The 143,394-nt window shown below is 40.2% G+C and overlaps 7 protein-coding genes and 1 long non-coding RNA gene across 14 annotated transcripts in view; 6 read left to right on the top strand and 2 right to left on the bottom strand.

Annotated features, from left to right (window-relative positions):
* The window catches only part of keap1a (kelch-like ECH-associated protein 1a), an 18,592-nt gene extending 10,199 nt beyond the window's left edge, over window positions 1-8,393 (top strand). For both annotated transcript variants that reach the window (XM_044375530.1, XM_044375531.1), the window contains 8 exons: window positions 1,247-1,339; window positions 1,640-1,786; window positions 1,995-2,101; window positions 3,319-3,448; window positions 3,688-3,884; window positions 5,842-6,047; window positions 6,156-6,332; window positions 7,520-8,393. In XM_044375530.1, the coding sequence (XP_044231465.1) occupies window positions 1,247-1,339; window positions 1,640-1,786; window positions 1,995-2,101; window positions 3,319-3,448; window positions 3,688-3,884; window positions 5,842-6,047; window positions 6,156-6,332; window positions 7,520-7,698 (1,236 nt within the window). In that variant the 3' untranslated portion in view covers window positions 7,699-8,393. The remainder of the gene's footprint in view (window positions 1-1,246; window positions 1,340-1,639; window positions 1,787-1,994; window positions 2,102-3,318; window positions 3,449-3,687; window positions 3,885-5,841; window positions 6,048-6,155; window positions 6,333-7,519) is intronic.
* A 21,960-nt stretch (window positions 8,394-30,353) lies between these two features.
* Window positions 30,354-34,065, top strand: LOC122998599. The gene is made up of 3 exons (XR_006407451.1): window positions 30,354-30,936; window positions 31,355-32,843; window positions 33,399-34,065. It is a non-coding gene; the product is annotated as an uncharacterized LOC122998599 (long non-coding RNA).
* Window positions 34,066-43,214: 9,149 nt separating this feature from the next.
* Window positions 43,215-85,615, top strand: zgc:110158 (uncharacterized protein LOC553590 homolog). Of its 2 annotated transcripts, none has more exons than XM_044375445.1 (18): window positions 43,215-43,504; window positions 51,297-51,369; window positions 52,193-52,254; window positions 56,754-56,838; window positions 70,449-70,538; window positions 74,021-74,104; window positions 75,399-75,458; window positions 75,584-75,650; window positions 76,427-76,491; window positions 77,986-78,047; window positions 78,251-78,296; window positions 79,059-79,094; window positions 79,221-79,272; window positions 79,545-79,615; window positions 80,024-80,102; window positions 80,218-80,246; window positions 80,387-80,488; window positions 82,339-85,615. In XM_044375445.1, exons 1-18 carry the CDS (start codon window positions 43,449-43,451, stop codon window positions 82,366-82,368), a joined length of 1,149 nt encoding a protein of 382 aa, XP_044231380.1. In that variant the 5' UTR covers window positions 43,215-43,448; the 3' UTR covers window positions 82,369-85,615. The 2 variants fall into 2 exon arrangements, with proteins under 2 accessions (XP_044231380.1, XP_044231379.1); XM_044375444.1 differs by having other exon boundaries at window positions 43,217-43,504; window positions 79,221-79,275.
* Window positions 85,616-86,653: 1,038 nt separating this feature from the next.
* Window positions 86,654-92,100, bottom strand: LOC122998595 (ankyrin repeat domain-containing protein 34B). Its single transcript, XM_044375532.1, has 5 exons — window positions 90,905-92,100; window positions 90,268-90,483; window positions 89,546-89,728; window positions 89,011-89,227; window positions 86,654-87,705 (listed from the first exon to the last, which is right to left on the bottom strand). Exons 2-5 carry the CDS (start codon window positions 90,478-90,480, stop codon window positions 86,846-86,848), a joined length of 1,473 nt encoding a protein of 490 aa, XP_044231467.1. The 5' UTR covers window positions 90,481-90,483; window positions 90,905-92,100; the 3' UTR covers window positions 86,654-86,845.
* A 2,388-nt stretch (window positions 92,101-94,488) lies between these two features.
* LOC122998593 (RNA polymerase II elongation factor ELL-like) lies at window positions 94,489-103,255 on the top strand. Its single transcript, XM_044375529.1, has 12 exons — window positions 94,489-94,782; window positions 97,104-97,148; window positions 97,279-97,400; window positions 98,003-98,163; window positions 99,404-99,702; window positions 100,024-100,148; window positions 100,578-101,058; window positions 101,160-101,247; window positions 101,341-101,407; window positions 101,580-101,751; window positions 101,959-102,003; window positions 102,099-103,255. Exons 1-12 carry the CDS (start codon window positions 94,648-94,650, stop codon window positions 102,225-102,227), a joined length of 1,869 nt encoding a protein of 622 aa, XP_044231464.1. The 5' UTR covers window positions 94,489-94,647; the 3' UTR covers window positions 102,228-103,255.
* A 1,589-nt stretch (window positions 103,256-104,844) lies between these two features.
* Window positions 104,845-110,105, top strand: d2hgdh (D-2-hydroxyglutarate dehydrogenase). Of its 3 annotated transcripts, none has more exons than XM_044374500.1 (10): window positions 104,845-105,019; window positions 106,399-106,725; window positions 106,807-106,864; window positions 106,960-107,099; window positions 107,181-107,374; window positions 107,468-107,636; window positions 107,765-107,908; window positions 108,047-108,189; window positions 108,509-108,674; window positions 108,874-110,105. In XM_044374500.1, exons 2-10 carry the CDS (start codon window positions 106,401-106,403, stop codon window positions 109,134-109,136), a joined length of 1,602 nt encoding a protein of 533 aa, XP_044230435.1. In that variant the 5' UTR covers window positions 104,845-105,019; window positions 106,399-106,400; the 3' UTR covers window positions 109,137-110,105. The 3 variants fall into 3 exon arrangements, with proteins under 3 accessions (XP_044230435.1, XP_044230434.1, XP_044230436.1); XM_044374499.1 differs by having other exon boundaries at window positions 104,846-105,019; window positions 106,372-106,725; XM_044374501.1 differs by lacking the exon at window positions 104,845-105,019 and having other exon boundaries at window positions 106,676-106,714.
* Window positions 109,240-124,914, bottom strand: acvr1l (activin A receptor, type 1 like). Of its 3 annotated transcripts, none has more exons than XM_044374503.1 (12): window positions 124,805-124,914; window positions 124,296-124,332; window positions 122,838-123,092; window positions 119,213-119,296; window positions 116,348-116,602; window positions 115,976-116,187; window positions 115,319-115,418; window positions 113,640-113,786; window positions 113,012-113,287; window positions 112,057-112,254; window positions 111,800-111,930; window positions 109,240-111,463 (listed from the first exon to the last, which is right to left on the bottom strand). In XM_044374503.1, exons 4-12 carry the CDS (start codon window positions 119,283-119,285, stop codon window positions 111,332-111,334), a joined length of 1,524 nt encoding a protein of 507 aa, XP_044230438.1. In that variant the 5' UTR covers window positions 119,286-119,296; window positions 122,838-123,092; window positions 124,296-124,332; window positions 124,805-124,914; the 3' UTR covers window positions 109,240-111,331. The 3 variants fall into 3 exon arrangements, with proteins under 3 accessions (XP_044230438.1, XP_044230440.1, XP_044230437.1); XM_044374505.1 differs by lacking the exon at window positions 124,805-124,914 and adding an exon at window positions 124,631-124,772; XM_044374502.1 differs by lacking the exons at window positions 122,838-123,092; window positions 124,296-124,332; window positions 124,805-124,914 and adding an exon at window positions 120,033-120,182.
* Window positions 124,915-127,243: 2,329 nt separating this feature from the next.
* On the top strand, window positions 127,244-135,553 carry LOC122998393 (otolith matrix protein). Its single transcript, XM_044375284.1, has 9 exons — window positions 127,244-127,405; window positions 127,584-127,720; window positions 128,179-128,281; window positions 128,558-128,743; window positions 130,286-130,460; window positions 131,029-131,096; window positions 132,437-132,621; window positions 132,965-133,136; window positions 133,314-135,553. Exons 1-9 carry the CDS (start codon window positions 127,315-127,317, stop codon window positions 133,322-133,324), a joined length of 1,128 nt encoding a protein of 375 aa, XP_044231219.1. The 5' UTR covers window positions 127,244-127,314; the 3' UTR covers window positions 133,325-135,553.
* Window positions 135,554-143,394: the final 7,841 nt, after the last annotated feature.

Below are 143,394 nucleotides of genomic sequence, written 5' to 3'. Positions count from 1 at the left end.
CTACCTACTCTCTAAGCATGCACAAAACACATATTAACATACAATTACGCATGTACACACGTTTCATATTCTATACCTGAGTAGACGTTGTAAGCATTGCCGATGTTAGTCATGACTTTTGGGTAGATCAGTGTTGTTTCAACATCAAAGGGCCCAGCTGGTCCAGTTAAAGCCACTGAGAAGGCCACTTTGTGTCCGTCTGTGAATATAGAGCATTAAAAAGTGGTTATTATTGTAGCATATCCGTATCCCACTGTACGTTCTACTATAACAGTTTTCTCAACAAGTTTCTTGTGGATCATATCTTCAAGCTGGCTCACACCAGCTGATAGTTATGCCCCCATGACTGACAGCTGGGTTGTTTGGTCTTATTGAATAAAAGGATATCATGACCACTTAAAATTGTTCATGTATTAAAGTTCTAGTTGTTTTTTCCTCTGTCCACAATTGATCATATTTGTTTGTGAGTAATCACTCTGAGTTTGTTACCTGCCAGCTTTTTTTCCAGCTCCTTTGCCTTCTCGTGGTACAGAAGTAACTCTGTTTTGGTGACATCCAGCTCTGTTCTCAGATCCTTCACTGAGTTCTCCTGACCTTAAGTTCGCTTGCTGCCAGTCTGCTCTCCATCAGCTCTCAGCGCTCTCACCTCATCGCTGAGGTCAGACCCTGAGGCCGTCTCTGCCTGAACCAAAGCCCCTGACAGGCAAAGTGTCAGGAGCAAAGCTGTAGCACTCTTCATTCTGTCTTCAGATCTTGAAGCAGGCAGTAAGGCAGTAGTACATCTCATTGGGTCATCTCTTTTATACTGAATTATTAGCTGTGCGATTATGTTGTAATAACATGGAAAACTGCACAGCTGCAGCGTTTAAATGTTAATGGATAACCTGAAACAAATACCATTAATCTCTCAAGGACAGACTTGGCACTTTGGCTTCATCACCGTGGTCTCTGTCTCCTGGGGCCCAGATGGTAGACAGGGGACCTGGCACTTTCCAGAAATTACAGATATTTACTGTTTTATTTTTAATTATGGAAACTGTCTACGTGAATTCTCCCACTATTTCTCTGTTTTTGCAAGTCTTTTTCTAAGTCTGACACTCAACCACCAACTCATGTCAGTCATTAGAGAGTAATTTTACCAAACATCCATTCAAGGAAATGAAATATAAAAAATCTACATATTAAGTACTCAAACATGCCTTTATCTGAAGGTATTCATGTGTGCTGGTGTGTCCCTCTGTCCTAGGTGACGAAAGAAGAAGAATTCTTCAGCCTCTCTCACTGCCAGCTGCTGGAGCTCATCAGTCAGGACAGTCTCAAGGTGCTCTGTGAGTCTGAGGTGAGTGACATTAAAAAAAATAATTAAAAGTTGACTGCCAGGCATGCACGGAATATATTTTAATCATAGTATTTTTTCACATTTTCTTATTATTACAGATTTGGGTTGAACATTGAGCACTGAACTGTAAATAGTAAATTTGGTCTGTAGTGTCAAATTTAGATGTGTGTCACAGACCATTCATCTTATGCTAAAAAGATAAATCATATCCTAAGAAATCTGCACAAGTTCAAGTTCTCATAAGAGTGTATCTAGATGCACATTACACATATATGATATCTTTGAATACATTCATGTCAGGTGTATAAAGCCTGTACAGACTGGGTCCGCTGGGATTTGGAGGGTCGAGCCCAGTACTTACATGCCCTCCTGAATGCTGTCCATATCTACGCCCTGCCTCCTAAGTTCCTAAAGAACCAGCTCCTGTCCTGCCCCATCCTCAGCAAGGTAATCTGCATGCTCAAATTTTGTTTTTGTTTTTTTGTTATGGAAATGCAGAGAGAGGTGAGATCAATGCTCACAAAAGATAACTAATATTTTCTATTGTTATTTTGGGACTTATTCAAAAAAACTTGTAATTTCTTCAATATTTCAATGAACTCAGTCACCTGCTCTTTACAGATTTTAACTCTTCCACCCTTCCTTTTAACTGCAGGCCAATTCCTGTAAGGATTTCCTTTCTAAAATCTTCCGGGATATGACATTAGGGAAGCTTCCTCCTGCACCACTCCGGGGAACCCAGCTCATCTATGTCGCTGGCGGGTACTTATCACATATATCCTTAGCAAAATTGTATTTTTTCAATTCACTACCAGTTGCACACAATAGTTAAGGCTAAAGCAAGCATATTTCAGATATTAATGAGTAGAAAATGTAATTGAAATGACTATGTTATATATTTTTATTCTTCTGTATAATCTTTACACATTGTATAAAGACAACACTTGGTGCCAGTAAGTTCACACTTAAAGATATGCACGTTCATGAGCTGGGTTCACAAGTGAGATGTCCACTTGTAATACACAACTTGTGTGGGTTTGCTTTTATGAAAGTTATTATTGGATCATATTGGCATGAAAGCACCTCATGGATCCATCTATCTGCCCCTGTTAGGAAGTTATCCACTTCCTGAAAGAGGTGCCTGCTTTCTGGGTTCATGTTTGCATCATTCTATTGTTAAGTCCATAATTTATAGTGACATACTTCTTGTTGACTTATTTTTCTCTGTCATAAAGCAAAGTTGGTTTTTAGCTAATGATTCAAGCTAGCAAACTAGCTTTTTTTATCAGTAACAAATCATTTCATTAACTTGAATAATTTGGTGTAACGCTGATAGAGAAGCACAAATGCAAACAGGATATGCAGTGTGTTCCTGGTCCAACTAACACTGAGAAGAGAAATGATATGAGTCATAGATATGAGTCAAGTCCCACCATGCAGCATACTTATATCAGCATCATAAGTTATTGTCCCCGTAGAGCATATACTCCATACTTTTTCAAAAATGTGTCTTATTTAGTTCTTGTGCGCTGGGCCTTCATCTGATGTAAACTCTTCATTATGTCTTCAGATCTTGAAGCTCAAATTTGTTGTCTGAATGACTTGCAAAGACACAGTCCTCCTCTTTTAGTGAACTGTGAAATAACTACTCTTGATGCTGATCAAAAGATGAAGTTACAGGTAGCACCTAAGTCACCTAAGAAGCTACAGAACATTATATCTTATATGTGGTTTTTTGCATACCTAATTGGTCACACCTTAGCAGCACATCTCATTGGTTACTATACTCATACTAAATAAATCACATTACATACTGTGCTGCTATGTTACGATAGAAACGGCACATCTGCAGTGTTTAATGGTTACCTGTCTCAAAGACAAAACTTGACACTTTGGTACTTTTTTGTCAATACAATGCACATGCTCTCATTTTCTCTGTCTCTTCTTCTACTCACTCACTTTGACTTATCTCTGCTCAGATACCGGCAGCATTCACTGGCCTCCATGGAGGCTTATGATCCCAGGAGGAATGTCTGGATAAAACTGGCTGACATGGGGACTCCATGCAGCGGCCTGGGAGCCTGCGCACTTTTTGGACTGCTCTACACTGTAGGTTGGCCCAAAAAGTCAAACCATTCCACCAGTCATGTAACAGCTTCAATGAGATGACATTATAAAAACATGGATAGTTTCATGTTCTGGTTGACAATCCAAGATGAGGCATGATGCAATACATTACAACACAATAATATTTACTGGTTTAGTTTGTGCCATTGTACTGGCATTATTCAGTATAAATTTGATAGTCAACATAATTTCTGTTGTGATGTCTCTTTTTGTGAACGCAGGTTGGTGGCAGAAACCTGTCGCTTCAAAACAACACCGAGTCCAGCGCCCTGTGTTGCTACAACCCCATGACCAACCAGTGGAGCCAGCGGGCCTCCCTCAACATCCCCAGGAACAGGGTCGGGGTGGCCGTGGTGGACGGCTGCATCTATGCTGTAGGAGGTTCCCAGGGCTCCACGCATCACAACACGGTGGAGAGGTGAGATATTACAGAGGCGTTTGCTCGGCGTATGAGTGCGTGACGATTTATTTATTTAACTAGGCACTCAAGAAGTAATTCGATTTTAATGACACCTTATTTTACTGGGATGAAGGTAATGAGCGCGGATTTTCCTTTCCTTCACACACATTCTTAGATTAAGTGCAGTTTACCTCAATGTAAGTATGGATAATAACATGAGAGACGGGAAATGAATAGCTGCCATTCAACCCAAGGAGCAGTCAAGAAGTTCACAGGTATTCCTCTTAGCCTAATTAGACAACAACACAAGCTCTTTCAAGACATGTTGAGACACACGTCCCAGGAATGTTGATCCTGTTGGGAATGCTTCACATCTCGTTGCTGCCACCGCTGAACAGGGAGGAGTTTTAATAGTGTTATAAATCAGTGTCAATCAATTAATAACAAGTCTGAGAAATGACAGTTCTTTTGGTACTATTAGTTTTTTTCCATATCAAAAGAACTGTGCATCAAATGCAACCTTAATCCCTTTTTATATTCACGCATATAGATTTCTAAAAGATGCCAGTCTCAAGAGACTTATTAGAACTCATCAGGCACCACTTGGAAGTCTTTTTATGAGAAGCTGCTAAATATAATGAAAGCTGATAAAACTATTGAAATGAAAACTCAATGTGAGACACATTAAAGGAGATTAGAGCATTTATAGTAACAATGGTTGGCAGAAAAGACTCTGCTCCTGAGGATGCTTCACAGAAGAATCCAAGCAACATGCAAGAGATCACTGAAATGTGCCTTGATGTATGTCCCTTTAGGTGCACATGCAATCATTTCAGGGTTCAGAGCACAGGCTCAGTGTCAACACAGTGACCCAATGAGTGACTTGGATGTTGTGCCTTTCTCAAGGGCACTTAACCATCATTGGAGGGCAGATGATGTAATATCAGCCATCTTCCTGTCCGCAGTTTACAGCTGGAATACACCCAGTGCCAAGGACTGAAGCAACAACCTTTCAATCATTAACCAGTTAGTGAACCTGCTGTCCAACCTGCCTCATCATGATTCAGTTATGTGTTGTTGTTGTTTTATCCTTCAGTATTTGTATTTTATAACATGTAGAATAACAGAATATTCTGTATTTTTGCGTTAGTCTGTCTCTCAATAGCCTAACAAGCCTACTTTTGCTACTGAAGATGTAAATCTTTAAAAACAGGTCATGAATGTATACTTAAGTTTCGTTGGGGACTATTTTCAGCTGTGGACTTGGTGCTGTTGTGAGTATTTACGGCAGCAGGACAGTTTGTATCGGATTGACTCAACATAAACTACAGTCCTCATGTTTGTCATAATGAAGATACACAGCTCATTTTTTTGTTTTCAATAGTTTTTGGTCAACAATCGAGGTCTAGGGCACAGAGGATATGCAGTATCAGGCTACACAAGCTATACTTGTTAGTAAGATTAATTCATTGTTGGTTTTGCTCTTTTTATGGGATTCATTGACAATAGATAAATATAGAACCTCACCAGACATGCGTACACTGTAGGAAATGTGCCCTATAAGACATCTAGCTTCCAGCATGATGAGATAAATTTGACCTTAGACCTGTAAGCCACTCTTTTCTTTTCTTTTTTTTACAAATATGGACATGGAGTCTATCAGACTACAGAATCCTGTGGACTGTCGTGTCTCTGTCTACTCTCACTGGTGTTACAACATCTTTGGCTTCAAGTAAACCTCATCAATTGTTGCCAAACATGGTTGCCAGCTTAATCTAATCCACTTAAAGTTGACTGGCTCGTGTAGATTGAGAAGGTCGCTGCACACAGCCCCGCCTCTCTGAATCCTCGTAGTTCAAATGGACGATTTACAGAATTGGTGCATTAATTTGATTATTTTAATTGTCATAAAAAAAAATCTTAACATATTATGACTACATTGACTACAAGCACTGCACTACTGTTTGGTTTGCAGGTGGGATCCAGAGTCTAATCGCTGGTCCTTTGTTTGCCCGATGTCGGTGGCTCGCCTGGGTGCCGGGGTGGCAGCGTGTGGGGGGGCTTTGTATGTGGTCGGAGGTTTTGATGGGCAAAACCGCTGGAACACTGCTGAGAAATACCAGCCTGACACTAACACCTGGCACCAACTGGCTCCCATGAGTACTGTACGCAGCGGATTAGGTGAGAATACGTGTACTTCTGTCTTCATGAGAGCCAATCTGAGATTTTAACAAACAAAATTTTGGCTTTTTTTTTTTTTTTTTTTAACCACTCTGTCTTTCTTTGCAGGGTTAGTAAGCGTCAACTCTTACCTGTATGCTATAGGTGGCTATGATGGACAGAGCCAACTGTGCTCTGTGGAGCGTTACAATATAGCCAGGAACATTTGGGAGCCCAGAGCCTCCATGCAGTACTGTCGCAGTGCACATGGAGTCACGGTCCACCAGGGATGCATCTTTGTGCTCGGTCAGTCATGTCACTAATCCAACATCATAAAAGTGTTAAAGGCCCTGAAAAGCACATTTTTTAAATCAGCTTCTCAATATAATCTTCTGCCAAAATTAAAACAGTTTTGGTTATTTCACATTAGAGATTTTTTTAAAAATATTTTTGTTATTTCTGTACTTTTTCTCACTAGTTTGAAGTGGGCGGGGGTTAGTGGGGAAAAAGGTGATGTTACATACTTACTCAGTCCTGATGACACAGATAAGCTTAGTAGAGTGTTAAACTCTCAGTGGTTTCAGGTTGATTTTCTTGCTGACGTTTCTCTGAACATCCTGTGACTCTCCGGCATCCTGCACTGAGATGAGCGAACATCTGAGTTGATAAAAATGTTGATACATTCATCTGACTCACCTTGAATTATTACCCAACACTCAGATCAATGAGCTTAAGGAGCAGCAGCGAGTTGTAGACTTTTTGTGCCCTAAGTTTTGCCTCTCAGGGTACAGCCTGCCCTACCTAATTGGTGAAGGTTGTTGGGGCTGTTTACAGCTTGAGAGAAATACCTGCACATACTAAACAGGACAGAAAAAAGATACTTCCAGCTACGTTTTTCGAGTTAAAAAACATAATTTGATCTATTTCTATTTACAGTAAATATTGTCCTAAAAAGAAATAAGAATTGAACATCAGTCAGAAATAATACAGTAAAGTACAGTGCTCTTTGTATGAAGGATAAAAAAAAATCTCCTTTTAGAAGATGTTTATGCATGTTGAAGCATTAATAATACAGACTTGTTAAGTAATGAATTAATTTTGATGAATTAGTAAGCAGTCAGGTCAGGAGGTGGCCAGTGAGATGCTGCGCTGCACTGTTTTATTTCAATGAGGCACAATGGTTCAGCGTTGTTTAATTAAATAGATTATGTATGGTTCAAATGTTAAGAGTAAACAGATAAGAAGCAGGAAAATGAAATGTCAGATCCACAAGTAACAACATTAGTAATTTAATCAACCAAGAAGTAAAAATTTGTCTTTTTAAAAATATAATTTTACTAATCCATTTGTAAATTGAAAAATTAATGAAAGATAATAATTAATTTTAATTATTAATTGACACAATTGTTGAACATTTCCCTAATTGGCTTATTAACAGATTCATTAACTGTGTTGTGTGTATGTGTGTGCGTTTGTGCCTACTGTCTATTCAGGGGGTTTTAACCAGCATGACTTCCTGTCCAGCGTGGAGTGTTACTGTCCAGAAAGAAATGAATGGACGTGCGTCACCAACATGCCCATCGGACGCAGCGGCATAGGCGTCGCTGTTACCATGGAGCCCTGTCCTGGCAGCCTGCCAGAAGAAGAGGAGGACGAGGACGGAGCCACATAGGATGAGTGTGAAATCTGTCAAAATCTTAAGTGTTGAATGCAGTTCGAAGTGGTGCTGCTTTTCAAGAGAGGGTTAAGTGCATTAAATAAAAAAACATTCCAGTACAAAACCCCTCACACATCTCCCCAGCCTGCAAGGATCTCATTTGTCTCGCACCGTGGAATACTGCAGGTAGAGTTTCTATGAAAATGGAAATGTTGACGAGGAAGAGTATTTCTACATCTAACGGGGGGATCAAGTGATACAGAAAGAAAAACTGGCACATTGCAGTGACCTCGCAATGAACAAGGTGCTACAGATGTAATCTCAAATAATGCTTCTATTTAATTGAATGTTGTTTGTAATCTCGCTAAGTGTTTTATTTCGATTGCAAATTTACATGCCTGACAGTAAACTTCAGCGTCCTAGTGTTTAATTCCTCTCAGTATGTATCTCTACCTCTATGTGTCTCCCTGTCTAAATGAGCACTTTTCTCATGTTTTCTTCATATTGTGCCAATATAGTTTCACCAAGAACTGCCAAATTTTTGAATTTAATTGTGATTTTATGTTTTTTTTGTGTGTGTGAATTCACTATATTTGTGAGTTTCTGGACATAAAGTTAATCAAATATGTTTTACTCCTGCACTATATGTTCATCATTGTGATTAAGTTTCTTTCATATGCACTGATGTAAGTAAAAGCAAATGTGTCTTACTGACCTCTTGCGATCTCAGTTATTTGGACGCCTCCAATAGGTGTGTATGTGGCCTCAATATGTAACAGCACATACACAACCACTAGATGGTGGAATAAGTCCAAAAACAGCTGCACACTGCTACATAAAAAATGTCTGTTTTTCTTGTTTTACCATTATAAGAACCCATACAGAACTACCATTATACAAACAGCTTACAACATGAAAGACTGATGAATAACAACAAAAATAATATACATATTAAAATGTGCACACTATTTTTATGTTGTGAACACTGATCTCCTGTTTGGATAAAGAGTATTTCTCCATGTTTCATATATAATGGAACATGGATAATATTTGAAATAATGTGAAATAATTAGCCAGTGGATCCCTCACAGCGACCTTTATTTCAGTAGTCCTGAAGAAAAACAGAGGGTACTGGAGTCACTACAGCGTTAGTCATCAACCCGCAGACGTCACCCGTGTGTTTACTTGTCTCTCTCTGCACTGCTGTTCTATCTCCTCCATGGCTCACCTGCAATTATCCCAGCAGGCCACCACAGAAGACAGATCTGGACGCAGCTATTATTCAAATGTAGCTTCAGTTGTCTCATCATGTTGAGATTTTTGACAGGGAAAGAGACACCAATTAAGGGGAAGGAAAATGTCCATGTTTATTTTATCGCTTTTCTGCAATAATAGACAGGCAGGTGATTGTGGTCACATGTATATCTCCCTTTGACTCTCAAATTTCAAACTCATGGACACACAGTTCATTGTGAGCATCCATTATTGACAGAGCAACCTGTTGGGCAATGAGCAGAGATGGAGTGGCAGCAGAGCAGAGACCTGGTTATGTGTTCGGGCCCCAGAGAGTGAGAGCGGAGACAGAGGAGGGAGTAGAGGGCTCTTACTCACTACTTAAAGCCCTACACAAGAGCAAGTGACTCACATGTCGAACGCATGATGCAGGCATCTCACACACATGCACATGGATACACAAACACTCGGGCGTCCATACACAAACGCATTTGTTCTTTATCTGTCACGCACACATATGTGTGTGTGCACACTCGTGCGAAACAAAGCTGGCTGTCTCTTATTCACAGGCTGTGGAAACAGATTTGCCTCAATGTGTTCATTGTCTCATGAGGGGAGGGGAATACAAAAAGAGATGTAGCACTGTACAGCAGGGAGATTTGCCCTCCATAGAGAATCAGTGGAGGAAAATTAGTACACATACAGATGTAGCTGCTGTACATGACCATCTTTTGCATGCTCGCTGCACTAATGCTGAGCAGTTGCACAACCCCAAGAGGAACTGTTGAAGGAGAGAAGCTTCCTCTCCTGGAGCAGCAGAGATGCAAGCACTGATGAGGGCTTTACAGGATCTATAAGAACTGTAATAGCAGAGTTTTGTTTAATTCTTCATGTTGGTCCATAAACTTAAAGTCTCCCTCCACTTAAAAATGTGTTTTGCGCATTACTTCAGTTGGATGTTTGAGCTTCACTGCGCAGAGTTTGACACTAGAAGGCTGTTTTCACATTCTTCTGCTGAAATGGGAATGTTTCACTGTGTTCACCTTAAATCTGAGTTTAAAGATCCCCTCTGGACATGTATTAAGACATAAAAATACTCTGCTTGGAACAATAATGTGTGGTCTGATATGGTTTTTCCACAAAAAAGTGTAATTTCCAAGTTAAAATCCTTAAAATTACATCTTCTTCTCCCTCATTACAAATTCCAGAATCTATGAATATGCAAATATATTTCATTTCACAAGTTTAACTGCGGGACACAAGATGTCTCCTACGTCACAGAAAAGTCCATTCTTAGTGTTTGTGCTGGAGGCTTCAAGTTTCCACATCACTTGTGTAAGTTGCATATCACACCACGATTGGCCTCCACACTGGTTGTGATGTCACAAATCCTATTTATAGACCCACCCCTTAACTCAGATTTTCAGTGATCACAGGTCATCATTTATACATCATTCTGCACAGTGAAGCTCAAACATCCAACTCTAGGAACAACATCCAACTTTGAGTGGAGGGAGACTTTAAGGGGTGGGCTTACAAACGTAGTTTGTGACATCACAACTAGTTTGGAAGCTAATCATGGTCCAGTATTCAACTTACACAAGTGTGATGTGGAGACTTGATGTCTCCAGTGCACAAACAAAAAGAATGGACATTTCAGTGAAGTACGAGGCATCTTATATCCAGCAGTTAAACTTTTGAAATGACCTATATTTGCGTACTGGTATTCATCGATTATGGATTTTTCAATGAGCAAGAAGATGGAGTATTTTAATGTAATTTTAAGGATTTTAATGAGATAATGAGACTTTTTTTTGTAGAAAAACCATATCAGACACATATTGTTATTCCAAGCTGAGTATTTTTATATTATAAATGTCTGGAGGGGATCTTTAAAATAATGATTGGCAAACAATGACTTTTACTTATATTCAAAGTCAGAATTTTGATGTACTCATCAAGTTCTGTTCAGTTACACAAACAGTCAGGAGAGGACAAAAAAATGAGGTCTGAAGATGTTTGAATATTGGAGTCAGCAAGTGTTCCTCTTGCATACTTTATTTCTTGACATTTTGTGCACAGTTAGTGTCCAGCTAGTCATATTCAAATGTAATAACTGCTAGAAGTGACAGAAACTAAAAGAACTGATCTGATCATCAATCATTGCGTAACAGAGCTGAGCCTGCAACTATGCTGCTTGCTGGGATTAAAACTCTATAGGAGCTTTTAAAAAACTATAAGTGATGTACAGTATGTTGTATCAGAGAACTATCCAGCATTTTTCAAGTCTGCATGCAGGGTGAAGGAAGCCTGAAGGGGTCGAAGCAGTCTGTTCTATCACTGAGTATTACAATAAGGCTTATCGTGTTGGGTATGGCTTATTCGGCCTTATTCAGATCTGCACGCCAGCAGGAGGTAGAATCGAGCCTCTATAGGATCTGAAGAGGTGGGGGGCTTTAACGCCAGTGGGCCTATAGCTAGATGTGTGTAGGTGTGACCTTGGGAAGTGATGACCTCATCAACATCCCTGCCTGCAAAGCTAATCTGTTACATTCTGAAGGATGCTCCTACGATGGAGCCACCCATGAAGGTGACATTGGTGAGTGAGCTGGTGGCGTGGAAACACACCCCTCAACGCGGCGCGCACAAATACGTCCGAGTGTGTATTACATGCATGCAGTTGCATATGCGCACAAGGAATACGTGTGTACTGTACGAGCATGCTCATACTGTACTCGTGTTGTCATCTGACAAAGATTCATGTAAACTGCCGTGATGAAACTCTCGTGATGTAACATACTTAACGTTCATCAGCTGATCAACTACAGGCCTGCAGCAGGTGTTGCAGCATGATGGTGGTTGAAAGTTCAGGCTGCTTTCTCTAATCTCCTCTGCTCCGTGGCCATGCAACACGTGAAACTCAGCACATTTTCCATTTTTCTTTCTCCAGGAAATGTTGGACTCAACAACACTTTTCCAGTCATATGCTGTAGTTTTGCTCAAATCAGAGGAATACTCGGATGCACAGCACCCAGCAGTTGTAGGTCAAACGCCTTGCTTGTGAGTTTTCACCTCAAGGTGAAGCAACTTCAACAATGATACCAACATGTACAACAGTGTCAGCCTAACATACTGAGTGCAAGAGCATCCTGCCCCCCTTTTATCTGTCAACAGATACCCTTGAGCAAGGCATGCTGTCCAGCTGATGCAGAGGGGTTTCTCTGTGGAGAGCAGCTGAAAAAAGACTGGTGCTGTCATGAATGCTTGTGAGCAAAATGAGAGGGAAGCTGGGCTTATGTGCACATATACTAAGCCCATGTACCACTGCATAAGTTTTATAAACACCATTTAAGGCTACATGGCAAACACTTTTGTGACACTGTTTGTTCCTCTAAATGTACAGGCTGTCATTAAGCCAGATTTATTTATTTATTTGTTTATATATTTATATGCATTATTATATATTTGTCTGTTTATATCATGAGGTAAAAAGCAAGAATTTTCCTTTCAATATGGAGCCTATGTGGCCAACGCAAATACACACAGGTATACAAGCATGTAACTCACTACCCTGATCTTGAGCATCACATTAAAGGATGGGTTCACAATTTTCCAAGTCTATCTTTACACAATAGTCAGGTGCCTAAATGAACACTGAAAGAGGTTTTTCTCTCTATAATCATTCTTCCTGTTCAAACTGGCCATTAGAAGATCCCTTCATAATGCACTTACAATGTAAGTGACGGGAGCCAAAATCCACAAGACTCTTTCTGTGCAAAAGTGGATTTAAAAGTTTATCTGAAGCCAATATAAAGCTTCAGCCGTCCAAATGAGTCAAATCAAATAGATATCTTTCAACATTAAAGTCTTTTTAGTGCCAGAGTCCTTCTTCGTGTTACTATACTTCCACCACAGCTCAACAGGGAAACACTGTCTGAGGAAACACAAAGAGGGAAATTTATGCTAAAAAGCCTGTAAATGTGGCAGATATCCACTTCATATGACTAACACAGACTGCTGTAGCTTCATATAAGCTTCAGATAAACTTTTAAATGCATTTTTGCACAAAATAACTGTGTAGAAACACACTGAATTTTGGCTCCACATCACTTACACTGAAAGCACATTTGAAAGGGGATCTTTTAATAGCCAGTATGAACAGGATGAATGATTACAGCGAGGAAAACCTCTTTCAGTGCTCATATGGGAACCTGACTGACATTTTTAAGACAGACTTGAAAAATTGTGAACCCGTCCTTTAAGAGAAATGTCATCTGATGATGCTTAAAGTAACATCTGCATTTATAACATCTGTAAACAGCAAAATAATATGAATCCTAGAACTAAATGACTCATAATAACCCATTTCATATCAAACTAAGAAATAAACATTTTTCTAAAAGTATATTTCAATATGACTGCTCTTCCTGTAGGGATTACCAGTTTGTCAGTGGTACCAGAGTTCATGCAGCCTGATATACTGTCACTATGAAATTCCTGTCATTCCTGCTGTGACATACACTTTTCTGAGAATTGTTTTTGTGATTATATGCAGAGGGACTGCTGTTGTTTTTCGTTAGTGATGGGAGCCTGCCTGTTGTGAGCATGTAGTGCGGCCGACTGGTCTGTGTGTTCACTTCAACTGTGTTTCTCTCAGACTCGGAGGAAAGCATGAGTGGACGGTTTCAAGCTCCCCTCTCGCTGAATTGATTCTACTATGGGTCCTCTAGAAACACGGCGCTGAAACACAGGGGATGCAGACTTCAAACTATTCCTTGTGTGCACTATTTTTGACACTTAAAACAAGCCACAATTAACAAATTTAAGGTTATAATGCTTTAATACAATTTGTGGTGCCGCTGAAGGGTGCGCGCTCGCACGCGCCGCCCGCCTACATGAAAATGGACGCTTCCAGCTCCCCCCTGTACCCAAAGATGGTATATTCCACAATTTATTCCAGGGAAAGACTGACAGTTTTTTGGGTCATGAAGCAGCTGTTCAAGTCAGTGGTCCGCCCTCCCTCCGCAAGAATAAGGAATTAGTACATTTCAAATTAGATAACGACAAACGTTGGTGCAAGAAGAGAAAAAAAAGTATGACAATGTGTCCGCAGCACAAAATAAACCATTTAAATATGAGTAAAAATATTTTTCTGTTGCTGATTTTTTTAAAAAATCACAGTAGGTTTTCAACATATTAAATGTGAACAATGTCATGTGTGTTGTTTATGTTTTGCAGTTGTGCAGCGGAGAGAATAAGTGGAGCAAATTCCTCTTGAAATTCTTGTGATATTTAAGGTTGAGAACTTAGATCTCTCTTGCTCGCTTGCTCGCTCACACGCACACATACACACGTACACACATACACATGTAGCAGACCTACAGTGGAAAGTGGAGTTGAACAATGGTTGAATGACTTTTGACCCCTCTTCAATAAATCCAGCCAGCGTTACGTTGAGCCTTGGCAATCCATCAGCCTGCTACAGTATATAGGTTTAAACTATGGATTTCATTCTAGTCCTGTTGTATAGGTATACAATTCAAACATGGTTATCATATATTTAATCATCAATACATCTCAGAAGGCCAGGATACCTTTTTAATTTGTACATAACGGAGGGCTTGCATCCACTGCATTTATCTTTGTACTGTATGTGTGAAAAGAAATGTGTGTTTATGATGAGTGACTGAATTTGTGCTGCATGCGTGTAATCACAATTGTTTTTGTGCATGTGTATGTGTGTGTGTGTGTGTGTGTGCACACGCAACGTGGGTCAAGCCCCTTGGAAACAGCAGCAGAGGTCCTCTGCTTTTAAGTGGATTAAAACTCCAGCACAATCCCCAGGGCCAGCAGGCATTGGACAGACTGGGTGTAGTTTAGATGAGGACTTAAGACTGATTATCTCTCATGCTGCCTTTGTTTTTGCTGCTACTGTTGCGTATATGAGTAATACTGTACAGTATATGGAAAATCTGTATTCTGCACATATTAGTAGTGAGACAGGTAAAAAGCTATTCAGACTGCAGATCAGCGTGGTTGTATTTTTCCTCCATCTGTCTTGATTCCTTTGCTGAGTGTCAGCCCAGCTCCACTTTGAACATCAGCTGTTACCAACTTTGCCGTGCTGCTGCAGTGGAAAGATTCCTCAGCTCTGAATGTATACCTGCAGTGTTTATGTTTAGTCTGCCGTCATGCAGCCTGTCTTATCTACGCTATAATATGTGAGCTCCTGTTATGGTTTCCCCAGGACCCAGCGTGTCACTCCCATACTTTTTACAGTGCGTCAGCACCAATTAACCAGGTCAATATATTTCTGTGCTCCAGTTGCTCCAACTCTGATTCTGATACTGATTCCATTTCTGATTCTGATGTCTCATAATCCAAAAATACATTGGTATATAACTATATGTTAACCATTACGGTTCAGTCTGGCTGTAATGTCTTTAAGAGTAAAACGTTTTACTCCCAATTCTTCTGATTTGATTAAAAAAAAAACATACATATGAGGAGGTTATCATTCAATATATGGTGCACCAGAATAATCTAAATCAGAATCGCTTTAATCACCAAAATGTACAATGTACACAGGAATTGAACTTGGTGATAAAGCACAGTGAAACAAGAAAATAGCAGAATAAGACAGAAGAGCACACTAAGTAAAAAAGAGAGTAGAAGTAGAAACATAATACAATAAAAAAACATAAATAAGAATATATATACATACACATATATATATATATATATCCATATCTATATAGATAGATAGTATATATAGATAGTATATATCTATATATATATATATATATACAGTGAAGTAATAATGCATGCTACATTATGCAACATATTGCACAATCCTGGCTGGATGGTTTGGCCCATACTAGGGGTTGTAGCATCCCATACAGTGTGTGTGTGTGAAAGTGCATGATGTGTGTGTTTGTGGGGGAGGGGGGGGGGGGGGGCTTGGTGACAGTGCTTGGTGGGCAGGCGGGGGATGAGGTGGGAGCTAGAATGGGTTGTTGAGGACTGAGGAAAAAAACTGTTCAGGTGTCTGGTGTTCCTGGTCTTGATGGAGCAGAACCTGCAGCCGGATGGAACTTTTCTAATGAGGCAGTGACCCGGGTGTGTGATGGATCCACCACTATCCTGCTGGCCCACTTCCTGGCTCTGGCATCGTGCAGAGCACCCACAGGGAACCTGTTCCTGGCCTGTGAGCCGCCTAGCTGCTCGCATGATGTGTTCCAGTCTGAGTCTGGTATGGGCGGAAGATGCAGGGTACCACACAGAGATGAAGGAAGTGATGACACTTTCGATGGTGGCTCTGTAGAACTGCGTGTGGAGCGGTCTGAGGAGGAGCATCCTCTGGTGAGCTCGCTTGATGACATTAGATGAGTGTGTCTCCCATTTCCAGTCGCTGGTGATTGTGGTACCCAGAAACTTCACGGACTCCACCACTACAGTTTTCCTGGAGGCCACCTCATCAGTGTCTTTGATGAGCCCGAGGACCATGGTGTCATCAGCAAACTTGACCAGCTTGATGGAGGACTGGCAGTCACTGGTGTACAGAGAGTACAGATATGGGGAGAGAAAACAACCTTGTGGAGCTCCATTGTTGGTGGGGAGGGAGGCAGACCCATAAGAACCATTATTTATTTTTCCATTTTGAGGATTAAGTGTTGCTTTTCCTAAATATAATATATCATATTTTGGAAGACATTTATTTGTGTTAAGCAATATATTGTGGTGCATTCAGTGGTTGTTTTCATTTTTATGACCCCACATGATCTTCATAACCTCTATAATCTTCTTAGGATTTATGAGGCTTGGAACCAATGAAACAAATTAAATGATCCAGCTTTTTTTCACTTCCGCACATGTTGGGTCAGAAGGATAGCCATTGTTTTATTAAGTGAGCATCACTCGGTTTTTCAAAAGTAATGACGATAACAGCGTACAAAAGAAGTCACATACTCTGTAGCCATAATGCTTTGGGTGTGGATCTGGCTTCTGAAATCACATTATTTGCTCTGTCTCCGTCCGTCCCTCCTTCCTTTTTACTGTCCACTGTATACAACCCAATGATGCAGAGATGCTATAAAATTAATGTTTAAGGAAGTAATGACAGTCAAACAGTAGTTTGACTGTCAGCCAACAAGATAACAACGTCTCTGGCATACAGTAGGCGATGCGCTCTACCTGCCTGCCAAGACTGTGTACTTTGTTCAACCACTGAATTTGTTTTAGACACTAATGCATTTTTTGTGTTCATTGTTTCTTTATGAATATAAATGTGTCATTTCAATGAAAAGCTAAATCTGCATACTATACCGCCCTATATTGTGAATTTATTTGACATTGTCTGTAATGTGTCTGTCAGTGTTTACCAGCATGCTCTAGTTGGGTTAAAATATTGTTGTACATGTTAAAATATAAACCATTGTAATATCCAGGACCAGCAATTTTTTATTCTGTTGAATGTGTCAAATCTTCACTTTCAAAGTCCTGAAAGATTATGTTTTTAAATCTTGTGTGCACAAGTTATTATCTTGTTCGCACAGCATCTTGTGCGAACAGGATAATATATCAACACATCAAAAGATATCAACTTGTGCACACAAGATAAATATATGATATTTTCTGACTTCAGGGGCTCTTTAGTTTTCACACTGAACTTTCAAACTTGTTAAAATATGATGATGATATAAAGATCAACCTTAGACTCAAGTTGAGTATGTAGAAGTACGTAACAGGATGCTCTAGATGTGCTGATCCACACAAAACAGAAGTTCTGTATGAATCAGCATTGACGTGTGAAGTTTCTCAGTTACTATTTGAAATCACTGATTTATAAGCTGCTACTGTCCTTTATATTGTAATGAGATGACTTTGCTCATCAAGCAATAAGGAAAGTATACACATGAAATATCTTGTAGTGTAACTTACTATTAAGGTATGACTGGCTTTGAAGAGGACAAGAAGTAACTTAAATGCATGGTGAGGATAACATAAGACAGTGATTCCGCTGACAAGGGCCGTAGTTCTCCATGACACAGCATGCCACAAGTCTCTTAATGTCTACTTTTATTTCTTGTTGCACATCCGATCAGAAATTGATTCGCTTGGCTTAGCAAGTGTTTTCATCATTATCCATAATGGGACGTCATGTTTTCTGATTCGGTGATTGTATGTCGAGTTTGCTATGTTAGACAGCTGATTCCAACCTGGACATAACTTACATTTTATGGCCTTTTTATTATCTTTACATGAATTCAAAACAATGAGAGTGTTTCTGCAAAGGGGACAAAATGAGGTTCCTTGATAGATATTGACACAGGATTTTATTCACTGTGTGATGGGATAATTTTGTTGAGATTTTATTTGTGATGCAAATAAAACCATTTTAACCAGCACTGTAATGTAATGACTTCATATTAAACAATAGTCAATTTTACTACTGTGTTACTGGCAAATAAATTAGATTATAACATTTTGTATTGTGTTGCTTTTCCCAAGGCTGTAGATCAAATTATTTTAGAATTGAGAGTAATAAGTGCAGTGTGGTTTTAAAAGATTTAATCATATCTCTGCTTAGATCTTGCATGCAGCCTTGATGTTATCTTCTTCACTTACATTTTGTCAGTTATAGCCACTTAGCTGTTAGCTGCAGCCAACTTGTACAGAGAGAAAGCACCTTCAGTTGTGAAAAGTGCCAGAACAACAGATTGGGAAAAGTCCAGTTGTTGCTGAGGAACTGAGATATATAAATTCCTCAGGAGTAAGCATAGAGTTACAACCATTACACGCAGCCTACGTACACAATCAAAATTGGAGCAATCATTGTGGCCAGAAAAACATTTCCCACATGCAATCTGATATGGCATCATTTTTGTCCACAGCAGAGTTGGTACATTGTTACACCCACAAAGAACCTGATTGGACAGACCCTTGATCCGACCCGCACCCAAACCATGACCATTCATATCACATGTTGACCACTCAAGTGCAATCAAGGACAGGATTTTTGGGACCCAAATTGAGTCGTTGTATTGTAACTTAAAGAAACATGTTCCAGCAACGCAAAACATTAATCTTAGATACTGTAGTTAATGGCAACTTTATCTCAAACATGGCGGTACTCACTTTATCTGATGCTTTAGTAGATCTAACCACAGGATTGAACAAATAGAAATTCACCCACACTAGTGGACTTTTCTGAGAATCCTGATTTGTTCATCACATCCACACTTTGGTGCACACTTTTAGCTTGCAAACTTTTCAACCTTCCTGTATTCTCACTGATTTTATTCCCAGTAAAGCATAGGCCTCTTCAGCTGACTGATGAATGATGTTTTTATTATTAATTCTATCATTCTTACTAAACTGAGCCTCAAAACTCAAAAGCCTCCTCCTCGCTCATGGCACATCTGGTTTCCTAGGACACTTGTGGTTGCCTAGGAATGATGTTAGGTTTTACACGGTGATGACATCACCCCACCCCCGATCTCAGATTTGCCACGGCTCTAGAAAAGCAGGTTTAAGTGGCCGGAACAGGGTCAATTTTAATGTTTTAGAACCTGTTTTGTTTTTGTTTTTTGTTTTCATGAAATGAAATTCTCAAAATTTTGTTCAGAAAGCGATTCCAACACCGGCTTCTTGTCGATGGAAAAGCCTCAGGGGGGAAATGGGATCAGGCCCCACAGAACCCCACTGTGTGTGTGTGTGTGGTGGATGTATGTATACCTGTGTGTACACGTGTGCTTACATGGGTGTGTGTCCATCAGAATGTGTGTGTATATGTATGTGTGTGTGAGCATGAATTTGTGTGTATGGGTGTGGATGTAAATGTGCATGTGTAGTGTGTATTAATGTGTGTGTGTGTGTGTGTGTCTACTCCCGCCAGCCTTTAATGGGGATCATGTGTGGAGTCAGCAGCGCAGACACACAAAAACATGCTAACCCCCACCCCCGATGCACGGTCCACATTAACACGCATGTGCACGCACACACACACGCACACACACATATACACATGCACTCACACACACAGACACGCACACAAATACACACACACAGCGTGCCTCAGTCAGCGAGTTAAGAACAACTCCTAAGGGAGGTAAAGCACCAATTTCTGTGTGTGTGTGTGTGTGTGTGTGTGTGGCAGAACACACATTCTGTTTCAGAGGGATGGGGGGTTGGCGGGGAGGGAGGGGGTGTGGGGGGTGGAAGTCGGAGGGGGAGGGGAGGGAACGGGAGGAAGGGGGGGTGAAGAGAGAAAGGAGAAAGATATGGGCAGTGAGCACAGGCAAAAGGATGGAAGGGGTGTGTGTGTGTGTGTGTGTGTGTCTGTGTGTGTGTGTATGTGTAGACAAGCAGGAAAAGAGAAGGAGAGCGAGCAGATAGGGAGAGAAAGCAGAAGATCGACAGGGAGGATAGAGTGAATGGCTGAGAATAAGAGAAAGAGAGAGAGGTTGAGGGGCCCTGCGCAGGGGGGAGAGGAGGCCCTGTAGTTTTGGCCGAGGGGCGAGACAGTCAACAACACATGTATCCAAACCTTCAGACAAACCTCTTCATCAGGACAATAGCAGAGAGATGGAATAATGAAGAACATAAACCTGCTCTGCGTGTTTGTAACCACCAAAGCTCTATCCTTTGCAATTTCTATCTATTTCTAATAATGTGAATGTTTCCTGTTGACCCTGGAAGCGTCAGTGTTGCCCTTCTGATAACTGATCATCAAGTACACAATGAATGATCTATCCATTGTGGTCCAAATAAAAGAACAAAATCAATACTCACAATTCTGTAAATAGACAGAAAAAGTATTTCTAAGTAATGATAATGTGCATCTGAACAGTGAACAGCAAACACAGCTTTGGACAAAAACTTTCCGTTTTCCTTGGTTGACTTTATTTGTGAGCCAAAGTAACATTTGTTTTTATTAGATGTACCTTGTTAGTTGTCAGGTGATCTGCCTGCTTGAGAAAAAAAAATCTCCAGAAACATTTGTTTGCCTTTTTTGATTAATAATCTAGTTATTGTACTGTTAAATTTTAGTTTAGACCCTAGTTACGCATGCAAAACAGAAGAAAAAAAGACTTGAAGCCTAAAAATATTTTTCGGGTTGCATTTACGTGCGTATAGAGAGTGTAACGTGAGCCGTACCTGTCCTGTTTAGACAGCTGTATTGATAAAAAAAATAGAAGCGTATCTGTTCCATGAGACATGCGTGAGATGGACGGCTGAAAATCGCGGTTGAAACACTTTCGGTGTGGACACGGTGTTAAAGCAGCACTTTTATCCACAACAGGCCAAACATCACACATGTTTGACATACTTAAAGTTAAGACTGGTAATGTGTTAGCAAGCAGTTGCCTGTAAACACATCCAGCAATTTTAGTGTTAGCACATAGCACTAACATAGCATTAATTGAAATTGTTTCTGGACATATCTCTCTCCTTTCTTTCTTTATATCTCTGTTTTGGTCATCACCATCTGAGAAATATAACTGGCTCTATGTTCACCAGGTAATGACAAACATAACCTGTCTGTCTACAGAGATATTATTCAATGGTTTTTAGACCTGCAGCCAGTTAAATCTGGAAACAAGGTTGACAGTTGACAGTTGACAGTAGTGTTATACTTTCCGCATCCGCGAGGGTCCACGAGGGTGACATAAATTCCATCATCAGAGGTAGTACACATAGCCTCTGTGCGGACATCTGCCTCCACCTCCAATTACAATCAATAGACGCTGGTCTACTGCACATGTGTGGAACGCGTCCTCCAAGCGGACTCCAGAAAGTCGTATTAACAGAACTACTACATGTCCATGATGTTCACAGCTGTCCATGTACACATCTGCTTGGGATTATATTGGGGGCTTTTAGTTGCAGGACGTAAAACTAAAACGAGATGAAAGATGCTACAGCGTTCTGTAGATCACAACAAGCTACCACTTTCTCATTATACATTATAACCTGACCGATGAGGCTGATACTGATATCAATATTTAAAAGCTTAAAGATCCAATAACGATACGTTGACTGAAGGTTTTTTTTTGTTTTTTCTATTGCAGAATTGCGCCCAAGAAACTTATTACGCAAGACGTTTTACAGTTAAATAATTAACTTGTTAGGGCTCTCTGCTCGACAAACTATGTAACGGTGGCAGTGTTTCTACATTATCTCAAACTTAGTTCAGTATTTCTGTCCTACAATTTCTTGCTTATCAGCTGACATACACTGTTACCAATATATCTGCAATAAGCTAATATCACTATAGCTATTAGCTAGACCAGTATAATAATAGTCACTTGAGCCATTGTTTATATGAAATATAGAGTAGTGCAGCTTTAAGTTTATAGATTTACAAAGTGGGAGGAGTTATATCTGGTGTCCTGTACAGTTGTTTCACATAACATTGTCTATGTTGAAATAGACATGAAGCTCTTGTGGTTGAATCATTTGTTCGAAATATGAACTGTGTTAAAAAAAAATATATCTGGTTCTTTGAAAAAACCTAAAGATTGAGTGCATAAAAATATTTTTTTTCAAAGGAGATATTCGCACATCTAACTATGTCAGATGCAGGTGCGTTGGAAAGCATCACTTCAGTCTTGAGAAAGGAAGGTCCCGCACACTGCTCTTTCTCAGCATCACAATTTATTGATCATACTAACATTTCAGTCCCTCTGGACCTTCATCAAAAGTAAACAGTTCTTACAACAATGATTTTAAATAGGTATTGCTCTGCCCATTCTGTATGCACAGGGATGGGACAATTATTTTCCTGTGCAAGTGTCCCTCAATAGTTTACAGTGACATATGCATAATCTGTCACATTATAGCCCACACATAAGAAAAAGAAAAGAAAAACAGGAATAAGTGAGACACCTTGACACATATATTATCTATTATCTGTTTATTTACAAGAATATTTACAGAAATAGCATATCTAATGAATGAAAACATCGGCCTTGCAGCTTTCATAAGTTGTTCAAAGTTGTGCAATCATACGAAATACTTGTATCTTGAGTGCACCATGAATAGGTCTATTTAATCCCAAAGCTTCTTAGAGCATGACATGCCACAGAATCTTATCGTTCAGTCCTTTGGGGGATAAAGTTTGCAAATTAAATATCCAGTATACTTCTCTTCAATTAAGAATTTCATCAAGGTTACCACATTTCTTTAGCAGATTCACCTTTTCAGTGCTCTGGAACCTGAATGATGAGACGTCATGTTTGAAGTAATTGAAATGTACTTCTATTGGGTAATCTCTATCATTTCTCTTTATGAAGTTCTTTTGTTCATTCATTCTCTGTTTTAATAAACGCGATGTCTTCCCAGCATAACCCACAAGGACATTCGATCATATAAATTACATGAGAAGTGGAACATGTTATGACATCATTGATAAAATAGTTTTTCCGAGTATGAGGATGAGTAAAGTCGTTACATTTGACCATATTATTACATTGAGCACATCCTCTGCGCTTGTAGCACCCATTTGGAAGAGGTTTTAACAAGGCCTGTGTACTATTTTTCACTGATTTTACATTAGCAGGTACAAGGCTATCTCTGAGTTTACGTCCTCTTAGATAGACTATCAATAGTGGTTCATTCAAATCCATGGACATTGCTGGATCTGTTGATAAATATGTGCTGATGGTTTTTTTTTTAATAATAGAGCCCAGTCTATGGCACTTGGGGGTATAGGTTGTACTAAAAATGATGGAGTATTTCTTTTTCTGTGGAGGATTCTTTTGTAACAATTCATCTCTTGATTTCTGCAAGGCCATATGATAGGCTTCCCCCACACAATCACATGGATAACCCTGTTCTAAAAACCTTTGTTTCATATCTACCGATTTGTCAATGAAATCCCTTGTGGTGTGAGTCTGAGTCTGAGGAACTGACTTCTCCTGACTTCTTGGTAGACCTCGTTTTAGAGGTGTGGGGTGATAGCTATTGGCAGGCAGTAAGATGTTTCGATCTTTATCTTTTCTATATAGAGTATTAAATAGTGTACCAGACTTCTTCTCAACCCACATGTCCAGGAAATGAACTCTATCCAAAGCATATGCTATAGTGAACTTTAAATTGGGATCTTTTTCATTGTGAAGTCTTATAAACTCTTGTAATTCATCCGTGTCCCCTTCAAACTGACAACAGATGTCATCAATGTATTAATACCATTTGAATATTTTAACAATAAATATATGAGTTTTTCTTCAAAGATACCAACATATAGATTGGCATTGGTTGGGAACAACCATGAAATAGTTGCACCTTAACACAAATTCTGCCAAGTTTAGAATAAATTCATTAGATGGACTGTCATTAGTTTTACAATTTTTTTCCAAGTAGTGTACTAATGATGATACCCATCCCCGTCTTTACCCACGTAAACACTCTCTACATCAAGAGTTACCAAAACAAAGTCTTCACTCACATTCCTTATCTCTGAGATCTTATAAATGAAGTCTATAGAAACTCTAATGTAAGATGGTAATGATTGCACATATGGCTCGACAAAATAATTTACAAAGTTTGAGAGTGGTTCTAGTAGTGAACCAATCCCAGCAACCACTGGGACCTAACCCTAACCCTTACCCTGGCAGGGCGTATAGGATACGTACATTTCAGGTACTCAAATTTTTGTTTAGAAATGATTTTATTCTGATGGGCATTCTCAAGATACACAAAAATCTCATTCTGCAAACTTGATGTAGGGTCTCCACTGAGTTTTCTGTAGAATTTCTCATTGCTGATTCGTCTCATAATTTCTTCCTTGTATTTGTCATAATCCTGAACTACTATAGATCCCCTCTTGTCTAATGGTTTTAGCACAATAGTAGAATCTTTCAGAAAATCTTCCAATGCTTTCTCTTCTTCTCTGGACATGTTTTTTGCAGGTAAGGCCTAGATTTACCATGTTCACTATAGTGAACAATTCTTCTATAAACACATACTGCAGGCTTGTTGAGCAAAAAGCTGTTTGAATACGGTAAATCTAGGCCTCAGTTGCAAAAAAAAAAAAAAAACATGTCCAGAGAAGAAGAGGCTTGGTGAAAGATTCTACTATAGTGTTAATACCATCAAACAGACCAAACTGGCAGACAAAAACATGACTTTTCAGAAAAAAAGCTGAAATAATACGTTTGGGGAACATGAGGATATTATTAAAAGAAAAATTTGAATTAGGAATTCAGTGAGTAAAGCCTCTTGAGCTACTGTATGACAACGCAATGTATTCAGAAATGAATGAAAAATCATCAACACAGTTTTGCAGTAGCAGTTATTAATATATAAAGAGCTGTCTCAGGGCTGCAAACGGCAACATCTCCTTGGACACTTGAGAAAAGAACGCAGAACACACCATTCTCCATCTCAGAAGGTGACAGAAAAACAGCATCTGAAATTACTCTACTAGTTGAAAGAAAATAACATCTGCAGACTGTCTGTGCAGCCAATTATACTACCGCACACTCATGTTTGTGTCTCTGATAAAAACATAAAAAAAGGTCTTGTAACTGTTCAAACGTCTCCGAGAGGACACACAATCTGGATCCAATTTGACATCCAAGTCAACATATGTTTCTGTCGCGAGCTTTCAGGTCAAATGTAAATAAAAAGACTCTGAGCACTTTATGTTGTGAATTCTTCACACAAAAGCAGAAGAAAAAAAGAAAATTGCCGCATTGCTGAATCCATACCAAATGTATGACTTATGCTTTTGTGGTGTATTGAATAAAGTCTTGCCTCTATGTGTGGGTGAAAACCCTAATGTCTTATGTTGTATTTTAACTGCTGAATATTTTATACATCCTGCTTTACTGTTTGACTGGTTTGGTATTAAATTCAGGCACTGTGAGAGAAAACGCTGCTTTATTTTTAGCTAAATTTTGAAATACTTTTGAGTGATGCAAGAAGAATTTCCTTTTTAGCACAGTTTTCTGAGAAACTCCAGTCTTAGGTTGATGCACAAAATTAAACATTACAAGTTAAAATCTCCATATTATCTGATTATGAGAAATACATTATTGTTGGTATGTACATTCCTGTCCTTTCATTTTTGTGTTTTGCTGTCAGTCGGACACTAAAATAACAGCCGACTGCATAGAAAGGACTTGTTTTAAAATTGGAATAGAAACAAGATGATTTTAACAGAAGTTGTGACAAAAGCCGAGTGGTTGAAGAGTGTACACAGTCAACCGATCGATTTGAAAACGTGAAAAGGAAAGAAAAAAAGCATAAAGCTAAACAACTGTTGTTTATTCAGAGTAGTAAGAATATAAGGTGCATGTTAACAAATTAACTAAATTTTATGAGGTATGGGCCTTTGATCAAGGTAACATTTTTCCTTGTGGTGTCAGTGGTTGGTGAATGAGCACATGTTCCTCTTTTTAGGAGCCAAAAACATCAGTTTTGTTGAATGTGAAAAAATCTTTTAAAACTGTCCAAGTGGAATAATCAGCACAGTAAAGACAAATCCTAAATTTGGTCTGTACAAACATTTCTTAAAAATCATCATTTTGTTGTGCTAAGTGTTTCCTGTATATATCAGTGCATTCACACAAAGTCCTCTTATTGGACCAGATTATACTTCAGGGTCATTGATTCAATGAGCAAGGCCATAGAAGGAGCGAGTCTCAGCATTAATATACGATATCACAATGTAAACATGATTACAAAACATGGAGATATAATATGAAACTAAACATAATTTCTGAATATGTTCCGGTGTGGATGGAAATAAGCCCTAAAAATACATGTCACCTTGCAGACTTCATCTTCATTGCCACGTCTTCATATCCGGTGGATGTTGAGTAGGAAAGCAAACAATAAAACATAGCAGTTTAAATTTTGTATTTTAGAGAAATATAGAGCATTTATACTGTTCTCATGTCTGTGCACTAAGCACTGGAGCTAGGAAGGCAATTAGCTTAGCTTAGCATAAAGACTGGAAGCAGGGGGAAACAGCTAGCTTGGCTCTGTACATAGTAAAAAAAAAAAACCCACCAACGCCTGCAAAATTTCCTAATAAGCAGATCTTGTTAGTTTAATACACACAAACAGCAATGTAAAAACAACAAGTTATGGTTTTTGAGGGAGTAACATGGTGTCCCCGCTGGTTGCCTGGTAACCTCACTGTGGTGATAAAGGGCCATTTGCACATACAGACAGCAACGGCTGCTATTCATTGTGAATGAGACCTGGCCCTGGCTTCGCAGCCCGGTGCTCTCTGCTGAGCCAGAGAGATTCAAAGAGTGCCCAGCGACACTACAGGGGAAAGTTGAGAAAGGCTCAACTTCATGCAAATGTCCGCTGACGCAGGGTAAGCGACAACCAGCGAGAGCCGGTCACGCTCATTTTGATTCTTGTGAAAACCTGTGTAGTTACTACTCCACTCCGCTACGTGAAATTACTTTAAACAAAGCGGAGGAGAGGCTGAAGGTCGCCGTCTTGGGTTTCTCTGCGATGTGCATTTAATGAGCTACAGGAAACCGTTAAAAGAACGGTGACACGTGGAGACAAATCGCTGACATAGTTGGTTCATTATAGAGACTGTGTCAGAAAACAACTGTCCAATCAGAGCAGAGTATGTAAATTTCGTGTTCAACACAAGACACACAGAACTACAGTCTCATGAGAGGCCACATACTGCTGACTACTTTGCATCTGTATGTATAGAAGCATTGTAACACTCAGTTGTCGGTCGCACTGTTACTGTTTGTGTACAGATTAAAATAAACAAGATACACTGTGTTAATTAGCGAGCTTTAGAGGTATTGGTGGAAGTGTTTTTTTTACCTTTGGAGAGAGCCGGGCTAGCTGTTTCCCCGTGCTTCCAGTCCTTATGCTAAGCTAAGCTAATTGCCTCCCAGCTCCAGCTTCATACTTAACAAAAAGTCATGAGATCTTATCGCGTAACTCTCGAAAAGAAAGTGAATAAACCTATATCCCAAAATGTTGAACTATTCCTTTAAATACAAAAAGTACATGCTGTGGCAATTCCAGAGAAAATAAACAAAGAGTTGAACTCTTTTGTAGTAATCTTGATTTCCCAAACTCAGATGAGCTGTCAGTTTCAAAAAGGCCCCTACAGCTAAATACAGTGTAAGGCCATTAACTTACATGTTACGATTTACAGTATGTGTGTGTGAATTCTTCTCATGTGTGTTTATATGTGTCAGTCCCTAAAGGCATGTTGCTATCAACCTTGGGAACTTGTGTGTCTGACTGTAAGTCCACAGTCCTGCCCTGTCAGAAATAGGCCGGGTTAGGGTAGAAAATGTTTCATAAGCTGAGACTGACCTCTTTCCTCTCTGTTTCTCCCTCTCTGCCACCCCCCTACCCCGCTCCCCCCCACCCTCCCACCCTCTCTTTTTCTCTTGGTGTCGCTGTCTCCCGCTAACAAACACAAAAACTGTCAATGCACGGATAGTATCATATATACTTTTACGACAACATGCACACAGACACCTGAAAAGTTGTCTACTTTTCATACTGTTCTCCCTTCACTGCACCATATCCCAAATTATTCCTCAATTCCCTCTTTCTTCATTTTTAATCTCTCAGAAAAGTCTCCATTCTCATTAATATTTCCTGCATTCTGTTTTCTGATAGCTTTGTGCTCCAAGAGTAATATCCTCCCTTCTAAACTGACTGAGGGAGGTGACTGAAATGCTTGAACGTATGACACTACAGTGTGTATTCGTAAAAGTGAATGTGCACGCAGGTGTGTGTGCCTTTGCAGATTTGTGTGTGTATGTGTGTGTGTGTGTGTGTGTGTGTGTGTGTGTGTGTGTGTGTCTCTGGCCATGCGTGCAGTTGCCGGTCTGCATATGCATTTGCGTGTGTGTGTGTGTGAGCATGTAATTGCATGCATGTGTCTCCGTGTTTGTCTCCGTCTACCATTTGACTGCCATCTGAATCTGTGGCACGTACAGCAGAGCTACGAAACAGCAGATAGACAGACAGGAGGGAGGCAGGAGGGAGAAAAAAAAGGAAAGGAGTATGTGTCGGGGGGGGGCAGGAGGGGTGAGAAGGAGTGAAGAAGTAGAGAAGAGAACAAGTGAGGAGGAGGAGGAGGAGGAGGGAGAGATGAGGACAGAGAGCAGAGGAAGAGAGACAGGGAGAGAGACAGTGAGCGCGAGAGAGTTAGACAAATAGAGATACAGAAAGAGAGAGACAGGCTCAGAAAAGGAGGGAGAAGGAGGGGGTGGGGGTAGGGGGGGGGGCATCAGCATACAGAGGCAGTCTGTGGTCTTCCAAGCAGCAGCAGCAGCAGCAGCAGCAGTAAAAATAGGGGAGAGGAAAAACAACGATGGCTTGAAAGATTAAATTCCTGTTGGAATAGGAAGTGCAGAGAGAGGGAAGGGCAGAGACCGAGGGAGGCGATGGGAGTACTAAAGGTGGTGGTTTTGGCTTTTGGTGCTCATGGTTTAAAGGAAAAATACACCATAAAATGCTTAAACACCACCAAAAACAACTGCTGATGAATGTTTCATGCTCTGGTTATTTTGTTATTCGGTGGTGTATCTACAGAGTATTCATTGACAACAAGGCAAATCTATATGAGTTGATGAGATGAGATGATGAGAAATTCCTGTAACAGCTTCTAGAGTTTGGAAGCGGAACAAGACTAAGAGCATAGACTGTATGTTAAGATGGATGTAACCCATTGGTTTGCATTGGAGCATGTTTGAAGCCCAGAGTTGCAGCTTATGGTGCAGGGTGTTGCCTTTCACACTCAGGGAACACGACCCGCTACCCCAGACCCAAGCGAATGCTAGCTTCCTGGGAACACTGAACAGTGCACACCCGGGCTAACGTTAGTTACTTCAGCTAAATTGTGCCAACAGGGCAGGTATCATAATCAAGTAACATTAAAGTTACAGGAATATTGCAACAATAGTACAAGTCAGTGTGAGCCCTAGGGCGGGGCAGAGCAGCATGTGAGGCAGCTGTCAATCACAGCTGTTAATCAATGCCCATGGCAGACATCAAAGCTACTATACATCTTCAAATCTTATTAACAAAGCAATAATTTCCAAAATGACCACCAGCACACTTATTATAGGGCCTGAATTCAGAGATTGATACCATAATGAGTCGTTGAAGAAAATTATTGACTTAACATTTCTAGAGAGACGTTGAAGCGTTGAATGAGAGCCAGCATCTAGTGGCCGTCTGTGACATTGCACTTTAAGGTACTTCTGCATTGGCTTCAGCCTCAAGATGTTGTTGCTGCCACTTGACTAGGAGTCTACATTCATGCTTGTGAGTCTGTGAGGCTGTACTAAGGCACAGTGGTGCTTTGAGCTATAACCTACCATCAGCATGCTAACATGCTCACAATGACAATGCTAAATTGCTGATGTTTAGCCAGTATAATGTTTACCATGTTCACAATCATAGTTTTGTGTGTTAACATGCTAACATTTGCCAATTAGCAACACATACAGTACAGCTGAGGCTGATGGGAATGTTATTCATTTCGTACGTATTTAGGCATATTTAGGCTAGTCAAAAACCAAAGTACTGGACAAAAAAATATTGATCTGTTGAGTCAAAATACAATTTTACAATTCATCCTGAGGGGGACATGAATTTGTGTACCAAATTTCCTAGCTATCCATCCAGTATTTGTTAAGATATTTTAGACTGGACCAAAGTGGTGGACCAACCAATCGACAGACAGACCAACATTGCCTTGAAAGATGAGCAGCACATCTAGGTACTTTGACTTTGCGTCATGCCCCTGCCCCTTTTTGGGTGAAAACAGTCCCTCTAATCAAATAAGAAAAGCATATTGCTTTTTAGCTATTAGGGGCCCAAATCCTATAGCCAACAGGCAAACAATTATGTTGTTGCCAATCTACGTTTGGCATCATATTATAGAAAGAATGAAAGAAATAGGGATTGATGACTGTCCTTTCAGTCTGCCTTCATTAAAGCAACCCCACCCACTGGTCGGAGGTGTCATACCCTGACTTACAACTACCTAATTTCCAGGTAATGTATTTATGACATCGGTCACTTTTTCTGTCGTTAAGACACTTTATTTTGTTGTTTTGGTAGTCTCTCCAACATTAACATGCTTAACAGGGGTTTAGCAAGCTCACTAGCGCCCTGCAACTATAAGGTAGGCTATAATGTAGACATTAATAATTCCATCTTCACCCCGTCACATACAGTGGGCCTACACATGCATGCGTGCACACACACACACATACACACACACACAAGCATTTCTACAAAGAAAACGCAAATTTGAGAGAGAATTTAGCAAAACATTTGCTTTTTGGAACTAAATACAGTACATACTATATAACTAACAGTTCATCACATCGGCAAATGCATCATCTATGCCCATTGAACAGTTTTATTCATTATCCTATCTTAAAAAAACAAATGTAATACTCTCATCTAGGGATTTACACGGCAAGCCAAATGAAGAACTACAAATCCCTGGAAGCACATAAGTTCACCAGTGGCTGGGTGGATGTGGTACTGCACCGCAAACCCTCTGCTGACATTACAATTTTCAAGACCCAGGTCAAGCCATCGTGGACGGTCACCGATCAATCCCAGAACACTTGGGAGGGGTTAAAGCAGCTCAATGTGATTGCATGGCAGGGTAAGCTGTCTGCATAATAATAACAGTATTAATCACAATGCTACATATCAAATTTTTTCAGAAGAGAGGAAATGCTCTTCCTATTTGGTGAAAAATTAAGTAATTGTATTCTATTTTATTCTAGGCTAGGAGAAAGTTGTTCCCATGTTGGGGTACTCCTTTTTAAGTTAGAGGCATCTGTCTGCCTAGGTTACACAAGTGTGGCACCAACCAGCATTGCCTGCCTAGAACAAAGTCTGTACCAAAAAGGTCGAGGCAGACATGATGAAAGACAATAAGAAAGAGGGGAGTCAGAAAAAAGTAGAGGGCAGTTCCGAAGTCAAAAGAATATCAACACCAGTTCCTTGAAATGTTGTTTGCCACTGGAGAACTGCCCGTTGGTCTCAGCACTTTTAAAGAGTATGCAGACTCTTTCAGGCCAAAGCCATAGTTTGAAAATCTCTTAGGGTTTTCTGATGACCAAGAACAGGCAATAGAAGAAGAAACCAGAATGTTCATCTTGGCACCAGCAAAGAGTTGGAAGGGTGATGGGCATATCCGCGTACTGGGTACAACACACGTCTCTTGAGAAGCCATCAAAAGCACTGCTGAGAGAGATTGTGCAGAAAGGGTCTCTGCAAAACCGGCTGACAACTCCAGGCATTGTTTGGGGTAGGGATCATGAAAGGGAGGCCATCGAAACTTATAAGTATGCCCCAGGCCTAACAAACACACGCACAGCAAAAACTTCAATCGCCATATCAAATGAGGTATATACAGCCCACAAGAGCTTCAGTATTCTAAGGGCAGGCTTCCGAGTGTGCAAAAACAAGCCCTACATTGGTGTAAGCTGTGATGCATACATATCTTGTGATTGCTGTGAGCAAGGAGTGTTTGAGACAAAGTGTCCCTTGAAGTGGGTGATATTTCACTTGATCACAGACAAGACCCTCAGTTACTTTGTGACTGAGGGTCAACCACAGCTTCTACACCCAGGTAATACAATAAATAACACATCACAAGGAATCTCATTTTATTTTCTGTGTTTGTGGCAGTTGTAAGTTTGGGGTGGTCGTGGGAGGAGGCTATGCTGTACTCTCTTTATCTTACAGGTGCAGCTGCAGATGTATGTATGCGAAACAGGCTATGCAGATTTCATCACCTGGCAAACGGTCATTTTCAATGTTCAACAAGATGAGATTTCATTTGTAAGGCAACGGAAACCATCAGCCATTTCTGGCCCAGGCACATCTACCCTCAGTTGGCGGGAACCTCAGTCCCAGAAACAGAGCTGGAGCTTCAGGTACAACACACTTTGTTCAGAGACTGTAAATACATTGTCTCTCATGTAATAAATGAAATATATGCCGTACAAACATGGTGAAACCCAACAGAATTAATCACAAATGATTTATTTGTAATTTCAGGAGACTGAGGTGGAGTCCACACATAACACATAACAGGAGGGAGCTTTAAGTAAAATACACAAAATGTAAAACACTGCATCACAGTCATATGAAAAATACAAAAATAATTAACATTTACTCATATCATTTATTATTTATGCAACAATTTCTGTTAAGTATGGGGTGTATGCCAACAGAATTTATTGCCAATGATTTCTTTGCAATCTCAGGAGATTGAGGTGGAGTCCACAGACTGTGTAGTCCCAGAAACAGAGCAGGAATTTCAGGGAGAACATACAGCATTCAAAAACTGCATCACAGTCATATGTCATATGTTACTCAGTCATATGTTAATGCATTTATAGTTCATATCTGTTTCATGTGGCATTTGCAGTTAGATATGAGGCTCATGACAACAGAATCCATCACAAACTATTTATTTACATTCACAGGAGACTGAGATGGAGTCCACAGTCAGCGCAGGGTGGAGAGCAGTGCAGTAAGGTAGATTTTGGAAGATGAGGGAGCAAATAGTTGTCACAAGACTGACTATGATGGGATTCACTCTGGGCCGCTCCTATTCATGAGTAATATGTGTTGTGCTTAAGTCACATTTACAGTAGATTGTAGGCAGTTGTTCATTTGAGCTGCCATGGCCAGAACTCAGTTACAATGACTCAAACAGAAAAGAAAGCGTGACTGATTAACTGATTATACTTACCTACACATCCCCCTGTCTGTTTTTATTGAACACAATGGTACCTGACATGTTGATCAAGGCAGCACAGGCATGTACTATCTTGTCAGTGGTAGCTACATCCCTGTTCTCTATCTCATCCCACAGGGACTTCACAAAGCCAACAGGAAGTGGCCCATCTAGGATGTGGAATCTGCGTTTCAGGACACTAATCACGCGTTCTGTAAAATACACCTTTTTAAAATCTTTTAAAAGCATAAAACCCTTGTTCTCAGTATTTGTTATAGCACTGTTATACAAATGGCTACAGTCATACTTCATGCTGTGTTGTTGAATATTAATTTAATGTAGGAGTTTCAGTGAAACTGTTAATCATTTTATGTGCCATCAAATTGATATATCAAATAGTTTGCCAGTTTGCAGCAAATAAATATACATTCTGGGCTCTTCAACGTCAGCTTCAACTTGCACCAAGCAAGGCAAAGTCGTCTTTAAGGGTAAAACCCCAATCAGCCAAGATCTGAAACAAGTAATGCGTCAGATGTAGGCCTATTGCTTTTAATGTTTGTGGTCTTCCACCCCAGCCTTTGGACAAGAAGATGATGAGAAGACTACACGCAATAAAATATTTGACTGTAGTCCACTTCTTATAACTGGAGTAAGATTTCCCTTGTGGGAAAAAACAAAAAAACCAAAACATGGTTAGTGTTAAAAAGCTACATGACCAAGTAATCATAAATCACATCTTTTTTGGCGTCTTTATCCAGCTTTAAGGGCCTTTGGCTGTTCAATTCTGATTTCAAAGCAATCAGTAATTTATGTGAGGTGAGGAAATTTGGCCTTCATCACTGGCGGTATGGTTTGTGTGATGCACTCCCTGTCAGGCCAGTGAATGAGGAAGGTGATCTTTGCATGCAGAAGATTCAGCCAACGTTGGAATATGTTGCGGATGGTAGACTGTCGTTGCTCCGGTATTTGGCTCAGCAAAGCAATTGATGGATTCTGGCGTAGCTTGAGCAAACGCAGGAAAAGCTGGTCTCGGTAGACAATCGAAAAAACTTGCATGGTGACTTGATGAACTGAACAAGGTGATGATGAAGACAGTCAAACACTGCCCAGGTGAACCCAGTCATGGCCCTGTATGCACTGTTCTGGCCTCCAACAACATTCACAAACAATCAGTCCTTAGACCAGTTCGGCAGTGCAGCATCTCATTCTCTTCTGGCCTCATCTCTCTCCCTTCTTGCCTCATCTGTCTTTCTCCTGAGATTGGCTAACTCTATGGCGATTGCAACTTGCTCCCTGTGTGAAACTGGCCTTATCTCAGTGCCCCATCTTCAGTGGGCTCAGTGAGAGAAGCTTCAGTGGGTGAAGCTTCAGTGGGCTCAGTGGGAGAAGCTTCTGTAGGTGCCCTTGTTTGCCTTCTTTTGGCTGGCAGGACCTTATTATCAACACCAGCCTCTCTTTTCCTGGCATTTTTGTAGCGCCATAACTTTACTGCGCCTTCTGTCAATTGCCGCCGATGTGGAAAATAGATTTGACATAATCCAGATGCTTGTAGTCATTCACATGGAATCCTGTAACAAGTAGGGTGTAAGTGTAAGCCAAATGCAGATACTGTTTCAAAAGAACTTTATACAGCTTTGGATAAATGCACTCATCAAATGTGTAGTCATAAAGTAATTGACATACCTTAACACATAATGAATGTTTGGACTATGACCTCCCAAATAGCTGACACTTCTCTCTATAGTCAGTCACCAGTTCTAATTCTGGACTGTACAATTAATCATATCTCACAAGTGAATGATGTGTATTGCTGCAGTAGTTTGTACTAGACAATTTAATTTATTTCTTAATGATGATTCAATTCCCTTTAGTTTTATTATCATGGCATTAATAAAGCATTTAGACACACTTTGAATTTGGCAATAATCATGACATAAAATCACTTCAGGGAACAGGCAGGTGAACCCGTTTTACTTGGTACCTATGTTTCAACAAACCAGGGGAAAAACCAGTTTGCTGCAGCCGGAGCTAGCAAGCTAGCTGTTAGCTAACTTAACCCTTTTGTTACAGGCTAACATTAAATTGGGATTTCCTTGGCTTTTCAGTATGTTCTATGTACTGCCCTTTCCATGCAGCATCAACATTCACTACTTTGACTTTTAATATTATAACAGTTGACATTAATATCATTAACTAACCTGTGATAGAGTGTTTGCCACAGTCATACATGTATTGGCTGTCTGGGTCCCACAGTCAGTTTACCATTTTCATCCTCTCTGCGAATGGCCTGAAGCCACAGATCTCTTCTTTTATTTTCTTTTACTCTTTGGGGAAGTAAAGAAAATCATAAACTGTTTTTTTTTCTTCTTTTTGGGTAAACAGGGAAGTGACATGTGCCTGCTCTCATCAAGAGCCATGCCGCTAGAATGGCTAAAAATATTTGACATTCACTTCACCCAAATATATACAATGTATATTTTCTCACTCACAGCTAGTGGTATTGAGCCATGCAGAGAGTTTCTGATTTACAGTATGTCAGGTCAGTTTATTTATACAGTACACCACAAAATCACAAATTTGCCCCAAAAAGCTTTAAATAATGTGCCAGTGTTTTGCAATATCTGCCTCTGAAACTCATGCTGGCACTTAAATACAATGGAATGCTTCTCAAAGTAGTTAAAAACAACATTTTAAAAAACTCAATATGCAATATGCATTTCCAAAAAAACAAAGTCATAGTTGCTCTGAATAATCTAAAAAACCTCAATATCAACAGTTCTTTTGGTACTGTTTCATCACAGGAAGTACCTGCAGTGACCTGTTGACAGTGACGTTTCTGTTGAACGAAATTCAATTTACCTCCATTGTATGGAGATGGCAGTAGAAAAGGTGCCATGGCATTCTGTTAAATGGAAAAGAATTGTTTTCTTGCCATTGTTTTTTTGCTATTGCTCTTGCCACATGGACTGAATTTGGCTAATTCAATCACTTTAACTGTTGGTTGGCAAAAAGCATTCTGGGAAATGTAGGAAATCACTGGAGGAAATATTACAATGGTTGTGATTAGTTCAACCAAAGAATTATTTTTTCATGAGAAAAAAAAGACATTCAGAAAATAACAAATTTCAAACAGAAATAGGGTTTCAACCACCTCGTATCCCCTTTCAGTTGTCTCTCAACCGCTTAGATTATCTTGCAACTGGAAAATGTCTTCACTCACTGTCTTCCACCAATACTCAATGTTCATACACGAAGAAATCCATCGTAGAAGATGTAGAGATATTATTTTCTCCAGTGAAACTAACCTCAGCAGAACAGCCTTATTTATTGCTATTCTCTTTCTGCTGAAATGAATTAATTCAATCACACTATCTACATATTGGCAAAAAGTATTCTGGGAAATGTAGGAAATCACTAGATGAAATATTGCAGTGGTTCCCAACCTTTCTGTTTAATGAACAAAGCAATGTCTAAACTTGTGACCCATCGTCACAGGTTGTACAAGTTGTGATTAGTTCAAGAAAAGAATGATTCTTTTTCATGTTTTATCTGAATAATTTTTAGAGTGTTAAAGAAGAGTGTTTCACAAGACCATACATTTGCATAACAGAAAGAGGGTTTCATCTGCATCCTATCCTCTTTTAGTTATCTCTCAACCTCTCAACCACTTGGGGGGCCACCCCCCAGGTTGAGAACCACAGAAATATCACTATCCAAAAATAACACACTGATCACAGCAAACCATCAACAGTTTGTGGGTGAACTTTGTTTGAACATGCCTCACTACATGGAGAATATAAGTTACATCTTCTCATTTTATGAAACAATCATTTACAATTTTGATTTTAAATTGATATGACAAAAAGCAAATCTTTTCTCTTTTTTTCCCCTATATTACCCATTTCTCACAAAGTAAAAGACCGTTTTTACAAAAGAATACAGAGGGGGGAGAAGGAAGGAAGTGATTGCTAAGTGCTGGAACGGGTCCCACATCTCTCTTAGAAGCCAATGAGCTCTGATAGAAAAATTCCAACAAACCGACTGATTGGTGCTCTAAAGGATGCCATTCAATTAGAAATGAACATGTCAATGGAATACTTCTGAGAGGGATCTGGAGTGATGAAAAATACAGGTTTGGCATGATTGAGTTCAAACCTGTTTGGGGATTGCACATGCGTGTATATGTGTGTGTATGTGTATATATATATATGTGTGTGTGTGTGTGTGTGTGTGTGTGTGTTTGTGTGTGTGTGTGTGTGTGTGCACTCCCTGATAGGATAGGGGCTTCGTTAGGGTAATTACAGCTTTGCTATGTAAATAAGCTTGTCATAGAGGAGAGAGACACACCCACCTCTTTTTCAGACCCAATTAACCTAACTCCCCTGGAATTTACATACCTAACAATCTACAGCACACACACACACATATGTACACACACACACAAAATCCATCCAAACACTATTGCACACACACTTTTACACACTTTATTAATGTGTAAATATACTTATCAATGCATTCTTACATGCACCAAACTTTCTCTTTCCACACGGAGCCAGTCTTAGACACCAAGCAGCGCTGCAAGTGTACATGTATAAACTTGAGCGTATATGTGTGTATTCGATTCTGGTTGAAGCGGTAGACTACAGCCAGGTGATATCTGTATGCATAAGGCATCATCCCGGGCTAACTGGCTGCTGGAGCTGTGGTGAGCAGCATCTATCATCTCAGGCCACTGATGAATGTCTGTCCTGAGTGGCTCTGTGGTGTAGTGAGGGGAGCACAGAGAGCATGAAATGACTCATGGTGGAAGGAGAAAGGAGGAGAAGGGAGGAGGTGGGAGGGGCAGAGGAGAGGAGGAGGGAAGGACAGATGTAGAAAAGAAAACGGAGGAGGAGGGTGCAAGGGAGAAGGTAGATGATGAGAGAGAAGGAGAAGAAGAAGAATGCAGAAGATGGACAAAGGCTGAGAGAAGAGAGAGAGAACGTGGAGCAGAGAATATTGAATGAGGCTGAGTGAGAATGGAGGGATTGAGATGCAGGTAGAAGAAGAGTGAGGGTGCAGAAGAAGGTGTAAGGACAGGGAGAAATGAAGAAGAGAGATGAAGAGTCAGAAGAAACAGCATGGAAAAGAAGAAGGGTGGAGAAGCATGAATACAGGCAAGAGGAAAAAAGGGGAAGGGGGAGGAGAATGGAGACAGAGATAGAGATGAAGGATGTGGGTGCACGAAAAAGAACAGAGGGAGATAGTGGAGAGAAGGCAGGAAAGTGGGTCAGAGGAGAGGACGACGATGTGGAAGAAGAGGAAGAAGGGAGTGATGAGGCGAAATGGAGAGAGAGATACCAGAGGGAGACACAAGAGAGGGATGGAGAAAGGATGGGATGGAGAGGGGGGATGATAACACTTTGTAAGTTTGGAGGGCAATATTGCCAGGTGCTGAAAACTAAGACGACAAAATGATTATATTTCAGGGAAAACTATCATACATTTAAATCCAGAGTATCAAAAACTGTGTTTACAACTCACAGTATATAAATCTGTGCCAAAGATGAGGACACAATGTGCATCCAAGGTGTAAAAGCTTAAAGATAACCATACAAAATGAAACAGTATGAAACTTAAATTAAAAAGTGTTTTGAAATACAGTCACAAAGGGTTTATAAGAGCTTGTGAGTGGCAAGAGTGGCTGCCTCATGAGATCTGCAGAGATGTAATTAGATGGCAGATTCAGGGTCAGGGTTTTCTTTAGTACATGACTGACCATTAATGTTAGATGTATAATCAGGATGGTTTCAAACTAGCTCCATATCATTTCATTATCATGGAAAAATCTGAAACTTAAAGGGGACATATCACGCTTTTTGTGATTTTCTGTTGTTTTTAACAACATCTATGTTAAAAAGGGTCAAAGTTACTAAATTAGAGGTGATTGTACAGTATGTAAAAAAGGTTCCTGAAAGTCAAAAGCCAGGGCTTCATCCTGCTCTGAACTCTGTGTTTGCAAAGTTACATCTACTTCCTACTCGTGATGACATCAGATTGTTTGCACATGCCCACAAATGGCCATCCGTTCTGAAGCCTTTGTTGCTAAGGTTGTTCCATGAGTTGTTCATGTCCACTTGCATATTCTGGATCAGATTCGGGCTTGAACATGTATGGGTGTCTGGTGAGGAGCGTTCCAGGAGCTGACCAATCAGAACAGAGTGGGCTAATCAGGAGGGAGGCCTTAAAGAGACAGGAGCTAAAACGGCCTGTTTCAGAAAGAGGCTGAGCTGAGGGGCTGCTTTAAGGGCCAGTATAACATAAATACAGAGTTTTTTTTTAACTGTAAATCATACAAAGATATTCCAGTAGAGGCCTTGAATAAAAATATAGACCTGGAAATGTGCATGACATGTCCCCTTTAAACTACGATGTCAAAATGATTGTACATTTAAGAATCATTGTACCGAACATGATACTAATGGCTAAAGTATTGGACAAATAGGATAATTATCATGCACCTGGAAAAACTGTTGTGTGGTTAAATGGAAGGATGGAAAGTTGGATGGACAGAAATGAAGCATGTGAATGAAACAAAAACAACCTGCTCATATGCATTTGATAAAACAGAGGAAACAGAGAGAAAGAGAAAGTACACAATGATGGTGCTTGTGTTTATTCGGCGCGAAAGGAGGAAGAGCCAGTTATCCTGGGGATCATTGGGATCTTGGATTGATACCGGTGCTATGATGAGACAGTGCAGATGGAAATTAGCTAACAGCTAAATCTGGCATAAATCATCTCTTCTCATTTTGAGATTAATGTTTTTGTGCATGGTCCTTGTTAAATAAAGACTAATAATAATAATGGGAGAGTTTGTGTTCGAGAGTTTAAAAGATACCTTCACCATCACTCTCTCTCCTTCTCTCTTGTCCACATCAAGCCGGCTAAATTTGAAAATGCCTCCTTTGGTTTGCATTTTATCCCTTCGTCCACACGAAATCGGCATTTTCACACCTGGAAACTGAGCTTTTGAAAACAGTCTCCTGAGTGGAGTGTGTTGTCGGGGAAAACTGAGCTCTTAGAAAATTATGACGCAGGCTTGGTCGAGGGCTGTGTGGCAGCAAAGTTAAGAGGACAACCTTCTGTCGCCTCTAACCTTCCTTAATCCCTTATTTTGAATCAGTCTGTGTACCACATATTACAAAATACAGCCGCTGTTATTAGGATGCATTTGTGTTAATTTGGGCAGACTTTTAGATCATAATATTTGATATATTGGTGTAGTAGTATAAGAATTACTGTATTACTGAGCCAGAAATCACTATGTAAACTTGTTCAGTTATCTGACACAAGAAACAGAAAAATATGTAAACGAGAGCAACTAAAATGTGAGTTCAGCTGTATTTAAAAAATAATATAGAGGAGGTTGGAGAGCAGAAGGGGACTGAACGGAGGTTTAACCAGCTTAGACTGGACAGAGTATAACCAGGCTGTGTCTGTCCCACGCCTTGCTGCTGGCTGTGATGCACAGTTTGGTTGTTTGCCGACCAAAACAGGACAAAGAAGAAGAGATTTTCCCATTGTTTATGCATTTCAGTGTGGATGGAAATCTTTACAAAAATGTTATTGTGGAAGCATTTCATGCTTCTACTTTTTTTTTAAATGTAGCTGGCCTAGTGTGAATGTAGTCTGAAACACATTTTGTACATATTTTGTAGGCCTACGTATTGTGTAACATGTACTGTACATCACTTGTAATATCACATTTATTTATATCTATTGCATTTTTCAGTGCATCTGTGCTGCTATATGTTACATATAGTAGTTTGCCAAGGACAGTTCTTGCCATTTATAAATATGATGCTCTTTACTCCTGTTCGTTATCTATTTTCTTACTCTGTTATTCATCTGTTCTTTTATATTATGTCGGCTCATCATGAGGTGTTTGTGTGCCCTACCGCACACATACAGAAATGTATTTTCTCTCTCTCTTCCCCTCTCTCTCTCTCTGTTTCTCTCTGTCTCTCTCTCTCTCTCTCTCTCTCACACACACACACACACACACACACACACACACACACATACATGCGCTTGTCTCCACACACACACACACACACACATGCACCAGCGTGCACACAAACACACATGCACACAGACAGTCAGCTGTGCCCTTCCCACAGCTAGTAGCACGAAAACAGAACACACTGCCTGTCCCTGCCTTACACACATATACACACACATATGCACACACAAACTCTGCAACTGCCCTCTACACACTCTTAAAGGGACATGACACAGACTTACACATAGCTACGAAGTGCCAACAGCATACCTAGACACTAAATTAGTACATGTACAATAGCTGTATCACCCTGTATTATTGTAGTCTTGATTTAACAGTTGATTCTACTGAACATAACATTAACAAAGTACCAGAAGGGTGTAGCAGAGCAGAATGTGATTTTTAGAAATTGTTTGGGAGTGGCTGACATATTGAGAATTGAATTATTCTGTTAATTTTTATACACTGAGGTAACTAAACAAGCACCTTTAATGTACATGTGTATCTCACAGAGAGTGCACCAAAAGAAATCTTTTATTAATTCATTATTGCTTCTGATTGTTTTTTTGTTTTTTTGTTATGACCTTATTACTGTTGATTAATCAAATAATCAATGTGTATGTTTATAGTTTGAATTAAATTGGTACATTTACATTAGGTAAAAGGTAAGTCCATCTTAAAATCAAGAACTGATCTTCTGTTCTTCAGTAAAAACAGAAACCTTCGGAGCCACAAAGGAAACTGTGAAAACTAGATGTAACCGCTTTGACAAAAGTTTCAAATGATTACAAGTCAATAAGGAAGTACAAAAAAGGAACAATATAGACAAACAGAGTGGTCTTTTCATCCATATTGTTCAGTTTGACTGAAGGTGGCTGCTATACATCCTAAAACTTATAATTCTTCTTCCAAGAAAACCTAAAATAGATATATTTTTGTGACTCCAGAATGAAATCTGTGCTTTCAGCAGCTGTTCTTATAAATTTAATGATAGACAAATATAAAAACAATGAAAGTACTGGGGCCTATCCTATTTACTGTTATGTAATCAGGTAATTTAATAACTTCTATCAGTGGTGTGCATGGACTATTGAAGGGTCAGGGGTGAAAATTAATAAAAGGCACCTCTTCTGTGCATGTTAAAATTCACGGTTGCCCACACTGCAGGACAGGTACTTGGGCTTTTAAACACAGGAGCACTTTGGGGGCACACAGGCTAAACCAGGGGGGACATTTGGGCCACTCAAGTGCCCTTATGGTGTGACATTAGGACAGAAATTAAGCAATGAAATGTATCATTTAAACTCAAACAGAGTGTTAAAACGTTAATAGCGATTAGCAGTGACAATTTGGTATTAAACATAAACTCAAATGTAATGTAAAGCCTGAACTTGAAGGCCTCCAGAAGAGCACTTGAACTTGAGCGAAGTCGACAAAAACTGAGACACTGTGCCTTTAAGAAGCCCCCACCATCTCACAACAGGGGGGGCGTGAGCTGAATCCAGGAACAGCGATTGAAAAAAAAAAACCTCCACCAGTGGACTGTTTCAAGTTCCCCCCGGCTGAAACCCTGCCTGATTTGTGGGCAATGTTGGGGATGTAGAAAAAAAAGGAAACCGGAGCAAAGAGAGCGCAAGGGAGAGATAGGGAGACAACACTAACTGGGTAGCTATGGAGATAGTAGGTTTTCCTGGTAGCTTTCTTTGACAGGTGTCGAGTGGGATAAAATAAAGTATCAGAACAGCCTCCAAGATGTACGGCAAGGGTAAAGGAGCTGTGGTCCCCTCCGATAGCCAAGCGAGAGAAAAGTAAGTACATTATTGCACTGTCACAACAGAGATCCAGCCAAGAAGACTGTGCTAGGTGGCTAAACTTGCTAACTGATGTGAGAGGCTGCTCAGGCACTTCAGCGGGGGAACGCATGTTCAGCCAGCTCTTTTTGTTCACATACAAGCTACAAAAAGTGATGCTGTGTTAGTTGATTTATTATGTTCGCCACTTTGCGTGTATTGGTGCCTCCTGCATCCTTTAACTTAACACAGGCATGGCTGCTAAGTTAGCCCAAGGCAGCTAGCTACACTCCACTGCCAGTTTCACTCTTGTCTTTTCTTGTTTCTTTCCAAGAGAGTGGCGGTTTTTAAGCGACTAAAGTTGCACCGCTTCTACAAAAGGGGGAGGGAGTGTTTCTGCACGTGTTTCCAAGTAATAATGCATAAATGTGCACTCGCGGTTGAATTGTCTGTGAGGAGCATTGTGGATGGGGGAGATCCCACTTTACTTCCATCTCGCCCCAGTGAGAGGAACAATGCATTTGGTAGTGACGCTGTGCATTGTAGCTAGCTGGCTTTTGTGTCGCCCCGCTCAAGCAGCAGGTAAAAATAGAATACAGCTGTTTGGAGCTTTGTTACAAAAATTGCGCAGGGACGCGTTCTAGAATGCTTCCACGTTCCACGGCGGTGCTCTGTCTCCGAACGAGCTGGCTACATTGTATCCATGTGAGTGCGTTCGGTGAGCGGAGAGCCGCCGCTACCGTCTCCGCGCAAGAGTAGGAGCTGCGCCTCATAACTTTTGTGGCCCGTACAGATTTTTTTCTTCAGTCACCCCCCTCCCCGAGTTGTGCGAACGAGTGCTGCGGATAAACTTGCTTGTAATTGCCGCCACCGCTTTCTGTAGCAGACCCCAAAAGAGAGGCTTCTCAGTTGGCTCATTTTGTCAGGAAACTTAGGTGGTGTTAGCTTGGGCAGCAGTAGCCCTCCAATCCCTTTGTCTGCATGCCACCGTCTCGATGCCTGTTGTTCGCTCAGGAGATGCATGCCGCACGGTTACCAACAGTTCCAACAATCAGCAGAGATTTCAAATTAATCTGGAATATAAATCCAACAAACATCGTTGCATTAGTTGTGAAATAGAAGCCGGTATTTATAGATTGATCAGCTCCAACTTCCTTTGCTGATAGTCGCTGGTAACAAAGCCAACCAAGACCTGCATGTGTTTTCATTAAACTTTGTCAGATTTGATTGTTTTAGAGCCCTGCGATGTGTTAATGGTTTATGATAGCTCCTGTTCAGTTGCACAACCTGGAGGTAAATATACGTTTATGGCTTTATTCCTCACAGTGGATGGGTTGTACACACCAGCACATGCTCACTCTGACTCCCTGGACCAGTCAGCAGGTTGGGGTGGGATCTGAAATGGGACAGAAATGTCAGACTCACATGTATGTTTTTGTTAAGATGAGCAGGCGCCTCATTACCTTAAGCTCACCCCCCACCCCCTCCTTTTGCTCTGTTGTGAAACCATATTCTTTATTCTCTCATCATGCATCGCTCTCTTCTCACGTCTTTCTTCATCTGTCTCCTAACTCTCGCTTCCCATCCTTTTGCTGCTCCTCATCCCTTCGCTCAAGTGTTGAATTATTGAGACAGACTGAAACAGCTGCTCTCAGCTTTGCGTCAGAGTTGAGAGAGACAGAAGAGAAAGAAAAGAGACAGAAGAGAGAGAGAGAGGGGGATCTGGTGGGCAGACTCATCCATGTTTAAAGACGGGGTTTTGTCGGGAGCCTCGGGCTGGATGTCAGGTGTGCCGGTCATGTACATCAGGGAGATTTCTCACTTTATGGGATTAAGCGTACGCAAGCACCGATGTCCCATCTCAGAATGCAAGGGAGAACGGCGGACAGGGAGGTCAGGAGGTTACCTCACATGGTGTGATGGAGGACGAAAATTTGGTTTCAGCATGCGAGACGATGAGGGTGAAATCAGAAGTGAGTTGAGTGTCGTTTCAACAGTGTGGAGTAAAACTTTGGTGCTGCCGGGCCATAAAACCAACCTTAAAAACAAGGAAATACCCGTTGCTGGAGTAATCTTTTAGGTTTTCTACCTGCCTGCTGAGTATAATTTCACATTTCACAAAAATAAACACAGCTATAGGGCTGAACAGTATGCATAAAAAGAACATTATTTTTACCGATGTTGCAATATGAGTCATGATTTTAATGGGAATGGTAAGTTTGCATTTCATTTTCACTGAAAAAATTATGTGTTTTTTTTTTTTTTTTTTTTTTTTTGCTGGGGTCTGTACCAAACAAGCATGTTCCCTTACATCTGGAGAATATGATTTGTAGGCTCTCTGTAGCACCACAATACTTCATTTATAATGGTATGTTGTGACTTTTTTTTTTTATCCAAAAAAATGCAGCTCCTACGATTTGGATAACGCACTTATTGTGATTTCAATAATATTTTTGATTAATTGTTAGCCCTACACCGCTGTCCTCTTTTCCTCTAAATCATGACTTGACGTTTCCTCTGACCCCCTGCACCACCTACTGTTTCCTCCTCCATAAAAGTGGGGCATGCCCCCTCTTATGCTCCAGTCAAAACTAATTTTCCTCCTCTCCTTGTACTCCACTATTCTATAGCTTCTCCCTCTCCCAGTTGTCGTCAGCGCCTTCTCCTCCTCCTCCTCCTCCTCCTCCTCCTCCTCCTCAAACTTCTCTTCCTTTTCTATGAGCTAGCTTCTGAGCTTTAATAATGCAGTATGCCAGGTGCACACACACGCAGCCCCTTTCGCAACCCACACAAAAACACACATACACACACACCACACATAAAAATTTCATTGAAGGCCTCTTGGGGGGAGATCTGCAGTGTGATCCTCCTTTCCCTAGACATAAGACCAAGTCCTTAACTATTCCCTACAAGTCAACTTCCTATAGAAGGCTTGTACATGTATTAAAAAAAGCAAGTAAAACTGTAGCGTACAGGGATATGCAAACAATATCAATATTTGAAGCATTTAATGTACTCTAAAGATTCCTGTGAGCGTTTTCCCAATCGTTTCAAAACAGTTAGAATCAGTATGGATGATAAGAGTCTGTAGGTGTTCAAGTGTGATTAGTAAACAGCAAAGTGCTTGAGGTAAAATGCTCCATGATCTGTGTGTGTGTGTGTGTGTGTGTATTTGTGTGTGCTGTGCAGGTGTGTGTGTGTGTGTGTGGCCCAATACGAGACTGACCTGCAAGTGGCAGCGACTTACACTCTACACCAGCGGTCACAGAGAGCTTTGTGACCTACAAATTGCCAGGAGCCTCCGAAAGTGGTCAGATTCCCCTAGCTAAAGTGGTCGTGTGTGTGTGTGTGTGTGTGTGTGTGTGTGTGTTTGCGTGCGCTTTGTGACTCCCTTAGCAGAAGAAGAGTCTTTAGCCTCTGAAGAGTATCGGTCATTTGTACAACAACCTATTTGTCCTGCTACCTGTGCTTAATTAAGCAAGCAGATGCAGTCAGGATGTCACTGTTGAGTGTAGTATGATAGATGTAAAAAGTTTAATATTATTAACTCTGATCATTAGAAAGTTTAGCATTAAAGGCCACTTCTGCACTGTTTGTTTGTTCCATCTGGATGTGTGTCTGCGCATGTATGTTTTCTTATCTTGGTGACAATCTGCAAGAGGTGAACACCCTCAGCTATTTATTACCGTCCTAGCAGACAGCCGGCTGTGCATACACAGACACACGCGCACGTACTGCACATCAAAACCATTATCCCTTTTATACAGAAGATGGCAGGTCTACTGAATGTATGGTCAACCTGCAGTTGACCCATTTATACAATAAAAATTGGATCACAGGTGAATCTGTGCTCATCATTGTTCACCGAGAGTCAAGTCTGCAACTGTGTTTTGATGCATGTTACAGATAAACTGTAGAATTAAAAAGAATTACATAATTACTAAGTAAAGTTTCAGTTTCTGCTTACCGTTCCATTGCGTGATCTCTTCATCTCTAACGCCTTCTCTCTTTTAAATAATAACGAAGTCACTTTGATGTTCTTGAAACTTCTGAAACTTGAAATGCAATTTCAATCCATAACACAAAAACCTGTTCGCCCAAAGCAGTGTGCAGCCCAATGTTCAGCCCAAGTTGTAAGAAATGTCTTGGCGCCAGATGAGCTGACTTGCACTGATCCCTTCATATATCTGCTGTGCTGGTCTGAAATGGTGTATAGATGGACAGCTGGAGAGCATGCATGGTGGCTGTAGTGTTTTCTGTAATTCAGGATGTGTACTTGTGAAAAGCTTTGAGATTTTGCAGATGAATATAGATGAGGTTGGAGACTTGGTGTAAAAGTAAAGGGAACCTGATGGAAACTCATTAACCTACAGCTGTGTCAAAGCCGTTTTCAAACCTACAGTTTGTCCATTCTGGTCCGAATCAGTTGATGAGTTGGTAAAGTTGTTGTGTTTTCTCTCTTTTGGTCAAAAAAATCCAAGCAAACCAAAATGCATCACCAAAAGCCATGTGAGAACGTTCACTCTGCTCATTGGTTGGTTGTGTCTGGGGCAGCAGCAAGAATGTAAACACAGGAAGTAGCTACTATCTGCCCAAATCCCAAAAATTCAACATACTTCGTTGCGCTAGTCCAGATCAGATCTTGATTCACTCTACGGCTAACTGCTAGCAACTGTTGATTTCACTCATCCGCAACCCAGTAGACAAAGTGGACCTAGCTACAGGAGCTGTTTAGTTCAAACTTGCATTGAATGCCTAGTAGTTGGGTTGGATTGGAGTCAGACGTTCCCACTGCAAACGAACCACCACGCCAAAAGAATTTGTTTGGTGCCAATCCAAGACCACTTCTCCTAAAGGGTCTTGGTACCATTGTTTTGATCCGAGTATGATTGCAGTGTTCAGATCTGCCCAAAGGAATTGTTCCAAGAGGGAAAACGAACCAGAGTCCGGTTCAACCAGACTTAACAACACAGGTTTGAAAATGTCTTCTAATAATTATCACAATTCTACTTTTCTATAGTACCAAATACTTAATAAATCAAATTTGTACTCATCAATATGTGGAGTGCTGATTGTACCCTTATACCACGTACCACAAGTCTTTCAAATCCAAGCAGGACTGATCATGATGAGAACTTTGTTGGTTTCTGGTTTAGATCTTTTGTGATTAAAAACACATTTAATCATAAAATTCTTCAGAAACATACATTTAAATCCGCCAGCTGCTGCCTCCTCCAGCTGTGATGATGTTTAGAAATCGTCCCCCAAGTGGGTTATTTCTGTGTGAAGGACAAGGTATGATCATGTAGCGACCATAGTCTCCATACTACAGTTTCTGTCTGTTTGCCTATTCATATCTTTTTACAGACTTAATTTGCATACTAACAATGCATATTTTAAACATTTGCATACCATTAGTAGTAAGAGCAGGTCGGGCACATCGTAACACACCACAGCTGTTGTTGCTATTTTGTTTTCTCTCCTCATCTGGAGCTTGATTCCTGAGCATTTAACAGAAATATTAACTAAACATGAGAGCGTTTTAACTTTGACCCTCACAGAAAAGTGTGCTGAGCTTTACTATCCCACATATGGACATTTACTCTGTGCTCTTTTATTTATCCATGTTTATTTTTATAGGGTCATATACATAAGCATAGAAGATTAACTGAATGCCACATACTATAGCATTTATAGCCTAAGCTAATTTGCAACACATGTTTTAAAATTGGCCTTCATAAAAAAATATACAGTGCAATAAAAATACATCTTTACTTGTACGAAGCATAAACAATACATAGAAAATACAAACAGTACAATAGACGTACCATGAAAGTAAAACCTAAAAGAGTAAATCCGAAGAACACCTGATCACTCTTCAAAAACTGTTTTATATAAAATTAATTCAGTTTTCATGCGTCTTGTATGGAGTTCCCCATATTTTCACGATCAGTTTATCTGCTGATTATTTTCTCAATCAATCGACTAATCGTTTGGTCTATAAAAAAATGTTGGAAAATTGTGAAAAATGACAGTTATCATTTTCCAGAGTCAAAGGCGACATGTTCAGATGTCTTGTTTTGTCTGACCAACAGTCAAAAATCCAAAAATACACAGTTTACTATCATGTATGACAAAGAAAAGCTGGAACCAGAAAAATTGTCATTTTTACTGTAAAAGAAGGTATTGTAATGACTAAAATAATTACTTATCAGACTAGTTGATTAATTGTCTGTCGATCAATTAATTGACTTATCGTTCTGGCTCTACTTCCCATGTTCACTCCCAACTCGTGTCCAACAGGCTAAAATAGACATTATCTTCACTTAGTACTAGAGAAGACAGCATTGGATAAGTAAAAGGGCTGTCAGTGCTTAAAAACAAACTGCACAACAGCCTGATTATCTCAAAACCATGTTTCATTGATCAGTCCATCGACTAATAATGGGGACTATGACACTGAGCTACTGTCCTTCTCATTAGGACCTTATTGGCCTGTCAAGTCTGCTCTGTGCACGCGGGGCACTGTCATATCCACGTAGTCGGTCGATTGATGGTCCATTAACAGCCTATTAAACATGACTAAGTGAAGGAGTTAGGAGTACAATGTTAGGCCAATTGGGGTTTCCCACTCCACAGCATGGTTCTTGTGTCTGTTAATAGACCCTGGTGGATTACAATTTTCAAGTGTGGCTGGCCTGTTATAATAGCAACGATTTGAAAAAGTCTGGAGAGGTTTTTTTTTTTTTTAATTCTATTTTTTTTTTAAATATTGCTGGAATTACTGGGAATGCCTGTTGTATGCTGCTATTTCTGTCGGTATGTGGTGTGTTCAGGCAGAGCAGAATATTTTTCAGGTCAGGTTTTTACAGGTCCGTGAGTGTTTTTTTGGGTTCTGTTGTGATTTGAGGAATTTCTAGGAACCCAGAAACCTTTTTAGAGGTTCTCTGGAGCTTCACCTGTATTTCAACCATAGGAACATAAAGCCAGTTATAGGTCCTGGTCTGTGGTTTCTGATCCCCGAATTGCCCCTGTTCCTGAGGTAGTACTTTACGGACAAGCAGTCCAGGACTGGCAAGTCTGTTTGAACACAGGCTTCATGTCTTCATGGCATCTTTTACATGGCATTCGTTATGCCTGCAAGCAAGCAGTGGTTGTTATTGGTATCAATATGAAGATTAGGAAGGAGCATTCTTTAATGTTACTGATGTTTAAATTGTAGTAATGCAGATGACTTTCTTACTAATTAAGAAAAACAAACAAGATAAAGAAAGTCAACCAACAAGAAAACCAGTGTAGACCCTTTTCCTTTATTTGCTAATTGTTTCAGTAAGGTTATTAAAGTTGCCAAAGAACCAGAAAAAAAATCTCATTTATCTTTGCTTAAGGACACATTTTAAAAGTACTTTTTATCTCTTTTTCCACCTCTTTTCCCCACATCCATTCAAACATCACAATCACACAACAGTAAATTCCAGGTGGTGACTGTGTGTTTTCTCGTGAGACCTCTCAAATTACATGGCTGCTTTTTAATCATTTATTGGTCTAATTTTCCCAAACCTCACAGTTCCTCAGACATAATAAAAACAAAACACAAAAAACTGTGAATACGCTGATTGGACTTCTAGACCTTAAAGTTGTTCCTGATTTGAGTTTAGCTTCCTGGTTCCTACAATGGGTTTCTGGGACCATTTAGTTGAAAAGTCTACTTGTAGTGTGCATGCTGGTTGCAAATCAGGAGAGTCTGACACCATGGTGGTTGTGAGAAACTGAATTTGGTTACTAACGTTGTTTTCCTTTTGCTTTTCAGGTTAGCGTTATATGTGTACGAGTACCTGCTACATGTGGGAGCACAGAAGTCAGCACAGACCTTCCTGTCTGAGGTAAGATGGCATCTTTAACCTTATCCAGTTTATAAAAACACTGCACTCAAACTGTCCACTCTGAAGTCCCCTCATTCTTTGTGCCATTTGTGAAGACGATAATCAGCAAGTAAACCCACATCCCAAAAAAAAGGCCTTATTAAACTCTTGTTACCTGAAACATGGGCCTTGATTACTTGTGAATGTAAAACTGCTCCATTCTTAGTTAGTAAAACTGTAGATACTGTAACTCTGCTGTAGTAGATAATAGATAGTGGATGTACAACTTCTAGCCCTCCCACATAAACTCTACATTGTTAGTGCAAACATGCAACATATGGTTACAGAGCGCAAGATGTTGCATATGTTTTTCATAAACAAATTCTATAAAGTTACACCAGATCCTGCTCACTGTCCACCACGGTGAATCTTTAGTGTAAAAACAACCGCTGCAGCCTCCAATTGTAGCATTAGTTCAGCACTGTCCAGTTGTTGTGGACATTGTAGATGTTATATAGACTTTACCAAGCCCCTGTGATGCAGACAGGCTAACAGTGAGTGAATGAAAGAGTATATGATTTGAGTTTCTCTCTGGAGTCATAACAAGACTTCACATGTAAGAAGAGGAACAGGACAGAGAGGGAAGAAAGTCAGGAAGATGGAGAAGTTCAGAGCTAGAAAGATGCCTATCATCACGTCCGAGGCCACTGACAGTTTGAGACTGACTGATTATATGTTCTTAACCCCTGGATCTGCAGACATAATCCTCTCTCTAGTGGCCACAAGTGACTTCTCTCCTCTCCTCTCCTCTCTCCTCTCTTCTCCTCTCTCCTCTCTTCCCCAGATTCGATGGGAGAAGAATATTACATTAGGGGAGCCCCCTGGATTTCTCCATTCGTGGTGGTGGTAAGTGTCACTTTCACTTTTTCCAGTAGGAGCGGTTGCTTTTCTCTTGTTTGTTTTGATAAGCCGTTCCATTGTATTTGCTTGGGCGTGTAAACAGTTTTTAGAGTTCATGTCTCAAAATGTGCTTGCTGTGTATCAGCCCCTCCTTTCCCCTACACACACACACATATTCACTGATAGGGCTCCAGTGTCCATCCTGACCTTACATAATTCATTACTGTCATTAGGGCTGGGCGATAAAACGATAACTATAATTATATCAATATAATTTTCCACGATAGAAATATAACAAATGTTCCATAAACGTTAGATACTATTAAACTGATTTTGCACCGGCTGCCAGGGGCTGGCAAACTACAGCAGTTAATGACGACTGTGTTTCCATGGTGCAGAGCCGCACTTCTAATTCACTGAGCCTCACCTCTATCATGGCAAATAAACTACATTTATTACATGTACCATTATCACTAAAGTAGGCAGAAGAATAGCTAAACATAACATACACCGAGCAAGAGATAGCGAGAGGGAGAGAGAGAGAGAAGCCATAGCTGCTAAAGTTACTAGCAGATCTAAATGGCGTGTAAACAACTGTGGGATTAGCGAGAAAGTCGCTAAAAGAAGGAGAGAGCTGTGAGTGCTTGAGCAGAACTCATGTATGGTTAAATGTACAGGGGGTAATTAGCCGCAGTAATGAAGAATATAGCAAAATGAACTGGGTTGAGAACAGCGAGAACGCTACCAGTGGCACAGAAACACCAGCAACTGGAAATGAGACGATACTCTTACCTCCTCACATCTGGTCACAGCTTCATCTGGGCAGAGGTGATTTCTGTAGGCTCTGTGCTGTGGTTGTTTTCAGTTGTATAAATTAGTTGGAATTGAAATGCTCACATTATTGTGTGATTACTGGACATGTAACTAACTTTGCAGTCTGAGCCATCTTACACGTGTTGCTGTATCAAACTGCACTTTAATTTTTCTATCAATATTTTGTCGAGGAAACAGGACTGAAAAAGGATTTTACTTAATTTTATTCATGCACATTTTGATGTTGACAAAAAGATTAAATCATTGTAATTGTTTTGAATGTCTTACCTCAGATTTGTGAAATGTTATGACCATAAAGAATAGTTTAAAACCACAATTTAATCATCTGGTTTCTTCAACTTTCACTGAGGAGCAAAAATCAGCCTTTAAAGTGGGAAAAAAAATAATAATTTGACATTTATTGTGATAATAATTGATATCAACTGATATGAAAATTTTTATCGTAATAACTGTCATATTCATAAACAGTAGCTTCGATTGCACTTTCATGGTCTAAAGGCTTTTAAAAGAGCCATAATTCAAATTTGAATATATAAAACTCACGTATGTAAACATAAGCAACAGATATTCACGTGGCTTTAAAAAAAAAACTTAGCTGTGATTGAATGATTAAAAATGACTTTCATGGGTGGGAGGTCTTGCACAGTCACAGCCTTGGGGTTGACCAGACTCACCGAGGGCGTGACCCCCTCCCTCCCCGTCTTCTACCCTCTCCCCTCCTCCAGTTTTCCATCCTACACCCCCGTCCCTGAAACAATAGATCCAGATGGTTAGAGAATGCCCCCCACCCCCTATATTCCCCCTCCTCCTCCTCACCCTCTCGTCACCCTTTGTGTGCCCCCCACCTCCCACTTTTCTCCTTTGTTCACGTGGGAGAGGGATTCTTAGCAGATTAACCCGTTGCATTCCAGCTTCCTTTGTGTCACCTCTCCCTCCGCTCTCCCCCCCGTCATTTCTGCCCCTGGCTAAGATTTGACCTTTTAGGGTCAACACCTTAAGCACCAATCAGCAATTTCACTTGTTTTTTGGACGTCGCTGTCACCCGTAGTTCACATTCGCTCTGTTTACATGCACACATGAAACCTGATTACCGGGAGAAATCAGGATAAGCCAGGATTTCGCACACCTTTACATCCGCACTAAACATATTACTGTAAAACCCACATCCACTGTTCACACGCAGTTCGTCAGTTATCAGATTTCTCCCCTACCTACTACCATATTTTTTAAATCCAGGCTGGCATATTTGAAGTCTGTTAGTGATGCAGTTAGGACTGGGCGATGTGGACAAAATCAAATATCACAATATTTTTGACCAAACACCTCTAGTGATATTGCAACAATATTGTAGGGATGACTATCGATGCTTTCACAAAATATTTACACAATGAGATTTTTGATAAATAATCACCAGTAATGTGGATATAATGACTTAACAGGAAAAGGAAAATAATAGAAGAGCTAGAACAGTCTGCTAAGTTCGGAAAATTACATCACTTTACTGTAATTCAGCCTTTAAAACCAGGAAAAGACAACACTTATGCCATATCACAATATCTAGTCTCATATCATGACATCTGTATGAGATACAGTGTATGAAGCTGCTTCCTGAGGACCCAATTTATCTAAATGCCCTGAATGATCATTGCTGAGGAATAGCTGCAACTAAACATTATTTTCATTATTGATTATTTTCTTAAGTGATGGATTAGTCAAATGTCTGGAAATGATGAAGAATGTTCATAATTCCTAAAGAGCTTAAAGAAGAGATTAATAGTCTAAAACCAAAGATACGCAGTTTGTTATCATAGAAGACAAATATTCACATTTCAGAAGCTGGAATTTGAAAACTGTATTTGTTGCAGCTCTAGTTCCAACATAATGATACTAAATCCTTCACCTTTAGCTAATTGTTATGAAGTTTGACGCAAGTAGAGCCTGTTTCATGCCCTCATTTTAGACTCTTGAAGACGAAGGAAGAGTCCGAGCTGAACCAAGAGGCTTCTACATTGTTTTACTCAATTAAAAGTGTGTCTGCTTTACACTAGATTTTACATGTCTTACATGCCTTAAACGACTCATTACACAAGATATGAAAGCTAAAGCACCTTAAATTTGAAGAAATTATCATAACATTTTAAAAATAAGTGAATAAAAATGTCTAGCTGAATTTGCATTAATGTTTTATTGCATGTGTGGATCACATGATCTTCACCACTCTCGTCTAAAACATGGAAAGTACAAAAAGTATTGTTTATACTATGATAACGAATCGAATGGATTCACTGTGTCGCTGAAGGACACTTCAGTAGGAAATTAGTACTGTACATATTACAAAGGAACAAATATTTAAAAACCAGCGGATGTAAAATTACGGACTTGTAAATATACCCTTAAATGGTCTTAAAAAAAGTACAGTATCTAGTGTAACTCTTCACCTCGGGGGGTGGCTCTGCTGACTCAGAAGAATGAAGATCGGGCCTATTGAGCACCATCAGCATTATGAGACCAAGGACATGTTTTAGTAAAAAGAAAATGAATGAACAGAATAATAATTTGAAAGCATACAAGCTGGGGTAACTCTAAGTAAGTTTGATCCCTTGTTCAATTAAGGACTTAAATCTAGAGGTTCTCTCTTTGCACATATAAGAAATATAATTAAAGTTATGTTGTCTCGTATAGGCTCATGCTTAGATAGTACAGCTTAAAGCAAAGCCGTTTTTTTTTTTTTTCTTTCATTGATGCACACTTCACCTTGAACTGTGAGCAAACACAGAGTTGATGCATCCTTGAACAACACACTGACATGCTTATCAGCCGTGCAGCTCTGTAGCTGATAGTACTCTCTGAACTCTCGGAGAATATGTCGACTTCTCAGATCAAAATATCCATAAATTCCACTTATGCGCTCAAATATCTCAGACTCAGAGTTAACAATGAGTTGGAGATTCCATCTTGTCCTATGAAGTGCACAAGTGTATGAAAAAAAAATCCAGATGTTTTGGGATTCAACATGTCTGCGTGCGTTGCGAATTGCCACAACATGTGAAGTGTGATTAGTCTTCTCATTAACTGTGTCCCTGTTTCACTTGGTTTACTTTCACTAAATTGATACACAAAGACTGATCCAATTAGGACCTCTTAGACAGGTATCACACAAGTGGTTAGAGTTGTGGTTACGTGTGTGTGACTTTGTGATTTTCCACTTTGGCTGACCAAATAGACTCAAACAGAAGCGTGTATGGAAATAGTTTATCTATATAGCACCAAATAATGAACAAATGGCTGTTTACAAGTCAGACATCACTTGTGTAAGCAGGTTTTTTTAGGGATTTTGTTTAGGATGTTACATTTATCTGTGTGGTTCAGTCAGTGTAACAGTTTAAGAAACAGACGCAGTGAATGAAAGGTTCATGCAAGTATTGCTAATACATGTGTATGTGGTGTAATACGTGTGTGTGTGTGTGTTTTGAGTGAGTGAGAGGTTGATTGAGGGGGTGACACTACCATTGTGTCCCTCTTACAATGATGCTCAAGTGTGTAAGAGGCAGTTTAAGAGCGCTAGTGAGATAGTGAGTGTGTGTGAATGGGTTATGAATAGCTGTCGCACATTTGCTTGTATTGCTCTGTTTGGTAACCTCTGACCTCCTCTCCCCCCTCCTCCATTTCAGTGTATTCTGGGACTTGTATTGTGCAGCTCCAGACCGACGGGAGACATGCGAGCACTCGAGTGAGGCCAAGGCCTTCCATGACTATGTAAGTGACATACGGGCGCTGCTGCCACTTCTTTCTTTTTTTTCTTTTTTTTTTACAGAGAACAACCACAGTCTTTAGGTATTTAATTCTTTGTGCACCTGCCTGAGACACACACACACACACACACACACACATAAACACTGTTTACATTTTAACAGCAAGGTCAAATGTGTGGGAGAGTTTTGAAGTGGCACACATAAAAGCAGGTAGAAGATGGTGTCTCGCACAAGGACAGTTGGGCAGGGACAGTTATCAATTAAAAGTATTGGGAATCAATTTTTTGCTGTTTCTCTTAACAACTGGAGTTACCAGCTGACCAGAAGTCATTAAGGTAGCAATAATAATCATATTCAAATCAGAATTTCCATTTATATGTCTTTTAGGTATGATGATTCTACCATATTTGTAGCAGAAAGGTAGAATGTGTTGCATTAAACTAAGCGTTGCTAACTTGCAAAGTTGCATCAATAAATGACGAGACTATATTATACCTCATGGCTAACTTTGCAAAAGCAGAGGGTTCGGAAAGAAAAACAAATCTGTTAAAAACATACTACAGTGAAAATAAAAAAACTTTTAATGATAGGGTTACAATTTTTCAAGTGGGTCTTAAAAGGCTTCAGCAGTGAGTTAGACAAAGTTGGTCCGTTTGGTAGAAATTTCCCTCTTTGTGTTTCCCCGACAGCGTTTCCTTGTTGAGCTGCAGTGGAGGGACTGTAAGAAAAAGGGAAATTTGTCCTAAAAAGGCTGTACGTTTCAAAAGATATCCACTTGATTTGACTAATTTGGATTGATGAAGCCTCATATTAGCTTTAAATCTTTTTTGCACAGAAGGACTGTGGATATTGCAGTGCAGTGCATTAGAAAGGAATGGTCAGTATTACCAGGAGAAATGATTACAGCAAAACAAACCCGAGTGTCGTTTCAAGACAGACATGAAAAATTGTGAACCTGTCCTTTTAAAGGAACAACAAAAGCAAAGAACAAAATAAGTCTTAATAAGAGAAAACTAATGTTATTTTAAACTTCACTTGTGACGAATTGGTTCCTCTTGTCCCGTGAGGGTCAGATTCTGTTGTGTGGAAGTTTTGCTGATTCAAAGACGATGATGACACTCAACAGGATGTACTGTAGCTACTCTGCAAGCAGTGTTTTTTCCATAGTTGCAACACTGAACAGTAACAGCATTTTAATTTTTACAACCACTTGAAACATCTTCACAAAGTACAGTATAGTAAAGCTGGAAAGGCCACAGAAAGTTGCAGATTATTGCTGGCTGACAACCCAAACTGACAGGCTCTCATATAGTTGCAGGAGATTACAGAAGGAATATTTAAGAATATATAAAAGAAAATCGTAATCCTTGTGAATATTTTTTCATCAAGAATTATACAACCCAGAGTTTTGTTCACTTTGTTCGTGTAAATGTGTGCATCCTTGAGGAATCATTTGATGTCTCTGAATGCTTGAAAGAGAAATTTTTCTCATGTCTTGCTTCACATGGAGGTCAAAGGTCAGAGGTCAGGGTCAACTATGGAGGAGCCTTTCCGGAGTTTGTAGGGATTCAGCGTCTTGCCTGAGGACACTTGAGCTGCGTCACTGTCCAATGTATCATTTTTTCCCCAGTGGCCCACTTGGCCAGTAGATCAGAGTTTTACTGGCCTGGCAGCCGAAAAAATGAAATAACTTTTTTCCCCCCTGTAATTTTATGATTTATTCATTGTGTACATAATACCTACAACAGTTAAGTTTAGATATGGTTGTTTTCCTTTAGTTATGCATATGTAATGTTGATATATTACACAAACATGCAACTGATAAAGTTAAGCACATATTGGATTAGAAAATGTGTATAAAAGCCAGAGACGATGAAATACATAGACAGAAGAGAACATAATTTATGATAATAACATTTTAGGGAATATGGATGATGTTGATAATGAACTCTTGTGTCAAGGACTGAGACAATGCCGAGAGATCTGCAGAAATGTACTCGATAAGATAGGACAGTGAGAGAAAGAACATAATGACATTTGTTTGTGTGCTTGTCTTCACTCCGAGCTCCTTCTGTCTGCTTCCGCGAGCCACCTGTCCACTACAGACATGGAGTTGAACCGCTCCATGTCTGGACCCTCCAGGCTAATGAAGAGCAGCCTTGTCAGTGTGTTTACATCGAGACGGTTCCTCTAGTCCGTCTCGATACGTTTCGTGGCACATAGGATGCGTTTTTAGAAGCGTTTTTGACGTCCGTCCGTCACTCACGTGTCTCATGGAGCAGATACGCTTTCATTTTATTAAACGTATCAATCCACACTGACTCGGTGAGTGATGCACATCTCACAGAGACCCCCTGCACGTTTTTACGGTCCGAGTCTACTTCTGTCACGTTTAGTGAAGCGTACTTTGCACAGACAGCTGTTTATGTCATATTAATATCTCGTTGTATATGTGTTTTGAACTTATTAACGGTATCTACATAGATTAATCAAGGCTCCCAGTCTGTCTGTGAGCTTGCCTGTTTCACTACAGGCAGATTCCCCTAACTCGCTACGGTGGGCGGGGAAATAAAATCAATGAATCAATAAATACAAACACAGTTGATTTCTTCCCATGGAGCCGACATGAAAACTATTTTGGTTCAGTACATTTCTGCTGTCAGTCAGCCTGGTGAAGGCGAGTTAGCCAGCCAGCCAGCCGCTGTCCTCTCAGCTCCCCATGAGCTGCAGCTGACAGACAGCTGCTCCTGTGGACAGAGACGCTGAACGCAGGTCAGACTCTGTATGGATTGAACACATAGAACACGCTTACGCATTGCTCACATTTTCCACCCAGGAGTATTGTTGCTTCCACAAAAGTAGAAAGCCCCTCTTTCTTTTCGTAGCCTGGTATGTTTCTTTTGCGGACATTTTTTTTTTTGAGTATGACAATGAGTATGATAGATGAATGATGCTAGGGCAGGAAAGGCCGTGTTTAAATGGATTTACCCATGACTTCTGATTGGCCAGTCACTGGCCAGTCAAGTTGCCCTGCATAAACTTTTACTGGCCCCGGGCCATCGGACCCTGTGCGTGCCGTCACCGGGGTTTGGACCGAGGTCAACTCCACCATGCTGCTTAATAATAATGTAAATAAGAGTTTCTTCTCCACTGTGGCGAGAAACTGTAACTGTATCCTCTTGTGTGTAAATGTCATGTGTCGTGATTGACACTGTGCGTCTGTCTTCAGCCTGTCCTCTCTGGCCAAGACAGTGTGGCATTGTGTGTGTGTGTATGTGTGTGTGTGTGTGTGTGTGTGTGTGTGTGTGCGCTGTATAGTGTGGGGAGATAATGGAATAGAGTTCTAATCCGGTAATCCCAGCACTGGGCCGAGGCTAAGCCAGGGATTTGTGTGTGTGTGTGTGTGTGTGTGTGTGTGTGTGTGTGTGTGTGTGTGTTTTTGGACGAGGGGCATCTTTGGCAACCAGCCCATAGAAGGAGGGTGGAGGGGCTCACACCCTCAGTGCCAGCGTGCCAGTTAACCCTGTGTGTGTGTGTGTGTGTGTGTGACTGTATAAATGTAGATGGGTGTGCTACATGGTTGCTTGTCTGCTCCTAACAGTGATAAAGCGAAGGAGACGGGACCGGTTTAATTTTGGCTCCAGCCCCCTGAGGCTAGTCTCTGAGCACAGGTCCTTTCTACTGGTTTCAAAAGAACGAGCCGGTTAGAGGCATCGGAAGAAGAAAAAATATTTCACCTTACCTCAAAAGAGTTTCTTAGTCTTTTGAGGATTGCTAGATTGCAAGCCAGCATTTAAGAGGCATTATCACAGTTCTCTCTGCTGGATGCAGAGACGCAGCAAAGGCTTATGGGTACAATCAAGTCCTGACTCTGGTTATAAAAGTATAATGTAGGGGCTGTTAGACTGTTACCTTAATTTAGTAGTTAGTTGATGTCAGGTTTTGTTGCTTTAAACATCTTCTTTTAGAATTTCCAGAACAAATGGAGGCAACATTTCCTTCATATGGAGATTCATATCATTTTGATGTGTTTAAAGAATCTATTTATGCAAATTTTTAGTCAGTCCTTCAGTCTTCATTCAGCATTTAAGGCTTAAAAGGGCTGAACATACAATACCTTAAATAAAGAATTTACTGGTCTATTTTTTTTTTTTTTGAAACCATTCTTGAACCATTTAATTTCATTGTTGCATCTTGAAAAATTTGACATTGCCAGACTCTATTTTTATTGAGTTGAAGTGAAGTTGGAAAGTAAGCAAAACAAAACAGTAGATGAATACTTCCACCAGTCAATGTGAATAAGACCAAAGGTATTGTTAGTTTTGTCTGCAATGCTCTTTTAATTAGTTTTCCATTAATCATGTTGATCTGCATGCACAATGTCTCCTGCATTGATAGACAATGTAACAACGTGCTGAACATCATTCAAACAACATGTCGTAAGTCAGTTAACTGTAATTAATTAATTCATTTGTGTCGTTAGTTTTCAGGCTTTGTTAACCATTTGAAAATGAAAATGTATTTTTCCAGTTTTTTAAATGATGAATTTGTCTTAAATCCAGGTAGCATCATAAAAGTGTTTGAAAATTGTTACATTTGGATTTCTGAATGACAGCCATGTTTTTAAAATACAGTTCTCGCTAAGATCCAATTCAAATTATTTAACAAAGTGGAGGTTTGGCATCCTTGAAAGGGGTCTCATGATAAATCATTAGAGATGAAAAAAGAAGAAAAACATATGCTGCACATTATTATATTTACTCTTTGGACTTTTCTCAAATCTTTCTTTTTTTGTGAACTACTGTTATTGAGTTTTACCTCCTAAAACCTCACGTATTAAAATGAATAAAGAGCATCAGTCTGTACACCTCACAGACATACTGCACGCAACCTGTGATGAGTTTATGCATCGCTTAGCTTTAAAGAGTCACGAGCTAAAATGTTGCGAACCAGTGATTTAATGTAACACAATAAAATGTAAAGACATATAAACAGGGTTATAGTAAATCTCTGCTGCCAACAGTACGTGCGTAGTGTCAACCTGCACATTTTTGACTCCTTCTCATCCCGTCATCACACTCTTCCTCTATTTTTTTTTTTTTTTTTACCTGCGCCGTTCCTTTTCACTCTTTCTTTACACATCTGCCTACGTTTGTCACTTCTCTCACGCTCCCTCCGCACTCCTCTCTCTCTCTCTCTCTCTCTCTCTCTCTTTTGTGCAACTCCAGCCTGTTCACATCATGTTTTCTCGCAGCTTGTGGTTTCTCTGTGACACCCCCACTTCTGCATCTTTCCTGCCCTCCCTCCCCCCTCCTCTATTTCTCTGCGCTCATTCCTCCCCTACTACCACCTTTACCTCCCTCCCTCCCTCCTTTTTACTATATCTCTTACTCTCTCCTCCAGCCAACACAGCAGTCCGCCCCCTCTCCTCTCACTTGCCTTATCACTTCCTCTCTCCTCCTCTTTTCCTCTCTCTCTCTCTCTCTCTCTCACTCTCTCCCTCCCTATCTCTACCCTGACCCCTCCTCCCTCCTTCATCACCTCTACTACCGCTGTTCCCGAGAGAAGATTGATTGGCTAATCTAGCTGTTTACCCACAATGCCTAGTTGCGCCGAGGAGAAGAGGGCCATGTAGGCAACATGAACACACAACCAAGTGATAGTTGAGGTGTTTGAAAATGGAGCTGAGTGGGTAAATGTCAAAACAGTGAATGAGGAAGGGAAATGGAAGATGGGCCTAGTTTTTCTTTTTTTTAATTTTAAACCAGGTAACTGGAGTAGATTTGTGTGTAAACCTGTAACACTACAGACGGTTGTGTGTGAAAATAGAGTGTGCTAGCTCGGGCTGGTTATTTTACGAAAATATAAGAACCATTATCTTCCTTACGTTTATTAAAAAAGCATTTTTCTTCTGAAATTATACTCTTCTAGCAATTAGTTTTATTAGATTCAGGCAAATGTTGTAATGCAATATATTAAATGTCTTTTATGTACTCAACGGCTTTTCTAAATTGGCTTTTTTCCCAAGTACAAGTAGCAATATAAAACATTGGAAACATAATTCTTAGTTGACATTTTGTGTCTTTTCAGTACTTTAAGACACTTAAGCTTTTCTTACTGCCTATAATGTTCATGAAATGTTTAAATTTGCCACAGTTAGCGGCTGTTTGTCGTCCTGCAGGTTTGCGTTACCCACCAGAAGTAAAAAAAACAGCTCTTTTTTTCCCCACTATTACTGCAGTAAGCTTTTGTTGTAGTTGTATCACAAGTAGCTCTATTTTGCTTGAATTGAGTTATTTGCATGTGTTTGTCTCTCTTTCTGCCTTAACCACTGTTTTGTCCCCCCTTTTCAACCAGAAGTATCACTGTAATGGAAAAAGTGAAAAGAGCTCCATTAAACTTGATAATTAGCTGAGTGATGAAGTTAGGATAAACGGAAACACACATGTTGCACACCCTGATGTGTTTCACAAGTGAAGGCAGCAGTTTGTCTCTGTGTTTTTTTTAATGTTTTTGGGAAACAATGGCTGCTTGGGAGGCGAAATTACAGGATGTAACATAAAATAAACAAATTAAACTGCACAGGTCTGTGCTGATGCAAACAATAGGATGATACCGACAGGTATTCTGATAGAAACTCGCACCCGGGTTTCTTCTTTATGACATTTAAGTATTTGATTACTCTTTGTTAGTCAATTTTGTCACTTAGAGCTGCAACAATTAGTCAATTAATCGATTTGTCGGTTGACAGAAAATTAATTGGCAACTATTTTGATAATCAAATAATTGTTTTAGTCACTTTTTAAGAAAATAATTTGATTTTGCTGGCAGCAGCTTCTCCAAAGTGAGGATTTCAAGCTTTTCTGAGTCATACATGATCATAAACTTGACTACCTTTTAGATTTTGGACTAGGAGATTTAGGACTTGGAGATATTTGAAGACGTCACCGTGTGCTCTAGGAAATTATAACGGACATTTTTACTATTTTCTAGACAAAACGATTCATTGATAATGATATTAATCATCACTTTAGCTCTAGTTACTTTACACACATCACATATTAACCTGAAACTGAATTACGGCTGAGAACTTTGTAATCATGCACCGCCAGAACTTTGTGCTCAACAAACCAGTGAACCAGGATGACATAAGTTGGACTATTCTACATTTAGGCAAATGTTATTTTATTTCTAACTGTGGAAATAGTTATGTTATATGCCTTTTACATCTTGAGGGCACAGAGACTTAGAGACATGGGCTGAGCACTATCTCCTGAGCTTCACCTGTATTTGTCTTTTCTTTGATTCGGTAATATCACCAGATCTAAAGGTTGAAGCAGTACACCGGTCTGATGGTTAGAGATGCCATCCCAGAACCAGGTTCAAGCCTGAAGTGAGCGAGTGCACTGACTTCAGATCAGCTGATGGGGCACTGTCCTGACTTCTGACCCCAGAGGTGTAGGGCGAGAAAAACGAGGAAGTTTCTTATGTGTTGACAACACATAATCATATTGTTTTTATATTCATCAACATCTGTGCCCAAATTCCTCCCCCTCCTTTAGTTGGAGATATATTCTGGTTCACAGTTGTTCTCATTCTCTTCATATTCTTGTCTTTCGGCCTCACTGCCTTCTCTCTGGAGTGTTGGCTAAGTGGATGTTGTGTCTGCAGCATGTATTAGTGCTGTCATCCGGTGTGTGTGTGTGTGTGTGTGCGCATGTGTGTGCACGAGTCCGCCTGTCTGGTTCAGCACTGCTACCTTGGCAGCGGCTTTTTGGAGATGTGTGTGTGTGTTTGGTGTGCGTGTCGTGCCCGTTTTGAGGACCAGCTGGGCTTTGAGAGATCGTGCGTGCGTGTGTGTGTGTGTGTGTGCATGTGCTTGTGCATGCATTTGTTTGTCAGACGTGACTGTGAGAGTAGCAGCCGTATCCTGTTGCTCCAGAACGAAACACACTGTTTTGACTGGGCTGATAAATTAGCTAGATCACCACAGTCAGCTATTTTTCCCTCTCACTCTCTTCCATCCTCACTCCTTCACCCCCCCCCCCCGCCCCCCCTTTTCTCTCTCTCTGTGTGCTAAGGACAGCGGGTCAAGGAGACAGTGATGAGGTACATATCAGTGTGAACCAGAATGTAGATTAGTACCCTCTCCAGGCAGGGACACACATAAATACAGACACATACACACAGATACATCCTCTGTCTCTTCCTACCTTCTCCTCTCTCCATCCAGTGTTTATGTCTCTGTCTATCCCTGTGAAAGGTATCAGGCGGAGGTCAATAATGTGTTGAGCACTATTGATCTGTCCGGTAGGTCCTACGGGTGAGAGAGAGGGAGAGGAAAATGGAGAGGGAGGGATCAATGCTATTCTGTACAGCCCATCTACATACTGTACTGTACCAGCCAATCAGATCATTAGTCTTTTGTTCTCTAATAGATTATTCATCAACGTCGTGGGCTCTTACTAAAGAGGAAAAGCAAGCACAACATGGTGTCCTCACGGGGAGCCACATCTGTGGATTAAGACGTCAGCGAGTTTAAAATATTTTGCCACAAAGACGCCATCGTGGTGCCACATGGGGGCGGATAACAGTGCTTTTGGTTGTCTCGACTGAAGCCGAGTGAATGTTTATCATCAGAATCAAAGGTTGTAGCTTTATGTTGCATGTCTGCAGCTTTTTTGCCTGAAGAGAGATCTAAACCCGCTTCCCGCAGAGAAAACCAGATAACCCCCCTCTGACCTGCAGGAAGCTTCAGTGAAATTACCTCAACTGACTGTTTCAGAAACACATTCAACGACTTTATTCGTAGCCATTTTTAGGGCTGCAACCAACAATTATTTTCACGACTTAGTTGAAACGGTAACGATTTAGTCAATTAACCAATCTGCAGAAAATTAATTAGCAAATCTATTTTGATAACCAGCTATTCGTTTAAGTTGGGGTTTTTTTTTAAGCAAAATCGCCAAACAGTCATAAATTGATCTGCCAAACAGAACTTCATTAAAATCTTTATATATGTTTAGCTAATACTAAATATCTTGTGTGACGATAATGTAAAAAAAACACAATGATTTTTATTGCAGATTATTTTCATGACCATCTTGTCAACAGTTAAACTATATGTGTTATTTTAACTTAAGTCTTAATGCAGATGAGGATTTTCTTTAATAGCAAAGGAAATCATAATTCATGGATATATAACCTCTTTATTATTAGCTATTTGAAGATTTTTTTTAATGAGTATAAAGTTGGTGTAGTTTATCTTAATACAGTGAACCAGTGTGTAGATTCTTAAATACCGTTTTTAAGAGACTGATGTTGTTATATTACACTGTAAAAGATTGTTTTGGTTAGCAGTCCTCCACCCAAAACTAGCCACGACGATGAGCTACAGTTCAGATCTGTCATCCAGATACTGTATTATTGATAGCCAGGTAACATAAAAACTTGCCTAATATTATTTTTGTGCAGACGTGGCTCCAGGATGCTTTGACCCTGTGTTTGTGTAGCGCTGTGGTGGAAGGCCATTAAAATATAGTGTGTAAATATTCCCAGACATTTGAAAATGTGTCTCTTGGGTTTTGTTGAACTTTCAGTTAGCTTCAGTGAAAGAACCTTATTCTTCTGCTTCCTCCTGCATGTCGGACATTAAAGCCTTTTCAAGTTGTGCTGCCACCCGGCGCTTCCTCGCAGACTTTTTTCCTTTTCCATACATCCAGCCTGAAAATGAATAATTCAACTCGACTACAAAAATCCATGTTCATTATATCAACTAATTAGTGCAGCACTAATGTCTGCTGTGGATTGTACTGTCTTCTGTTCCTTTGCATAAAGGTATGCTCCTGTTGTCCCTGTACTAGTATGTTCTGTCTGCATTAGCAGTCATTGTTTACCTGCACCTATGTCAACAAGACAAATTCCTGTAGAATTACTTTCTTGGTGAAATCAAGTTATTCTGATTCAAGGAGACAGTCTTGTCACAAGGTTTTGTGACAGTCTCCCACTTCTGAGCATGGACTTGAAATGGAAAGGTAGATATGGGCGATACTGTGGGCGCCACTACAAAAACTGAAAAAGCACTGTTGGATCCTTCTGTATTTCCCCGGGCCAGTTGGTTTTAATAAAGACCGACTGCATACTAAATCTACCTTACGCTTTGCTGGTGGCAACTGCTCTTTCTTTGTGCTTTCGGTTTGTATTCGATTTCAATCAGCAAATTGGATAAAGCACGAGCAGATAGTTGGTCATTAATAGTGTATAACAATAATGTGACCAAGTGATTGATTGTGAACAAAGGTCTCTATCCCTGCGTTATTTTACATTTTATTTCTTTTTGTATTTTTCCCCCCATCGTCATCATTTTTTTTTCTGCTCTTCTGTCTCACTCTTGTATCTTCTAACTCACTCTCTCCTCTATCTCGCTCTTGTGCCTTCTCTCTCTCCCTTACATCGTCTTATTCTCTCTCTCCCTCTCTCTCCTGCATCTTCTTATTCTCTCTCTCTCTGCGCTCCTGGAGCGGGGGATGCCAGGGGGACAGAGTGCAGATAGGACCTGTCTCCATAGCAACAGCTTCTGCAAGCTGCTGACACCCTACTGGGGGGGCTGAGGGGAGGAGAGGTTGTGATGGGGAGGAATAGTACAGGGGTTGGGGCATGGAGAAGGTGTGCGTGTATGTGTATGTGTTTGTGTGTGTGCACCAGTGCCGGGAATATATGTGAGGGGGGTCACGGAGAGGAGAAAAGATGGAGAGAAAAGTGAGCAGAAGAAGAGAGTGAGGGAGATGGATGAGAGGGAGGGAGGAAGGAGAGGGAGAGAAAGAGGCAGCCGACCCTGCTTCTTCCCCAGGGACTCAGTGGCCTGCTCATGTTCACTAGCAGAATTAGCATAAAGATGGGGGGAGGTGTGTTTGAGTGTGAACGTGTGTGTATGTGTGTGATTTTTCTTTTTTTTTTTTTTTTAAATTTGTGGTGGTTTCAGATATTCAGGAGAAGAAGGGCAGCGAATGTATCTGAGTACATGTGTGTAATTGGTAGTATGCGTTGTTGTCCAAGGATACAGTATGTGTCACATGGATGAAGTGTGTCTGTTAGGTGTGCGTGCTGGTGGAACGATGGATGTCTCTGAGTGTGTGTGTACGTGTGTGTGTGTGTGTGTGTGTGTGTACGTGTGTGTGTGTGTGTGTGTGAGAGCGATTCCCTCCCCTGGGTCTTAAACCCCCTCCCTGTTCTGGTCCTGTAGTCTGCCTCTCTGTACTGAAGGGCTGCACTTTATGAGCCTGTGATGCAACTCTTTGTGTGTGTGTGTGTGTGTGCGTTTGTGTGTGTTTGCGGGTTCATGCGCTTGCGTGCATGTGTGTGTGTTTGTTCTGGTGTGCTTATGTAAGCACTTTGAACATGCGTCTCCATCTATGTGTGTTGACAAGAATACAGTTATATCATATTTAACTCCCGGGCTGAATCATTCACCCTCCTCTATCCTGGATTCTAGCTTAATTTGTCCTTATTGTTTGGTGATGTGTTTAATATGATTAGCAAAAGTTAGCAGTCAATATAAGATTTAAGGGTCATAATTGTTTGCTTTTAAACATTTTTCTCTCTAGCCTTTAAACAGCACCTTAATAGTCCCTAATTTTAGAATTTGTATATGCTATGTGCAAAATTAATAATGCATGAGCTATTAAGGGTTCTGTTGTATTAAATTAATGCCAAGCGAAATACTTTTTATTATACAATGTGGAAAATTTACTGAAACATTAACAGATGCATAGTTATACTGTAAATAATAACAAAAAAAATGTTGGATGTATTTATTTTTTAGACAGCAGTAGTTGAACAATGTAGTTGGTCAGTTAAAGCTTTGCAGAAGTGATTGAACACATCTCCAAGAGTTGTTCCTTATTTTCAAATATCTTCTACTTTCTATCCGTTACACACATCTAATGGTAAAACAGTACAAACTCAGCTTATTCGCTGATGACATGTTACTATACTTAGATTATGTAAATACTAGTTTAATACCTATTAAAGCTAATATAAAAACACTGTTCTAATTTGTGCTTCCAGAGTCATTTAACCATCAATATAGTGGATATTATATCACACATACTAGATGTACATATGTTATATATATTGTAAACAGTTTTTACTAAAGCAAACATTTTCCAATTATAGCCAATATTGTTCATATTGAAAATAAATGTCTCTGCTTAAAGTCAAGTTCATAGAATATTCTCATCCAGATATACTTTAAAATCACCAGAGCACCAGCTTTATTTATAAAAATTGATTATTGATTAAATTAAAATACCAAAACGAAACTGAGTAGCCAGTTTCTTTGAGGCACCTTTCAAAACATTACAATACGACTTTACCCTAATAAACTGGAAACTCTGCATGTTTGATGTATGAGGATCATCCAAAGATTGTTATACATTATCATATTGCAGCAGTCCATGTAATGTCTCATTGTTACATTGATTTAGATACAACAAAATGTTAAATTAACCCAAATGGTTAAATCTTTACCTTTTTGTTACGTAACGTAAATAATAAATCAGACCACTGTTGCTTTTATGAGGTAGACCAAGAGAAATAAATGCAAATTAAGTGTAATCACATCAATCATTGAGTCTGTGTGGACTAATATGTCTTTACTGCCCTGCACTGAACTGTTGCCTCTAAATTAGGGTTGGGCTGATGGACGATCGCCGACGGCTGACAGTCATTGACCACTGAGCCCTCTACCATCGTAACATCATGATTCAAAAGCCCCCTATCCCCCCCCCCCCTCGTTGTCTGTCCATCTTTTACGCAGATTACATTAATAAATTACTCTTATTGGCTTTTTACTCGCAAAGCTTTTATTGTACTTACAGTAATGTAACAAGTCAACTTGAGTAAAACATTATCTTCACTTCACCTGGTTCACTGTCTCCACCGCTGTCAGTCTCTCCTCTGCTCCGCTCCGTGTGTGTGCGTGCGTGCGTGTGTGTGTATGTGTGGAGGGGCTGAGCCCCGCCCTCAGCGAAACGCAGAGGAGAGAAACTAGCACAACCATAAATGACAGCAAAACACAGTAGAGACTCTCACACTGTCTGTTTTATTTATATTATTTACATTTACATTATTTAATTTATGTGCACTTGATTCATTTCAGCTCAGTGTGAGATCAATATATAGTCATCGTCAGCACAGATCTCTGGACGGGTGCAGTCTGTTCTCTTTACTGCTTTGGAAGAAATGTTTCATGATTTACAGCATAGAAATAACATTTTGGTGGTATTTCTCCTTGAACCCTTCTTATTAATTTGTTCTTGGTCCACAGAAAAAGCTGATGTGTTGTGTGCTGTTTTCTGTTCTTTCTTTCCTCACAGAGAAGAGGGTACAGTTTAAAGGTTGTAATAGAAGACACTTTCCTGAATTAACCATTAAACTTTAGATGGGAGGGGAGGGAGTGGTGGTGGGGGGGGCAGGAGTATGTTGTGATTGCAGGTGCAGACACTGCCCCCTGTAGTAATTTGATAGCCAATGCATATTCCTGTAAACAAGAGAGAAATAACACAAAACATCACATTTAATCACCACATTTGTGCTTTTTGTTTGTTTTTCCAGAGCGCAGCGGCAGCGCCCAGCCCAGTGATGGGCAACATGCCCCCCAACGACGCCATGCCAGGCGGTCCCATGCCCCCAGGCTTCTTCCAGGTATGACTTCCTCCGTCTCTGTCACTTTCCTGTTTACTCCTCCATCTCTCCATCGCCTCCCAACACACACTTTCTCTTTCTTATCTCTATCTCCATATGATTCATTCATCTCTGACTCCCCTAAACACATGATCTCGACTTCAAAATTTTAGATTCCTTTACTTCTAGATGTGGAAATATGTCTTGATCTCAAATTTCTTTTATAAATCAGTCTCTCTTAAAGGGAGTTTTAAGACCATGACATCCCACTTTCCCACCACTTAATTTGTCAATTAAAAAGTATAAATCACCAACATTTTCAGCAAAGGGAGAAAAATCTAACTTTGGTTTTCATATCCTGAAAGTGTTTTACAAAAATTAGAGGAAAAGCATTTCAGACTGTATTTAACTGACATATCTGCAGGATGATATTATCAATTGATATCACAGATTGATCCATATCTGTGTGTATGTTGGCAGATGTGCAAAAGAATTTCAGTACAGTGAACTGCATAAATTAATATTTTTAACAATTTTTATAGCTCAGACTTGAGATTTCCCTCTATAACATTCAATAAAGTCTAAATGACCAAGTTTCTTGTTCAGCTGTATGTAGAATATCTTAACTCAGATGTATATTTATCACAAATGTCTATGTGTTTATATTATGTATGAATAAAAAGAATATTGGCTGATTTATTATCATATTTTCATTGATCTGAGCATTGGCCTTAGAAATCCAGTATCAGTCTGGCTACAGTAATTAAGTCCTGTATCACTGTAAAATCAATAAAGTAGTTTGATCATAAATTGCCACAGTTACAGTTTGGGTCTCCCACTTCTTTTTCCTTCTTTCCCCACATTTGTTCAAACACCGTTTATTCCACTCTTGATATTTACACCAACCGGAGCCTCTGAAGCTCACACCGTTCATTCATCTGCGGTTTGCTCTCGCTTAGCTGTTCAACCGATTCGTGATTCAGCTGTCCCTTATTCATCCTCTCCGCTCCCCCCCACCCCCCCCCCCATCTCCATCTCCCATCTCTGTCTCTGACCTGTCCCAGCTCTGTGAAGGGAAAGGTTTTAGTGTGGGAGATGGCTGGCTGTAGAGTGAAGAGAATGAGATGCACAAACACACACGGATACATGTACAAATACATGCGTTCACACATTCACATTCACAAGCAAAAACACACACGCATGCACACACACACATATTTTCTGTGAGGCAGTGGTGTGATGGACAGCACTGGCATTTGGCAGGAGGCACGATAAGGTGGTGGAGGAGAGTAGGAGAGAGAGAAAGCGAGTGACACGATAGAGAGAGGGAAGGATGGAGAGAGATGAAGAGGGGTGAGAGGAAGAAAATGTGAAAGATCAGTGCCACCAGGATTGTGGCCCGGTGTTTGTTTCTGTGGCTACCTACCACTCCATTGTTTGCCTGCTGCAATCGAGGCAGGGTGATGGTGGTGAAAGGGGGGGACTAGTGAGAGTACGACTGTGAATAAGCAAGGGGAAGGGGTGGGGAGAGAGAGGGTGAGGAGAGATGCATGGAAGTGCTATTTATAACATTGGTGGGGGAGTGAGATTGGGCGAGGGTTTGTGTTGTGTGTGTGTGTGTGTGTGTGTGTGTGTGCATGTGTTTGTGTGTATGTTGTGTTCAAGGGACCTTATTGTAACCGAGAGCTTAGGTTGTTTGCTGTAAATATGGTTCATGGTCATATTTGGGGCGGGGTATCATTTGAAACCTTTTGAACACCAGTGCTGTTACGATATTGAGTTTCAGTCCTGATATCTAAACAGTATAATACTCTACTATCAGAAATATAAACATGTTATTATTAAAAAAAAAACTCTTAACATTTAACCAAAGAAGCCAAAGGGCTCAAATGTTAAATGTTGTCTTAACGCAAGAACTTTGTCCAAATAAAATAGTCTAAAATTGGCAAGAAAAATGTATTAAATCAGGAATTATCTGATCAGTAAATGATATAACGAATTAGGGATGCATCAATTCAATCTGCCGGATCTTCACTTTAATTATAAAATTTAGTGTTTCCACTCAGTTACATTAATTGAGGCAAAGTCATGACTGGGGCCACCGACTCGATTTGTAGCAGCACGGCAATCGCTGGTGTCACGTTACCTTACCATTTTAAAAAAAGATCTCAAAGAGCTCCACACAGCGAGGTATGTAGCTTTTAAATTTAGGAAAAAGAGAGCACTTGTAATGGATCAGTAATCTGTATCAGAGGATACCCGGTGTTGAAGTATCGGTATTGGGAGAGGAAAAGGGCGATGACGAATCAGACCAGATATTTGATGCCAGATTTCAGTTCTTGGCAATTTTTTGATGCTCAGTGCTACAGAAACATGTTGTTACCAAAGAAAGTATTGAGATTTGATAACTGGGCCTACTTACATTGTACATGAAGTGCTGAAACATTGTGATTGGTGCCATTTGAGATATAAACAAGATGCTTGGACTTGAAAACATTAGTTTGTACCTATAATGAAACAGCACAGGTGTTATTTACTGAAGTTTGTTGAGGCAAATTTACATATTTAACTATGAATAACACCTCAGAAGCACTGACAAGCTTGCACTGGCTAACTGAAGGTACAAATACCCCCCCCAAACTCACTGAAGTAATCCACATGTGGTGTGTTTGTGTGTGTCCGGATGCCTATGAGGGATATGTGGAAAATTCCATTTGGCATTTGAAAATTAGCCAGCTTTTATTTACTTTGGACAATGGGGAAAGACAAAAAAGTAAGGAGATGACTGCACTGACGGAGCGGAAGCGAGACTGTTGCATAATGAGTTATTTATTAGGGGTCATTAACCTCTTGTCTTGGGGTGAAATGTCGGCAATAACACAGCAGTATGTGGAGATGACGGGGGGGACTGCTCTCTTTGTGCGCAGGGACACTATCTCATATTGAAGTAGGCTTACAGAAAGCAGGAAAAACTCCCAACTTTTACTTGTTTTCGTCAGTATCATCTTTGTGGTTTGAAGTTGCCACTAGTTTCTGTCCTGCTGCTGCCGGTCCTGTTGCAGCGAGCCTTTGGCAACACTGCCCCCATGTGGTATAGAGTGAAAATACATCTGGGTCGTCTGACCTGAGAGTCCCGAAGATCGTCTGCAGTGAAGCCACACATGTAATGGACAGAGTGGATAGTTAACCTCAAATAAATTGGGCTTAACACTAATTTCTGTACGCTTGTTTGGACTTAAAAGGCAAATCAAAACTATTCCTGTTGGGCTTGTGTTGAGCTTTTAAATCTGTGTTTTTTTGTTAATTATCTGCGGATTCCAGAGAATTTGCCCATTTTTCTTCCACCTTCCTGCTCCTCTTCTTCCTCCTCAACCTAAAGACTCCCCCGCTGACTCCTCCCCTCTCGCCCTCCTCTTTCTTTATAATTTTGATCGGGTAATTCCTCCAGGTGTAAAACCCCCTTTGGCCCCTCCCCTCTCTGATATCGCTCTTCTTTCTTAAAGGGACCACCCGGCTCTCAGCAGTCCCCCCACGCACAGCCCCCCCCACACAACCCCAGCAACCCAATGATGGGACCCCATGGCCAGGTAAGACGCAAACACCTTCTCTCAAACACCCCTTTCTCTTTCATTCCCTCAAAATCTCCCCCCCTCACCCACACACAAGCTCTATTTCTCTCTCTTTCTCTCTCTCTTCCTTCCACTCACGACTCACACACTTTCTTCTCCTTCTACCCCCCCCCCCCCCATGAGCCCCCCACCCCCCCGAGCCCCGTTAGTTCTAGTTTCATTCTGGCTAACTCCCCGTAGATGTTATCCCCTCCAGTTGCCAGCTCCTTTATGAAAGCCGTGGATCCAGAGGCAGCAGGCCCTGGTCCTCTTCAAGGCCCAGAATCGGCTGTCCCTGTGTGGGATGAATAATTCACTCCTTGCCCCTCCCCCGGAGCAGCTTGTGGGGGGTTGCACACTTATCTGCTCCTCCACTCTTAACATACACCCACATGCACAAACACACACACACACACCTCTCCCCTCCCCTCTGCCTTCTTGTTCTAGCAGCTTATAAATAAAACAGGGAACAGGCATTATGGACATGTCACATATACATACCCTCTCGTACGTACACATATGTACGTTCACTGTAGACACATGTATAGGACAATCAGAGTTTCGGGGTGCTTTTGCTGCCAACTAAGACTGTATTCAGTGTGTTCAGCCTTAAAAAAAACTTTTATTCTCCGTCAACGCGTTTCAACGCTTATCCAGAACAGTAGCTACAGATGCCACGGTGGAGGTAAAGCTAGCCTTTGCCCATTAACTACGGCAGCCCGGCTCTTCATTCTTGTGGTTTCTGGTTTCCGTCTTGTGTGCGAGAGAGTGTGGAAATGCTTCCTCTACGGTTTTGAGCGGTGTTGTTGGCCTGAGGTGTCTCTAACTACGCCAGGCAGACCACAGGCCGAATCAGCTTACACCACAGTGAGAGCAGGGTGTGCAGGGAGCTGTGTGAGTGCTGTCTTTCACACACACTCAAACCTGCACACAGATACAAATCCTCGCTTTTGAGTGCATTTTGTGCGTATAAGCAGGCATTGTTAAAAATGATAAAACACAGACTCTTGCTTAAGTGCTTTTTTTTTTTTTGTTTATTTGTTTCCAGTGTGATGTGTCGACAAATTTGCGATCTTTTTTCGGTGTCATCCTCCATCCTCCAACCACACTGTGTCCATCTGTGTGTCCTCAGTGCTACCCCCCTGTTTGAGTGCTCTCGGATTTATCAATAATGAAAATGTTGTTTTCTCTGTGTCCCTCTTTTCCTCTCATTTCCCATTTTTCCTCCTTCCTCTGTTTTTTTTTTTTTTTTTTTTTTTTTCTTCCCCCGCAGCCTTTCATGTCACCGCGGTATCCAGGTGGACCGCGCCCCGCACTCCGAATGCCAAATCAGGTACTGGACAGGTTTTTGGCATTACTTATTCTCTTTTATTTGTTGATTTTCGACAACTCACAGTTTCTATGTTGCAGAGAGTCTGTTAGTATTTTAATCAGTTTTCATGTCCGCTTCTTTCTCAGCCTCCTGGGGGAATCCCAGGATCTCAGCCTCTCCTGCCAAACAGTTTGGACCCGACAAGACCGCAAGGTAGAGTGGGAACAGTTCTCATAATCTCAAGCCTGGTGGGGTCCCTTATTATGAAATATGTTCATTTTGTATGATAGATGATGTGTCTATAATAGATGAGGACTCTTCTGGGGCTGTAACTGATGATTATTTTCATTATTGTGTAATCTATAAAGTCATTTTCAGTTAAATTATCACTTTTTTAGTCTATAAAATGTTTGATTAATAATTAGAATGAGAAAAAATGGGCCCAGAATCCTCTTCCAAATTTGTTTAGTGTTAACAAAGTTTTAAAAAAACACAAAGGGATTCACTTCCTACTGGTATAAGACAAAGAAAAGCTGGAGACTCTCATGTTGAAGAAGTTGGAACTCAAATTTTAAGCATTTTTGTTTGATAAATCACTTTAAATGAACAAGCAGTTTCTAGAATTTCTTACATTTTCTGTCTGAAATATTAAAATAATCAAAAAGTTACTGAAGAGCCAGACTCGAGTCAGCACATTTCTGTTTACTCTCCCGAGAGATTGTTGCACAATTTCAGTTTCAATGGTTATTTGTTTCTCTCGGTGTGGATTGAATGTGAGTCGGTGTGTCTAGCTCAGGAAGGGGTCCGCTGTAATTTTAGCTGGAGATTACAGCTTCAGGGGCCAGAGGGTTACAACTAATGGGATTAGGATGGAGCATTGTCTGTGCCATGTCTTAATTCCTGATTTTAGGAGACGAGCCATATGTGGATTTACGTGAACACTAGTGTGTTGTAGTCAGCGTGTGACTCTGTGGGTCTGCTCTTTCCAGGACATCCTAACATGGGTGGACCGATGAGAATGAACCCTCCTCGAGGAATGGCCATGGGCCCACAGGTATGACCAAGTGTACACACAAAGACACACACTTAAGTTTATTATTGAACATCAGTACAGTTTGGGCCTTTTTAAAAGTGTCAACAGGTATAATGCCGTTACAGTTATCAGTTGGTGTTTTATATGTAACAGTTCAACATGAGTATATTCATACATGTAGTGATTGTTATAGATAAGTACTAACATAACTAAACAGTTACCTCATTAAACACTTAATTCTAGTTATATATCACTGGCTGTGTAGATTGTAGATTAAATTACATGTTGCTTCTTCATTACTCTCACTAGAACAGCTCAGGCTTGTTTGTTTGTTTATTTATTTAGTTCATTCATTGATTCAGCCTTTATTTAAACTCGAAGATCATTCAGGGCATGCCCTCGTTTACAATGATGTCGAGTGTACAAAACAGAATAATTACACACAAAAAACAACCCAGTGAGAAAGCAAACAAACAACAGAACACAGCCAAACAGATTAAAAACAATTAAATTCGAGAGCGGAGTAGTTTGTAATCATGGTTTTAAATTGACCTATAGGTACAATTGTTTAAGAGTTTCACTGTATGTTGCAGAGTGTTTACATTAGCCAATCACTTGAACGAGTTGAATATTGACTATAGGACCGGTTCAATAAGGAAGAGAGATATGATGGCAAGTTGCCATTAAGGGCTTTATAAATAAATAGAAACCAATGCCTGTCACGTCTTACTGTTAGAGATGCCCGCCCAACCTTTTCATACAAGAGGCAATGATGTGTGGAATAACTGTCACCGGTAATAAATCTTAGGGCAGAGTGATAAACTGAATCTAGGGGTTTAAGAGTTGAGGCAGAGGCGTGTCTATAGATAACATCACCATAATCCAAAACAGACAAGAAGACAGCATCAATGATCCACTTCCTACTGAACTTAGGAAAATTAGCTTTGTTTCTGTACAAAAGTAACTTTTTGATCCACCAGATAACAAGATATTTATACTCCGAGACCCTCTCAATATTGTGTCTGTTCAGGGTGGTAATATGCAAACTATTGTCCACAACATCTCTGGCTCCAGAGAATAGAATATATTAAGTCTTGTTTGAATTCAGAAATAATTTCAAATCAAAAAGTGCAGCTTGCAACTTGTCAAAGGCTTGTTTATTTAAGCTTATTTCAGTGGCTGAGTGTTCAGTATCAACAAAGCAATACAGAACTGTATCATCCGCATAAAGACATTACAATGAGCATTACAATTTGTTATAAAGGATGTAATATTGTTAATATAAATTATGAACAAGATAGGACCCAATATTTAAGGATGTTGCAGCTGCTTTCAGTCCAATGATGTTCATGTGCTTGTAATACTTGTGAAAATTATCACTAGTAGAAGAAACCGAGACCAGGATAGCTCAAGAATTAGATTTACCAAAATCATGAGAAGAATAATCTTGTTGTGAATCAATAATAACGTCTCTCTGCATGTTCTTACGTGTTTTTAACATTTTCTCTGTAACAGAATTACGGAGGCATGAGGCCTCCTCCCAACTCCATGGGCGGTCCCATGCCAGGAATGAACATGTAAGTTAAAACACCTCATACACTCAATGAAATGTAACAAATCTCAAAGCTTGTGTTGTTAAAAGTCAGTCTCTGCTTCTACTGTATCTTCTAACAGTTTACTTATTTCCTTTCTCTCCACTCTATTTTTCACCTTGTCATCTCTGTTATTTCCCTTTTATTCTTGTCCTTCTCTTTTTCATTCTCTATGTTCTTTACTTCAGGGGTCCTGGAGGAAGAGGGCCTTGGCCAGGACCTAATGCTAACTCTGTGAGTCAGAAATCCTCCACATGTACACATGATCACATGTATAGGTGGTAGGCAAAACAAGAGGAACATCCTTCGTTATCATGAAATCCAGTATAGTAGCCCTTCAAAAACAAGCTTATGTGCAGAATATGATGATGATCAATTTTGTTTTAGCAACTGTTAGTAAGGTGTTCATTTTACTCTGTAGTTTGTAGTGCTAGTACACAAATATTCCTGTCCGTGTTGTGACTGGTGTATGTGACCACTGCTCCTTTTTCTCTTTTTTTTTGCTTGACAAAACTACAAACTATGGCATAAAAATAACCACAAAGTCAAAACATGTCCCTGACAGTCTCAGCTAAATAAAGTGGACATTTTTAAGTTTCACAAAAGTGGAAAACACTGTATTGGACTTTATAAGAACCAGAATCAGAATCACCTTTAATGGTCGAGTATGTATACACATACAAGGAATTCGACTCTGGTTTAGTGGCTCTCAATGTACCTACACAGAATAACAACACAACAATCTTCAGGAATATACACAAGGAATGACTATATACAGGTGAAACTGTTTCTGTGAACTGTAAACAAGATATAAATAGTGCAAAGAAGTGAAGAGTACAAGTGCTGAGATAAATATTAGATGGTAAAAGACAACAGCGTTGCTTTATATACGTATAGTAGGTGATTATGTACAGTATTGGATTGTAAGTGTTCCTCTTATTTTGTCTCTCCTCTAACCATCAGATCTGATTTTCTGTTCCCTCTTTCTCTCTTCAGATAGCCTACTCCTCCTCATCTCCAGGAAACTATGTGGTGAGTTCAAATCTATCGAAAGCAGCGCAGCTCTCCCAGATGGAAGTTATCAATTTATTGTACTGATGTAACTTATTCATGTTTTAATGAGTGTAATTTTAACCTCTATCACCGATTGTTCCCCAGGGTCCTCCAGGCGGAGGAGGTCCACCGGGAACTCCCATCATGCCCAGCCCAGGTGGTGCGTCACCTAACTATGTCCCCAACACTAACACTAATATAAATGTCTTCTCCATACTCCCTCACTGACCAAGCATAAATGTGTCCCCTCATCAGCCAAGCACTATTAGTTTTAGTGTTCCCATTTGTCTACTTTTTATTCAGTTGGTGTATTTTTATTATTTTAGTATTTGATTTATTGTTTGGTTAGATCTTTATTAGCGTTTCACACAGCTTTGACATCATCTAGTATCATGTAACTAATGTTTTTGTTTTCGTTTTTCCCTTAAGATTCAACTAACTCCAGTGAAAACATCTATACAATGATGAATCCTATCGGGCCGGGAGGCAACAGACCCAACGTGAGTCTCACACACTATCTGGGCTCAATTGTTATTTTTGGGTTTATTTGTCTTTTAACAGGAAAACCCCCTAATGGTATTTTTAAATTTTTAACTTTCTGAACTTGTAACCATTTCAGACACTGCAGATTGATTCAGGGTTATAGTTATGGATGATGTTGTAATGATTAAAATTACACAACCTTTCCCACAAAAATTAATCCAGCTCAAATAGAGCTTATAACCACATCAGTGGGCACCAGTACAATTCAGCATTAGAGAACAATAATTCTAACACACTGAGCTTAATAAGAATCGACTGGAAGAATAAATTAAATAATCTCTGCCTCACCTCGGGCTGAAGAGGTCACAGTTATATGAAGATGGAAAAATAATATTTGCAATGCTTGTTCTACATCGTTTTGCCAGTTCCCTATGGGACCTGGGCCTGATGGGCCAATGGGAGCAATGGGAGCCATGGAGCCACACCACATGAACGGATCACTAGGTTGGTTTTAAGCACAGTGTGTCTGGACAAATCACTGATGGAATTGAGTTGTGGGTAAATTTACCTTTTAAAAAAACAATTGAACTATAGTATTTCTCTCTTTCTGCTTCCTCAGGGTCTGGGGATATGGATGGGTTGCCAAAGGTGAATAAAAATCTAATTCTCTCTCTCTAAACTTCTCTCATTTGCTGAGTATTCATAAAACTCAGAATCTTTTGCTTTCTGCACTTTAAAGAAGCAGTCTAATCAGTTTTTTTTTTTTCTCCTGCGCTCTCCCCCTCCAGAGTTCCCCTAATAATATGGGGGGCATGAACAACCCTCCTGGAACGCCGAGAGATGACGGCGAAATGGGCGGGAACTTCTTGAACCCATTCCAAAGCGAAAGTGTAAGTAGAGCGAGTGAATGACATCTCACGACCCTTAACAGTTATCCTTGACGTCCTGACATACCAGTGGAAGAATGCAAGCAGAGTTTTGATAAAGTTTGTGTCTTGCCCCTGTTTTATTTTTTTGTTTTTAGGTGTATTGATTAGTCACGCACATCCTATTTTATGAGCGAAGAGGTAGAACTCTTTGTAGGCCGGACATCCATCAGTCACTTGTTTTTGTTTTTTAGTAGTTAAATAGATGCTGAGGTGCAACTGCAGCAGTTTGGTGATTTTCAAAAGAGACCTGATCCATGATACACCACCAATTAAGGAGCAATTAACATTGAAGAAAAGAGTAGCAATACACGTCATGAAAGCGTGTCGAAACATGATGCTCCATGTGATCAGAGCTGATAGCCGAGTCTGCCTCCACACACTCAAGTTGTAGACAATTTGACACACTCATCGGAAACCTGCGCCGATACAACAGGGACCCTAGCAGCACCTGATTAGACAGAATATAATTTGGACCTGACCCAACTCAGGTCCTGGGTCAGATCTCGGTTAATAGGGCTTTTGAGGACCTCTAGTTGTAAGTCCAGTAACACAGAGTCTTTAAACTCTACTATTTGGGACACAACACTAAAAATTTTGAATTGCAAAACACACCATGCTCACAGAACTTCCTGGAGCACACAACAGCATGTTTATTGTTTAAAAGGAATAAAAACAGGGCTGTTAAGAGTATCCCAGTGGACTAACAGCATATGTTCTGCTTGCATTGTAGCCGCTTACTAATCACTTAGAAATTCATTCTATACCCTCTGTATCAGTGATGTGATTCAGTTGATAAATACGAATAACTTAACTGTTTATTTAATGCATAAACCAATAGATGTAAGGACAAATGGAGAATTTTAAAGGTCTAGTCTGTTGGTGCACAGCAGGTGGGGGGGTGGCGGGGAGGGGGGGGGGGGGGTACTGCTCCTTGCATTGTGTAATATTGTGATGGTGTCTTACCCTCAGCCTGGAGAGCCACGGGGTGCACAGGCTGGAATTATAGTCGAGCCGTAATACTCTGACTCAACCGATCAGCAGCAGGGCTGGGTATTGTTAGACACGTTTCAATATTAGTGCCGATCGGAGCCGATACTTTTGAGTTGCGGTATCAAGACCAAAGTGTTACTTTTTCAATATCTTATTCTGAAGAGCACATGTATGTTTGCAAATTAAGTCATGTTTTTTTAAGTAAACATAAGCAGCCGCACAAGATCTTTACCTTTTTAAAAAGTGGCAAAATTGATTTACATAGGGTTGCAATGATTAGTCAATTAATCGATTTTAGATGATTGATGCAAAAACGAAAATATGTGCTGGTTGCAGCTTCTCAAATGTGAGGACTTCAAGCTTTTGAAGCTGAACAGAACATCTTCAGATACAGTAGTATAGTAGTTTAGAAACTGGCATTTTTCACTATTGTCTGAAATTTTATAGACAAAGCAATTAAGCGAGAAAAAATCTGCAGATTAGACAATAATAAAAATCATTGTTAGTTGCACCCCTAGATTTAAGTAAACCATGAAAGACTAAATCTGATAATGCAGTGCCAACTTTTAATACTTATTTTGATAGTCATTGTATTTCTGCTCGTACCAAAAAAGTAATGAGCTTCAATACCCAGCCTTTATCATCAGATATGATTGATTTATTATGGAATTGATTACTTGAGTCTGATGTATTCGACCCACTCTGTGCCTCCTCTGGCTTTTCAGGGCTGGGTCTGAGCGCCCTCTGGTGTTTAAATGTCGTCAAGTTTACATATCCACTCATCTGTGCCCTCCTCCCCCTTCCCCTCTCTCTCTTTTCAGTATTCACCCAACATGACGATGAGTGTGTGATTTTATTTTATTCCTTTTTTTTGTATTTTTGTTTATTTTTTCCCCCCTATTTTTGTACCCCTGCACCTGATTTATTTTTCTTCAATCCTTTACCTCGGATTGGACCACCTCCCCTCCTCACACACACACAAACACACACCCTCTGCCCCCCCCCCCCCCCCTCCCCCTTCCCCCCCATCTGGGATCCGCCCCCCACTTCCCCTTCCCCTCCTTTTTCCCCCCTTCTCACTCGGGAACTGTACGGCCACACAGCCCTCTGGGACGGCCCTTGAGCATGCTGGGACTCTAATTAAGACGGGCCCTCCTGGAGCATGCAAGATGGCCACCAGTCTGAACAGGAAGCAGTCACAGAGCAACAGGAAGAACCTCTTCTCTGACTCCGGCCCCGGCCTCCCTGGCTTCCTGTCAGGGTCTAGACAATGAGCAAGGGAAGGAGGACAAATAGAGAGAAAGAAGGAGAGAGGAGACTGGATAACTCAGCCCTCCCCTGAGGACACGATGTGTTGGGTCTCTTAGCAGCTGCCTGGAAGCTTCTCAACCACAATTTTGGACTTTTTAAATTTTTATTGTTGTTTTTTGTTTGTTTTTTGTTGGTTTTTTTTGTTGCTGTTCCCAACGGATTCAGTGGAGGGTCGGATGAAATGACCCCTTTGCCCCCTGACATTGTTCTCTCTGTGTGTACATTTTTAACAGAGGTGTTGTGATGATCAATGAACTTTTTTTTTCCTTTTTTTTTGTGTATGTATTGTATCATTGCTATTTTTATTATTGTATTATTGTTATTAATGATATTGGTATGGTCATTTTAAGATTAGGTTCTAATTTCTGTTGTTTCTAAGGGCACATGACTTTAATGAAGACAGCATATGTGCACACAAATCAGAACTTATTTGCTGTGTAACAATTCACAAATATTCACACCTGGCTCTATGTGAGAACACCGCCCCCTGCAGGTAAGATTTTTATCCATCACGGTACTGATTGGCCCTTTTTTTTTAAATCTTTCTCAGAGGTTTCATTTAAAAGATCTAAATTTTTAACTTCTTGCTCAATAACCCAGACCAGAAGAAGAAGCGACTCCTGTTTTAGTAGCTTCATGCGGTGAAATGCACAGCTCTATTTATTTATGTACTTTTTAATTTGTCTTATGAATTATGGTTACTTTTTTTTTTTTTTTAAGTGTTATCCCTGTTTTTTTTTGTTAACTGCAGAACTAGTAGCAACTGTGTAAATATGCAGATCCAGTCAGCAGCGTCTCCTTATCTCTGTCAGTACCGACATCATCAGACCCCCCCCCCCCCCCCCCCCGACCCCCTCCCCCTCCCCCCAAAGGTGCTGAAGTTCTCAAAACCGTTTTGACCCCCCACTCATGCTGCTTCCACTAATGCCGCCCACTTTGGTCACTGTTCACTCCAACGTGTACGTAGGCCGCGTTATCGTCTCTCTGCTGACCTGTAGTGAACACTTGGATTGTTTTTGTTTGCTTAACTCGCTGGTAAGTCCTCAACACACTGTGATGTACTGTATGTCTGTGCTTTTATGGATTTGCTTTTTACACACCAGTCAGTTTAGCTCGCAGACTTTTTTTTTTTTTTTTTTTCCCCCCTCATACATGCAGCGCTCCCTCTTTTTACGGTCGCTTCTTGCGAAAGGACTTTCTGATTCTCGGTGAAAGGGGACACTGATCAGATCCTCGGCATCTTTATGTCGGAGCATAGCAGGTTCAGGAAGCGGCACGGCGTTGCTCTGTCGACTGTAACGAGTGGCCTCCCTCCCTTTGCTCATCTTGGAGAAAAGACCTTGTCCGTCCTTTTCCCTTTTCTCACCTTTCCAACGGGCCAGCATCGACACACAGACACAGTCCGCCACACAGCATCCCTCTCTGATTTTTTTGTACAACTCTCCATCTTTTGATTTCAATTTTTTTGTAAATACTGTAAAATGCATTTTGATATCATTGACATGTTTTGATATTTCAAATCACAACTTAACAGTTGATCAGAAATGTGCTGATTTGGGCAACTGTGTGTATTTGTTCAGAGATGGTGTGTCTTTACTCAGAAATAATATGAGTGATGAGAAACAGAAACTGGAGCTGCTATAGACTATATGCTATTTCACCTCATCACAGGCAAACCTGGGGCTTTACTGTGCATCAGAGCTGTAGCGTCAAGGGGTCCAGCAGGACGAGGGAGGACAATTTTTGTAGTTGAGTGTGTGTGTGTGTGAACGCCTTTAGCCAACTCACTGTCACACACATTTTCTTGAAAAAGTCTTTAAATTAAACATAATTCTTATCCAAAAGCCTCCCTCCTCTGCCTCTGTTCTTGGAAAATGTTGAAGTTATGTATTAAAAAAAAAAAAAAAAAAAAAAAAAGATAAACAGGCATATTTTTCACCATTTTGACAGTGAATTTGCAGCAAAAGAGGCCTGTTTTTCATACTTTTCAACTTGTGTGTCTGCCGCCGTCACACTGCATTTCAGCTTCTACCCTCTCAACACAACTGATCACTGAAAACCGAAAGCAGGGCACACAGGACACTGGCTCTCAATCCAAACCACCAGGGACCAGAGTACAGACTTTACTATGAAGGATTTTTTTAAATCTATTTAAAATGGGGTGGGAGAAATGTTTGGGAAAGTAAAGAGAAAAAAAAATACGGACAGATTTGTTCTTATTGCTGAGAGGAGGTAGAGAGGCGTTTCCTCCCCTGTACTTTGAAATACTGTTGTATAAAAATGCAGTCGAACTTCTCTCTATCTTTCTGTCCTGTAAGTAAAGCCGTCACAACGTTGATCATTTCTGTATTTCTATTGTGCTGATGTATAATACTGTAACATTCAGGGGTAGGGAGGGTTAAGAGAGGAATGTGGGGGGGAGTAAAGATTTTTCTGTTCAGTTCCTCATTTTTCCTCTTGATGACAAAGCAGTATTGAATATGAGGCAGTCTGTCCTTGGGGAGTTGCTTTGTATCTCATGTTAGGGTAGTTTCAGATCCTAAATGTCTCGTGTAGTAAAATAAGAGGTTCCTTCTTCGTATGTTTCTTTATATTGTAAAGTTTCTTTAGACAAAAAAATGTTGCTTATTGGAAAAAAAGGTGGGAAAACTGCATTGATAATAAATGTAATTTTTTTTTTGTTTGTTTTTAATTTTCATCAAGTTGTCAGTCGTTTTTGCCTGTGTCCCCCTTGTTGTAGATACATATTAAAAACAAATAAAATGACTTCACTCCTTTTGCCATGAACATGAGCTTCTTCCTCTGGATTAATAGGCTGATGATTTGCCTCCACAAAGTTTTAGCTCCAGTTATTCTGTTATCTTGGTTTTGCTGCTGTTGTGAAGATAATAATATAGATTAAACATTTAATTTCCACAATGCCGCCAATGTATAGTGTTTAGAATACTGATTCCCTGGAATTAATTTCTCAGTGTATCCACAATGTAGATTAAACCCGACAAGATGATTAACAAGCTACACAAAATTATGTTTTGTTTTGTTATGGGTTTTTTTGTTTGTTTTTTTCAGGATTTTCTAAAATATTGGCTTTTTTTATGGTGACAACTGGTGAGTTTTACCATTTCAGGTTTCATATAAAACAAATGGAGAAAAAAAAAGTATAAAATGAATCAACATGAAAACTACTTGGTTGAATGACTCACAGAAGAGAGGTCCTGAGTACTTCTGATGCTCTTTTTTGTGCTGTTATATAAGAAAGGTGTTTCTGTCAAATTATGGGGGAAAAATCAGCATATAGATAATTTACTGTGTAAAAGTAGTTCTATAACATTCAAAATACCTTAAAGTAAATGAACCTGTAAAAGTTCCCCCCCTAATTTGTACAAGTTTTACAAAAGAAGTGGGGGTAAAGGAAGGTTAGAAAATGTTCTCACAAACTGATTGAAAAGGTTAGATTATAGGGTTTCAACTAATTCTCTTTGTTATCAATTATTCTATGATTCCTCAGAAAATAGCAAAAGATGCTCATCACAAGTTCAGAGAGCCCAAGTTAACATATTTCAATTTCTTTTGTTCCACCAACAGTCAAAAAACCTCAAAGATATTCAGTTTACTATTGTCAAAGACTATAACCTGCAAATATTAACATTTGAGAGCCTGGAATCAGTGAATTTTTTGTGTATTTTTGCTTTAATAAAAAGTTTTTCAGTTATCAAAATCGACTAATTGGTTTGTTGACTGACCAGTTCAGGTCTAGTCATGATCCTGGTGGCAGTTACAGTGATGCAAACATGGTGAAAATGTAAGTGTATTTCTTACCTTTTTATAATTTTTATTTTTATTTTACTGTGTTGTATTGTGTGCACTTTGATTACAAACCAAGCAACTGTTGTAAAAATTGTTTACACAGATATAATCTTGAGGCCTTGTGAATATTCAGGGTGCAGCTTGAACTTTCTGCTTTCTTAAAGAACATTTGAGGGATGACGGTGCTTCCAACAGGAGGAAATCTCTGTCTCACAGGTCAAAACGGTTCATCTGTTCTCTTCCTCCTCCTCTAATCTGTTCAAGCTGCACCGAGTGACGACGCAGTGACCTTCTCTCACTGCAGCAAGAGGCAGGAGGAGCGACCAGGGAGGTGACGGAGGAGGCAAGGGGCAGCAGGGACAGTAATGCTGGTCTCACTGATGGTCTGGATGAAGAGGAGGGTGGAGAGGAGATGGGTGGGTGTGGCAGAAACACCATACTCTGGCTCTTGGAGGGTGAAATTGGCGTAGGAACCCGGAGGTGAGAGTCTGACTGGTTGACCAAGGGAGGAAGGTGAAGCAGGGGTGGGACCACCGTGACAGAGGGGAGAGTATTTCGACGGAGTTGGGAGTGAGGAGACGGGCGGGCAGGAAGTTTATCAGCACAGCTTTTTGGAGTCATTTTGTCTGAGTTTGATCCTCCAGGGGTCAGACACCTCTTGGGAGCCATTCTGCTCTGAGCTGCCGAAGATGAACACACGTCTATGAGAGAGAGGACTGACTGAGAGACCCTCGGGATGAAATCCTCATGGCAGCTGCTGTAATTCTCTCCTCCATAACTGTTATCCCTCCTTTGAACCACGCTCTCCCTCCTCTCTTCCATCCTAGACTGATGAGAATATGACTTCTCATCCTCTTCCCTCTCATCTCTCCTTAAATCCTGTCTGTCTCCCTCCTCCTGCAGGCTCCTCTCCCTCATGCCCTCCTCGTAAGCTCTGTTCAGACAGGCCAGGTTGTGAATGGCCAGCCATGGTTCAGATAACATTCTCTGTCTGGGCGGTGGGGTGCTGTTCTGGCTCACTGGACTCAGTTCACAGGAAGGATGTCGGCTACTGCTGCTTCCTCTTTTGCCTGATGGAAGCGAATAAGACAGATTATAAGTGAAAGTTGAGGACAAGTCCACAGCCATGCTAGCAGCTCTATGAGGCTGAACATAAGCACAGGAGTACTTCGAGCTAAATTCTAACATCCTGATGTGTAGCAGATATAGTGTTAACCACTTTCACCATCTTAATTTAGTATGTTAGCATGCTAACATTTGCTAATTAACTCCAAACACAGAGTACAGTTGAGGCTGATGTGACAATATATCGGTCATACCAACCAAAGTATTGGACAGATTTAAAATTTTGACCTGTTGATGGCGCTAGATGAAAAGCTACACATCCTCTCCAGACATATTCAAAAACATATAAAAATACACAAATGTCGGGTTCATGGTGGCACAAGAGGAAAAAGTGGTGCCAACAGAGGATCACCAAAGTCAGTAGGATTCCTCGTCTGGGGACCATGAAGGTCGTATCAATGTGCCAATCCATCCAGTATTTGCTGAGATATTTCAGCCTGAACCAAAGTGACTGACGTAAAGACCAACATTGCCATCCCTGATTCATATTCTGAAATGATTCATCTAGTACAGCTAGTTGTTGCCCAGTCCATTACTTCATTCTCACATCCTTCCTCTTACAGCCAATCTAACTTCATCTGCCAGCACTCTCTTTAGTTTCTATTGTATGAATTTAGTGTCAGTTCCTGTGTGGCAAGAAATGTTACTTCTTTTATTGGACTGTGCCAGCAGAGTTAGCCTCACCTCACCCTGGCAACACATTTTCATCCTCTCTCCTCAGGAATGAGCACTCAGCTAATGATTTCAACCACCAGGCATTTGTTCTCATCTGTCTAGACTTGCCTTTGTCGAACACTGCTGTTACAACATCCAGGAGGGGCATGTTGTCTGCATAAAGAGACTGCCAGTGCACTGTTGGTGCTACTGATTTTTCCATTGCCAGGCAACACACATAACATTACACAGGCCTAAGGCACAGTATATTTAAAACAAGAAAAAAACGTATGTCAAAATGACTAGATTGCGTTTGAAAGGGATTTTTTGCTGAAGTAGGATTACTCACAAATGTCCCATGGTTGCCTCACTTATTGTGCTATTAAAGGACAAATCATTGAGATTAAAGTCTTGACAGTAGCTGACAAAACCATCTCAGAGGAAGGTCCATTTAGTGGCTGTACTGGAGCTTTTGATCATATTAAAAGGTTGACATGATGTTCACAGCGATTACCTATCTCAAGTACTATTCGAATTCCTGTAGGGGGATAAGTGTAAAGCATGCTGTAAGTGAGGTATTTTCATCAGTTACTCACTAGTTCCTCTGAAGTTGAAGATGTTTTCCCCCTCTGATGAGTTGGGGGAGCCTGTCTTGAGGACAATGTCAGACGGGGACATGCAGGACACCGGTGACGTGTCAGGGGACGGAGGAACATTCAGGTAACGCCTGGTCACCGGGCCTCCGTTTACACCCATCTCCGTGGCGATGATGATGATGTCACGACCCCTGGCCCGACAGGCATCCATTAACACCTGAAGTGCATGAGTGCTGGTGAGGTAGTGAATGTATTTGGTTGGGTTTGACCAATTTGAAGTTTTGAAGGTGCCCGAAAATGGAGTGGCATTCAGTATCTATACATTTTGACAGTTTTCGCAATTGGCATTTAAGCGTTTCTTTCATTTTTGTAAGCCGGAACTTTCCACATAAAAACATCAAATTAAAATCATCAGAGAAGACAAACTTTCTATCTTTGCTTTTAGAGGAAAGCAGATCCTTTGTTCACTTCCAGTCAGTTCAGACACTTCTATATTTTGACTTCCTTTGATCATCCTTTCCCATTCCTGACTGACCTTCACTGTCGGTTGGTGCTGTGTGTTGATGGCGTAGACCAGGGCTGAGGCTCCAGAGTAGTCCTCCATGCTGGGGTCTGCTCCTGCAGACAGCAAAGTGGACACCACCTGGACCCCTGCTCGCTCCATACAGGCGTACATCAGAGCAGTACGGCCAGCCCGGTCCTGAGCATTGGGATCAGCCTGATACAAAAGAAGACATTGATAGATTCACTCAGAAGACGACAACTCAAAACGTTTCTATCAGTCAGAGAGCTGCTATGTATTTAGACTAATATGTTTGCTTCATTAAAGTTACATGTACTTTGCTCACAATCACACTTTCTCACATCTTAATGAGATCTGGTCTAGTGTTGATGCTTTTGTGTTCTGGATTTTGAGCAAGAACACATTTTATGAGACAGTCTAACAATGCACAGTCCTCCTTATAATCAATAATCTTGCCTCAGAGTCCCCTATATTGTGTTCCATACAGCCAAAATGTTCAGGAACACTTTGGTGGGCAGATGGAGGGCACAAGCAGAGCTGGATACATCAAGAACTCTGTTTACTATTCATTAAAAATATAGCTCGCTAACTCTAGGTGCAGATTTGTTATGCATTAGAAATTCGCCTAAATCAATATAAGGTTGAACTTCTGTGCTGACTTGCGTGCAGTAGATTGAATTTAAGCAGATGCATTCTGAGTAGAAATGAGGAAACTGAAAGTTTGTGCAACTGACCTTGTTCTGGAGCAGGTATGTGAGGAGTTTCACAGTTTCAGGTCCAGCAGGCTCCCCTCTCAGGGTCTTACAAGCAGCCAGGAGAGCCGTCTCTCCTCTGGGGTTGCGCCCATTGACCTGAGCCCCACCTTCCACCAGCAGGCGGACCAGACGGAGCTTACCCGAGGCTGCTGCACTGATGAGGGGGCTGCAGTCTGACAGGGGGTCCCCCATGACCTGGAGAGAGGACAAAGCAAAGTCACAAACATCCACTATATTATAATATCACAATATTCTACTGTCAACAGCCAAACACTAGTCTGCCCTGAACAGCTTGAACATGTTACCTGACAACAAATATAGTCTGAAAGGAAATTATAACAATGATTTTCTGACAATATTATCCTGATATAGCAAGTGAAAGTTTGTGTCAAGAGGAAATTAAGATTAAATGGTTAATATCTGTCTGTTTTCTTGTTCAAACTTTCAAAAAAATGTTTATTACAACAAAAAAGAAGACAAAACTGGACACAGATACCATCTATTGTCACTATTGGTCCAGATTTAGAGGTTGCTAATGTCATTGGAAATTCTTGGTGGACATGGACATGACATACAGCATGGACAGATACACATGCACAGTAAAGATTAAACTCACCTTAACTTTGCAGTGGTTGTTTATCTGTTCCTTTTCTATAAAAACCGAGCCATCTTGAGTTTATTCAGATCCATTGTAAAGGAAAATCAATCCATTCTTCCATTATTTTTTATCATATCTTTTAAAAGGTTTACCTTGGCTTTTGGATGAAGCACTGGCATGTTGCTGGCTGACAACAAACTAGAGAACATCAAGTGATACTAACTTTCATCTACTGCCTCTGTCTGTAACTCCTCTGTCCTCATCTGGCCCCTCCATATACTACCTGCTGGGTTGAGGGGAGGTTCGGGCCACGGTAAGTGTTCAAAGTTATAAACGGTTTTGAGCCCAAAATGTCACCTGTTGCACACACTGCACTACAAAGACCCGAAGAGCCTTTGATATGAGTCAGCTTTGAACAGCCCTCATCTACGTGTGGCCACCATCTGCGTTCAAACACTGGCAGAGAGGCAGATGAGACACACACTGAAATTCAGACACACACTCATAAAAACACACTGCAGCTCATATGTTCCTGTAAATTTGTGATGCAGTTGTTCTCCCTTTTGTTTTTGTTTGTTTTCATGTCAAAGCACTCAGCACACAATTCTGTTAAATGAATCCATTTGACTTGAATGATTCAAATAGCAGAATGGGAGGGAGGGAGAGAGACTGGCCAGGAAAACACTTTAGCAATCCTCAAATACCAGACGTGCAATTAAGTCAAGCAGCAATTATTTGGAGCTAATAAAATTAGCAGTGAGCATATGCAACAAACAATCATATTGATCAAACTTTTCCTGCATCTTTAACTTGCAAACATACTGTGAATGGACATGAATCAATGGAAATGGATCCATAAGCTTCCATGTATGGTTTCCCAGTTGTTGTGCTTTGTAAATATAGTTTAAAAAGAAAAAAAACAAAACAAAACTTTGACTTTATACAGAAAATATATTCAACAATGTCTTTAAAACATAAACCAGTAACCTACACTATGGCTACATAGTAAGTAATGTTTTACTTCCACTAAATTAGTTTTTTATAGCAGTACAATGACCCTAAACTATGTCCTCTTGAGTATGACTAATGTTAGTTATTACTACTGAATTTCTAACAATATTTAACCCATGAGTCACACTTTGAAAAGCTTTTACAACATCAATATAAGACTGACACAGACACAGATAGGATCACTTCTCTGTCATAGCAACATAAGGTGAGAAAAACACCCTGTCGTTATCCCCCACAGACAGACATCAACACTTACAAATATGCATGTAGGGCACAATTAGACGTATATATATCCATAAATAATTAATGCAAACAAACAGCCACCGAAGTTTAAGAGCTACATTAAATGTTTCCAAAGATGGCATCCAAACCACCAGCAAAAAGCGGAACAGAGTCAAATGAATCTGTACGAGGCTTAACTATGTCTGACCAGAGAGACTTGTCTCATTGCCAACCAACAGGGCTTCTCAAAACCCTGTTCAAATTAGCCAAATTAAAAAAGAGATTGTGATTTAGGAAAATATCTCTGTACTGTGACTATTAAAGGGCCGATGTTTAGCTGCTCAGCTACAAACCATAATAGGCTTCTTTATTTTCCATTTTTGTAAGCAGACTATAAACTTACAGATTTTCTGATGCATTTTTACTACAGTTCCAGGCAGCTGTTTGGTATAAAAATTAATTAGTGGGTGTTTGAAACTTGCTCATGCTGTGAAATCCATCACAGTGTACATTAATGTTTAGTGGTCCTTTTTTTTTTTTTAGTGTTGCATTTTCACTGTGTGGTGGATGCAGTTTTCATTACCACACAATAATAATGCAGACTTGGCGTTCACTTTTATGAATTATATAACACAAGCAAGTGTCAAGAATGTGCTAATTCATCTTTATTTAGTAGAAATGAATAGAAGTTAACAGATGCCTGTGATTGTGAAATGTATCCGGTTTCTAAACCACAGAAACATGTTTGCAAAATGGTCAGTTATGGCAGTATGTTTAACCCTTTAATATGTCTGGTTGTATTGGGTCACTGAAGGCAATATGTTTTCATGATTTAGAATTTCTTAGTTTCTTACTTCTCCACACATGTACATTGCACTGGTTTCAATATACAATAGATTAATATGTATATGAAAATGGTAAAATAAAAATTAAAAAATACAAGAATGAAAAGGTACATGCAAATACTATTTCAGCCAATGCTACAAATCAATGAACAGGACTGCTTTATGACAATATTACATTTACAGGATTTTTTGCATCAATGTGATAAAATGTTTTTTAGTTTAGAAGTTGCTTGACGTCCTCCTGATCAGATTGTTCATACATGTTATTAATCCATCTATAACTTTGTCATCCTGTTTATCCATGCTGTATTTTTGTATTTCTTTCTCTATTCTGTACACACAACATCTATTGCATGTCTGTCCGTCCTGGAAGAGGGATCTCTCCTCTGTTGCTCCTCCTGTGGTTTCTTCCATTAATTCCCTGTTCAAGTTTTTTTCCTCATTCAAATTGAGGGTCTAAGGACAGAGGATGACATTTTGCTGCTGCTTAAAACAAGAGTCAGGTGCCCATAAGAACTTGTCATAATCATTCTTCCTGTTCATACTGGCCATTAGAAGATCCCTTCATAATGCACATGCACTTGCACATGTAAGTGATGGGGCCTCCTGCTGTGCAAAAATATATTTAAAAGTTTATCTGAAGCTAATATGAAGCTTCAGTCATCCAAAATCAGTCAAATCAAGTAGATATCTTTCAATGCTACAGTCTTTTTAGTGCCAAAGTTCCTCTTTTGTTACTATACTTCCACCACAGCTCAACAGGGAAACACAAAGAGGGAATTTATTGCTAAAAAGACTGTGAATGTGGCAGATATCCAATTGATATGACTAACTCAGACCACTGAAGCCTCATATAAGCTTCAGATAAACTTTTAAATGCATTTTTGCACAAAATAACTGTGTGGACACACTGGATTTTGGCCTCCATCTCTTACATTGAAAGCACATTTGAAGGGGATCTTTTAACAGCCAGTATGAACAGGAGGAATGATTACAGCAAGGAAAACCTCTTTCAGTGTTCATATGAACACGTGATTGTTGTTTTAAGACAGGTTTGAAAAATTGTAAACCTATCCTTTAATGTGGATGTTAAAAACACAGTTTAGACCTTTGTAAAATGTAATTTAACTGAACAGTTATATATGAAAATTCCAAGCAAATTATAAAATAGACACCATTATTGTTTGAAGGCTGTATTGGCTCATTGCCTCAGTATTTATTTATTTTTATTCTGGCTACAGACCCACGAACCTAGATGAAAATATTACTCAACCAGAGAAATCCACTTCAGCATTTTTTCCTTTTTCTTCTTCAGAAACAAAACCTCGAAATAACACCTGAAGAAGTGTGAATAACCTGCTCATTCACACTAACACGGCAGAAATTCCCTGTGAGTGAAAGAAAGGAAATTAGCATAGTGAGACTGAGTGGAGACATAAAAAAAGGACAAGTGGTTACGTAAGACGTACGTAACGGTTTATTTATGTCTCCGAGCCAATAAAAACTGCTCAGCCGTCATGACGTAATGCTATCTACTCCAGAATAGCGCGCGGCGGTGGAGCAGCAGCAGCAACAGCAACAGCAACGGCAGCCTTTCTCCGGATCCTCTCGGCTAATGTTTGTTTATTTATATCGATTTTGTTTTGTCCAGAATAAGCCTGGCAGGGTGAGATTTGCTGCGGGATGTCGGTGCTCAAGGAGAACCAGTGTTACGGTCTGTCCAGCGGTAAACTGAGCCGCGGTGGTAACGTCTCCGTCTTTCACGTCAAACTCACTGACAGCGCGGCAAGAGCCATTAGCACCTTTCAGAACGGCAAGGTGGGTTGTTTTTTAAACATTTCACCCTCAAGTACTTGACATTATGTAAACTTATGTTTTGAATTTGTTGCCCCACGTCGTCAAGGGGACCCTTACTTAAAAACAAAGTGGTAAAAAAAGGCTACCAAGGCGGGTTTGTGCTTCTCATTTCAAGCCCGAACTTCACCACTATGTGTCTTCCCCGTTTGTTGTCTCCTACAAGCCTGCTTTTGCTATGAAATGGAAATACATGTTGCATAATACAATGCGGAAACGCTTCCCTGTGTGATGCTGCTTGTAACAAGCTGTCGGCCAAGTCGTTTACAAGCTGCTGGCAAGTATTATGGATGCTAATGAGTGTCTGGGAATCGAGGAGAAAAGAAAGGAGCAGGCTGTTGGGGGGTGGGGGGTGGGGGGGGGTAACAGTTAGTAGGAGAGATTTTTTTGCATTTGAGAGATGGAGCACTTATTATTTTTGCGAAACAGACACAGAGTTGCAGCCTTTAAAAAAAAAAAAAAAAAAAAAAATCTTCACCAGAGCTTGAGGGAGACAGATGGATAAAATCAAAATTAAAACATTTGACCCAGTTTATTACAAATGAATCAGACGCTGCAGGAAGTCTGTAGCAGTGAAACAGTCATGTACACTTCCTCAATTCAGCAATTCCTAGTAATGCGGATAGAAAAGTCCTCACTGTAGGCTTGTTCCAGTCACCCCCTTTTCTGCTGAAAGGTGAAAACCACACTGCCTCTGTCATATCTCAGTTTTAGTGTAATACTGTCATGATGAAATAAAAAGCATCATGAGGAAAACACCTGATGCAGAGCTGAGTCTACCACACATAAAATCACACATACACACAATACTGCTGTACACATATCTAGTTTCCTTATTTAGCTTTTAAGTGTGGCTATTCATAACTCACTTGGCCTGATCACAGAGACACGCACACACAAAAAACACCTGCACTTGAAACCAGGCCACCTCACTCATCAACAGGTGGACTCACAAATCATTTCCATGAAAAGGTCAATTAGATTCAGACTTTCTGTCCGTGTTTCAAATGTGTTGCGCTGGACTGTCATTTCTGCAGTTGGCTATGGGCTAAATCACCCCCGTGCGAGATGACAGCTTGTTATTTCACCGTGTTTCATCATATTCTCATGCGACAGGCTGCTGTATTTTAACGGCAAGTTGTAATGACCTTAGCCGAGCTCTTGTAGCTGTGTTAAAAATCAAATTAGATTTGTTTAAAGAGCTCTTCGTGCACAAGTGTCATGATTAACCAGTAATTCTCCCATCCCAAAGGGGTATGTATACCTGCTGGGGATGTGTGGTAAGATTATGGAGTAGAAAATAGAAATTATGATTGGGTGAAAAATATCATATCTGTGTTAAAGGGAAAAGTAAGCACGTCAATAGGATTACAAATTGATGTGAGGCTGATCTTTAAGTATAGAGCTGTTATGATTAATCGATTATTCATCCAAAAAGATACAGGAGATAGTTTTTTCTGAATTGCATTTTAAAATTCAAGCTCTCCACCAGCAGTAATATTTTCTATTCATTCAGTCAAGGTGGACAACAATCCCTGACCTTACATTAAAATGCTTCCAATAAGTTATAAGTAGTTAAGTATAGTGTATAGATTTTAAAAAATCTGGAAAAGAGAGGACTAGTATTGGCCAATAACAAGAGTTGAGGTATCAGAATTGGTTATGGGAGAGAAAAAATTGGATCGGTTCATCACTAGTTGTCACAGTAACCAGTAAACTACCAGCTACTATAAGCCAACCGCAAAGTGCTTGCCCCCTACCAACCCGGGTCACTATGTGCTGTGATTGAGAGTAAAAAAACTAGTTGTTAAGCAAGAAGAGAAGTCAAAATAGATATTAAAAACATGGTTGAAACATTGAGCCTCTGCTACACTAAGTGGTAATAATGTGACTCTAAACTTCTGATAAAATGAACCCATAAACACACACAATTCCAAGATCGCTATGCTTGAAATTAATGAAAAAATATCCACCTTTTTATATAATCAGTAGTGTCAACATCCATTCAAAAGAACACATTTGGAACATGGGAGGTGTTGTCAATGAAAGGGTGCTTGAGCTCATCTGATTGGGCTGTGAGGGTAAAAAAAAAAAAAAAAAGTTGGGAGCCGCTGTGATACATGATACACAGACATGAAGAACAATGGCCTACAGAAAGAAAACCAAATGAATCAAGTAATTGTAAAACCACACTGAAGCAGGACAGAAACACTCATAGAGGGGACATCCTTTGTGTTTATGTTTATGTTTCTGTGCAAATGATTTGTCTTTTGATTTGTCTCCAGGGCTGGTCCTCCCATCCCACCATCTGTTTTAATGGAAACCAAGGGGTAAGAAGAAACCGGCCTCTTTGTTGACATATGTTAATTCATTAATTTCATATGATAAATGTTAAATATTATAAATCTCATTTTCTGTCTCTGTCTGCATCTTTTTTTTGTTATCTCTCTCGTGTTACAGAGAATCAGGATCCCTTGCTCGAAGGATAGCAATGAAGCGAGGACTTTCACCTTTGGCGTGACCAATGTTGCCCGTGACAATCCGCATGGAAGCTTTGACTGCATCCAACAGCTCAGCACTGGGTAAAACACAAGAAAAATATACAGATACACAAATAATCTACAATAAATGCCAAAAAATTGTGAAAAGTTTGGGAATTATCCATCAAATCTGGTATTGAGTCCTGCCACAAATACAGTAGAAATCTTTGTAGCTCTTTCCAGAACCAAACATGAAGAATTATTATAAACAACAGATGTTTATGGTTTAATCAGGGTCCTTTAATTTTATTACATATTCCTGGAAATATTTGATGTATTTTGCAGGTATTTAACATTTTACAGAGAGGGAGGTGCAATTTGATACAAATTATGAGGAAAAAAAATGGAAAAATTCTTAATGAATTAAACTCTTAACAATTCTTTGATTGACAGAAAGTACTTTGTATTAATATTAGTGTATTTATACTACCATATTACATAAACCATTCAAAGAAATGTCCTGAGCAACTACTTTTAGGAAATAGCTGAACAAACCTACATATGAAACTACAACTCATCTAGTTTACCTTAACGTCAAGCATCTAGACGCTGAAACAATCTTTCATTTGAAAGAGATAAGGACTCCTGAAAGCTGTGTCAGATCGCTGTCTGTAATCGCTGTCCTCCCTCCCTCCTCTTCCCAGTGCTGCCGAGGAGCTGTCATGTCTCGGGGTGATTCAGAAGAAGATGACAGTCAAAGCCACAGATGACTCGTACGATAAGGCTCTTCAGAGCATGGCTCAAGTTGAAGAGGAGACGCGTAGCCGAGGGGCCATTGTCATCAAACATGGGGGACGTTTTCAGGGTAGGAAGCACAGTACACACTCACTCACATGTGCACAAAGCCCAAAAGACAAATTTATACTGTATTGTGCTGATAATATCCAAAAAAGCACAGTCAGCCCTATTGCATTTGGTTGCCATAGCAACATGTGTAGTAACTAGTGACATAGTAATGGTGTAACTTGTTTTCTCCTTTTGTGTGTATTCTACTCTTAAGTAAACTTTCTCTACACTACACATGTGTACACATACATATAGAGTATCTGTTGTTGTACATATTTATATCATATATCACTGTTTTAAAGGATGCTGAGATTCTGCAGGACTACAAACCTATTTTCTGAACATACAGTGACTCTGGGTTCTGCAAATATACAGCAAACTCATCAGCAATATGCATTCACATGAAAAAACCAGTGATTGAGCGCTTTTTTTTTTTTTCTTTTTTTTTTTTGTCACCGCTGGCTTTCTACTTCAAACCACCAAGCCACTTCCTTCTAATAGATATGTTAGTCAACATCATCTTCTCTCAGTAAATGTACCAACAAACTTTGATGATTTTGTCAGTTTAGAGGAAGCCTGTGCACAAGGTTTGTGCTGCTGTGTAGTTATTTCCGAAATTAGATAGCAGCTCTCTAAGACGTGAGTTCATATTTTTAACCAAATGTGGGTTTCTGAAGAGGTGAAATAAAGTCTCTTTATCCACAATACTAATAACTAGTTTCCCTGTGGTGTAGAGCTAAAACAATTAGTCAATCAACAGAAACTAAAACTGAGGTTTTAGTCTTTTTTTTACATTTGCTGGTTGCAGCTCCTCAGATCTAAGGATTTGAAACTTTTATGTGTCATAAATGATAGAAAGCTGAATATCTTTGGATTTTGGAATGTTGCTCAGACAAAACAACAACGGAGACATTTGAAGATGTCACCATGGTCTCTAAGAAATTATAATGGGCAATTTTATAGACAACACGATAATGAAAATAATCATTAGTTGCAGCCCTACTCTGGTGTCTGATCTTGCTAGATTTAGTCTGAAATTGCATGCTCTTTTAAAGCAGTAGTTACACAATTGGGTGTTTCCTAGTACAACCTTCTTTTTAACTCATTTAAGAATGAAAAAAGAAGACTGCACGAGGTTACCTTTTGATGTTGGAAGCATCAATCAGGCTTCTGTGAACTCCTCAAGATTACGTTTGAAGATATTTTTGCTTTATTCGGGCTGTTCTGTGTTTGATGTGAGATTTTCTGCTACCTTGCAGGGAAGAAGGTCACAGTACGAGCCCCAGCCCCAGCGCTGGCCAGCCTGACCAAACCTCGACCCTCGCCCCAGTCCCTCCTCAGCAACATTAAGAAGGGTGTCGGCATGTCCAAGCTGAGGAAGGGCGCCTGTGCATCAAACAGGAGGAGTGTGAATGACGTGCGGGAGAGGCCGCTCAAGGAGAGGGTGAAACACCTGCTGGCTCTGAGGCCGTACAAGAGGCCTGAGCTGATCTTGAGACTACAGAAAGATGGACTGACAGCGGGAGACAACGATATGCTCGACTCTGTGCTGATGGAGGTTAATGCTTTTCTGTTTTAGCCAGATAAATACAGCAGGTTTTTTTCTGGCAGCACACAGGAAGAAACATCTGGGAGCATAAGGGAAAGTTATGAAACTAAACTGCCCTTTAGAATAAATTGAACATTTTGCCAGTAAGCCAACACAACATTATACACTGAGAGAACAGGGACCACATCAGTGCCTTACTTAAGTTTGATGCATGAGCATGTGGGAATTAAACATTTAAACTTGAATGAATGATCAGAGGTAGGTTTGGATTCTCAGCACTGAAGATAAGTCTTTTCTCAACCGTTTTTGTGTGTGTTTGTCTGTGTACAGGTCGGCCAGCTCAATAGAAGAGACAACACTTTTGTACTAAAGGACGGTCTGTATAAGGAGCTGCAGAAGGACTGGCCTGGCTACACCTCAGGGGACCAGCAGCTTCTAAAGCGAATCCTTGTCAGGTAACACAGATGAGAATCAGCTTTAGAAATCTGGTACTGCAATTTGAGAACTCTCACCATTTGCAGGCAATGAGTGACTCAGCTAACAGTTTTCTTTTCATCTGTTCACTTTGTCAGTTCGTTTGAGGTTTTACACGTAATATTCCTCCTGTTAACCACAGCTCTAACACTCCTGCAAATTATCTGCCTGTATATTGCCTCATCAGCATGTAGGTTAGAATATACATGCAGATCTGAAAGTGCTGGTGTTGTGGCTCTAAAATTAGATGTTATTGGTTGGACCTGGTGTCTGACTTTTCTTTTTCCACCTTTCTGTAATCAATTACAAAGGGGAAAACCTTTTGTTGTATAAGCAAAGCAGAGTATTGTGTTTCTAGAAATTATTATAGCCATTTAAAGTAAAAGTATCGCATTCTCTTTACTTTGCAGGAGACTGTTTCAACCACAACAGAACCTCCTCTCTGTCCCCGAGGCCCAGGTCAGCCCACTGCGAGACACCCCCAACTCCTCCCCAGCACACCGCCCAAAACATTCCCTGCCAGAGGAATACACTGACCCTCTGGCTAGCAAGAAACCCAGGATATCCCACTTGTCTAGCAAAACAGCCAGTGACAAGTCAAGATTGAGGTCATCTGAACAAGCGGCTCATAAAGATGTCACACGAGCCACAGGGGATGACAGGCAAAGGAACTCGCTTGATCCTCGAAAGCTTTTTGACTCCTTGCAGTCAGCAGTCTGTCAGCAGGAAACCGAGGTGACTGACAGGCTAAAGCCAACTCCCTGTGCTCAGGAGGAGCCTGAAGGCCACCCTCAACCCGACTCCGATCGCCCCCCGTCCCCTCTGATAGTGCCCGATCTTGACAGACACACAATCAAAAGGAAGAAGAGCAAACACAAACACAGAGACCACGTAAGTACAAGAAGCAAAAAAGAAAAGCACTTTTTATTTGCTTCCTTGTTGAAATATTCAAATCATTTGACGCATTGTTGATTTATTTTTGTTTTGTCAAGGAGAAGGAGAGGTGGAGAGACAAGAAAGAGAGGAGAACGCATCACAGCTCAGAGGATCCAAAGAAGAAAGTCTCTCTGGACTGCACTGGTGAGTGCTGTCAGTTGTTGACGTGTGACAAAAAGTGTCAAATTTTCAGTTTGTTTTTTTTTTTAATTGTGTGACATTGTTCTTTCTTGTCAGACCCTGAAGAAATTTTGTTTGCCTCTAATGTGCTCCAAGCGGACAATGACACAGTAGATTATTTATCGTAAGTATGTAGTAGATTATCCTAAAATCAGGAATTTATTCTTCCAATGGTCAGCAAAAAATCTAATTAATGTATATCTAAAAAATGATTTTCATAAGAAAAAATTTTGTTGTCAGGTGTGTGATCTTTACTGATCTGATCATAGCGACCCTCTTTAACTTTCTCCGCACAGGACGTATACGAAGATTTGCAGCCAAGACCAGAGACAGAGTTACAAACAAGACTTTAACAAGGAGTACAGCGAGTACCGAGATTTACATGCCCACATCGACAGTGTGACGCGGCAGTTCATGGAGCTGGACACACAGCTCAAACAGCTACACCATGAATCACGTAAATACAAGGTTAGTACATACAGAAATGAAGCGCTAAACGTTTGAGTTTTTATGTTTGGGCATCACTCTCTCTCCCGTAGACTTAAAGGTGGCTATAAGAAGTTTCAACCATTTTAGAAACTACTTTAAAATATATGACAATTTAAAATAAATGACAATTTAACTACTTTGGTTTAGAGACAATAATGTTACTTAAACTGTATTTCTCTCCTACAGACAGTACATAATAAGATTCTTCAAGAGTATCGCCGTATTAAAAAGGTAACTTTCTTAAAATTTGCCTAATGCAACCATTACTCTGCACTTTTTTTGTGTCATAATAAAGTCTTTTTATTTTTCGTCCCTTTTTTTTTTAGTCCAACCCCAACTACAGCCAGGATAAGATGCGCTGTGAATATCTACACAGCAAACTGGCCCACATAAAGAAGCTCATATCAGAGTACGACCAACGACAACTGGGCGCGGACCGTTCCTTTCCAAACTGAAGAAGCTGACTCGCAGACGAGTGAACTTGGTGATTTCAATAAACACCCCGAGGCAGGGATGGTTCACGCTGCAAAGCTCGAGCTGGTTTCTATGAGCAGAATGGCTAAACGCAGTCTCACGAGACCTGCTGGAAATGTCAGTGAGGTTGGGAAGTCATTCGTGAAGAGCAGCAGTAGTACGCCGGGGAAAAGCAGCCCTTTTAATATGAGTTCTTTTCTTGGAATATGAGATATTTTCTTTGAACCTAAGGGCTGGTACTACAGTGACATGATACTGCCATGGACAAAGAGCGTAACAATAGTTTTACAAAGGCTCTTAAAACTAAGCTCTTTAAAATGAAAACTGATAAACGTGGAGGGAAGGTGCAAAGCCTAAAAGAAACAAAAAACACTTGTAGATTCCTGTCCGCATCACACATTTAACTTCTTTTGTGAATGAGATGAAAACATCAATTTGAGTATTTGCTTATGTGTTCTGTCAGCCATGTCAGAGTTCAAGTCTTCAGCTGTAAGCATGAGATAAATGCACACTGCACATACCCAGACAGCTCATATGAAAAGCAGGTGAGGGTTACTTCTCTCCTTGTCAGAGAAGACATGGCAGCTGGGATGCAGATGTGCACATCCTGGGAAGACATCTGTCGTCTTCTTTGGGTTCGGTGAGATGAAACTGTATCGGTGTTGTTGTCAGTTCTCAGTTCAGGCCTGATCTACTTGGTAAGGTAATACTTCAGGACTGGATTCATAGTATTCCACTGGTGTTATCCTTCATTCGTCGTTTTCTTGGAGCACAGAAGACTGTTACGTTGAATATAATGTGAACTTGAAGTTGTATTCAGGGAATTAACAGTATAAGTTGCAGTATAGGTTTGATTTGAAACTTGTTTTAATTATCAGAATAGAGAAAGTTATGGATTTGTTACTGTAAGCTGTGATGGCAAAAGATTGAGATATAAAAAGATATTGCATGCAGTGTAACTTACAGAATGCATGAGGAAATAAATCAGATTTTGTTGGAATTTGAAAAAAAAAATCTTTTGTATTCATTTTAAATGTTCCAATCTATATTCCTTTTTCATTCACCGGCCTGTCAAAAACATCAAGCAATGCACTTATTATAAATATGCTAAGTTAGAAAATATAAGTAAAGAATAGGTATAAATGAATTAAAACAGGTTAGATGTTTTAATTCACTGGAGTAAATATCAGTTCCAGTCAAGCACCAGCAGATAAACTGTGCCTCATCATTATAGAAGGAATTTGAAGGGATTTCCAGTTTGTTTTATGTCTGTGAAAGTTTATTTCAAATCTGAAAGCTAGCATCAACTGTAAATCAATTATTCAGTGTGTTTTCTGACAGAGGTGATTTACAGTATGCTTAAACCTCAAACTCTCAAGCATTTATTATAAATACCCTGAAGTTGGAAACTATAAGTAAAGAATGGGTGTGAATCTGTAACTTATTAAAGGCAGCTGAACCTAAAAGTTAAACATGTATGTTAGAAAGGTAAATCTGATCCTAGAATCAGTTGTTGGTTAATAATTTAGTGTATAGTGGTATAATGTAACAAAATTTACTCAAGTACTGTATTTTAGTGCTTGAAGTAATTTTATTTTACTTGAGTATTTGTATTTTCTGCTATTTAATACTTGTATTTCTACATTTTTTTCAAAGTTTCTTTGCAGATTTTACACACAAAACATGATCAACAAATAAAAAATGATGCATCATTATTGATAAAACTACCCAACTGTATATGAAGTCGTTAAAATCATTGTTACCTTGACCAGCTACATTAAAAAGCTGCTTTACACATGGAAACATCAATAATTAGGCTATTATCCAATTATCAATACTAAAACGTATATTAATGTAACTCTGAAAAGGGCCATTTTCGATTACGAGTACTTTAATAAAAGTGAGAGAAGCAATACTACAGTATAAACTTCACTATTATAAGTAAAAGTCCTGCAATCAAAATTATACATAAGTAAAAGAACAGAATTACAGTCAGCAACATATTGAAAGTGACAGTACTTATGATGGAGGCCCAGTCTGTGTTATAGTATTGCATATTATAATTAAGAATTCGTTATTATTGATGCATTAATGAGAGCAGCATGTTAATGTTGTTATCATCTTAGATAAATATAAGACTTGCATGAACAGTTTTCATCTGAGATATAACTAACTATAGCCCTCTTGAGTAAAGTAGTGAAATAAAAAGTACAATATTTTCCTCTAAAATGACGTGGAGTAGAAGTATAAATGAACACAAAATGAAAGTATTCAAGTAAATTACAAATACTTTAAAATTGTACCAAAATACAGACATTAAATTAACTCATTTCACCACTGTGGGTGGAAGAAGAACCAATAATTTAAGAATTAAATGCATTATTATTATTATTATTATTATTATTATTATTATTATTATTATTATTATTATTATTATTATTATTATTATTGTTATTATTATTATTATTGTTGTTGTTGTTGTTGTTGTTGTTGTTGTTGTTGAATCTTGGTTTGTAGTGATTGATAATGACAAAAGGCTCCCGCCCATTGGCTGAATCTGAAAGCCTGATTCTGATTGGTCCGTGCTCAGCTCCATGACCTTTCACCCTCAACTGCTTCCTGTACTTGCTAACTTGTTAGTTGTAAACACTAAATAAGACATCTGTTAAGACCCTTAACTACCCTTGAACCTTGAGACACATCTCGCATAGAGATACGACACATCTTAGCACACAGGCACACAGCGATGCGGGCTGTTAAGTGAACGTTTATGGTAAGTAATTATAGAAATTGGTCGCTAAATTCTTGTCAAACATTGTGCTAATCGAGCTAACTGAAGTAACAGTGACGTTAGGTGCAAGATGAAATTAACTGTTTATTCTGGTAATAGCACTGACGTAGTTTTAGCTTTCTTATACGAAAAGCGGAGCCAGTTTGTCTGCAGTTTAGTAGCATTAAAGGTAAATGTCTTCGGGGAAGCAACTTGCAAACGTGTTATTTCTTCCATTGCTGCAATGACAAAAAGACTTTGTGTTTCTACAATCTAGATGCTTATTGTAACTATCCTGAAATGTTACAAAAGTAAAATTCCTGTTTCAGATTAGACCTCAAACAATTAATCGATAGCTAAATAATAATAATAATTATAACATTATTCTACAAAAATTTAGATAATTATTGAATTGTTTTTAAAAAAGGTTTTAAGTTTTTAAGCAAAAATGCTTTCATTCAGCTTCTCAAATGTGAATATTTGCTGGTTTTCCTAATATGAAACTACTCATATTAAACTTAACATTTTGTTTTGTTTTTTTTTACTGTTAGACGTATGATTATCTCTCCTTTGGGCTTTGGAATTATTATAGCTATTTTCTGATATTTTATGGATCAAAGGATAAATTGGAAAAATAATCAGAGAATAAATTGATATCAATAATGATTACAAAGGACAGAACTCCCCATGCACAGCCAGTATTTTCAGTCAGGTGCTGGTTGGTCGCAGGAACATATAGGGTGAAAGGAGCTTTATTAGGCTCCTAATAAAGTCACAGTAAAGTCATCTCAGTGTGCGGTGGTTAATTTTGATTTTCACCATAAATAATGATTATTTTAGGTAAGATTTGTGTAAAAAAAAAAAAAAAAAAAAATTTAAGATTGACTTTTTGACAATTGGAGTTTGGAATTGTTCAGCGATAAATAGAATAAGGTATCAATTACATATTGACATTGACTTTCTTTGATAAGGTGTTTTACAGATCTTTTCAGAATTTGTCAGTATGTGAGAGAGAGAGAGTTATGCCATAAAGTGGCTATTAGCTTATCGCAGGTATATTTCCATGTTGGCTGATAAGTAACAAGAAGTTGGATTTTACATTACAAAAGCTACATTCCTTTCTGACATCAGAACTGTGCTACTTCATTACAGATTGGCTACAAAGCTTAGCTTAGATTTGCTACAAAGCTGACACATGAGTAGATTTTTGTTGTTGTCATTTGCTGAGCTGTTCCACATAACTAGATCCAACTATCCAACCTGGAAAATAAGAAGTATATCTGTTGCACTGAGAGGTTTACCAGCTTCTGTCTTATGTAACAAGACTGATGATTCATCCCATTTATCTCCTACAGCCTGTTTTACCTTTCAACTCTCTGCAGTCATGGCTGGGATTTTGCACAGGACACTAAGACTGAGGACAGCTCTGAGCGCCCTCTCATCTACTGCCACAGCCAGACCTTCACATGTAGACCTCTGCAGTCCAGTTCACCTCACCAGCTCATGGCAGTTTAGAGCCTGCTGTCGAAAGCTGCACGCTGGGGCAGATGGTCCAAAACAATCCCCCGCTGCAGCCCCAGAGAGGCTGCCGTTCTCCAGAGTAACTGAAGAAGATTTGAACTTCTTCAGGAAAATTCTTCAAGCCAGAACCATCACTGATCCAGACCTGCTGGAGTCAAGTAATGTGGACTGGCTAAAGTCAGTGAGAGGTGAAACCTGGAACTGAATAAACTCATTCTACTTGTACAACGATGTATTTCATATTTCTGATTCACTGATGTTCACTTCAGGTTCCAGTGAAGTATTGCTGAGACCTCAGACAACAGAAGAAGTTTCTCAAATTCTCAGGTAAAGAACAAACAGCTGGTGGACGGATAAACAGACAACTGAGGTGTATATCAGAGGCTTAAAGTTGTCTTATTCCTCTCATCCCCCTGATGTAGTTATTGTAACAATCGTAACCTGGCAGTGAACACACAAGGAGGAAACACCGGGCTGGTGGGAGGAAGTGTGCCAGTTTATGATGAGATCATCCTCTCCACTGCTCTCATGAACAACATCCTTAGCTTTGATAGTATTTCTGGTGAGTCTCAAAATATTGAATCTTCAAAAAAAAAAAAAAGTGTTTGAATCATCTTGAGAGATCCTTTTCTCCATCTGGCAGGTATTCTGACGTGCCAGGCCGGTTGTGTCCTGGAGAACTTGTCTCTCTACCTGGAGGAGAGAGACTACATCATGCCACTGGATCTGGGGGCAAAAGGCAGTTGTCACATTGGGGGTAACGTTGCAACTAATGCGGGCGGACTCCGGCTGCTGCGATACGGCTCCTTACACGGGACTGTGCTGGGTGTGGAAGTGGTTAGTGTAAATAAATGAGGGGCTGCAGAGGAAAGGTGTCTTATGTTGAAGGATAGAATAATTGATCTAATGCTTGTGTTTATGAATGTACAGGTGTTGGCAGATGGGCGGGTGCTGGACTGCTTGGCCACGCTGAGGAAAGATAATACAGGATATGACCTGAAACAGCTCTTTATAGGATCAGAGGGCACACTGGGGGTCATTACCGCAGTGTCCGTCCTTTGTCCACGGAAACCCAAATCTGTCAATGTGGTTTTCCTGGGTAGGAATTTCTCACATCTACAAGCACAAAACTGTGTGCAGGCAGTTTAGAAAATTGTGTCATAGTTGTTAAAGATTAGAGTTTATGAGTTTGCGGCTAAATCATACCTTCCTTATCTCTGTTTTTAGGTTGTGAGACCTTCGAGCAGCTGCTGAAGACATTTCAGCTGTGCAGAGGCATGCTGGGAGAAATTCTGTCAGCCTACGAGTTCTTGGACAGTGAATGTATGAGGCTGCTGAATACGCACCTCAAACTTCCCAATCCCATCTCCGGTACACAACTACACACACACACACACACACACACACACACACACACACACACACACACACACACACAGGCGATCTCCGTGTCTGACACAATTAAAAACACACACATACACATGCTAACCTGTTCCCTCCACTCTGCAGACTGTCCGTTCTACGTCGTCATAGAAACGTCTGGATCTGACCCGACACACGACGGGGAGAAGCTCCACAACTTCTTAGAGGAGGCGATGACATCATCGCTGGTTACTGATGGGACTGTGGCAACTGAGGACTCAAAAATAAAGGTAACGTTCGATTATTTTCATTATCGATTGATCTGCTGATTATTTTCTTAGGTAATCGATAAACTGTTTAGACTTTTATATGTCAGACAATATAGAAAAATGCTAATATTAAGTTTACCGTCACATTAGGCAAATAAAAGCTACAAATATTCACATCTTAGAAGCTGAAACTAGCTATTTTTGGCATTTTTGCTTGAAAAATTAGTTAAAATGATTAATTGATCATATTTAAACTCGGTAGGTTTTGTGGAAATAATGATGATACAATCAGCCTTTCCATATTTCCTGTCTTGTCTGTTTCCTCTCTGCCTGTGTCAAGGCTCTGTGGTCAATGCGTGAACGTGTCACAGAGGCACTGACTCACGATGGGTTCACCTACAAGTATGACATCTCACTTCCTGTGGAGCGGATCTACCAGCTGGTGACGGATATGAGGGAGCACCTAGGGGACCGGGCCAAGAGTGTGGTGGGATACGGACACGTAGGTAAGACCACGAGATGGAAAGAGATGAAAAAAAGTCTGTATATCAGGAGGGAAAAAGCAGCCTGCTAGCATGAGACATGATTTCTTTGTACTATATCCTGAAATAGGTAGTGCCTTACATTAAATATTCAGGTTAAATATTGTTTTCACCTCACTTTCACCCTTCATCCCTGACCTGATCTCTCCATCTCTTCCTGTAGGTGACGGGAACCTCCACTTGAACATCACCTCTCCTGCCAAAGACCCTGCTCTCCTGGCCGCCATAGAGCCTTTTGTCTACGAGTGGACAGCTGGCTGTCAGGGAAGCATCAGTGCTGAGCACGGCCTGGGCCTGAAGAAGAGGAACTACATCTACTACAGTAAACCAAGCCAGGCTGTCACTCTGATGGGAAACATCAAGGCCATGCTGGACCCCAAAGGCATTCTCAACCCGTACAAGACTTTGCCAGACAACCTGAAATGACCCTCAGTGACGGGAAGTTCTGTCTTTGTTTAGACACATATAGTTTTCAAATTTGGATGTAAAAGGTGATTTATGTAGAGCTAATGCAGGGGCTTTTTTGAGCTACAACTTGATTGATAAGTAGTTTTATGGCAGGTCACACCCTTTCCTGTGATACCCCTCTCACACATTTGTTGCAGAGCTGCTAGTTTTGCACAAGAAACAGCCACAAACATCAAGTGATGTCAGTTTGCTCCATATGTTCCCTAAAGTGAAAAAGTTTCATGTTCATTTGCACAAAGAACTAATTTCAAAATGACATTGAAGTCAACAGGTTGTTGAATTTTTGGCACTCTGGACTGAATATTTCAATTGAAGTTATTTCTAAACATTAACTACCTCTGCTACTTGAATTAAGTCTGATCCAGTCCTTGTTCCATAGAATATACAACTAATTTTGTATAGTAAGTACACTCCGTGTTCTTCAGTATTGCTGAGAGGAAGCCGGTGAATGATCCTGATGTGTAAACAGTGTTGTGCCTACTAGCGGCCACTAGGAGGCAGGCAGCGAATAAGAAAGTGACAGAATCCTCGAGGGCTTGAACATCTTAAATATGTGTAAACACTTGTGGCTACAGTCTGTCTGGTCGACAGCTGTTTCTGTCTAAGTCCACATGTTCTGCATTTAAATTGCAGCCTGTGTATTAACGTCCAGCACTGGAATACAAACAGTGTTGACCCTACTTCATGGGTCACAACTGGAATGTAATATTTCTATTTGTAGAAATATGTATTTTCTTAAATCATAACGCAAGTCAGCTGATAATTAGGCAAGAGTGCAGTAAATGTTTTATTACATATAAAAAAAAGACAAAGCAACATTTTTTTTTCCTTCAAAACAAAACCAGCATTTGTGAACATCTGTAACCGTACACCTAGGCAACTTCATCAGTTTAAAATGAATCTTGAATAAAACCAAATGAAGATGGGGAGTGTTTTTGTTTTTCATTATTCCAGCTGCTCATACAGTGCGGCATGATGGGAGACGAGAGGAGTAAATGGAGGCCCGGCTCGCTACAGAAAAAGACTTCACCTCCATTATCTTAAAAAAAAAAAAGTCAGCTCTACTATAAACACGTCTTCCTTTACTCCTCTCTCCATTGCACAGAGGACTTTTATTTTTTAAACCAGCCACAGTGAGTTTATAAAGTATGCCAGGCAGAGAGGATCAGTTCATTTCATATTCTTATTATAAGATACAGACTAATTCCTATTGGCAGGTACTTAATATGTGTCTACTCCAGGAACCACCAGAATAAACATGTTATCTGTAGTGTTTTATCCTGTTTTTCCATACAAACAAACTCAAGCTCAGCTGGAACAGTTTTCCTACTTTTTCCGCTATTTCTCAACAAATCATTTCCTACTAGCTCCGATAATGACAATATGGGTACAGAATGTCCAGTAGAGTAAATGCCTATATATGTATACAGTCAAGTTTCACGCGCCTTCGTACATCAGCCTTACATACCCTCAGTAGTGTGGTAGCAGTGGAGTTTTAATACATAAATATCATACTATTTTAAAAAGTTTTAAAAACATTTTTTTGATTCTATTGGCTCTTTTCCTTTGTCAGTGAACATATTTGTGTGTTTGTAGTGTTTGTGGCGACAGTTGGCATGTTCTAATAAAGCTAAATGAGTGAAACTCTTTCTGATTGTCTCTGAGCAGAATGCCGCGACCACACGCCAAATAACACTGGCAGGGGATCAGAAATTGAATTGTAAAGTGTGTATGTGTGTGTGTTTAAGAAGGCCAAACCCAGAGCAGTCTTAAATGGGCATTAAAGCATTGGGATGGGATACTACAATATGCCATCCATGTTCTTCACACTCAGTAACAGTCCACAGTTCAGGTCAGTGCGAACACATTGGCAACTGATTTATGTCCCGTAGCGAAGGCTGGCTTGTTCAGAGACGACAGGTCTGTGTGGGCTTCAAGTCAGAGAGAAGGATGTCAGTGGAAGGCAACCACAGAGAAAGGAAGAGAAAGTGTGTGAGAGAGCGAGAGAAAAATGAGGCTGGATGACACTTGAACAACTCTTTCCTCTGGCTGTCAGTCCCCGTTATCGTCCTTTCTCTTTTAACAAACACGGGGGGCTCTTCTCTGTGCCGAGCCCTGACATCGGGCGGCTGCCTCTGAAGCTCCTCTCCCTCTCACGACTCCTTGCCCTTCTCCAGAGAGCTGTGAATCTTGTCCAGGGTCTTCTTGATACGCAGTGCTGTTAGCCTGGCAGAGGGGTTCTGGTACCAGCACTCCTTCATCAGTTTCACCAGAGCAGATAGAGTCTGAGAGAGAAAGAAACAAGATGGTTAAGAGGATGGAAAATAACAGGAGAGCCATGCAGTGAATACACCCACGGTGAGAAGAAGCTCCACGATCAATGTGACTGCAAGAGCTTTCAGACGTGTAGGGGCACTCTGAGGTCACAGCTACTGGGTTTCAAATCAGTCATGCCTCAAGAAGGGCAATCTGCCATTAAACTACATCACACAGCTGCCAAAATGTTTGGCCGTTAATTGCCATGGTGGACGTTATTGGTCACTGTACTGACAGTATATTTTGACATGAGCGATCGTTTCTTTAACGAGGGTAAATTAAGTATTAATATGAATGTTACTCACCGGATCAGAGAACCAGCGATTGGGAATGAAAGGCCTCTGCTGCTCCACACACACCACCTTCTTCATGTCCTCAAAGCTGGGGTCATTTGGCACCTGATCGTAGAACGGAGGCTTGTACTCCTCGACGATACCTGGAAATTGAGACGGCAGAAATGAGCGGAACCGATACAAGCAACGTAACTGGTCCAAGAGGATGTCCTTGTGTCCTGGCAACGTCCTGCTGAGTGCTAAAAGTGCACTGCAGACAAGACACTCACCGTTGCTGTACGTGCGTCTTGCTATCTCCCACAGCACCAGCCCAAAGGCCCAGATGTCCACTCTCTTATAGGCGTCAAAGCAGTCTGTCTGAATGGTCTCGTCCAGCACCTCAGGTGCCATGTAACGCTTGGTGCCCACTTTCGGGTTGTTGCCCACATCCAGCAGGTTGTCTGCCTGGGAGTGAGTCACAGCCAGTCCTGTAACATACAAAAATATACATCATTTAAGTAGGATATCAAAAAGACCTGTCCTTAAATGGACACACATGAATACAAACCAGGTAAAAGACGGACAGAGTGCAAAGGACCAATAAAATTAGAGAAGATCACAACCTGATGAAAACAATGCAGGTTTCCTACATTAAAAAGTAGGAAACATATTTGAAAGGCCTTAGAGAGGATATAACCTGCACATTTCCAGGACTATGTTTATATCGTGGGGCTCCACTGGTATATGTTTGCATGATTTACAGTTCAAAAAACTCCTTACTTATCTTATACTGGCCTCAAGTTTTAAAACTTTGACCATGTTTAACAGACATTATAACAATATATAAATTACATAAAATCACAAAAGACATGTTATATCCTCTTTAAGATATAAACAACGTATTTGAATGAGAAACATGAAGATTTAAACAAGATGTTTACAATGTGGACTCCACAGTATTCCTGAAAAAGCTACTATCTAACCTATTTGTCATTTTATTTTATCTTGTTTATTACTGATCAATCATACCCTAAAAATAAACTTTCTGAACAGAAAAAATGTAGATATATTATCCTTAAGGTCAATTTGAGGTCAAGCAGTGCTGTTATTGTTCATGTTAATGCTCCTGAAAAATGTAGCAGATACCAATGCATGAAATGTTGGACACTGGACCTATGATGCAGGATAGAGAACACTAACATATAAATAGTGGATAAAGACAAAGTAGTCATTAAATGAACTGACCCAGGTCTGCGATGCAGCAACGCAGCTCCTTCGTGACAAGGATGTTTTTGCTCTTCAGGTCCCGGTGCGCGATGGCCGGTTTCCCCTCTGTGCCGAAGATCTCTGTGTGCAGGTGCACCAGGCCGCACGCTATCGACGCCGCCATGGCCAAGCCCTCCGACGTCTCCACGGCAACTCGCTGCAGGTAGTCGTAAAGCGAGCCGTTTTCATGGTAATGAGTGATGAGCCACAGCTGGGTGCTGGAGTTTCGAGAAGTCATGTCAGACGCCATGAAGCCTGAGAAGAGAGAGAGAGAGAAATGTTTTCATTTATTAAAAAGACATTTATTACCGGGCTACTTTGCTGGATTGCATTATATTATGATGCAGAGGTGTTACTGCATTATTTACTTCCACCCTCTCAGTTTAACTGTTTTTAAATCAGTAGGTAGGCAGCAGGTTACAAGAAAGGTTAAATAAAACAAGCAAGATGTAAAACACATCTACCAGATGCATTTAGCTTTCAAAAGAGCTTTTATTTCTTGAAACTCAAGCAAAATACAAGAAAGGTGTTTTTTTCTAAATTAATCTTTTCCCAATTTGTACTAACTGGTTTGAAAACCTGTCGTTTTTGTCTGCAACAGACTCACCCAGTATGTTTTCATGTCTTAGCAGCACTGTATTGTAGATCTCAGTCTCTCTGAACCAGGACTTTTCATCTCTCGAGGAGAAGATTTTAACAGCCACGTTCTCCCCCTGCCACTGGCCTCGCCACACCTCTCCATACCTTCCCTTGCCTTGAAAAGAGGGATGAGAAAAGGAGAGGTTGAGAGATAGATGTACAGGAAGTCAGAATAAATATACAGAATTTTGAGTTTTACATTTTTTTTTTTTTAATTAAGAAGGACTTTTCAGATGATTTCATTCTACTTTTGGCTACATTCATACCGCATCTGAAGAGCTCTGAAGTCTGATTTTTCACAGACACAGATCTGATGTTTCAACATCAACAGCGCGACGCTCCACAAAGCCACATTTTTCCAATTCCAAACTGGTACAAACTGTGCTGTATGGTACTGTGGTACAAAACAGGATCCCAAGGCATGTGACCTACATACTTTTATTTGAACACTTAAATTGAAATTTGTCAGACTTACCATGAAAATGACTAAATCTTACATCACCAACCTCACACAAGTGTCGTAATATTGAACAACACGGTCAACGACGCACAAAAATGGAAAGAGAGAGGAAGTGATAACACGTGTTTTGACAGTTAAGCAAAAAATGACGTGAACTGTTATTATTGTGATCCTGTCATCATCTATTTAACATTGCTGTCTGATTTGTATCTTTATGCGAGTTACATCCTAGGATAGATATGTAGTAGATATGTACAGTCACTCAAAAGAACCGATACGAACAGTAAATTGAAACTGAGCATGAAGAACTTCAGTCTGCGTCTGGTGTGAATGACACAAGACTGACTGACACAGACTGAGTGCTGATGTTCAGCAGATAAACGGCTGAATAGGCGTTTCTTTCTCCTGACTAGTACGAAACTACAGAAATAACATGCTGTGTTCTGTGCTCCAGGTTACTTATACATTTGTTTTGTTTTTAATGCGAGGGTTTCCTCTTTTTCTTTGACTCAGGGGATAGTAAATATAACACCACTGACTTTTAAACTGTTGGTCAGACAAAACGAGACATCTGAAGACGTAACCTTAAGCTCTAGGACATTTTTCACTAGTTTCTGACATTTTATATGAACAATTAAACCAGAAAATAATTGACAGATTTATCAATAACGAGAAGAAAAAAAAACTGTCATTATCCCTAGAATGTTTTTCTGCTTGTGACATGAATTTCCTCGGTAGAGCTTTAATTAAATCAGTCAACTGATAAATAGGAAATCAAGATCCAGACTATTTTTGTTTGTGGTTCTGCGATGGTGGAATGAGCTCCGCACAGTGTAGCGACTCCGTCTGTGTATTCAAGACACGCCTGAAAACTCAGCTTGTCCGTGAACACCTCAACGCTTTAGCCCCTTTAACTTTTTCTTGATTGTTGCACTACTTTCTTATGGTTTATGCTGTTTCTTATGCTACTTCCAGTCATCTTCTGTCTAGCGCTCCGTCTCACTGCACTTGTACCTGGTCAGCTACTTAAGAATTTGTACCACGGCTCTTTTGAGTCACTGTCCTCTAACGCTTGACTGTCATGCCTCACTTGTAAGTTGCTTTGGATAATAGTGTCTGCAAAATGTAAATGTAAATAAATAAGTTTGTCTGCAGATGACATGTTCACTGTGGTTTGTTGTACTTACCGACACACTCCATCAGACTGATCTGCCTGGCCACAGTTCTCTGGACCAGGAAGGGAAGACCTGAGCCACTGCCTGAAGTACACGAGTGATCCAGCAGGTCCTGAGTATAGAGAAAGATATCAGTTTAGTTGTGTGTGCCACATTTTTTTCCCTACACTACAAAAATTAGGTGCCCGATTAAGGTAATAACAGCTGGAAATAATAGTGAAAATGGTTGTGACCTAAACACTAAAATCTTGGGTTGAAAATCAGGTTGTCTGCAGGTTCCGCCAATTAAATTTGAGAGCTAAATGCCAAAGATTTTAATCACCTAAAAACTAATTAAAAAACAATAAACACAGCTCTTGTCTGCATGAATTGTTTAATTTCCCCATAAAGGAACAGAGCACCAGAAAATCACAGCTTTCATAAAAAAAAAACTTTACAAAATTAAATTTAAAAGTATAAAAAACAATATTTGACTGTAATCAGCACCAATGAAAGCCATGAATTTTGATTAATTAAATAATCAGGACTTCTATCGGGACTTGCAGATACTCTAACAAACTTGACTAATAGCTGGAGGATGATGCTGGTAAACAGCTGGCAAAACTGAAATAACCACATTTCCGAATTATTTCTTAGAGGGGATTCAAGAGGAACGTCTGTCGCTCTTACTGCTAAAGTGCTGTCTCCCACATTGGAGGTGATGAGGCCGTCTATGGCTCCCTGTTCAGTGTCAAACTCCTGCAGCCTCTGCAGACGGCCGTGGTGGAGCCTCCTGCAGGCCAGTACGGATACTACAGACAGCACAGCCAGAACCACCACAGGACCAAGTACAAAGAGAGCCAGCATCTCTACACGATACCGGACCGGCTCTTCTTCTGGGGCTGTGGGCAAGAGAAGACAAGAAATAGATTCAGATTGGAGAAACAGGAAAAGTAGGATAGTGCCAAAATATTTCATGGACTGATACAGAACATTTTGCTTGATGATTCACTTCTTTGCTGAAGTTAGGTTTTTTTTTGTTGGTTACTAAGTTATATGTACCTGATGGCAGCAGAGACATCAGATAGCTCCTGCTGGTGTTGCTGTTACACATGTCCTGAGCACAGCAGAAAATGGCCTGGTGGAAGGACGGAGCTGTGGAGCAATGCAAACGGATTTTCTCCGACCCTTGCAGGCAGCCACGCTCAAACATCACCCCGCTGCTGCCCACTTTGACGGAGGAGAAGCACCGGGTGCCCTGGCACTGGGTGTCCTGGAGGCATTTGGGGCTATCACACAGACACACCAACTGTCCATCTGTGGAAGAGATGAAAGGAGGTTCATTATACTCTCCTGCTGTTCTGCAGTGCATAAAAACAGATACACAATGTGGATTTATTTAAGCGGGTGGACTGATCATCCTCTAGCAGTTGTCACCAGGGAGGTGAGACTCTCACTGTGCCCAAAATTAAGTCTATAGTATCCACAAACTGTGACAAGATCAAATAACAAATGCACCAAGTTTCTGATTCAAACAACAGTCATTGTTAAAGAAGAATTTAATTAAATTATCACTAAACCAGAGACATCAGTTTTTCCTTCACTGTCAACATGGAACAAATATTTGTCTAAGGCAAGATGTTACTACAGGATTTTTCTAGACAGTGCAATACATCTGGATTACAAGGACATCCAGTGTCTATTGAAAAACCACAACGGTGCGCTGCAGGTGAGTTGTTTTGATCTAGCTACGTTTTTACTCATCCATATTGCAGATCCCATCGCAAATACTGATGGCAGACAAATTGTGCTTTTTTGAGTCACATTTCAGTGATTTAAATCAGCCAAACAAAAAGGCCCGGGCATTATTCCTGTCAACTTACCCTGGTTTCAGATTTTATTCAGCAAAGTTATACAATTAAACAAAGAACCCAATAAACCTGCCACTTGGAACAGGCTCCAGATGCAGAGGATGACGTCAAGTCAGTTTTATTTATCTTTATTTGTATAGCCCAAAATCACGACGTTTCCTCAAAGGGACTTTACAATGTAGATAATGAGAGCTGCAGGAAACACATAATTGTCTCTAATGAAACCAATCAAGCTGACTCATTTTCTGTTTGTCTCATTTGTGATCATGACACATATACAGTCTGTAAAGCTATTGCTGTTTTGCTTTGGGTACAATTTTGTTTTTTTTGGGACATCCTGGTGGCCAAGTGCTTATCATACTTCATGTCTGTCCCAACAATCAACTGTCCAGCAAAAGCAAAAGATGCCAAGAAATTATTAAAACCAATTAAAAAAAAATTTTTTTTTAAGGTGCTGTTGTGTTTTTCCGACACTCCACGTCCACAGCTACATAGTGTGACATTGCAAAGTGGTGAACTGCATGGCAGTTGTGGCACCTGTGTCCACAGTATCACCTAGATGGTAACAAATGTCACTGTCTGAACGTGCCTTAAACCTTAGCCCAGCTTCAAATCATCACTCTGAGTGGTACAACAATGTGTGACTCTCTGCTGTCATGGACATGGGTGATTGCTCCTCACTAGAAATGAGCAGCTGCCAGTGTGATAATAACTCATGATCTTTTAGTGTGACTGCACATCATGAACAGACAACAGATGAGAGGCTTTCAGTCTGCACATTGTTTTTAACCTCTTCAACTCCAGGACGCCGGTGTCCTCAGCTGACATTACTGTCTTTCAGAGGTTTAAGCAGGCTCAGTTAAAGTGAATATCATATATTCTGGTATCATATGAAATTAAACGACCTGAGGCATTCACTGGTACCAACCATGTCATGCTAGCTTGTCAGGAAGGGAGCTAAATAACGCTCCAAAGTTAGGCTAAATTTTGGCAAGGGGAAAAACTAGCATGGCCATTTTCAAAGGGGTTCCACTGACCTCTCACCTCAAGATATCTGAATGAAAATGGGTTCTATGGGTACCCACGAGTCTCACCTTTACAGTCATGCCCACTTTATGCTAATCCCATGCAGTTATGGTCAAAAACCATGCAGTTTTTTGCATGCAGTATAAATGTGTTATTTTCGCCTATTCTAAAAATATTGTGTATTTGAATATTTCCGCATACTGGGGTCCCTAAACAGTTTTGGAATTGTATAAATTTGGTATGACTGGAAAGTTGAGACTCTTGTGGATTGAATGAGCCCAACTGTCGTCATGTGTAATGATGTTAGTCCCCATGGTAGCCATTTCATTGTTGTGAGACCATTTTTTGAAACTTGACCTCACCGTATAAAATGACCTATTGTGACCTCACAGCCTCATGAAACTTTACAATCATAAACTACAGGCCTAGGTCATTCAGGGGACGTATGGCTTTCCTAGGTTTATTGACAATAAGGAGGTTTATGAGCAAGAAGTACTCGCCATCCAATCACAGGAAAATGCTATTCTTCTTCAAAATGTCAAAAGTTCTTGATACCAAATCGCAGAATGAATTTTTCTATGGTATTCCTCAAGGTCTTATTGTCTTAATGTGGTATTTTGGCAGGGTTTTTGACACTGAGTGGTCAAAAATTAAAGTTGAATTTTGCACCAAATCTGTGTAACAAAAGATTGCTGCAACAACTTGAGACATAACTGAGCATGGTGATAGCCATCATATACTTCCATCATAATGTTCTAAGCCCTTATACACTCTAAACTTTCAAAATTTGTATTGGCGCCTAATCAAAACACAGTGTATATTACAGGGTTATGACTAGAAAAACTTGACACACAGCGCTGAACTGCATCTTCAGGTACCCAGCTTTCAGATGATATATACAACTTCTTTGTGGCATATACTGTTGACATGCTATCTCTCCCTAAAAATGCCCCCACCCCACAAAAAGACAGAATGGGTCTATGGTAGGGAGGGGGGAGCAGGAGAGCAGGAAGACAACTGAGCACAGTACCTGAGCCCTCAGCCGATGTCTGCAGGGCCTGTAGCAAGAGCAGCAGAAGGATGTGGACACTGCAACAACCCATGTTTCAGTGCACTGAAGGAAGGAGAGAATAAGAGAAGAGGAGACAGAGAGAGAGTTCAAATGAGTACACTCTTGCAAAGAGGATAATTACATTTACCCCCCTCTGTGTTTACTGATGATCCCTGCCAATGCCTCAGACAGAAAGGAAGCAACAACTTATAATGGCGGAACTAAAGAGTCCTCAATTTATCTTTGTCAAAGGTTTATTTCATACACATTACTAATTATTGCTTAAACTGCAACCATTTCTAAAACAACCACATGGGATCACTTGTATTAGTAGTTAAAAAGAAAATGACTTTATATTCACCCAATATAATCATATGGTTTAAAGTTGACTTGTTAATAAAGGAGCTAATTATTACTGATGACTTCAATGGGAATATTTGTTGTTGCTCTGCAGGCTAACAGTTAATGTAGCATTTACAACAACTGACGTGAAGCTAACTTCACACCTTAAATTTCAATGTCATAGCCGCTGTTTTTTGCGTTAAGTCTTTAAAAGAACAAAGCTATCAGTAACTCCTCCTTGGTAAACACCACAGACTGGGGTCCTGATTGTTTGCTGTAGCCAACAGGCCATTAACAAGCGGGTTTATTGGCCGTCCACAGGCGCCTCGGAGGCGCCAGTCAGACAGACGGCTGCCCGATGCTGCTGCGAGCTAAGCTAAGCTAGCTGCAGTATCAGAGCACAAAGCGGCAGCCTGGCAGCCGGACAAAAAAACATACAAAGCAAACATCCACCTACCTGGCACACACGGAGCACAGCTTCTAAGTCATTCTGTGATGTTTATATGTCCGTATGTCAAGTTTAAATTATATTATTAGGGTGATTTGCGATGGGAGAAGCCGAAAGCACCGCAGCCCAGCCCACCCACTGGCTGTTCAAGCTACACATGACGTCACCAAAATATTATCGTCGAGATGCATTGTGGGGCAGAGGAGTCCTCCAACAGGTTAAAGACGAAAATAAACATAACACCTGTGATTTTAGTTTTGATGTTAAATGGGAATAACATGAATATTACCTTTTTAACTGAGATAAGCAGAAGCAAAGGAGGCTACATTTACTCAAGTACTGTACTCACTACTACTACTACTACTACTACTACTACTACTACTACTACTACTACTATTACTACTACTACTACTACTATTAGTATCACTTAGTGCAGTTTTTAGGTACTGTCACAAAGAGTAATTACATTTTAAGGTATATATTTTTATTTTTATTTCATTATATTTATCTGATACCTTCGTTGGTCAAATTTTAAATAAGATGATAAAATATACTGTGTAAATTACCAAAATATACACTAATACTAATACTACATGCAACATTCAAATACTTGCATTACAGTTAAATGCATCAATAATTAAACACATAGTATGTATATAGATACTTGTATACTGTACATTACATCATAATACTTCTATACTTCAGCTAAGTAAATATTTGAATGCAGAACTTTTACATAGAAGTATACCGTATATATACAGGACTTACCTATGTAAATATGTAAATACTTACATTATTTTAAACTATGGTATTAGTACTTTAGGGATTTGAAAACAACCATTAGGTAATAGATACCATTAAATTACCTCATATTAATCTCTCCATGTAGCCTAAATTTAGATTTTGAAGAGGGGTGGTGTATGAGAGCATCTCCTCCAAATACAGACTGTATGACTCAGATAACTGTGACAGCTTCAGGGGAGAAGTCATGTATGTGTCAATATCCTGTAATTATAACTCTGAAAAATCTTACAATTGTGTAACAGTTCAGTTTGTGTGGGTGAACATTCAGTTAGTAATCAAATGGTACATCAACAGCTCCACAGACAGTGATTATTACAGCCTCCAGGGACAAATCCTGATGGAAAATGTCAATAAATATTTAGTCTCCTCAATCCTGTAATAACTACTTATTATGATTGATAATATAATAAAACTTAGTTTGTATTATCAGTAGTTTTTAGACATAATTGGCTTGCTGTCTATTTAATAGTGTACTAACCACTAACCATAGGCTGTATAAGGTACTAACTTAAACCAATAATCTACACTCTTATATTTTGTCTTACTAAAATTTAAAAAAAAACTTTTGATGATACAAAATGATTCAATATGACTGAATTTTTGTTTGGTTATGTTTAATTGATAACATCTCTATCATTATCATTCTCTGGGACACTTACAGCTACATAGATAGTTGGTGCAATTTTGGTTAAATTTAGGTGAATGCTTGATTCTCTCTGAATCAGTAATCAAAGTGACTTTTTGTAAAATCCACTGCTTATTTATTCTGAGTGACAGACCACATGTTACATTTTTTACTGTGACACATAAATACTTCTGCACCTCTCAAGAACAGATAACTAACCCAAACCAAGTGTTATGTATGACACTGTCTTATTAGTTAGCAATATTTAGTAGTGAATAAGTAAAATTAGATATGTTCAATTTCTTTGTGGCATGTTTCCACTGCCAAGAGACATTCCAGCCAGTGTGAAGTGCAAGAGAAGAAACACAGAAACAAAGACTACTTTCACTTACACCATGTAAAATGAATGTACTTTTGTGAAATGAAACATTTCAAATAGCAAATGTTATATATTTATTGAGACGAGATACATCAAGATTTGGGTGGCTCACAATTTCCTGTATACTCTCACTGGAAATCTTGGAAAAGTACACATTTCATTTCACATTGCTTTCACATGCTTGATTTAAAAAGTGCAACTGTGCTTCCTTGTTCCTTCATCCATGCATGCTGAGGATCAGATACCCCCCCTCCAAAAAAAAAAAGAGCTCTTAAAAGGTGCACAAAAACCAATATGACCCTCCATCTCCTGACTAACCATGCACATCTGAAACTGAAATACAGTTTTAGATGTGTTTCGGATGTAATACAATCGTATTATCTGATGCTGAGGAGCAGAAGTGTTTGGATCTGGCCGGGAACACCACAGATCGGAATATTAAAGGCAATTTGCAATGTGTCCGTGGCCTGAACACCAGAGATTGTATGGACAAAATCAAGGTATCTGTTCAGTCTTTTTTTTTCATGTTCATTTATTAATCTAAATCCGAATAATAGGAACTTTTAGTGAGGTGGGAGGTTATAGATTGAAATTTGAAAAAATATTATCATCTTCAACAATCTTTCTCCATGATTTTCTTTTAAACTTTCTCAACATGACCACACTTTCATTAACTAGTAATAGTTTCTTTTTTCAGACATATTTGTAAGTAATCTGCTCTATTTTTATGTTACATACAGTACCAGTCAAAGATTTGGACACACCTTGAGAAGTGTACTGGTACTGTACATGTAATATGAGATAGTTCCAGCTCCAGAAGGTACTGAAGGGACTTCATAAAAACACATTTGTGCATTGTATTTATTTGTTGCCATTGAACACCACAGTTTGGTATAAGCAAGCATCCCTCAGCTATTTGAAACAAGACACAGCCTCCATGTTTGGAGATGACATCTATGCTGCTAGTCTCTGCCATGGCCTGGAGCTGGCAGCAGGTTATATGTACCTGATGGCAGCAGAGACATCAGATAGCTCCTGGTGGTGTTGCTGTTACACATGTCCTGGGCACAGCAGAAAATGGCCTGGTGGAAGGACGGAGCTGTGGAGCAATGCAAACGGATTTTCTCCGACCCTTGCAGGCAGCCACGCTCAAACATCACCCCGCTGCTGCCCCCTTTGACAGAGGAGAAGTACCGGTTGCTGTGGCACTGGGTGTGCTGGAGGCATTTGGGGCTATCACACAGACACACCAACTGTCCATCTGTGGAAGAGATGAAAGGAGGTTCATTATATTCTCCTGCTGTTCTGCAGTGCATAAAAACAGATACACAATGTGGATTTATTTAAGGCAGCAAACCAGAGACAGTAAGACTTCTGTCTCACCAAGTTTCTCACTCACACACAAAGTGCAACACAAAGTAACTGTGCACTCACACTAAAAGGCAGACACACACAGAAGTGGGTGGACTGATCATCCTCTAGCAGTTGTCACCAGGGAGGTGAGACTCTCACTGTGCCCAAAATTAAGTCTATAGTATCCACAAACTGTGACAAGATCACATAACAAATGCACCAAGTTTCTGATTCAAACAACAGTCATTGCTAAAGCCCATTTTTCTTCTAGCTGTTGTGTGCAGTGGAGAAGAATTTAATTTAATTATCACTAAACGAGAAACATCAGTTTTTCCTTCACTGTCAACATGGAACAAATATCTGTCCACAGCAAGATGATACTACAGAATAGGACTTTTCTAGTCAGTGCAATACATCTGGAATACAAAGACTTTAAAAATGACATCCAGTGTCTATTGAAAAACCATAACGGTGTGCTGCAGGTGAGTTGTTTTTATCTAGCTACGTTTTTACTCATCCATATTGCAGATCCCATCGCAAATACTGATGGCACACAAATTGTGCTTTTTTGAGTCACATTTCAGTGATTTAAATCAGCCAAACAAAAAGGCCCGGGCATTATTCCTGTCAACTTACCCTGGTTTCAGATTTTATTCAGCAAAGTTATACAATTAAACAAAGAACCCAATAAACCTGCCACTTGGAACAGGCTCCAGATGCAGAGGATGACGTCAAGTCAGTTTTATTTATCTTTATTTGTATAGCCCAAAATCACGACGTTTCCTCAAAGGGACTTTACAATGAAGATAATGAGAGCTGCAGGAAACACATAATTGTCTCTAATGAAACCAATCAAGCTGACTCATTTTCTGTTTGTCTCATTTGTGATCATGATACATATACAGTCTGTGAAACTACTGCTGTTTTTCTGGGGCATCCTGGTGGCCAAGTGGTGCTGAACTGCATCTTCAGGTTCCCAGATTTCAGATGATGTATACAACTTCTATGTGGCATATACTGTTGACCTGCCACCCCCCACCTCCCCCCAAAAGAAAGACATATATGGGTCTATGGAAGGTGGGGGGGGCAAGAAGACAACTGAGCACAGTACCTGATGTCTGCAGGGCCTGTAGCCATGTTTCAGTGCACTGAAGGAAGGAGAGAATAAGAGAAGAGGAGACAGAGAGAGAGTTCAAATGAGTACACTCTTGTAAAGAGAATAATTACATTTACTCTCCTCTGTGTTTACTGATGATCCCTGCCAATGCTTCAGACAGAAAGGAAGCAACAACTTATAATGGCAGAACCAGAGAGTCCTCAATTTGTCTTTGTCAAAGGTTTATTTCATGCACATCACTAATTATTGATTTAACTGCAACCATTTCTAAGACAACCACATGGGATCACTTGTATTAGTAGTTAAAAAGAAAAAGACTTAATATTCACTCAATATAATCATCTGGTTTAAAGTTGACAGGCCATAAGCGGGTTTATTGGCCGTCCACAAGTGCCTCGGAGGCGCCAGTCAGACAGACGGCTGCACGATGCTGCTGCGAGCTAAGCTAAGCTAGCTGCAGTATCAGAGCACAAAGCGGCAGCCTGGCGAAAACATCCACCTACTTGGCACACACGGGGCACAGCTTCTAAGTCAAGTTTAAATTATGTTATTGGGGTGATTTTGTGATGGGAGAGGCAGACAGCACCGCAGCCCAGCCCACTCACTGGCTGTTCACGCTACACATGACGTCACCAAAATATTATTGTGGAGATGCATTGTGGGGCAGAGGAGTCCTCCGACAGGTTAAAGACGAAAATTACCATAACACCTGTGATATTAGTTTTAATATTAAGTGGGAATAAAAATGAATACTACATCAGTTAAAAGCCCTTTTAACTGAGATAAGCTGAAGCAAAGAAGGCTACATTTACTAAAGTACTGCACTCACTACTACTACTACTACAACAACAACTACTAGTATCTACTGTATATCTACTGTAGATATACAGGACTTACCTATGTCAATATATACATACTTACATTATTTTAAATTATAGTATTACTACCTAAGGGATTTGAAAACAACCATTAGGTAATAGATACCATTAAATTACCTCATATTAATCTCTCCATGTAGCCTAAATTTAGATTTTGAAGAGGGGTGGTGTATGAGAGCATCTCCTCCAAATACAGACTGTATGACTCAGATAACTGTGACAGCTTCAGGGGAGAAGTCATGTATGTGTCAATATCCTGTAATTATAACTCTGAAAAATCTTACAATTGTGTAACAGTTCGGTTTGTGTGGGTGAACATTCAGTTAGTAATCAAATGGTACATCAACAGCTCCACAGACAGTGATTATTACAGCCTCCAAGGACAAATCCTGATGGAAAATGTCAATAAATATTAAGTCTCCTCAATCCTGTAATAACTACTTATTATAATTGATAATATAATAAAACTTAGTTTGTATTATCAGTAGTTTTTAGACATAATTGGCTTGCTGATTATTCAATAGTGTACTAACTACCAATAATCTACACTCTTATGTTTTGTCTTACTAAAATTTAAAAAAAAAAAAACTTTTGATGATACAAAATGATTCAATATGACTGAATTTTTGTTTGGTTATGTTTAATTGATAACATCTCTGTCATTATCATTCTCTGGGACACTTACAGCTACATAGATAGTTGGTGCAATTTTGGTTAAATGTAGGTGAATGCTTGATTCTCTCTGAATCAGTAATCAAAGTGACTTTTTGTAAAATCCACTGCTTATTTATTGAGTGACAGACCACATGTTACATTTTTTACTGTGACACATAAATACTTCTGCACCTCTCAAGAACAGATAACTAACCCAAACCAAATGTTATGTATGACACTGTCTTATTAGTTAGCAATATTTAGTAGTGAATATGTAAAATTAGATATGTTCAATTTCTTTGTGGCATGTTTCCACTGCCAAGAGACATTCCAGCCAGTGTGAATTGCAAAAGAAGAAACACAGAAACAAAGACTACTTTCACTAACATCATAAAAAATGAATGTACTTTTGTGAAATGAAACATTTCAAACAGCAAATGTCATATATTTATTGAGACGAGATACATCAAGATTTGGGTGGCTCACAATTTCCTGTATACTCTCACTGGAAATCTTGGAAAAGTACACATTTCATTTCAACTACTATGTGACTGCTTTATTTAAAAAGTACCACTGTGCTTCCTTGCTCCTTCATCCATGCACGCTGAGGATCAGATACCCCCCCTCCAAAAAAAAAGAGCTCTTAAAAAGGTGCATGAAAACCAATATGACCCTCCATCTTCTGACCAATCATGCACATCTGAAACTGCATAACACTGCAACTAACAGTTGGATTAGGAGACTAATTCATTTCACTTGTGTGTTCAACAAACTCTACATGTTTAGATTTATTTAATTCTTGGTTGGCTCAGTTTCTGTAAATAAAAAATGACAGTGAGTGTGTGTGCTTTTGTGCAAAGAGAGAGGAAAAGGGAGAATTGTATCAAGTAGCTGATATGTTTTCCCTCCACCGGGTCCCGTGGCCATGAACAATAGCTAGTGCTGTTTGTTCTTGCTTACCTGGGGCTTCTGTCTCCAGTGAGTCGGAGCAAGACCCAGCCAGTATCTATTCTCCGCGAACACAGCTCAAGCACAGAGACACATTGTCCACAGCTTTTTTAATTAAAGGCCTGGGGTTGACAGTCTGTGCCAGGTGACCTGAACTGCTCCGAGCCTACATGTGTCCTCTGCTATCCTCTCTACTGGGGATAAGTCTCAGTGGATAATTGGATAGGGAAATGCTATACTGCTATCATGAGATGGAGGAAGGATTATCCACTGAGGACTTTGACTTAAGAGGCGGGGATAGAGGAATAATGTAATGTTTTCTTCTTTCTACTTCCAGCCTACCTGCCTCATTCTCCCACCTTTTACACTCTCTCCCCCTCTTCCTCTCTGTTGCAAGACCAGGCTATAAGAGAGGGAGGGGGTACTCAAGTGACTTTTTTTTTTTTTTTTTTTTGCCTGCAATGAAATCCACCTGCTCCTCATCTCTGGTGTATTAGAGATTGTCCCAAGTAGTTTTCCCAACCAGAGCAGACATGGAGCGTCTAGAGAGAAGACTGCCTGTAGCTTTCCTCCTCTTTCTGCCTCTTCTTTCTGTCAGCTGTGTCTCCAATCAGAAATCTACAGGTAGATTATATTAGATTATATTAAATAGGTTTTTGGTGAATTACAACTCATGTGCATGCTTGCAGAGAAGTTTAAAATGTTTTAAAAGGTGGGGGTATGAAGGTATGTGTCCTTCTACAAGAAAATGTGCATTTGATTTTCACTTAATTCGAAACTTTCCTCTGCTGTTTTTGTTCAGTCTCCTGGTGCGTGATATCTAATGCTGAGGAGCAGAAGTGTTTGGATCTGGCCGGGAACGCCACAGCTCGGAATATTAGAGGGAATTTGCAATGTGTCCGTGGCCTGAACACTAGAGATTGTATGGACAAAATCAAGGTATCTGTTCAGTCTTTTTTTTTTCATGTTCATTTATTAATCTAATTCCAAATAATACTTTTAGTGAGTTGGGGGGGTTATAGATTGAAATTTGAAAGAAATATTATCATCTTCAACAATCCTTCTCCATGATTTTGTTTTAAACTTTCTCAATATGATCACACCTTCATTAACTTGTAGCTCTTTCTTCAGACATATGTGTAATTAATCTGCTGTATTTTTTAATGTTACATACAGTACCAGTCAAAAGTTTGGACACACCTTCCCTTTCACTTGAATAAGAAAGTGTATCTAAACTTTTGACATGTAATATGAGATAGTTCCAGCTCAAGAAGGTACTGAAGGGATTTCATAAAAACACATTCATGCATTGTACTTATTTGTTGCCATTGAACACCACATGTTGGCATAAGCAAGCATCCCTCAGCTATTTGTAACAAAAGTATGTTTTTTCTCAGAATGGGACAGCAGACGCAGCCTCCATGTTTGGAGATGACATCTATGCTGCTAGCCTCTGCCATGGCTTGGAGCTGGCAGCAGGAGAGTCCTACAACGGAGTGGGTAAGTCAGAGGTTTGAGCTCTACAGCAGGTAAAACCGGAAGTCATTGAAGTCTCAGGATTTTGTCTAATGTGATTCACTCCAGATAAGGTCATGTTCATAGCCAAGTGTGTCAAAACCAACATATTAAATCAACAGCAGTCAGTTAAAGCCACATATATACAGTAGACACATTATTCTTTGTGTATTGTATCTTCATTTTCTTATACCTCTCCCCTTTGTTTTTGATTCCCACTTGCTTTTTCCTTCTTTTCTCTCTCTGAAATCCTTCCTCCAGATGGTATTAGCTACTACGTGGTGGCGATGGCTCGTCGCTCTTCGTCAGACCTGTCCCTGCTAGAGATGCATGAGCGCAGCTCCTGTCACCCCGGGATACGCACTACAGTTGGGTGGACAGTGCCCATTGGCTACCTGGTCAACACCTCCCAGATCAGTGTAGGGGATCAGTGCAACTTCCCCAGAGGTGAGACAGAGTTAGAGGGGGGAAGAGAGATTGAGGGAGGTATGATGTGTGTGTGTGTGTGTGTGTATGTAAGGTATATGAGAGGTTCGGAGGGAGGAGGGGGAAAGCAGTTATGTGGAACGAAGGGGTGAAGGGACAGAGGAGACTGGAGGTAAAAGGAGAAGAGTCAGTTAACAGTGCAGCCTTCTCTTTGAATATGAGATTGGATGAGTGTGGGGGTGTGATGATGAATAGAGGGACACAGTGGAAGATCATGATTTCTTCATAAGAGGGGCAAGGGAGCAGAGCATTTTAAAGGCTGATTTACCTTATTACTGTCAAAAGAATCCTAGACCAAAACCAACAATGAACTAAGTGATCTACTGACACGTATTTCCTGTGAAACCAAAGCATGATATATTATTATTCCTCTGGCCACAGACCTTCACTGTTGTCCAAAGACTGTTAAATACTCATAACAGCATAAAATGTGTATTAATCCACAGCTGAAATGAGGCCCGAACAAATACACTATTCAATCAATGTTTGCCAAAAACTACAGTGCCCAGCTGTTTTGGGAAATAAGCTTTAATGAGCCTTAATTTAAAATTAAACTATATTTTTGTTACCAGTTTGTAAAAATTAACTTCTTAAGTAGGAACAAATAGGTTTGGGGCTGAGTGCCACACGCACGATGTAGATGCTGGAGAGTACTGAGAGATGAACGCTTAATTGGTTTTTGACTTTTCATTGGACTTTTTTCCTGTAAGAAAAACATTGATTATATCAGCCTTGTCCTTTAAAAGTTTTTTTTTTTCTTTACTGCTACCTACAGTGTTTATTAGTTGTATTCTTGATATTATTTTTAGCCAGTATATTATTGTCAATTAGTTTTATATGAAAATTAACACAGATATGTTTATTTGGTTAACCTTTGTTCATTCTCTGCTTCATTTCTATTTTACCTTTTATCTGAAATACTTCCTTAAAAAAATATTTAATTATCTATGTTTTAGTGCTTGTTTTGTAATATTTCTTCAAGTCAAACAATGAAAAACTATCTAATGGGCTGTGAGAACATCAGGGACAATGATGGAAATAAGTCCAGGACTTTATTATCCTATCCCTGGCAAAGTCTGATATGTTGTATTTTATTATATGTTAGAGCGTTCTCAATAACCCTTAACCTATCTTAACCTAACCACCACAAATGATTGAGGATGACACAAAAACTTGAAAAACAATCAATTTATTTCCATTGTGGTCTTCTAGTTCTGTTAAAAAATAAAACAAAACACAAACATCTAATTGGATATTAAACAATTAATACTTAGAAAAACCAACAGCTGATTCCCATAGTGCATCCTTGAAGAACTAATAGACCATTATCATTTGATGTAACCTTCTTTTTAAACTGCACTCCTATTAAATAAACCTAATATCATTTCAGTATAATTTTATAGGAGTATAGGAAAAGTTGGCCTCCGGACGTCTGGCTTTTTACTCACTCATACTCTGTCTTTCTCATTTTCTGTCTTTCTCATTCTCTATCTTTTTCACCAGCGGTCGGAAACTTCTTTGGCTACAGCTGTGTACCGGGCGTCAAAGACCCCAGACATGACCCCAGAGGAAACAACCCCAAGAACCTGTGCGAGGCCTGTATAGGAGATGAGAACGACAGACACATCTGTGCCAACAACCACAGAGAGAGGCACTTCGGAGAGGCAGGGGCCCTGAGGTACAACACTGACACTCATAACATTGGAAATAATACCCTAATAGCACCCAGAGGTGGTGTACTTGTTACGACCGCTGCCTCTGAGTCTCCTCTACTTTATATCCATTTCAGCATATTGTCTCCATAGAGGAAAAAAAGTGACTAATTAGAGCTGCCTGCTGCGGAAAATACAGTGATGATAATAATACAATACAGTGACAAGGCATTCAAAGCATTCAATATTACATTACATGGTAGCAACTCCATTCATTAAAAAAGAATGCAAACAAATCAAAATAACATTTCTGTGCACTGTAACTGCTCTTTAATGTCAGTTTCATACATTGCCTGCATGTTTTCACTGCTGTGACTCGAGTTTGAGATGAGAATAAAAGGATCACAGCAGCTCTTTAAACTAATTCTTAAAGTGCAACAATAGGCAGCAGAGGGAGCTTACTTATGGTCTCTAGAGTCACTCTGTCACACCGACACATTCCCCAAGTGTGCTGATTTCCCCTTAATGCGTGTTTTGATCTATTTATATGTTTAATGTGTCTGATTATTTACATTCCCTGTCGTTTTCTTTCAGGTGCGTTGCAGAGAACCTCGGTGATGTGGCCTTTGTCAAACACACAACAATCTTCGACAATTTGGACGGTCAGTGTTTAAATTATCCAGAGCACATTTTAGAGATTACACCACTGGTTATATAATAACATAATTTTATAATTTAAATTATTAATAATGAGGTTATTTGCTGCCAGCAGAGCGTGCTAGTCCCTGTCAAGACACAGGATGTCAGTGTTTCACAATATTTCTTATAGTATTACAGTGTGTAGAATCCAGACTACAATGGACAGATTACAAGAAAGTGATATGTGCATGATATGTGTGAGACAGCAGAAGACAGAGAGGAAATGAGAGTGAGAAGGAAAAAGACAGACGGACAGTCAAAGGTGCAGAGACTTTTGTCCAGCCCTAATTCTCTGTTTGCTGCATCTGCTCCTCCGCTTTGGGCAACATCCAAAATTAATGGTGATCATTATCGCAGTCACGCTACACAGACTCTGCTGGTGCAGTTGAGTTGGAGCAGTTTGACGTCGGCTCCACAAACACTGTTGCTGTTTAACGAAGCATGCTTTCTCATATGGTTCAGAAATGTCCGGAGTCAGACCAATTAACGAAGGTCAAGAAAACACAGAAGGTCCGTGCTGTTGTTTAGGGATGCTGAGAGCAGCTTCAAGGTGGTCTACCGTTTTTCATTTAATTATCTGTTTGGTAAAATAGGATTTTGTTTGCTTTTCAAACTCTTAGGTGGCCAACTAATCTGCTCAAAAATTATAATGTGTCAAGAGTCAACATACTGATTATAGAAAATATTAGGTTATGATTTTTTCAGGAATATTTGTAGGAAAACAAAGACTTAATACTTGATTATGCTGCTTCTTTGAGTAGAAGCTTTTGAGCTGGCTCTAAGAAATACAGTAGTTTGACATTTAGGCAAATACACTCATTCATTCATGAGAAGACTGATACCACTCTCATGTCTCTCCATTACATAATAAGCTACAGCCAGCAGCTGGTTAGCTTAGCTTAGCACAAAGACTAGGGACAAGGGGAAACAGCTAGCCTGGCTCTGTCTGAGGTGTGAGGGCTGTTAAGGACACGGGATTGTGCTTATCTTGTGTGGGTGCTGTGACTTCCCGGAGTCTGGTTGTCTCTGCAAAGACTCCAGGATGTCACTGCACCCAGCCAAGAAGTAGTCCCGCTGATAGTGTCATTTTTACACTTTTTACACACACACAAGACATAACATGTTAGCTGGTGAGCTTTAGAGGTGCTGGTAGGTGGGTTTTATTACCTTCAAACAGAGCCAGGCTAGCTGTTTTCCCCCTGCTCCCTGTCTTTATGTTAAGATAAGCTAACTGGCTGCTTGCTGCAGGCTCATATTTAACTTCACTATTTATCTGATACATCTGCACTCCTCTCCTGCCAAGGTAAGAACCAGGAATCCTGGGCCCTGGATCTGGAGCTGGAGGACCTGAAGCTGCTGTGTCCAGATGGAACCGAGGCAGGTCTGGATGAGTATGAGCGATGCCACCTGGCAGCCGTCCCTGCCAACGCTGTGGTGGTGCGCATGGAGGACAAGTGCCGCGTCTGGAAGTACCTGGAACGCTTACAGGTGGGTGCAGACAGATATTGCATCAGCTTTGTCTAAATGTGTGTGTTTTTCCTCAGATGTATGTGTGTATGTCTATCTGATATCTCTGTGGAGTCTGTTTTATTGATCAAAACGTCTCAGAAGGTAGGTATCTGCTAAACTGTCATCCTTCTTCCTTACTGAGTGTGTGGGAGACGCCAGGATGATTGATACGTCCTGTGCTTACTCCCTGGCTACACACACACGCACACACACGCACATGTCCTCACAGGCTGACAGAAACTCACACTCACATGTAAGCCAACGCACATCCATGCATGCCCTCATGCATTAAGTGCTGTCACACACTTTCTCTCTCCTGCAGAATGTGTTTGGCAACGCCGCCGAGGGCTTCAGTCTGTTCAGCTCAGCAGGCTATGGTGAATCCGATCTGCTCTTCAGTGATGCCACCCACCACCTGCAGAGGGTTCTGGGTAGCTGCACCTCTTGGCTGGGCCCCTCTTACACCACCATGCTGCAAGCCTTTGAGTGTGAGGGTAAGAGTGATGATGTGTGTATGTACTGTATCTATGTGGGTCTGCTGTTAAAGAGTAGGCGGCTAAGTGGCTGGAAGAATGTTTTCTCCTTTGTGTGTGTGTGTGTGTGTGTGTGTGTGTGTGGACGTTTGTGTATCCACTGCAGCTGTTCTCATTATTGCGCTTTCCCACCAACAGGCTTCTGCTGATGGAACAGGAGGAAGACATCCAGCGCATCAACTTCCACCCCATTCCTCCGTCTCCGTCCTCCCATTCTGCCTCCCCTCCCTGCCATCTGTGTCCCCCCCGTCAGTCCATCTCACATCCTTTTTGCTTGGCTTTTTGTATTTGTTTTGTCCTTGCATTTCACTGCACGTTCTCAATCATTACGTCCTCGTCCTCCTCCAACTTAGTGCGTCTCCTAATACGCTGGCTGGCAGGGTAGGACATTGCTAAGAGGGGCTAATCGGATAAGAAAAACTTCAGAAAAATGTCCCTGAAATTGAGCGTGGGTTTAAAAATGACACTGGGAAGAAGGGGTAGGAAAGAGAGAAGATAGGGTAAAAATACAAAACAATAGAATAGTAAAGATGTGCAGGTTAATGAGTGCTGTAGTTATTATATTGTTGACAGATTTTCTCTTTTTAAAGCATTTTTTAAGAGGATTTTGTTGGAATTAACCCATAAACATTAGTGTCCCCAAATTTTTTTAATATACACAAAAGAAAAATCCTATTATATAAAAATGAGTTCCTACCCTGGACATTTGTTGGGAAATAGTGTTCTTCTTGGCTTGCTGCATTAGTCTGAGCTTCAGTACCCCCCCTCACCCCCTCACCCCCTCCCACAGGGTCTGTCTCTGGCACTGAACAACTGGGTGCTATTAACTTTGAGCTTAGAAGTCTCAGTTACTGTATGTGTGTGTGTGTGTGTGTCTGTGTGTGTACACTTTTTTCCCACAGCCATTATTGCCCTAATTGGCAGTCTGGCATATTATACTGTTTGTGTGCAAGTGAGAGAAAGTGTGTGTATGTATGCATGTGTCTGTACTTTTGCTAATGTGTGACTGTGTGTGTGTGTGTGTGTGTGTGTTGATAGAACTGCTGCTTTCCCATGGCTTGTATAGCTTACGACTTTGGATCCCTGCTTTCTCACGTCTGGTATGGTTGATGGGACTGTGCCAGCTCACAGTGTATTGTTACACTATACTGTACAGTTAGGAGAAGAGGATTAGGGCTTGGGTTGCCTCCAGTGACCCCTTGAGTACGTCTTTTAAAAAGCTTTGGTAATTTTCTCATCTGTGACAACATTTCCATCACCCGAAATTCCCCCGAATACGCTCTCCAAATCCCTCTCCCTCTCTCCTGCTTCTGTTATTATCCATGTAGCAACATGTAGAGGGGCTACGTAGACTCCTGTTGTCTCTTTCTACGACATGTCATTTATACTGAAACATTGCTACCAATAGCAAAGACACTGATAATGATAGGAGGTAAGAGTTACTCACAGGAGGATGTTCAAGGCTGGATTTACAAGCAGCAAATTAGTCGGTGCAGTGTGTAGTGTTGTCAGAAGAATTGTCACAAAGAAGAGTATTACCGAATTAATGTGCTGTGAAGAAATGGTGATTGTTAAAAAAATGCACAAGAGAATTTCTCCTGACATGTTTAAGGAAGTGTAATTAAAGAGTGTAAAGATGAATCGCAGTTAAATCATCAGCAAGTTTAAAGCCTTACTTGACATACAGAATCGGGTACTGTAAAATGTAGAATAGATTGTAATTCTGAGCTTCTCTTGTTGGTCTCCACCTCTATGATTTTCTTTCACGTTCTGCACCGCAGAGCTCAGCAATAAACTTATAAAGTGGACAATGTTCTCCTCATCAAACTGGTGGTTGTCGACCTCATAATACTGGAAAAGAAATCCTTTGAGTTAGAGCTAGTACAACAGATACAAACAAAGGGATGTATTCAATTTGCACGACTCTGCTTTGAGAGAAAACACTAATGTCCTCTTTTTGAAACAAAATATCGCCACATTTCACCTCACTAGCCGACTGCATGTGTTACGTTTTGGCTCTTGATGGCAAAAAACTCCCCAAGTGTGAATGTGGAAGATGGAAAAATACCACAATTCTCGAGAGAGGCACTATTGTTCACCTCATTAGCGAACAGCAAAAAAAGTCTTTGTCATCTGGTTCAATCTGTTGTACTAATTCAACTCTGGTTTGTAACAATGGTGCTGTTTGTTTTTATTGTTTGTCTGAAAGTCTTTAAAGAGGCTTGATGTAAATACTCCTCACTGCCTGAATGTGTAGAGCTGCAAACCTTCTTTACTTCAACCAATTAAATGAATGATGATAAAGAAAATAATCTTCTCTTCCTTTCTAGCTGACTTCTAATTATCCTGAAACTGCTATATGATATCTGTGTGGAAATGAATTTGCTCGATATCATCTCGCTCGTTCCGTCTCGCACTCTCTTCTCTCACTCTCTGTCTTTCTGCCTTTTGCACACACATTCACTCAGAAATGTGCTGTTTGCTTCCTCTCAGACATCTGGGAACAAAAGTAAAGGAGACGGGGAGGAATTAAAAAGAAAAAAAAAAAAAATGGAGCGCACACACACACACAAAGGCCTGCATAGAGAGAGGCAGGTGCTCACTCAAGTGGAGAGATGCACCTCCCAGGTAGACAGGTGAATCAGGGACACACCATCATATTGTTGGTGGCCCCACGTAGAGACAGACCTCTACTCAGCATGGATAAAATATCCCTTCAAAAAATGCCCTTTGGAGAAAGTCTGAGGTCGTGATGGCAGATACTGGAGATTGAACTGCATTGCAGCAGAGTGCTGCAATCATTCTCAATCCTCAGCTCTCTTGCTGTCCATTTTGCTGTAATGCACAAATAAAAACAACTTATGCAGCCCAAACGCGGTCCTCTCATCCTTCTGGCTTGTGTGAATGCCATCGGTGGGAAGTAATTAGTAATTCTATTTTTGTACTTAAACAGCAGTGAACAGATGTGACAGGAGAAGTAAACATAACTCCCCAATTAAGAATAAAAAACAAAATGCTAAGTAATTAAAATACATTTACTCAAACAGGTACTCGAGAACTTTTAGTTTGAATATATGCACATTTTATGCCACTCTATGCTTATTCTCCACCAAAATGCCCAAGGAAATATTGTACAAAGTACAACACAGAAGCATCTCATAAAATAAAATGCATTTTATAGATTAAACTTCCCAACAGTACATAAAGTAGTTACAATTCGCTCCCACATGCTACAAAATTTTAAATGGTGCTTACATTTGACTGCATCAGTATAATTATACTCTATAGCAGTCAGTATCATTATATGGTATTATATTAGTATACGCAGTGCAATGGTCCCTAACCCGGAGGTCCACCACAAGAGGTATCTGAGGATTTGTATGATGATTAACAGGTTCAGTTCAGATCTTAATTGTCCAACAAGAGAGAATTCTTTTTGCAGCAAGGCAGCATAAAAACACAAAAACCATGAACATTAAACACAATAAAAACACAATAACACGATTGAAGACATTAAAAGTGTCCGGACTATGCACGCAATTCACAATACTATAAAGGATGTAAACAAGGAAAACAGCAACAAGAAGAATACAGATTAGAAAATAAAGAGCAAAGCTGTGTGAGAGAGCAAGTTTATAAAGTATGAGAGTTAAGAGCACTTATTGCACATGGATGGATAAAAACTTGAACCTGTTGCACCTACAGTAATTTTTGTAAACCTGTATCTCTGATCATAGGGCAGGATGTCAAAGGAAAGCTGAATTAATCTATTTATAATACACAAAATTGTATTTCTCTGTGCTTTTTTTCTATTGTGAATTACTGGATTTTTTTTTGTCTTTTCAGGCCTCTAAAACTTACTCAAAGTCAAAAATGACTTTTTGGCTAAATGTGTTCACATGAGCACTTGTTGAGAGGTTGCAAGTACACACAGCTAAAAAGTCCAAACTGAAAAAGTAGTGATGCATCATCAGCCAAATAAGAATCAAACATACCAAACATATCATATGTTAATGTGACCAATGCATTAATGTGTATGTTTACACTTTACTGCTGTTCTTGATTGAGGTGCAGTTATTTTTTGTGTTTAATCTGTAACAATGCAACAAGTTTAAGTATCTAGTAGCCAAACTAAAATACTCAAGTACATGTAGGTCAAAATTGCACTTATCAGCACTATACTTGAGAAAATGAACATATTTTTTACCACTCTTAACATTTTGAAAGAGTCCGTTCTGCCTCATGACTTTTATTTGTAATACTTGTAAAATTATTGTATTAATAATGTAGACTAGTAAAATTGTGAGTTCCTGACTTTTACTTGTAAAGGAGTGTTTTCACACTAAATATCTGAGTAGGCGACATCTTACTGTTGAATGTCGAGATGCCTCTGAATGTGTGTGTGTGGATGTGTGAGTGAATCCGTGCAGGCGTGTCAGCTCGCGCGTTTGCGGGTGTCTTTATCTCTACTGGCACGGGTGACGGCACGGACGGGAGACAATTTGACCGGAGGTTGTGAGGCGAGAGCGGCGGAGAAGGGAGGGATGACAGTGATGGAGGGAGAGAAAGGGGAAGAGTGACAGGTAATCCATCAGAGGCGTTACTGTCATTATTCAATTACCACCCATCCTTAGCACTCTTGATAACCCCAACACGCACACACACACATAGCCTATGTACCCACACATGTGCGCACGCAGTGGGAAGTTGCACCGAAGTGGCAGATCCTCTTACACAAGGTGGGTTTGTGCTGTGTGGGTGGTGAGGTGAGTCGGGACACGGGGCTTGGATCTGGTTCCTTATACGCTTTTAGTGCAGCAGACCTTTAAATCTCCACTCCTTCCTCCTCTCATCCCTTCTTCCTCTCAAACCCCCCCCCCCCCCCCACACGATAAGGAACATGGAGTATGATTAGACGCCAGTGACACCAGGCTTATCGCTCTGCTCCCATAACGCTCCCCAGATCACTTACACAATACAACCCAAGCAGCACAGACACACACACACACACACACACACACACACACACATAAGTTTGAGCAGCTATCCTTGTTAGGACATTGCATTGACTTCCATTCATTGTGGACAGCCTAACTATAACCTTAACTAGGACCTCAGAAATGACGTGTTGCCTCATTAGGACTGGGCTTTGGTCCCCATGAGGAGTATTGGTCCTGACAAGGTCGGTAAATAGGCGCACACACACACACACTAAAGGCTGAGACTGGCTATCAATTCTAGATATGCTTTTAGCTCAGTTTGTGTGACGGCGTACGTTGCCTCCATAATGACGCGCGAGCAGGGTGAAAAATGACGGCGAGCAGCAGATTGTTTGAATGTGAAGCTCGAGGGAGGAGGATGTTTATGCATAGTATAGGTGACTATATATATAGGTGATAGTGACATGAGGATGCAGGCTCAGTGGTTTTCAAACACTAGATGGCGCTGCCTCCTCAGCAGTGTGCAGCGCATCCATCATGACTTTTCCAATATAACTGGTGTAAAACCACATGGGGATCCAAATAGCGCACATACCGAGGCTTCTCTCTTCTCATCACAGTCTGGCTGTCTCCATGTCCTCCTTGCTCCTCCTCTAATCCTCTTTTTCCAATTTCTACTCCCTCTTTCCTGTTTTCTCCTCGTTTCTAATCTCTTCTCTCCTCTCTCGATTGTTCACCTCTCCTTTCCTGTTTCTTTGTTATCTTCATGTCAACCTGTCATTCCTCTCTTTTTCTTCACCTCTTTTATCATCTCTTCTCCCCTTGGTCAACCTTTCTCATCTCCTCTCGTTTTCCTTCCCACTCTCCTCTTCTGATTTATTTTCTTTTCTTCTCTTTGACTTGTTTCCTTCCTTCTCTTCTGTCCTCTCTTTGTCTCCACCTCCTATTTTCTCATTTATTATCCTCTTTTTGTCTCCTCCCATCTCGTCTCCTTCCCTCTAGTTTCATCCACCTCTTTTCCTTTATTTTGCTTCCTCTCCTCTCCTCTTTTCCCCTCTCTTCTCCCACTACCTCTTTCTCTTATTTCCTTTCCTCACCACTCTCCTCTTTTCTCCTCTACCTCTTTTCTCTCGTCTTTTTTCACCTCTCCTCATGTCCACCTTTCTCTCCTCTCTGCTTCATGCCTTTTTCCTTTCCTTTTCTCCTTTCCTTCTTCTCTCCTCTCCACTCTCCTTGTTTCTTTTTCTCTCCTCCACTCTCCTCTACTTCTTTTCTCTCCTTATTCCTTGTTTTTCCATTTTTCTTCTCCTCATGTTTACCTTTCTCCTCTCCTCTAACCTTTTTCTCTCCTCTTCTGTTTTCACCTCTCCTCATGTCTACCGTCCTCTCCTTCCCTCTTCTGTTTCTGTCCCTTCTCCTCTATTTCTTTCCTGTCCTCCTCTTTCCTTTCCTTTTCTCCTCCTTGCCTCTTCTTTTCCACTCTCCTCTAATTTCCTCTTCTCTCCCCATGTAGAGGGGCTACAACTTTTTCTCTCCTCCTCTCGTTTCATTTTACCTCTCCTCATGTTCACCTTTCTCCTCTACTCTTTTTCTCTCCTTATGTCCTCATATCCTGTCCTCTTCTTGTCTCCTCTCCTTTCCTGTCCCCTTCTTTCCTTTTTCCCTTTCCTTATCTCCTCATTTCTCCCAGCCTCCCCTCTACTTATTTTCTCTCCTCTTTCATGTCTCATTTTTCTCTGCTCCTGTTCACCTTTTTCTTCTCCCCTAACCTTTTTCCTCTCCTCTTCTGTCCTGTCTCTTTTCACCTCTCCTCATGTCCACCTTTCTCCTCTCCTCTTCTATTTCCTCATTTATTCTCCTCTCCTACCCTGCCCTGTCTTTTCATCCACCTATTTTCTCTCCTCTCCTCTCCTCTCCTCTAGTCTCCTTTCCTCTCCTCTCCTCTCCTCTCCTCCATGGAGCAGTAGCTCTGTAATGTTGTTAGGACATGCTCTCATTAATAACCTACACTCTGAGAGTCTTTGCTAGTGGAGCGTGAATCTCCCGTTTGGGGACGAATAGAGGGTATTTCACTGCATGTGTGTGTGTGTGTGAATGAATGAGAGACAGAGAGAGGATAGACAGAATGAAAGAAAACACGACGGGTGGGTGTGCTGTACAAAAAGCATGTTGTTTCCTCCCATTGTTTAATGGTGCTGGATCAGCTTGCGGTCTGCTGGTCCAATATGTTTTATGTGTACTGTAGGTGGGCGCGTGGATCCGTGCCAGACGTCCTTGAGTCTGACCCTGTTAGGGAACCTTGCCTTTGGGCATCCCATGGCCCAGTACTCATTACTGCTGTAGGCACACACACACATGCACGCACACACACACATGCACACACACGTACGTGCACCTATTCACACACAAACTCACACCATGCACAGCACAAAGTGGTCATCTCGTGTGCAAACACAGAAATCCAGTTACAGATAGACTGCAGGTGTGTGTGTGTGTGTGTGTGTGTGTGTGTGTATGTGTGTATGTATGTGTGTGTGTGTGTGTGTGTGTGTGTGTGTGCTATCTATGTTCACTATCTTATAAGGGCTCAGTAAAATAGTAATTTGTGAGCAGCCGTTCCCTCATTAGGAAAAGTGTCAATGGTTAAACGTGAAAGTTAAGGTAATGCCTGCTGTCAGGCAATTAGGGGAAGTTACAGTTAGGGGAAGTTACAGGGAGTGAGTGTAAGTCAACAGAAGTATAACAAGGATGTGTGCAGGTGTGTTTGTGTATGTGTGTGTGTGTTACATTTACGCTCTGTGTGCCACCTCTATCTGTTCCTGCGCTCCATAACGAGCCGACAGGTGTACGAGCCAGCAGGCTGGACACTGACTGATGCAGCGCTAATGCTCAGACATTCTCTTTCTCCCACACACACACACACGCCTACACACATACAGACACACACAGACATACACACACACACAGGAGTAATGTATTGTACAATAAGTGTTGTCCAACCTCAGCAGTACACTCAGCTTTGGCAGAGAGGCAGAAACAGAAAGGAGGAGGAGGAGGTGGTGGGGGATGAGAGAGGGTGATTAAATAGTCTAGTTAGTCCACAGAGTGGTTGAGAACATTAAGCGCCGGGCCATTCATCAGTATAACACACACAATACACACACTATGTATACACGCACCCACTCATATTGATTGCAAAAGTTAAAAATGTCTCTGCTTGGTGAGCCTCACTCAGTGAAATCTCAGAGGATAACAACACACTAACACACACACACACAAATTCCCCCAAATTCCCATATGTACATCTACACACACCCACACAAACACACACACACACACACACACACACACACACACACACACACACACACACACACTCCCTCTCAAACAGATTAATTTTCCATCACTTACCCGTCCTGTCATAAGTGTGAGCACTGGCTCATTAAAACTCTTCAAACTCCCTCCCACATCTCCCTCCTGCACCTCCCCACCCTCCCTCTTTCTCTCTTTCTCATAAACGGACAGGACTCCTTACTGCTATAGAGGTGGGGATATATAGAGGGAAAAAAAAAAAACAACAAAAACATGAAAGCCCAGGGAGGATAAGGAGGTAAAGCAGGTGGGCTGTCAAACAAGAGAAGATGAGGAAATGGAAGAGTAGGAAGAGAAAAAAAATTAGGTGGATTGTCAGAGAATATGACGGAAGGAGCATGAAGGATTTCTACAAATAGGGTGAGGAATGAGCAGACGGAGGGAAAGGACAAACAGTCAGGGAGAAGGGGGAGAAGAGCAGTAGGATAAGCAGTTGGGATGTTGAATATGAGGGAAACAGAAATAGGAAAAAAAGAAAAAAGACAAGGAGGAATGGAGGAAAAGGAGAAATAGACTAAAAGAGAGCAGGAGAAGATAAGAAGCAGACAGGATGGTGAATAATAGGATGGTTGTAAAGGAAGGGGACATAAAGAAATGATGTATAAGCAGCAAAATGAGGCATTTAGTTGGCAATTAGTAAATGGGATGAACTGAGAGGTAAAGGAGAAGAGGCAAGGACATCATCAAAAAGACAAAACAGCAAGGGAGGGAGGGGAAGAGGAGCGATTTATCCTTATGCTCTCAGTAATTCCCAAATATGAAGTCCCTTGTTATCACTGTTTAGTTTTAATCTTCAGCCTAACAGTCTTTTTCATTATCAGGATAATGCTGGTTATTACCTCTTCATTGGCAGGAATATTATGATGGATGTGTTCCAATCAGCCCTGGCATTAATACGATCAGCGCGGACATTAGCACAATCAGTCAGCACGCCGCTGATAATAACTCTTGATTGTTGTGATTCAGTCCCAACGCCACGACAGCCGGAGCTGTGTTTAAGGACCATTAGTTACAGAGAGATGGAGGGAAATAGCAGGGAAGGAAAGAAAGAGCCCGGGAAGGAAGTAGAGAGAACAAGGGAAGGAAGGGGGATGTGGTGAAAAATGAGAGCGAAAGTGAGAGTGAAAGGTTGATGGTGAGGAAAAGATGATGACAGACAGAAAACAAATTTAGGCTGCATTTACAATTATGTTTGGATCCAATTTCTGGAGAGTTTACTGCTTTAATGTGGTTCATCTGGCCAGACGAGAGTAATGAGATCTAAACTCAGGTATCTCCAAGTAACAGCACAGGACACCTGAAAATGCAGGTGTTAGTCCGCCTCCGAGACAACCATGTACAAGGTGCAGCTTGTTTTGGGTGAAAAAAATCACCAAAAGGTCAATGGGTACAAAGAGACAGATGTACAGGAGGGGGACAAATTAAAGGAAAAAACAGCTTAAAAACACAAATAAGGTGTTGGGTTACTCCAGAACAGCGTCCATGCTCCTTGGCGAGGATTCTCTGATGTTTAGGCAACCCTGTCTCCTAGAAATTACATTCATATACAACTTGATAGTTTTCCCAATTACGTTGCATTAACAAACGTAATCACTACCTATCTAAAGATGTGTTCAGACAGCAAGCCAAATTTTTGTCTTGGAAGAGTTGGACCAACGGACTTGTGCAGTCTGTGTTTTCTGTACAGAAGTTAGCTGTAAGCTAGCCAGCAACATATGCACTAACCATACAGTTAGTGTGTTTTCAGCTCATGGAACTCCAGTTCTTTCTGTTATTTTCCTCCAGTCTCTCCTTTCTCCTTCCTTCTCTGTATGTTCAGCACATATATGGATGATTCTTAATCAACTAATATTCAAAATGAACTGACTAAGCTGAATCACCATTGCCACTTTTAGCAGAGAAGCTCC

This window comes from Thunnus albacares, chromosome 15 (assembly GCF_914725855.1).
Source record: "Thunnus albacares chromosome 15, fThuAlb1.1, whole genome shotgun sequence".
In the NCBI taxonomy this organism is placed as follows: Eukaryota; Metazoa; Chordata; class Actinopteri; order Scombriformes; family Scombridae; genus Thunnus; species Thunnus albacares.
The sequence above is the reverse complement of the archived record's forward strand: the minus strand, read 5'-3'. Positions and strand labels throughout refer to the sequence as shown.

Coding starts and splice junctions, on each gene's coding strand:
- LOC122998593 (XM_044375529.1), top strand. CDS start 94,648: ATGTCGGTGCTCAAGGAGAACCAGTGTTACGGTCTGTCCAGCGGTAAA. Junction 97,401..98,002: donor ATCCAACAGCTCAGCACTGG/GTAAAACACAAG, acceptor TCCTCTTCCCAG/TGCTGCCGAGGAGCTGTCAT. Junction 100,149..100,577: donor CTAAAGCGAATCCTTGTCAG/GTAACACAGATG, acceptor TTTACTTTGCAG/GAGACTGTTTCAACCACAAC.
- LOC122998393 (XM_044375284.1), top strand. CDS start 127,315: ATGGAGCGTCTAGAGAGAAGACTGCCTGTAGCTTTCCTCCTCTTTCTG. Junction 127,406..127,583: donor CTCCAATCAGAAATCTACAG/GTAGATTATATT, acceptor GTTTTTGTTCAG/TCTCCTGGTGCGTGATATCT. Junction 130,461..131,028: donor GGAGAGGCAGGGGCCCTGAG/GTACAACACTGA, acceptor GTTTTCTTTCAG/GTGCGTTGCAGAGAACCTCG.
- acvr1l (XM_044374503.1), bottom strand. CDS start 119,285: ATGGGTTGTTGCAGTGTCCACATCCTTCTGCTGCTCTTGCTACAGGCC. Junction 115,419..115,975: donor TGGGAGACAGCACTTTAGCA/GTAAGAGCGACA, acceptor CTCTATACTCAG/GACCTGCTGGATCACTCGTG. Junction 113,787..115,318: donor CAGTCTGATGGAGTGTGTCG/GTAAGTACAACA, acceptor CCTCTTTTCAAG/GCAAGGGAAGGTATGGAGAG.
- zgc:110158 (XM_044375444.1), top strand. CDS start 43,449: ATGTACGGCAAGGGTAAAGGAGCTGTGGTCCCCTCCGATAGCCAAGCG. Junction 56,839..70,448: donor CCAAGGCCTTCCATGACTAT/GTAAGTGACATA, acceptor TTGTTTTTCCAG/AGCGCAGCGGCAGCGCCCAG. Junction 79,276..79,544: donor CATCATGCCCAGCCCAGGTG/GTGCGTCACCTA, acceptor TTTTCCCTTAAG/ATTCAACTAACTCCAGTGAA.
- LOC122998595 (XM_044375532.1), bottom strand. CDS start 90,480: ATGGGGGACCCCCTGTCAGACTGCAGCCCCCTCATCAGTGCAGCAGCC. Junction 89,729..90,267: donor CATACCTGCTCCAGAACAAG/GTCAGTTGCACA, acceptor CTTTTGTATCAG/GCTGATCCCAATGCTCAGGA. Junction 89,228..89,545: donor AGCACCAACCGACAGTGAAG/GTCAGTCAGGAA, acceptor CATGCACTTCAG/GTGTTAATGGATGCCTGTCG.
- d2hgdh (XM_044374500.1), top strand. CDS start 106,401: ATGGCTGGGATTTTGCACAGGACACTAAGACTGAGGACAGCTCTGAGC. Junction 107,375..107,467: donor CTGTGCTGGGTGTGGAAGTG/GTTAGTGTAAAT, acceptor ATGAATGTACAG/GTGTTGGCAGATGGGCGGGT. Junction 108,675..108,873: donor GGTGGGATACGGACACGTAG/GTAAGACCACGA, acceptor CTCTTCCTGTAG/GTGACGGGAACCTCCACTTG.